At 43.8% G+C, this 144,179-nt stretch overlaps 2 protein-coding genes across 5 annotated transcripts; one reads left to right on the forward strand and one right to left on the reverse strand.

Moving 5' to 3' along the window:
* Positions 1-407: 407 nt before the first annotated feature.
* On the reverse strand, positions 408-73,611 carry TAF4B (TATA-box binding protein associated factor 4b). Of its 2 annotated transcripts, none has more exons than XM_069957678.1 (15): positions 73,093-73,611; positions 68,710-68,855; positions 67,137-67,259; positions 65,329-66,030; positions 62,374-62,496; positions 57,692-57,781; positions 55,995-56,237; positions 53,283-53,418; positions 49,711-49,807; positions 34,787-34,956; positions 31,976-32,106; positions 28,743-28,868; positions 23,855-23,911; positions 14,398-14,505; positions 408-2,695 (listed from the first exon to the last, which is right to left on the reverse strand). In XM_069957678.1, the coding sequence occupies exons 1-15, from the start codon at positions 73,388-73,390 to the stop codon at positions 2,540-2,542; spliced, it is 2,706 nt and encodes a 901-aa protein (XP_069813779.1). In that variant the 5' UTR covers positions 73,391-73,611; the 3' UTR covers positions 408-2,539. The 2 variants fall into 2 exon arrangements, with proteins under 2 accessions (XP_069813779.1, XP_069813778.1); XM_069957677.1 differs by having other exon boundaries at positions 14,389-14,505.
* A 14,221-nt stretch (positions 73,612-87,832) lies between these two features.
* Positions 87,833-131,037, forward strand: SS18 (SS18 subunit of BAF chromatin remodeling complex). Of its 3 annotated transcripts, none has more exons than XM_069957680.1 (11): positions 87,833-87,852; positions 92,654-92,730; positions 94,032-94,116; positions 106,576-106,729; positions 107,305-107,526; positions 109,392-109,559; positions 112,822-112,926; positions 118,680-118,772; positions 119,452-119,574; positions 126,624-126,757; positions 129,624-131,037. In XM_069957680.1, exons 2-11 carry the CDS (start codon positions 92,654-92,656, stop codon positions 129,648-129,650), a joined length of 1,188 nt encoding a protein of 395 aa, XP_069813781.1. In that variant the 5' UTR covers positions 87,833-87,852; the 3' UTR covers positions 129,651-131,037. The 3 variants fall into 3 exon arrangements, with proteins under 3 accessions (XP_069813781.1, XP_069813780.1, XP_069813782.1); XM_069957679.1 differs by lacking the exon at positions 87,833-87,852 and adding an exon at positions 88,057-88,257; XM_069957681.1 differs by lacking the exons at positions 87,833-87,852; positions 118,680-118,772 and adding an exon at positions 88,057-88,257.
* The last annotated feature ends 13,142 nt before the right edge of the window (positions 131,038-144,179 follow it).

A 144,179-nucleotide genomic window follows, 5' to 3' on the forward strand; every position in this document is an offset into this window, starting at 1 on the left:
AGACAACAAGGTGTCTGATTTTTGTGATAAATCTGGGTGATGCCCATACTTTACTAAAATGTTAACACATCTTTAATCACATATATAGATTATATAAGGGCCCATCAATCTCAGACAGCAGCACTCTTGTGTATGTATGTGTCAGGTGAATGATTTGCACAAGCACAGATCATACACGAGGGTGGCTGTTTCCTAAAAAAATTAATCTCACATTCAACTTTTCATGCCATTTGCAGGAAGAAATGTAAGAACATGGTTATTACTATATATATTATATATATATATATATATATATATATATATATATATATATATATACACACATATACACACACACTTTTTTTTTGTTAATCAAAATCAGTTTAAAAATTATATGCAAGAATAAGAGATACATATTTTGGTTGTTGAAATACTTTTATTACATTCTTACAGCTCCTGTCACACTGCATGGTATCCATGTATTCAAAATTTATATACATATTGCATGGTATGCTTTTTTTAATGCAAGCCCTTGAAAGGAATAGCGCAGAAGACAATTTGCATCTGAAGTACTGTGTCCCATATGGCAAACATTTAAGTATACATATATTCTGAACACTATGCATCCTCAGCTTTATAGAATAGTTCTGGTCTTCTTAAAGTGTACCTGGTCTTCTTAAAGTGTACCTATGATTACAACAAACTTGTGACATGTGAGAGGTTTGTATTGGTGGGGGTCTGAGTGCTGAGACCCCTACCAATCACTAGAATGAAGAGACAGAAGTGCCTTGCAGAGCGTTCTCTGCCCCTTTATCCCAGTTTTTGCTGGTAAAGTAGCGGTGAGCGGAATTATATTGGAGTCTACAGAATTATATTGGAGTCTATGCCTACTGGAAGTTCCATAGGCTCCCATTATAATTCGGTCTACTGCTACTTAGCAGTGAGAGCGGAGATAAGGGGGAGGGTGCACACTGCTGAGCACATCTGCCACTTTCTTCTAGTGAACAGTGGGGGTTTCAGCACCCGGGGAACCACCGATACAAACCTCTGTCACGTCGCTATGGCATGTCATAAGTCTGTTGTAATGATTGGCATGCTTTAAAGGGGTATTCTGGTGTTAAAAAAAAAAGGGATATACTTCCCTATACATATGGCCCCCCATAGCTCCCGTTCGGATCCTTCCGGAGCCCCCGATGCTCTTGGCTTTTTCCGGCTTCTGAGACAAGAGCTCTGAGTAGGACCTGTCTACCCAAACCCAACCAATCGCTGGCCAAGATGTGACAACACTGAGCCAGTAATTGGCTGAGCAGGCAGGTCCTGGTCCAAGCTTTCATCTTGGAAGCAGGAAGAAAAGAAAGGAGCATCAGGGGACCAAAGGGAGATAACAGAAAGCTGAAAGGCACTGGGAGGAAGCAAATATAGTTTTTTTTCTCTGTTCTCTTAGTGTCCCAAGCAATATCTGATTTTCTTTTAAACCCCAGAATAGTCCTTCAAAGAAAATCTGTGATAATAATTCAGGCTGGGTTAAGGAGAAACATGTTTAAAGCTAGAATTTCTTTAACAGCTAAAGATTCTCCACCTATAGAAAATATGGTTAATCTGGCAGTAAGACAGACATCAGAGTCACAGCCAACCTCATCTGTCCTTAGTTCCATAGCAGTTTTCCTTGATCTCAAGAAATAGAGATGGACTGCAGCCCTATGGACGACATAGGCGTCAACTTAGTTGAAAAAGTATGGTTGTAGTTACCATATTGACTATATTGATATCACATAAGTGGATAACATTTTTACATTGCAAATATAAAACAAACAACTAAAGTGCCTAAAGGTCATAAGGATCTGAATAACCCTTTAAGTGCCATACATTATGCTAGTTTTTATAATACGGTAAGGAAAGAACTGAAATCCTTTTCAGCATGAAAATGTCTATAGAAAAAGAAAATACACCTCAGCTGTAACAAAAAAAAGTGTTAGTGGATGTAGAAGTATAAAAAAACTGAACAAAACAAAAAATACAGCATATATCAACTAAAAAAAACATTAGGCAGCAACATAAGACCTTAAATAACAACCATAATAAAATATCCAATATTCTCTTATAAGGTATCCAGCTTTATTTTCTTTTCTTCAGCAATGTTGTCATTTTTTTCTTTAATTGGTATACAAACTCTTACACTTATACTATGTATAGGTAACTTGATGAACATTGCAGTTAGTTCTGGTTCTTAACAGTTCTTCTACGGTATTTACTATATGGAGAATGTGATATACTATATATATTTATATTATAAATACCCGCTGCAATAAATGAAGGCACTATTGTGTGAACACTACAGTAAATATACAAGAAAACAGACAAACAAGATCCTCCTCCTGGATCCCTAAGGCTGGAACAACATTGATAGAAGAACACCAAAACAATCTACATTTGCTCTATGTTTTATTTTTATAAAATATTCTGTAAAGAAAAATAACCTCCTGAAGACAATATGGTTTCTGAAACACGACAAAAGTGCAGCTACGAGAACAGAATTTCTTTGGCAATGAATCAGTGAAGTTCACTTCAGAAGGGCACGGTATAGCGACAAGGAATGTTTGGTTGTCCGTTCTTGTTCCATACAGAATATTAAATCCCTGAGACTAACCCGAGTTATTCTGGGAACAAATATTGATTTGGGTATGCTGAAAACTGAAGAACCGGATGTATGAAATCCCTGTAAAATACATAAAGTAAAAAAAACAACAATGGGAAATTTTAAATAAGAAACAATGTAAACATTCAATGTTACTAAAGCCTTTAAATATGGCTCCTTATAGTCATTATTTTACTACCCTTTTAACTATGCACAACAGCAGGTTTCCCTCCCCCCCCCCCTTCTTTTCTTAAAGGGATTATCCAGCACTACAAAAATATGGCCACTTTCCCCCTACTGTTGTCTCCAGTTTGGGTGGGGTTTTGAAACTCAGTTGGAACTTAATTGCAAACTACCCCTGAACTGGAGACAGTAGGGAAAAGTGGCCATGTTTCTGTAGCGCTGGATAACCCCTTTAATGACTAGAGATGAGTCCATCCGAACCCGAACGATCGGCATTTGATTAGCGGGGGCTGCTGAACTTGGATAAAGCTCTAAGGTTCTCTGGAAAACATGGATACAGCTAGGGATGGTCCGAACTGAGTTTGGTTCAGGTTCGTACAAACCCGAACTCTCGGTAATGATTCCCGCTGTCTGCCCGCTCCGTGCAGCGGGCGGATCCAGCGGGAGGACCGCCTGGAAAACTGGGATACAGCCATAGCCATAGGAGCGGAGCGGAGCGGGCAGACAGCGGGAATCTGATGCCGAGCGTTAGGGTTCATACGAACCCGAACCTCGGAGGGTTTGGACCATCCCTAGAAACAGCCAATGACTATATCCATGTTTTCCACATAGCCTTAGGGCTTTATCCAAGTTCAGCAGCCACCGCTAATCAAATGCAGAAAGTTCGGGTTCGGATGGACTCGAGCATGCGCGAGGTTCGCTCATCTCTATTAATGACATCTTTAGGCTATGTTCACACAGCATCAACGTGACATGCGTTTTTATTGGAAAGCAAATAACGATTGTTATTTCATAATAACGGACGTGATATTGGAATAAAGTAAAGAACTTTAATTTTTTTTTTTTCTTTTCATCTCCACGCATATATTATGATCAAGCAACTTTTATCTTTGAGGTTGAGCACCACAATAAGGACTTTATCCGATATTATCTTACATGTATATACTGTTTACCCCTCGTTTTTTGTCCAGGTGGGATTGGCAGTGCCGGCTCTGATCCTCTGTGCCGTTTAGCATCATTCCATTGTGTTACTGCATAATTTTTGTGAAGACACTGCAGTACTGCAATGAAACTACAACACAGCCCTAACTTCCCGGCAGAGTTTTGCACAATCAGCAAAGTTGCAGCACCTGCTTCTGGCTGGTAAGAGATGGGGAATCACTCAGGGGATTGGGGGATCCAGCCAAGCCTCCTGTGACATCATGCCCAGCCCCCTGTCTGCATCATCAGCCTGTGCTCAGCAAACAGAGACAGAGGCATGGAATATTTGTCTACTAAGGTGGGAGAGCAGTGGGAGCAGAAGACAATGTGGATTGGCACAGAGGCCAGTTTTCTTCACTTCCTGGATTTGAATCAGCTACCAGTGTGACAGAACCGTACGGATATGGTAAAACATTATATAGACACATCTATATAACTTTTAATGTAGTTTTAATAGAAAACAAGTTTTCCTTGTGTGGAGTTCCCCTTTAACACATTATTTTTAAGTGTTACTTTTATTTGATAACTCTGATATGTCATCAGATATGTGAGACTCCCTGCGATACAGAGATATATACAGTGGTCACAATTTCACCAGAATGAGAGACCTGTGTCAGGCTATTCTAGCTTTGCCAAAATAAAAGGTGCCGGGTAAAAATTGAGACTCTCAATAACTGCTGTAAACATTGGTAGATCGAAATGTTAAACACCAGGTGGTATCTTTTCTATTTTTTTTGTAAGTTATGCATTTTGTATGCTTTGTTACATAGTGTATATAGTATGCTTTTAATATATTATGCCTTATGTAAAAGGAATCTGTTAAAATTTTAATGATCAGTACAATAATATGTTTGGAACAATTAGTTGCAGCAGGTTTAAAATGTTAACTTGGATGTACTTAAAACCTACAATTGTGAATCTGCCTGCAGATCTGCAGTGTTTTTTTGTGGATTTTTTACTCCCCACTGGTACTTTATGCTGCAGATTTTCCACATACAAATCCGAAGCAAAAAATCTGCAAAGTATATGTCTTATGTGAAGGTACCCTAAGAATGGCTGGGAGCAAACTTTAAAACCACCCAATTGTTTTCAGCACTATGTAGTCCCTATAGTAAGTACCTGAATGCTGGAGCTGACTCTTATTTCCACCAAAGTCTTCATTACCTTTATGAAAATAGGAGGAGGAAATAAACAGCCTGGATGGGTCCCAATGGTCTTAATCAACACCTTGGATGTGAACTTAGAGGTCAACATATGCAGAGGGGGATGAATACATGACCATGATGCTTTCATGCTTTTTCCAGTAATAGCAAACATTATTAAAATTGTGCTTAGCAATCCCCAGTGTATCTACTCTATGCCTGTATTCTTGTTTATTAGGCAACCTTAAGGCAGCATCCAATGTCAGCCACTGGTAATCAAATGCCGAGTGTTTGGGTCCAGATGAACTTGAGCGTGCTCGAGGTGTGTTCACCTCCACTAATAACCTGGGGCAATAAGTTATCAAACAATGTAGGCACAAGGGGGATTAGTAAGTCTAGACCTCCTGGTCCAACCATCCTTTAATATTTTTATCTTCGGATAGATATCCCAGGCATGTTTAAATTCAGTTACTGTAGATCTACCAACATCATCTGCTCGAAGTTTGTTCCAAGCACCTACTACTCTTTCAGTCAAATAATATTTTCTCATGTTGCTTCTGGTCTTTCCTCCAACTAACCCCAGAGTGTGGTCCCTTGAACTTTTTTTTGCAGGACAGGTTTACATTTTTCATGGACATCATTTTAGGGTACATATGTCTTTTTGAACATTTTTTAATTCCTATTTTTAATTTATAGTGATCAATTGCTAGGTTAACTTACATGAAAATTTCACAGTTTGGATCATCACAGATGCAGTGATACCAATTTATGTATAATTTTTCCTGTTATATTTTTGCCGTAAAGTATTTTATTACATTTTTTAAGTCCTACTTGACCATTTGCTCACTCATTTCTATAATATGCTGCATAATGCTTACAAACATGGTATTTGCAAGGTTGGGGGGAGGCAACTGGTGACAGAAAAAGCCCTATGCCCATGTCTAGCTGCTTAAGGTGTTACTGACTTGTTAAAAGTTATTGCCACCCTTTTGTTCTTTTGTTTTCTTTAAAAGAAGCTAGAGAAACAAATACATAAGGATATAATCAGTGTGTCTGTCGGTGAACATCTGAGGAATTAAAATGTGTCTATTGGACACAAAGGATACGTGTTATAGAGCACTTGGCCTCACTCTAAAGTAGAGAGCACCTGTATGAGCTGTTGAGATCTTTGGTGTTGAGAGAGGTTATGCCGATCACCATAATGTAAAATAAATGACAGGTGTGTGTCTGACAATCTGTTAGGATAAGAATTGATATTCCCATAGTGGTTGGATACTGCAGTCTTATAAGCTGAAATATGTATCTGTCGCAAACCTTGGAAATACAGTCATTAAGCATAATTATACTGATGTGTAGTAGAGGTTCATAGCAGAGCGAGGGCTAGGGAAAATGTGAACTGTACCCTGGCTACTATGATAAAATAGTAATAAGTAGTAGTAGTAATAAGTAACATGATAAGGTATAATATGTGCAAACTGATGGCCACATAGAATCCTTTTCACTATATTGAAGTCTTGATGATGAAATAGCCGCAGATAAATCCTCAAAAGCATATATAGCTTGGCTATAACACCCTTGGGAGACATAAGGCTGTTCAAACTGTATGTTTTTAATTCTTGATTGGTGAGCTCACGTCTCACAAAGGAGTTCACCAAAAAAACAAGCACATTAAAATGCATGCCGTGTGAATACAGACTCAGCGAAAGGCCTCGCTTTAGAGATCTGTGAATACTCAGAACCGAGGCCACATGTTGTCAAATGTCTCTGGGAAGCTTTTACCATGATGGTTTTTCATATCCTTTACTTTGAATAAACACTGGCGCTGTTGTGTGCAGCAGAGAATTCTGCTATTTTGTTTTTAATGCAGAAAAAATATCAGGTAGGAAAGTGAGTTTAGAGAAGTTTGCATGTGTAAAAGGGGTTATTATACTTAATAAAACTGATGGCTTATCCGCAGAATAGGCCAACAATATTAGTCTGGCAGGGGACAGACTCTCAGCACCACTGGTGGGACAAAGCTGCAGTACCTTGCCCTGCTAATACTAACAGGTAATAGTGCTGGTAAATGCTAAAAAAGGCCAATATAAACCACTGATTGGTGTGAACGCCAGGAGTCAGACCCCACTAACCTAGCACTGATGGCCTCTACTGGGGATGGAATTTATACGGCTGGATAACCCCTTTAACTGACAAAAGGGCATATGTTAAGGGTCTAGTTTAATGCTCTGGTAAATAGCCCAGTAGCTATGGAGTAAAAAGGTGTGCATACTACCCAATATGCATCCCCTATTCCTATTTTTATATAAAGTATGGAATTTCTTTGTCCTGCCTTACTACCGTGTTTCCCCCCAAAATAGGGCATCCTTCTTATATAGGACACCCCAACTAATCCAAATTGGCCCAAAGTAAGACACCCCACCCCGAAAGTAAGGCCGAAAATAAGAGTGCCTCTTTGGGAACGAAAATTAATATAAGGCACTGTCTAATGTAAGATACGGCAAGATGCTATTGAAAAATATTCATAAGCGCAGAGGGTCCCATGGTGCACCTAATACATGCAGATAAAACCTTACCCACATATGGATGCAAATGGACACCCAATGTTATTGGTAAATCTGCTGTATTACCATATTCATGAGAAGTTGTGTTGCAGCGTAGGTCTTCACCATAACAGTTATGGGTAAGATGATGTTCTGCTCACAATGCTTTTGGCTTTTTCATCATTTATATGGGGTTAATAAAGAACATAAGCTAATGTTTTAGTCATTCACTCCCCTTAGAACCGGAAATATTTTAGGTTTCCATTGAATAAATGAAGATGATTTCATGTTTGCTAAATTCAATCTCTTCATGGTGTAAAACCAGTGTAGTGTACTTAAAATGACTACCAACTACAGGTCATAGAATAAGAAAGCTTCCTTGTCCCTTCAGACACAATGCCACAAGGTCGGGTCTTTTATATGACAACCTTGTGTGATCTGAGGGAAATTATAGTAATGCAGCACAGCTGCCAGCGCAGGGTTGAAAACGAGGTCAAATCCGCAGGAAGCAGCAGAAAGCCCGAGGCAACATTATAAATGAAACAACCCCCAAGGGAGTTGCAGCAACCAAGGAGTGATGTCCTTCAAACTTTAGAATTATAGAAAGGTGAAAGTATAATCAAATACTTCTGCTTGACATTTCAGAGAGCAGACAGTATTTTATCCAACGCAACACTTCACTGAAAAACTACTTTTCATGTAGCGAGAGAACAGAAAGCGTCAGGGAGGACTGTAAAACACCAATCTGTGTTCATTTTTAATCATCTCTTATTCTGTTTATAGGGAATGGCTGCCTTCACATCCCAGATTCTATCATGACAAATACATGACAGATCTATTTTGTATTTTACGGATACAATCCTTCATTAGCTAAAAGGCATCAGGAACCGTTCACCACGATGGAACCTAACTGCTCTTTGATGGTCACAATGATGCAGCATGCAGCGCGATTCTATCTACGGCTAAAGTAAATGGGGAGAAAACTGGGTTATGATAAAAACCTTTCAGTAGATCTGAACAGATCCTATCTGCAACTGATCCTGTAACAATGAATGTCATAAGGCTGCTGGGGTAAATTGCTAATATATGAAGAGTGCAACAATTCTATAAACATGATTTTGTGTATGTGATTGCCTCTCTCTCTCTCTCTGCTTTCGCACAGACTTATTCTACATGAAACGCTTTGATATGTTGTAAATACTTCTGTTGCTGATCCTGGGAAACTCCATGGGGATGCATGCACAGTTACATTATTGGAGCTGCACTGCTAGGAATGTGTCAGGCAAGTTAACCAGCAGAATTGTGAATGCAGCTCTGGACTATAATAGAAAGGAAGCAACTCAGATTCAGTAAAAGATAAGCAAATCACGGATATGTGTACATTTTAGTGGTTTATATGTGTATGTAAACTGCAAAATGGTGCTTAACGGTAAACATACACTATAGTGGTCCAGGGGCTGCTGGACTGCTGGGTTGCTCCCTCCTCGGGCACTGTCGTAGTGGCAATGGTGGACAGTGTGAGGCACTGTGCCATTTTAGGTTAGGGGCCCACATGAATCAGGGAGCTTGAAGTGATATGTGGGCTTATAAACTTTGATCAAAATGTTAACTAATGGTCCTTTTTTGCGCCGTAATCAGTTCTTTCTATCGATACCTTGCTTGCGTATATGCGACTTTTTGATCTCCCATAGAAATCACTGCAGTATACTTTATAAAGCAATGATCGATTGCTGAGCCCAGGCTCGGTAAGAAGGGATCTCTCCTCCGCGATTGCATCGCGGGGAGGAGATCCCCCCACTAGATACTAGGTATAAGGGGAAATCATACATTTAAATGCAGCTGTCAGTTTTGACAGCTGCATTTAAATGTATAATTAGCAGGCGTGGCAATCTGATCGCGTCCGCTAATAGCCGCGGTCATGGGCTACAAACAGTACCTGGGATCGCAGTAGTTAAGAGCGGGGCCGACGCGCGACCACTCTCTGAACACCCCCAGCCGTATCAGGACGTACAGTGACGTGCTGATGGGGGAAGGGGTTAAAGTGACACTCACCCCCTTTTTGCATTAGGACTTCTCTACTCAGGTGTGTAAAGGGTAATTTTAGCAGTTTTCACACCTTATTTTATATCATACGTCATGGAGCTTGTTCCAGTAAAAAGTTATCTTTCATCATGTGGGGATTGTGCTAATTGGGCGGGGCTTTGTCCACATTGCCACCGTAGCACCGTCCCCCCAGTGGCATCATAGGTGCATAGGCCCCCTCAGCGGCCATTGGTGTTGGCCAACCCAGTGGGCGTGGGGCCTAAACCTTTAGGCCGGCCCTTCCAATGGCCGCTGAGTGGGGGGACCAATGCACCAATGACATCACGGAGGCAGTGTGGGTGGGGCTGGGGCTAAGTGGCGCTGCACCTACGAAGCCCCGCCCAGGTAGCACAATCTGCAGATGATAAAATATCACTTTTTACAAGCACCATGATGTGTGATATAAAATAAGTTATGAAAACTGCAAAATGTATCCTTTACACCTGTGTAGTGAAGTCATAGTGCAAAAAGGGTGTGACAGTGTCACTTTAAGGCCAACCCACATGTGTGGATGTGCGGTCATGTCTGCTTTTATTTCTCTGTGGGAATACATTCAAAGGGGTGCCGTTTTAGTGGAATCAATTTATATGTAAATTAGGCAGGTTAGTGCACTGGGGGGCGGGACTACAGCCCTTAGTGCACCAATCCACCCTGTGTACTCCTCATGATGAATATTCATCCGGCACTCTGCAGCAAGAGTGACATCAATGTAGAGTGCCACCACAATACTCATGAGGAGGGGTGGGGTCTGCCCCCCAAAACACCAAACCGCCTAATTTACATGTTAATTCAACTGAAAATTAATTGAAAACGTTGCTGATGATCAAGGTAAGAAAACTACATTTACCCTCAGTGTCCAGTGTGTTGTAGCAGGATAGAGTTTCATTAATAGCATAAGGCTCTGTAAGCACTTGCATCATGGCTTCCATGGATCAAAACTGCTCCCCTCTCTCTAGGGTTCTTAACATCAACATCACGATCCTAACATATATACAGAATGTTGTATAAAAGGATAATAAAAGAAGATCTTCCCTGTATGGTATGTGTAAAGATGAAGCTAATGGAATGTGTAGTTTGTATGTATTAATGTCCATGTTTAGCAGCACAAGATACTAGTGGAGAGCACTACAGAAAGATGCAATATACAGGCTGCCCTATTTGTAGATGGAATTGCATAGACATCTATCTCTGATACAAAAACATTACTGGCACATTAGTATGAATTATGATGGTTTCATCGTAAAGGTTTAGTAGTAACCCTGGGGGAGTAGAGGTAGGTTGTATTGTGATGTCTTCCTTTGTGAGTTCAGTCATCCTATTGTGTCTTTTCTATCTGTTAGTAGAGGCAATCGCCTCCCCTCTTCCATATCTCCATTCTCTGAGATTTCCTTTACCATATCCTGGTCTAGATGCAACAGGGACTTCATTAGGGAGCAATCTTTGTGTACAAAGTACATTGGGGTTACCCTGTAACATTTGAAGTTGCCTTTCTGCACACTTGGATTACTTCTAGTCATGTTTATGTTACCGCATGTTTCAATGGTTCATTACACTGTTTGCTGTATAACATACGCCTCCACATGTTTGCATTTCTAGAAACATGTTAATAAAATTTATTGAAAGTTAAGTTTATTTAGTACAAACTGCACCCCCCTTTAAATCCTCTAAACTTTTAATGGTTTCTCTCCCACTGCTAAAGTTCCATTGGTCTCTGCCAAAATATTTCTTGCCTTCAGCCATATTATCTAAAGCAATACCCCAGAATACCCAAGGTGCCAATAAGAACATGTACAGTGCCAATTCATAAAAGCATATGGTAAATGTGTTTCTAAGCCCCCACACCACCACCTAAAGCACACTGATTTAACTAAAAACAAACTAGCCCATCTACCACTATTGCTACCAGATTGCTAAAACCCAAGCTACATTCTGACACTTAGATTATGACACTGTAGTAGCCTGCATCTGGCCAAATCTTGAATCTTTTTTCCCTAAAAAAAATGTCTTCCCTTCAGCTGTGCAAAGAACTATGTATAACCTTGGAATCTATGTCCAAGAAATGTGGATGGAACCATTTAACCTTTGTAGCCTAAGGCTATGTTCACACAACGTGAGCAACCGGCCGTTCCGTGACCCTGGCCGGGTCACAGAACGGCCGGTCTCAGCCCGGATCATCCCGGCCGGTACTTAAACGGGTAGTGCGGCACTAAAAAATTATTCACATCCCGGTTGCCTTCTTTAGGACTCTGCGCAGGGCTATCTCCAAATTTATCTGGGGAAACAACAAACCCAGGATTGCATACTCCACCCTTACTCAATCTCGGTCTACGGGTGGCATGGGATTGCCTGATCCTCGTCTCTACCACGAGGCGGCTGTCTTGCGCGGAGTCCTGGATTGGGTACATGGCAGGGGCTCCAAGAGATGGGTGGACCTGGACTTCGTGATCTGCCCGATTGCGCCCTCTCTCTTGCCATGGATCACTTCAGGGGATCGTCAGTCCCTGTCATGCCTTCCATTTTTTGCCCCGCATGTGTTGTGCGTTTGGGATAAGTGGGTAACAAAACACGGATTGTCAGTGGTTCCAGGACCGCTCTCCCCGATACTACAAAACCCAGCATTCCAGCCGGGCCTGCAGACGCATGGATTTCTTTTGTGGGAAAGGTCCGCTTATCCTAGAATCCGGGACTGTATGACTGGTGATGCCATCTCTTCTCTGGTGACCCTTCAGGCTCAGTCTCCGGAGCGTCGGCTGTCTTGGCTGGAATATGGGCAGTTAACCTCATTCGTGCGGGCTCTCTTTCCCAGGGGTTCGTACACCCCCATACTCACAGACTTTGACAACTTGACTGTTGCCGCTTCTGCTATCCCACATTGTATATCAGTGCTGTATCAGATTTTGGTAAACATTGCTAACCCTGACAGAGCTACTTTCTTTGATAAGTGGGAACGCGACTTGGGTGTTCCTTGGGACGGTCAGTCTCTCCAGAAAACCTGTGAGCTTACTCATGGCATTTCCATGGCCGCTAAGGCGAAGGAGAAGAATTACAAAATCCTTTCGCGGTGGTATTACTGCCCGGTCTCCTTGCATGTAATGTTCCCTGAGGTGTCCGACAGGTGCTGGCGGTGTCTTACTGAGACTGGCGACATGCTGCATATTTGGTGGGCCTGCCCGGGCATCCGAGATTTTTGGGACAAGATCATTGTTATTTATAATGCTTATTCTGGAAAGACTGTAGTCAACTCCCCACAACTGACCCTGCTCTCGCAGATCCCAGGTTCTCTCGCTACAGTTAAAAAAGGACTTTTGAGACATTTTTTGACTGCGGCTAAAATGGTCATTCCCCGACATTGGAAAACACCCGTCATACCCTCAATAGCAGAATGGCTGAGTGAGCTACGGGAATTGGGTAGAATGGAAGAGTTGGTAGCGGAGGTTCATGGGCAGTCTGATAAATTTGATAAAGTATGGTTTCCATGGCGTTTGTTCATGGACTCTGAGGCCTTCCCCGCTCTTGTGCAATAGTGGGGGGAATCTCCGGTTATAATAGTTCTCTGCTGGGGATCACGCAAGGTTTTGGCGGCTGTCCTCCGTCTGTTCCCTCGCCTCTTTCCTGATCTTCTCCTTTTCTCTCTTTTTCTTCCTCCTCTTTTCCTTCCGAAATTTTGCATCACTTTTCTTGAAATTGATTTGTGGTTTCAGCGGCGCTACCGCGTTGGTGGCGCTTATGTTTAGAAACGTTAACATCTTGTTGATCTTTCTCCTATCCTTTTATATATATGTAAAATGAATGACACCATGCGACTTGCAGGTCGCCCTGTAACAATGTTTGCTGGTTTTGTATTTACTGTACGCTGTGTGGTTGTCAATAAAATCAGATTATACATAAAAAATTATTCACAGAATAACACACATTACAAAGTTATACAACTTTGTAACGTATGTTATGTCTGTGAATCGCCCCCTTCCCGTGTCCCCCCCGCGTACCCGGAGGTGTGTGGTGCATTATACATTACCTGATCCGTGTCGAGGGCCGTCCGCCATTTTGTGCCAAACGTCATCTTCGGACGGACGGACAAATTCCTTGCACCGTCCCCCCTCCGCCGCGTCACAACTGTGCTCGGCCGCGATTGGCTGAGCACAGTTATGCTCAGCCAATCGCGGCTGATGACGCAGCCGCGTCATCAGCTGCTCAGCAGTGATTGGCTGAACATAACTGTGCTCAGCCAATCGCGGCTGAGCACAGTTGTGATGCGGCGGAGGGGGGGCGGCGGCAGGGATTCGGCCCTCGACATGGATCAGGTATAATGCACCAAACACTTCCGGGTACACGGGTGGGGGTGGTGGGACACGGGAAGGGGGCGATTCACAGACATAACATACATTACAAAGTTGTATAACTTTGTAATGTGTGTTATTCTGTGAATAATTTTTTAGCGCCGCACTACCCCTTTAAGTACCGGCCTGGTGATCTTTCCAGCCACGGAGCTCTGATACGGGTGCATCAGCGCGCCTGCATCAGAGCTTCCCATAGCCCACAGTGAAGCAAGCGGCTGGAGCCGCTTGCTTCACTGTGTGAACTGACAGGTCTTTCTGCGTCCGGAATTCACTGAATTCCGGTGCAGAAAACTGACATGTCAGTTTTTTCCGGCGCCGTATTCGATACGCTACGGCCGGGATCCCATTGAAAATAAGGCTATGTTCCACCCCTCAAAACTACAGCTGTAGTTCTGCGGGGAGAACTACGGCCGTAGTTTTACGTAGTGTGAACATAGCCTAAAGGTTAATACGTGAATTTAGGTACATCCATTCTGTGTTACAGTGTTAGCATCATTATCTACTAATACCTCAATTACATTTTGTAAGCTTGTTTCCAGGGGTCTTTTCCGTCTTGGCCCAATGGCAGCCAGGGCTGTAAGGTTTGCCTCTCGGTATTGCATTTGCTCCAGTTCCAGCTGCTGCATCTGAAAAGGAGGACATATTCCACATTACTACACAGATGGTAACTTTCAATTTCTACTAAATGTTAATTTATTTCTAAAAATCAGCAGATATTTATCAGGTCCACGATCTTTTTTATGTACTGGACTGCAGCCATTCGCATTAACAACCTAGTCACAGTCTAGTGTTCTGAGCGAGTCCTCATCTCAGACTGCTTTCACTAAAAGTCTAAGCTGTGTTTTAGAGTTTTATATGAGTAGAAAAGTCCACTGGATAAGCCCACTCTTCAGGTCACATTGTGAAGTGTGTCCTAGTAAGTCTTAGGGAGAGTTAATCCTTCAAAGGGTTACCATTACCATTACCATTTCATAAAGTAACAACATATCGCTATCATATGCCATTACTTTATGATGGGTTTACCTTCTGGGACCCTTACCATCCTGAGAACGTATGGGGTTGTAGCAATACTTTAGCAGGTGCCCATGGTGCTGCAGTGAAGGGGTACTGCAGCACAGGCTCAAGTGAATGACCAGGTTGAAGTTTCCTGCGTGCCAGGAGCACCACTGTGCAGGGAAAAACTGTATAAGGACCATAAAGATGCATCAGCATGGTAGCTCAATCATTATAAGGGCCCTATTACAAGGGGAGATTGACAGCCAAACAGACAGATATCTAGCTATGTAATAAGGGCAGCAATCTGCAGCAAAACAGGCAAACCTTAATTCGTCAGCTGATCGTGTTCTGACAGAATTAGGCTATGTTCACACTACGTAAGTTTCATATTAAATACGGCTGTTGTTGCAGATTTGCACCAACGGCCATGATTAATATGAAACTTACATTGTGCTGCTGTCTATGGAATCATGGCTGGAGTGTATACACATAGGGGAAGATTTATCAAACATGGTGTAAAGTGAAACTGGCCCAGTTGCCCCTAGCAACCAATCAGATTCCACTTTTCATTTTCTAAAGAGTCTGTGAGGAATGAAAAGTGGAATCTGATTGGTTGCTGGAGGCGACTGAGCCAGTTTCCCTTTACATCATGTTTGATAAATCTCCCCCCTAGTATACACTTGTCAGTTTTCTGCGGCCGCTATTCATTGAATAGCAGCTGCAGAGAACCTGTCAGTTCACACAATGGAGCGTGCAGCTCTGGCCACATGCTCCATTGTGTGCTGTGGGGAATTGGGATGCAGAAATGAAGATCATCCAGCCGGTACTGCAGTACTTAATTGATCTAGCAGCCAGGGTCACGATGACCAAGTTGTATGCTGATCTAGGAGATTGTCGTTCGTTTACCTTGTTGCTTGTGCAATTGGGCCCTTATGGTATGTTAACACAGACAAGATTTATCTGACAGATATCTGACAGATTATTAAAGCCAAAGCCAGGAACAGAGTATAAACAGAGAACAGGTAATAAAAAAAAGATTGAGATTTCTCCATCTTCAAATATGTAAACACACTATAGGTCTTGGTCTCAATGATTGGACCCTAGGGTCTCTTAGGGAATACCGCTTTAATGTACACCTCCAACATTCAACATTGTGTTCTGTATATTCATTTTATAATATATATTTATAGAGTCTAAAGCTATGTTATTGTCATACAATCGTTGCTATACACTCGCAAGCTTCAACTTTCTATAAAGATATATTTTGCATATAATAAGAAAAACAAGTTGCACATTAAGGGTACAAACCCACACACCGTATACGCAGCTTATTTACTGCTGCGATACGCAGCAAATACGCAACAAATACGCAGCAGATTAGATCTAAATAACTGAACACAGCATCAAATCTGCACCACCAAATCTGCTTCATATCTGCTGCGTTTTTGCTGCGTATCTGCTGTGTATATGGTGTGTGGGTTTGTACCCTTAACCCCTTAACGACATCGGGCGTAAACTTACGCCCTGGCGCCATGGTACTTAGCGCATCAGGGCGTAAATTTACGCCCGATGTTTCCCCGATCGCTGCGTGTTCACACACAGCGGTCGGGGAAGATGGCCTGCTATAAATCATAGCAGGCCATCATAGCTTCTCGGCACGGGGGGTGGTTAACACCCCCCGTGCTTACGATCGCCGCTATAGGCTGATCAATTCAGATCAGCCAATAGCGGCGATCGGAACCTTTCCGGGTCATCGGTGACCCGATGACCCGGAAAAAAATGGCGGTCGGTGCTGTCCGAGGACGGCACCGACCGCCATTACTGTAAAAAGTAATGTTGATCGCCGTGCCACCGGCCCGATCGCCGTGAACGGCCGGCCGGCCGTTCACGGCGATCGGGCCGGTGGCACGGCGATCAGAGTCCCACAAAATAGTAAATACCTGCCCTGGACCCCTCAGCTAGGTAGCCGAGGGGTCCAGAGCAGGTATTTGTACATTACTCACCTGTCCCGGGCTCCTGATCGGCGTCTTCCGGGTTCGCGGCGTCCTCCGTCATTCCGTTCGGTCTTCGGGTCTTTCCGGCGGTCCTCGTCGTCTTCTTTCGGCTATTTTCGGCTCCAGCCTCGTCATTTTCCGGATTTTGCGCTCTGCTGCCCCCTAGCGGCTGATATGTGTAATACACTTATCAGCAGCTACAGGGATATTCAGAATATAAAAAAAAATTATTTTTTTTTCCCAAATTTTTTTTTTTCTATTTTCCGCACCCTATCGCCGCTGAGTGTTGATCAGCATCGCACGAAAGTGCGCTGCTAATCAGCAACTCCTCCTTTTTGGCGTAGGGTGTTTTTTTTCTATATTCTACTGCCACGGTCTGCTTATAAGTGCCGCACATTGCGGCATTTATCAGCATCTCCTTTGTTGGCGTAGGTTTTTTTTTTTATACTTACTGTAAAAAAACACGTAAAAAACACTACATTACACCACACTACATTGAATAAAGTTTGACACTACACCACTACATACCCCATATACTAGTCCCCATATAAAGATGGCCCCCAGGGTGTTTTCGGTGTCAGAGGGATACGTTATTATTGCCTCCGACACCGAAACAGCCAGTGAGGATGAATGGGGGGGGATCGTTCTTTCCTCCATTCATCCTCATCATCCAGTGACGTGTCTGGGGGTAGCGTAGCGTACGCTGCCCCCCAGACACGTCTTTTCCGCCAGTACCGTCCCAATAAGAGATGACGGTATGGCGTGAAATTCTACAAACTGTGTGAGAGTACCTCAGGGTACACTTACAGATCTAGGGTACGTGCAAACTGCGGAATGGCGAAGGATAACCCTTTGTGCATTCCGCAGCTGGCACCCGCCGGCGGACTGATGCGGGCGCATGTCTCCACCCGTGTCATAGACTCCATTCTATGCACGGGCGGAATCCGTCGTCCATCCAAAGAATGAACACGTTGGACGGAGAGCGGAATCCGCCCGTGCATAGAATGGAGTCTATGACACGTGTGGAGACGTGTGCCTGCATCAGTCCGCCGGTGGGTGCCAGCTGTGGAATGCACGAAGGGTTATCTGTCGCGATTCCGCAGTGTGCACGTACCCTTACAGTGTATGTAGGAAGGGACACCCGAATCCAGCCCCCAGATGCCCCCTCCCCCCCCCCCCCATCCTTGGAGTTAGTGGGAAGGTCGTCCGGGAACTGATCTTCCCACTGCTGGATAAAGGTCACCACCTGTACGGGGATAACATTTATACCAGCGCCCCCTCTTCCGGTCCCTCGCTGCCCGAGCTACTGTAGCTTGCGGCACGATCCGAACATATCAGAAGTAGTAATAAAGCCCTAATATTTAGCAGCCATGGAACGGACCCAGCGCTTCTGGATATGAAGGACCCCGTATCGCACCAGGACAACATTTTCCAGGTGACGTCCCCCACACTGGAGAAAGGGAGACCCCAGAAGAAGTGCAGTGTGTGGGGTAACAGGGGGATCAGGAAGGACGCCATTTTCCAGTGTGACACCTGTCCTGATCACCCCGGCCTCTGCATACTGGATCGCTCCAAGGCGCACCACACGTCACTGGGGTTCTACATTATCTAAATTCTGTCCCTTATTTCCTATTTCAGGGGTCACGTTGATCCAGAGATTATTCTGATCGCCATTATGGAGTCGGGAAGGAATTTTCCCCTGTGATGAGGCTACAGTCGTCTGCCTCACAAGGGTTTTTTTTTTGCCTTCCTCTGGATCAACACAGGTTGAGTTTGATGGACACCTGTCATTTCCAACCTTATAAACTAATAGTTGGCCTAATACCCCCAAATAAATTAGAATTGTCCCTTTTCCCCAGCTAAGTAGGTATGGCCGCCAATCCCATTAGAGGATGCCATGATGCAATTACAAAGCCTCTGTGCGGCCAGGACAGTAGAAACCCCCCACAAGTGACCCCATTCTGGAAACTACACCCCATAAGGAATCTAAGAAGGGGGGCAGCGGGGATATGGCCCCCTGGTGACGGCCACATTTGGGACGTGAAAATGAAAAAAATTGTATTTTTTATTTTCTCGGCACATGTTCTACGTAAGTGCCCGTCACCAGTGGGGTCCATATGCTCACTGCACCCCTTGTTAGATTCCTTATGGGGTGTAGTTTCCAGAATAGGGTCACTTGTCGGGGGTTTCTACTGTCCTGGCAGCACAGGAGCTTTGTAATTGCGACATGGCCTCCATCCTCCATTCCAGCCTCTAAATGGCGCTCTGTCCCTTTGGTGGCTTGCCCTGTGCCCATATGGCACATTATGCCCACATGTGGGGTATTTTCGTACTCAGGGGAAACTACCCTACACGTTTTGTGTTCATTTTCTTTTTTAACCCCTTGTGGAAATGGAAAAAAATCAAGGCTAGACCAACATTTAGTGTAATTTTTGTAAAATTTTTACTCTAAATTATTAATCTTGTCATGTTTTTTCATTTTCACAAGGGGTTAAAAGATAAAAAAAAACATTTAATGTGTAGAGCAATTTCCCCTGAGTACGGAAATAAAGCATATGTGGACATAAAGCGCCATGCGGGTGCAGGGTAAGCCTCCAAAGGGAAGGAGCGCCATTTGGTTTTTGAAGGCTGGATTTGGATGGAATGGATTTCGAGGGGCCATGTTGCATTCAAAAGGCCCCTGTGTTGCCAAGACAGTTGAAACCCCCCACAAGTGACCCCATTATGGAAACTGCACCCCTCAAGGAATGTAACAAGGGGTGTAGTGAGCATATGGACCCCACTGGTGACGGACACAAATGTGGAACAATGTGGCGTGAAAATGAAATATTACATTTTTTACACTATAATGTTGGTTTAGCCTTGAATATATCATTTTCACAAGGGGTTAAAAGAGGAGAAAAAAACCAAAATGTGTAGCGCAATTTCCCCCGAGTCCGTAAATACCCCACATGTGGACATAAAGCGCCATGTGGGCGCAGGGCAAGCCTCCGAAGGGAAGGAGCGCCATTTCGTTTTTGAAGGCTGGATTTGGATGGAATGGATTTTGAGGGGCCATGTTGCATTCAAAAGGCCTCTGTGTTGCCAAGACAGTTGAAACCCCCCACAAGTGACCCCATTATGGAAACTACACCCCTCAAGGAATGTAACAAGGGGTGTAGTGAGCATATGGACCCCACTGGTGACGGGCACAAATGTGGAACAATGTGGCGTGAAAATGAAATATTACATTTTTTACACTATAATGTTGGTTTAGCCTTGAATTTATCATTTTCACAAGGGGTTAAAAGAGAAAAAAACACACAATATATGTAGAGCAATTTCCCCCGAGTCCGTAAATACCCCACATGTGGACATAAAGCGTCATGTGGGCGCAGGGCAAGCCTCCGAAGGGAAGGAGCGCCATTTGGATTTTGGAGGTTGGATTTGGCTAGAATGGATGATGAACGCCATGGCGCATTTACAGAGCCCTCGTGCTGCCAAAACACTGGAAACCCCCCACAAGTGACCCCATTCTGGAAACTGCACCCCTCAAGGAATCTAACAAGGGGTGCAGTGAGGATATGAACCCCTTGATGACGGGCACATTTGTGCCATGAAAGTGAAAAAATGAAATTTTTCCCTTTCACGTCACATTGTTCCACATTTGTGCCCGTCACCAGTGGGGTCCATATGCTCACTGCACCCCTTGTTAGATTCCTTGAGGGGTGTAGTTTCCAGAATGGAATCACTTGTGGGGGGTTTCCAGTGTCTTGGCAGCACGAGGGCTCTGTAAATGCGACATGGCCCATGAAATCCTTTTCAGTGAAATTCAGCTTCCAAAAGCCAATTGGCGCTCCTTCCCTTTGGAGGCTCGTCCTGCGCCCCCTTGGCACTTTATCGCCACATGTGGGGTATTTCTGTACTCGGGAGAAACTGCGCTACACATTTTTTGTCTTTTTTTGCCTCTTATCCCTTTAAGAAAATGAAAAATTGAAGGCTAGAACAACGTTTTAGTGTAAAAAATAAATTTTTCTTTTTTCACGCCATATTGTTCGGAAAATCTGTGAAGCACCTGTGGGGTCCAGATGCTCACCGCACCCCTTGTTACATTCCTTGAGGGGTGTAGTTTTCTAAATGGTGTCCCTTTAGGGGTGTTTTTTAGGTTTTGACACCCCAGAGCCTCTGCCAACCTGAAGTGGTACAGTCAAAAATGACCAAATATAACGGAGGCGTTGAAATTCACTAGGCGCTCCCTTATATCTGAGGCTTGTGGTTGCGTCAAATAGCGCAATAGGGTCACATATGGGGTATTTCTATAAACTGCAGAAACGGGGCAATAATTATTGGGGTGCATTTCTCTGGTAATAGGTTTATAATTATGAAAAATATTGGATTACAATAAAATCTCTGCACAGAAAATTAAAATTTTCAAATTCCTTACACACTTCGCTTTTATTTCTGTGACTCCCCTAAAGGGTTAAAACACTTTCTGGATGTGCTTTTGCAGAGTGTGGGGGGTGCAGTTTCTGAAATGGGGTGCTTTGTGGGGCTAACATACAGGCCCCTCAAATACACTTTAAACCTGAACAGGTCCCTAAAAATATCTGATTTTGAAATTTTACTGAAAATTTGGAAATTTGCTGCTAATGTTTTAAGCTTCCTATCGTCTAAAAAAAATGAAAGATAGTTTAATAAATGCCGCCAACATAAAGTAGACATGTTGCTAATGCTATTTAATATATAATTTATGTGGTATAACCACTTTCTGTATACGCAAAAAAGTTTCAAAGTTGGAAAAATGCATTTTTTCACATTTTTTCACATTATTTGGTTTTTTTTCATAAAGATTTGTTATGATTATCGACTCCAATTTACCAGAAATGTAAAGTACAATATGTCACGAGAAAACAATCTCAGAATCAGCCGGATAGGTAAAAGCATCCCGAAGGTATTAATGACTAAAGTGACACTGGTCATATTCATAAAATTTGTCTCTGTCATTAAGGCCATTTCAGGCTCTGTCCTTAAGGGGTTAAGGGGAATGATGTGTACAGTTACAGATACACCTTATAACTGCCATTAATCAACCAAAGTAAGTACTGTGCTTCTTGGAAAATAAGACAAGGGGTTATATTTTTTATTTCTCTGAAAAAATTGGGGATAGAGTTTACTTTCAGGGTTGGTCTTATTTTTTCCCATGAACAACAATCTCTTTATTGTACTTGAACTTATTGTATTTGAACTTATGTTATCTGGGGGTACAAATGTACCGTTACCTATACAATATGCCAGTTAGAGATGAGCGAATTTATGGGTGAGTGGCTTTTGCCCTGCCATTATGGGAGGTAACGAGGCACTCTGTGACGCCAGTGATGTCACGTGACAACCTAGCGATGAAGGCGCTGACTGTAAGTCCTGCTTATTTTTGGGGTAGGGCTTATATTTCAGGCATACTGCAAAAACTTGCAAAATTTCCAGGGTAGGAACTGTTTTTGGGTGAACACACAGTATTGACGAAATATCCACTTTCTTTGTGCTGGAAAGTGTATAGAAGGTTGAGGACAGGGCCCCACAAATAATAACCAGGGCCTCAATAATATTACCCAAAGTATAATGGCACATCTATAAAAAGAAATTGTATCTACAACCAATCTATAAGCACTAAAAGCAGGAAAAATCTGTGTTGTAGCCAGGGATAGGTTCTCGACGGGATTTCTGCTTGTTTTGCTTTAGCTTCTACACTAATAGCAATAATAAAGTTCTTTAAAACATTCATAAACAATCTGCTGCTGACACCTTGGAGCAAAGTGTAGCGGCGTTCAGCAACAACAAATTTCATAGTTCAGGAAGCGCAGTTAGGAGAGGAGGGGGGGGGGGGGAGAAAGGTTGTTCTTAGTATCTGAGTCATTTAGTACTAAGATCCTCAAAAATTGCATGAAATCAGTCTTGTAACTATAGAAACCAATTTCTTCAGCTCCATATCACACGTCTCACACCTCAATTGTCTTTATTATCGTCTACTGTCAGATCCTTAATCAGAAATGTGAACAGGCTTGATGATTTATTCAGCAGGGGAATGAAACTGTAGGTCAAGTGCAAAAAAATGTATATCGTGCCCACACCTAACTCTCCGCAGCCTAAGGTACTTTCATTTCATTCTGTTCCCACTACCTCTGGGCCAAATGCAGCAAGCGCCAATATTAAGGCTCAATTAAAATAAGCTCTAATTAGCGCAGCTCTTTTTCCTCTCCGGCTAGAAAAGTCAGGAAATGGATATTGGGAAATGTTAAAAAAAAAAAAAAAAGCTAGCGAGTGAAAGGCTACAGACATAAATGAACGTATTTGTTGATTTGTACAGTTGCTATGCAGAGGCCTCTGGGAGCAAAAGCTTAACCAGCCTAAGCTATAAACTAAAACCCCTGCAGCTAAACATGAACTGAGTGAAAACAAGGGCTCCATCTCAGAGCTGAAAACTGCTGGGCTCAGAAAATTAAAAGCCCGAGGCATTTTCCATTTAAAACGAAATCCCAGTACCGCCTCCCAGCCAAAGAATTATAAGCAGTATCAGATTTACAAAACGAACAATTACCCTGGAAAAATGTAGCCTATTGTACGGTCCCAGATGCTGGATGTAAAAGTGCTCTCCCTCTTATTTTAATATTGCTGCTCTTTATAAATAACAGTTACAGACCTGATAAACCCAAATATAATATGCACATGTCGGCTGAGGAGAACTTAAATCAATGCAGTGAAAAAAAAAAGAGAAAAGAGTCGTTCTTCCTATGTTTGAAACGTTCCCCTTGCCTCCAGCGGCTTCTGTCCTTCCTGCAGGCCTATATAAATGGTATACTGCAGCAAAATACACTATGACCTAATTGCCAAGAGAAAGCTTCCAACTTTTCCATACCGCCTCCGCTCCGGCAGGGACCTACACCGACAGAGATGGGATCAAGAGTTAGCCATTTAAAGAAAGAGCAAGTCCATCTAGGCTTCGGCGGCTTACCTCTTTGGCTTTCTGCTTTAATCTCAATTGCTCTGGATCTTCTTTATTTGCCCGACTCTGTTGAAAGCCAAGAAAGACCAATTTAATACCCTGCAAATGTTAACTCCTGCTTCACACATTACTGAACCTTGCACTTAAAGGGTTACTCCAAATTGGCTGCATTCTTAAACATGCAGCAGGCATTAAATATTTAATGCATAACAATATTCTCCTGTGATTAAAAAGCGTTGCTGCAGGGAAAAGCGCCTCAGTCCAGGATTTTTAAGACTTCCCCTCATGCATTTTCATTTTCTATAAAGGTTTCATGCCCCAGTACTTGCCTGGGGGAAGCATGAGTGCTAGAATGGCTACTTAGGCCAAGTCAATCATGACCTCCTCACTATTCAAATTTATATGGTGTAGCATAATGGAGTCATCAAAGCTGGCAATGGTGAAAAAGCAGAAATTAAGACCCGTACAACATACAGTACAGTAACGCATTTTAATATTGCATTTGTCCAAAACTGTGAAAGGCAATTACATGCCAGCCTTTTGTACATACCATCAATCTCAATATTTTAAGCAGGCATAATTCTGAAATTTGATGCTGATATAATTGACTTTAAAGAGGGAGAAAAGGAAAATCTCATAGTACATAGTGTTAATGTACTATTCATACAGAATAAGCATCTTTAACACCATGCTGATATATCCCTATGGCGCATAGGGGACTGAGGATGAAGGTAAGTTTCTTACCTTTGAGTTTAATCCTTATGCAAATAAGTTGTTTTGGTGCACTAGGTTGGGGCTACATCCCCCAGTGCACTGATAAACCCCAGCTGACGTGCTCTGCTGATGAATATTAGAAGGGGCAGGATGGTTAGGGGTGCATCAGTGCACTGGGGCAGTAGTCCCACACCTGTGCACCAAAACACCTAATTAGCATATGGGTTAAACTCCTAATATCACAGAAATGGCGCAGAGGATGAAGGTAAGAAACGTACCTTCATCCTCAGCCCCCTGTGCAGTATAGGGACATATCAGCAGGTTGGATACTTCCAGTTCAGCACATTTCTGCCAATTTGGCTTCCAGAACCGCTGCACACACCTTGCAGTCGGCTCTTACGGAAGCTGACTGCTCTACTTGCCTGTCAATCACCCCGCAGTGCTCGCTGACAGGACAAAGCGCCGTGACTAGTTACAGCCCAGATGACTAGTTCAGGGCTCTGCCTTGAATGCGAAATTAAAATGCATTTTACCGCACATGAAGCCCACGGAGCCCAGATCCCCTGACGCAACCAGCTGCCAGGTCCGTGCAGCCGTTCTGGAAGCACAAATGTTCAGCACAAAATGTTCCCTTTAACAAACACCAGTTACTTATTCAAAAATGCCCATCTACCCATTTTGATGCCAAGAACCACCCAGAACCACTTTGGGCCAGGCTGGACTTTTTTAAGTGTGATGTGGGTCATCCCTCTCTGTGTATTATCAGTGTTAGATCAGTGGCCCAAAATCCTTTTTTTTTTTTAAATCTCAAGTTTGCGTTTTAATTTAGATACCCATTTTAATGTCAACCACTGGGTACTTTTGGCCTTTTTAACTCCATTCCCTTCAGAGCACTTGACTTACGACTATTATAATTTTTCTGTAAGAATAATGGCTAAAAAATGAAAAAGAAAAATCCTGTGAATAAGAAACTGCTGAATAAGAAACCAACTTCAGCATCAACGTATTTCATCCACAAAATGAATCAAAGTAGCACATGCTGCGGTTTTAAAATACACATGGCCATGTGAATAACCTAATTAGGGGACACTTATCTATTGCATATTGACTTTTGCCCATGCCTTCTTATACGACTGTTCTTCTGTGATGGCCTTAGCTAATGTGCTTTTATTGAACTCCTTGATAGATTCTGTGTTTTTTTTATTAGGTTATATAAAATAATATCTTTGCAGAATCTCAAGTGTACATGTGTTATTTATGTCTATATTGGTTTGATATAGTAATGAACTGTACAGTATACGCCAAAGTTATGGACCTGCAATTTGATGAAGTATGAAGTGAAGTATGAAGTAAAGTGAGAACCACACATAGTGGACTGCCAAGAGCTCAACTACTGCAGAAAAAGGTTTTCAACATGCAATTCCCTTCCCTCAATGACAAAAAATAAGTGCAATGTGGAATATGACAAACATTCTACTAAAAGTCATCCTAAAATGCACATATTAGGGTATAATAGAAGAAGTTGATGGCTGATGAACAGCGGAACAAAACTGCCTGATGAAGGATTGTTTCGTTAAACACTGTACCCCATATTGGTCATTAGACGTGCTCATTTTGGCCACACATGATCAATGACACAGGGTAAAAGGAGTCTGTCATTGCTAAGCTAAAACAATCAGTTATTGCTAATTTTAACCCAACAAATAAGCAATACTTTAAAGTCACAGACAGGCATCAAAAGTTCTTTTGAAGGGATTCCTTGGAGGGGAGGGAGGGAGGAAAAAGTTTCCTTATATGCACATGACATGTTATTATATACTAACAACTATAATACATCCATAGGGCCCATAATGAATATTATCTCTGCTTTTGGTTCTCATTCAGGGTTAAATATCAATTGGGATAAATCAGTAGTATTGCCCCTGAGATCCCCCTTGGCAGTGCTTGATCTTCCTCAGGTGCCGCTGCAAAGGGTGGAACGCTTTAAATATTTGGGAGTGGTGGTATCAGCAAAAGTGGGAGACTATATTTCTGACAATCTTTCCCCGATCCTCCATAGAAGCACGTCTAAAGTAGACACCTGATGCGGCTTGCCTTTATGGCGCTCATGCCTCAGTTACTTTATATACTTCACAATACTCCCATCTGGATTCCAGCCAAATACTTAAAAAAAATAAACACCATGTTTAGAGAACTAATCTGGAAAAAGAAGCCCACGAGGATTAGGTTGGATGTTCTTCAACGTATCAAAACTAAAGGGGGACTTGCTATCCCTGATCCGTTCCTTTATTTCATTGTTGCACAGCTACAACATATGAAGGGATGGGGCCAGGGTGAAGAGATTGGAGTCCCAGGTCGAATGGTAATGTAGCTCACTGGGCTGATGACACCTCTGGCTGCTGTTAATGGTAGATGTACTGCTGGTAGGGGTCGCTTAATGCCTATATGAAGAGGAAGGCTTCCGGAAATTCAAGAAGATTTGGTGGCGCTGGTTGGACACCCCTGGACTCCCTAGTGAAACTCTCTTACGGATCTGTAGAAACCCATACCAACAATTTCTTGCTGCCATGGTTAGATAATTCTGATAGAGATAAAGGGGCTGCAGCACCCTGCCCTGCTTTACTCGATATATAACAGATATATACCTGTGTGTTGGTTGAAGTGCTGAGGATACCATCTATATACAATATCTGTTGTCTGCTGCATAATGCGGGTCATATGACCTCTTTTGTGTTCTTAGTTGAGATGCATGTTTTTGTTAGTTAGAAATGTGTTTATCTTTGTAAGCTGATACAGGGGTCCCCTTTTTTACCCCTTTCTCTTTTGGTATTCTTCTTGTCCGATATGTGTCGAGCCTAGTGACAAGCGTAATGTAGGAAAAACAGAAAACAGGAGGACTCATTGCAGCTTGCTCTTTCCTTTTATTTAGGTTTCTGATCCGACATACTTGTTACATGGTATATATTGTATTTGTACTGTTACGGTTTTATTTTTTATTGCTGACAACTAATCATGATGTCACTTGTGCTGCAATTAGAGAGTTAATAAAAATGTATCTGATTTAAAAAAAGAATACAGCTTCTTCCCCATTTCCTCGCTGCTGTGTACAGGTTCAATTGACTTTCTATAGAGTGTATACACAACAACTGGCACTTCACTCTGATCATTTGAGCTATCGATTGGGGGTTTCACCACCAAAATTACATTGCCACTTAAAAGTGTATTGGTACCTTTAAACCAGCTTCTTTCTTGCAAAAAGAGCACCACCCCTGTTTTCAGGCTTTGTGTGGTATTGCAATTAAGCTTCATTCACTTTAGTGGAACTAAGCTACAAAACCACACTGAGGGTGAGTGGTGCTGTTTCTGGAAGAAAGTAGCCATGTTTTTCTAAGCCTGGATAACTCGTTTAACAATAATTTGAGTTATCATGTGATGAGCAATGGCAGCTATTAAAATTCGCTGAATGCCAGCTTCTTCCTCCTAATGATAAATATGCATTCTCTCATGTAGAGCATGAATGTGTATTTCAGACAGGATTAAAATGTTAAAATCTTAAAGAGGACCTGTCACCCCCCGTGCCGGGGAGACAGGCTCCTGATCCCCTGCTAGATCCCCCTATACTTACCTAATTGCGCCGGGTCCTGATTCCTGATGCGGTCGTGTCACAGAGATTTTAGCTCCCGAAGCCCGGCGCGCGCACACACAGCAGAGTCCGACGCTCATAGAGAATGAATGGGGAGTCCGATGCTCCGTCATTCTCTATGGGCATCGGTCTCTCCTGTGAGCACGCGGGCCGGGCTTCGGGAGCTGATATCTCCGTGACCCGACCGCATCAGGAAGCAGGACCCCGCGCGATTGGGTAAGTATAGGGCGCTCTAACAGGGGGGGGGGGGGGGGGGGGTCGGGAGCCTGTATGTATCCACATACCCACATGATAAATAATGGTCAACATCTACCTAATCTGTTTGGCTAGCTTATTTTTCTCTTTATGCTCGATTAAACAGGCATGGATCAGAGATTTGGACACAAGAACAAATAACTTCAGCCATGGTTTATACCATGATAAATTAGCGGGGTTGTATTAAACGAGTGGGACTTCTGTCTGGTTTACGCCACAGAAAAGGCAAAAATCTGTATAACAGGTGAGCACATTGATAAATGTGGCCCTAAATGACTAGCTTACCTTCGCTGCACGAAGAAGCATTTCTCGTTCTTCTTCAGTCTTGCGTTGTTTCTCCAGATGCTCGAGCTGTTCAAGAAACTTAAGCTGTGCTCGAACATCACTGCACTGGACATATCGATCACTCTGCTAAGAAAATAAAAAAAAATAAAATATATATATATATATATATATATATATATATATTACACCAACATTCAACAACAAAAAGATTTTTGTATACTGACTGCAGCTACTATTGGTGGGGGTTTATAAACTGAACTCAATTGCTATAAAGCATGCAGTAAGAAACACCTAGTAATAATAACACGGGCTATGTTCACACACAGTCTTCTCTTGTCCGTTCAAGTGTCCTTTTTTGGCCTCAAAATGCTGACCTTCCTGAAAGACGACCATCAAAAATAAAATAAAAAAAGTTTGTGTGTGAACATAGTCAGGGAGTCATAATTCAATTTTTTAATGCCATGCATTGCACTGGTGTAGCTCTGCAGAAAAAAAGAAAAGCTCTCCAGCTCCAATAAAAAAAATGTCCACGTTTATGGGGTCCACTTAAAAACGTTACAAAACGGACATCGACATTGGCCCGCTACAGTCTCCAAACAGGACATGTGCCTGCTGTTTCCCCTTGTTCAAGAGTGAGCTGACTTATCTATGCCACTGTGCTAGTTTTTTGATTGGTGTAGCTCTGCATCGTAAAAACTCTGACCCACAAAGATGTATATTAAGAAACAAATCAACACAGAATGTTAACATGGTAACCCAGTATGATAATTTTTTTATATTACGCTGGGGGTGTGGCGAGGTGTGTATCACTTATTTTTTATTTTTACCACACCCCTAGCATAATATAAAAGAGAAGGTCACAAGGGAGACAAGTAAAACATATGGTGTGTTCTAGAAAATGCCCAGGTCTGTAAAATAAACATAAAATCAACTTTAATGTATTATAAATATCTCTATTATAAATATCTCAGTGCTGATCAGGAGAACAAGCTGGGAGAAGTCCATGGTTAGTACATTCTCTCCGGACCCCGTTGTTACCGAGGCAGACAAAGAATGTAAGTCACATTGGCACAGAATGGGGAGAGAGGCCAGCTTGTTCTATTGATCGTTGGGGCCTAAACAACTCAGTCAAAAGTTTTTCATGACAGGGACACTAAGTTATCAAGCAAACCCTAAAAGGCACAAGAGAAACAATAACAGCTTTGCTAGTTGTCCCTTCAGATACAGGAAAATACATAAAACTGGAATTCAGAGCTGAAGCATATGAACAAATGATCCCAAATTAAAGTAACATAAGTATCTAACCAAATGATGTACCACCACAATTAGTCACAAGTAATGGTAAAAAGTTGGAGTATGATAGTTCATCTCTAAGAGGAATTCCTTCTGCAGCAGAATGAGAAGATTTCAGACATATATAACTGAAGTCTTCAATAGCACTGCAAGGTTAAACACATTGATTTTGGGGACATTTTAGAGTGTGCTGGGGCGGTATGGTTAATTGAGCAGTTAACAGTGTTACAAGCTTTCCTAAAGTCTATATAATGGTTGTTGTATGGAATGGGTTGTAATGTAATGGGTTAATGTAAAAATACACATAAGTGTTGCATGTGACCACAATACAGCGCTGGGTGAATACCCCCAAATTTTTATTTTTTGCTGTTGTTGCCTTTTACTCCATAGCAAAATCGAAAAAAAACAAAAAAAAACAAAAACATAACTTTCTACGCAAGTAATTTCTGCTAATGGATAAAGGATATTAATATTATAGCACATAAAAAAGTTATAATATAATTAGTATAATTTTGCGCCATTATGAATGAGCTATCATAGGCTCTGCTCCTCCCTCCTATATTGGGATAGGGTCTTACAGTGCAGTCACTACTAGAGATGAGAGCCTATGGCTGTATCCCATTTTTCCAGGCGGTCCTCCCGCTGGATCCACCCGCTGCACGGAGCCGGCAGACAGCGGGAATCCGATGCCGAGCGTTCGGGTTCGTACAAACCCGATCCGAACTCGATTCGGACCATCCCTAATGCCAAACAATCGGACTCAAACATGCTTGGACTGCTCTCATCTCTAGTAGTGACTGCACTGTAAGACCCTATTCCAATATAGGAGGGAGGAGCAGAGCCTATGATAGCTCATCCGAACCTCGGCGTGTTCGGACCATCCCTATTTGGCATCTGATTACCAGTGGCTGAAAAGGTTAAATGCAACCCAAGAGTGTCCTGGAAAACAGATATAGCCATAATCTGTATCCATGTTTTCCCTGATGCCCTAGGGCTGCATCAAACTACTTTAGCCACTGGTATTCAGAGGCCAAACAATCGGACTCGAGAATGCTCGAGTTGGGCTCATCTCTAGTTACTGTAAAAGCGACTCTGTACCCACAATCTGACCCCCCAAACCGCTTGTACCTTCGGATAGCTGCTTTTAATCCAAGATCTGTCCAGGGGTCTGTTCGGCAGGTGATGCAGTTATTGTCCTAAAAAACAACTTTTAAACTGGCAGCCCCGTGCATAACAGCCGTGGCCTAGATTGTGTATGCATTAGGCTGGCACAACCTCTCTGCCCCTCCTCCCCACCCTCTTCATCATTAGCAATGCTCCAGGCAGATTGTCTCCTATCAGCTGTGTAAGCACAGCACATGGGCTGGATCGTTAAGGCACCTGTGCAATGTTCAGACAGTAGAATATGTTCTAGAGGCATTCCTAATGATGAAGAGGGTGGGGAGGAAGAATGGAAGGGTGGTGCAAAGTTAGGGCCCAGATACTCCAAGCCACAGGGCTACAGGTTTAAAAGTTGTTTTTTTTAGGACAATAACTACATCCCCTGCCGAACGGACCCCAGGACAGTGGTTTGGGGGGGGGGGTTTACAGAGTCGCTTTAAGCCACGGTGGCCTATGGCCGCATGGTTAATTGGGCCAATAGGCATGGCTTTGTTGGCATGCAGCAATATGAGACCCTACCCCTGCAGCCCAGCATGTGCAAACTGGCTACTATGTAATAGCACATGCCTATCAAAATCAGTCACTAAAACTAGCAATATGACTGCTAGCTAGGGGCAACCTTACTAGAATGAACTTCGTATGTTAAGTTTGATTATTTTTGTGACCCCACTCATTACAGTACTACTGCATTTTAATAAATTCCCAAAAACCTAAACAAAAAATGAGCCCCCCTTATCCTCAGATGAATGCTTAGTATTCAGTGAAGTGGTTCCATTTACCTTGCAGTTTGTAGATCTGTGCTGTGCCGCCACTGTCAGTTTTTCAATGAGCCCTCGTAATCTCTCCTGTGTCGCATGGGAGACCAAGTTCATAACATCAGAGTTAAGTTCCTTAATGTCATGCCTTTTACCTGTGGAAGCAGAGAAAATCCATTACATGTTTTAGTGGAGGCTGATAATTGAAATAATTAGCACAGCAGGTATTCTGTTCCCTCCAGAAGTCATACCCATTAAGAATAGAGGCTTGTAGATTATGATTTTCCTGCTACACTCACAACTTCAAAGATATTAGACACTGCATTAATAAAACTTAGCCTGGAGCTCTGGAAAGTATAGGCAATGTTCACTTGGCCTTCAGAATATATCAGCTCGCAAGGTCAGTGTTAGGACACCAATATTAAGCAGACAAAATAAGAGATATTACAGCAATGGTATTATAAACACAGCTAAAATGTTATATATAAACACACATAGATGATCGTTACAGTCATCTCCGCTATATCCATTGCTGCAAACTAGACAGACGATTAGTTTTGCTGCCACCAAGGTGAGACCCATATGAGTGGCAAATGCCATAAAGCTAAATAACATAAAATTGGTAATTGGCTCCCTGGGCAGGGTAAAAAGAAAAGCAAAGAAAAAAAGACACTTAACGCTACTGTTACTGCCGCCAAAATGCAATTTTCACCAACATCATGTCACTGGTTCATTTCATGTCATTACTAAGTAGTTGCTAATAGTTGTTGTTTTAGGTTTTTCATTATAGGTTCATTAAATAAATCGATTTAAATAGATTTACAGAGAACCTTTCAGGACAGACACATTTTCTAGTAACCTGTCCCTTATGCTGATTGTGTAGGTCATGGGTCTCCAAACTGGGGCTCTCCAGCTGTTGCAATACTACATTTCCCATGATGCCTGAACAGCTCAATCCAAAGCTTTAGCTGTCCGGGCATGATGGGAATTGCGGTATTGCAACAGCTAGAGGACCACAGTTTGGAGACCCGTGGTGTAGATTCGCCAATGGTTGACAGGTTACGTCCAGACACTATACATAGGGAAAAAACTGTCAATCATTGGTGGGTAGGCAGGGCAGCTACAGACAGTGCCAACTAGCGGGTGTAAATTCTCCAAATGTACACCACATATTAGCATAAGAGACTTCTGGAAATACCATAACATGGCTAACAGGTTCCCGTAGCTCTAAAATGTTTTATTATCTATTTTTTTTTTATAAAAATAACAGTGCACAGATATACTTTGCAGGGACCAAGCTGTTCAACAAACCCGAAAGACAATTTTCTAGGGCACCCTATAGTAAATTTAAATAAGAGAACCTCAAACCAATAGGACTGTATAACTGTATAACTGGGCAAGTCATATGCATTAGGGTTTCCGATCTCTCCCCACCCCCTTCCCCCACATCTGGTTGTAGGATATGAAAGGAGTTTTCCCATCCTGGCCAATCTAACCAGAGTGAGGTAGACCCTATGTATCCATTAGGCTTGTATCAACTGATCCCTGGATGTAATGTTCAAACTTTTTAAGTTCATATCTAATTCTTTAAATTGATAATGTTCCAAGTAGGGGACATTAATTTACTACTGATGAAAAGATTTCTCAATAGGCAAGTCTTGTATATCCATTATAGCTTTATAAAATAAGAATACCGGTCTCTCTCATGACTCTTCTCACGCCGACTTCACACTTTAAATTAATGCCATCCCCCACCAAACTGAGCTTAAAGGGTCCCTGTCATTATAACTTTCAAAACCTAAGGCCTTATTCACACGTTCAGTAATATTTTCTAGTCCTGAAACAAACAGCTAAAAATTACGGATTGTACATCCATATTGCAGGAATTGCGGGAATGCGGAAATACGGATGCCAAACATGTTGCAATCCGTAAACAATTGATTTCAATGAGAGGATCCGTAAAAAAATCTGGGTCCGCACTAGGACATGTCCTTTTTTTTTTAGGCATTGATTTTCATCTGTTTTATCTACTGATGTGTGTGAATACCCCAATAAACTAACTCGGATACGGAAATACAGAAATTGTTTGAAAATTATATTAGTTATTTTTATTTAAGTTATCATTGGAAACACAAGACCATGTGTTCAGACTTTTTTTTTTTTTTTCCAACCAGCACAAGACTATAAAGCTGTTTTCAGGAGACTGGACATGGATACAAGTAAATATAGCTTTGTTTAAAAACATGATAACGGAAAATCGCTTTGGACTATTAATTTCTGCAAAAAAAATTAATAAAATTAAATGACAAGTACACTTTAAAGGAAGTTTTTATTAAAATATATTATTACCCCTCAAAAGTTGTACAAATCACCAATATATTCTTATTATGGGAAATGCTTATGAAGTGCTTTTTCCCTGCACTTACTACTGCATCAAGGCTTCACTTACTGGATAAAATGGTGATGTCACGGCAGCAGGATTATTTGCACCATCACTACTACAAACTGACTACACCAGTCCATTGGAGCAGTCACAAAACCTACCTGGTCTAAGAGTGGCAACAATGGTCTGAGGGGCCTCAGTTCTAGTGAGAAGGGCCAGGGCTCACCTACTCTTACCGCTCCCTGTAAAAGAGGTCAGTAGCTGGACCAGATTTCTTCCGGGTCAAAATGGCAATGAGGTAAGTTATCAATGTGTTGGAATTTCTAAACATGGCACCTCAAGTATGCTGAATTATCAGGATTCTTTTTGTGAGTTCTATATACATATTTGTTTGTTAAGTTGTCACTTATATGAATTCATTTTGTCTGAGGACCTACATTACAATTTCTTACCTATGTCCAAGATGCGGGTTTGAAGAGCAGATGTAAATAAAAAGGGTTCATCTTTACAAGATCGAATCACTCTGCCAACTAGTTCTGAGTTTGTTGCTAATATACAGGCATTTTCTTCATTCAGATTAACACCGGCCATGGACGTAACATCATTTATATCATCTTCTTCCCTAATATACAGATATACAAAAAGAACAAAAAGCCTTTGTTTAGATTATTTTTCCAACAGATACACTACCGTTCAAAAGTTTGGGGTCACATTGAAATGTCATTTTTTGAAGGAAAAGCACTGTACTTTTCAATGAAGATAACTTTAAACTAGTCCTAACTTTTAACAAATACACTCTATACATTGCTAATGTGGTAAATGACTATTCTAGCTGCAAATGTCTGGTTTTTGGTGTAAAATAGTGGTGTATAGAGGCCCATTTCCAGCAACTATCATTCCAGTGTTCTAATGGTACAATGTGTTTGCTCATTGGCTCAGAAGGCTAATTGATGATTAGAAAACCCTTGTGCAATCATTTTCACACATCTGAAAACAGTCTAGCTCGTTACAGAAGCTACAAAACTGACCTTCCTTTGAGCAGATTGAGTTTCTGGAGCATCACATTTGTGGGGTCAATTAAACGCTCAAAATGGCCAGAAAAAGAGAACTTTCATCTGAAACTCGACAGTCTATTCTTGTTCTTAGAAATGAAGGCTATTCCATGCGAGAAATTGCTAAGAAATTGAAGATTTCCTACAACGGTGTGTACTACTCCCTTCAGAGGACAGCACAAACAGGCTCTAACCAGAGTAGAAAAAGAAGTGGGAGGCCGCGTTGCACAACTAAGCAAGAAGATATGCACATTAGACTAGAGTCTCTAGTTTGAGAAACAGACGCCTCACAGGTCCCCAACTGGCATCTTCATTAAATAGTACCCGCAAAACACCAGTGTCAACATCTACAGTGAAGAGGCGGCTGCGGGATTTTGGGCTTCAGGGCAGAGTGGCAAAGAAAAAGCCATATCTGAGACTGGCCAATAAAAGAAAGAGATTAAGATGGGCAAAAAAACACAGACATTGGACAGAGGAAGACTGGAAAAAAGTGTTGTGGACGGATGAATCCACGTTTGAGGTGTTTGGATCACAAAGAAGAACATTTGTGAGACGCAGAACAAATGAAAAGATGCTGGAAGAATGCCTGACGCCATCTGTTAAGCATGGTGGAAGTAATGTGATGGTCTGGGGTTGCTTTGGTGCTGGTAAGGTAGGAGATTTGTACAGGGTAAAAGGGATTCTGAATAAGGAAGGCTATCACTCAATTTTGCACCGCCATGCCATACCCAGTGGACAGCGCTTGATTGGAGGCAATTTCATCCTACAACAGGACAATGACCCTAAACACACCTCCAAATTGTGCAAGAACTATTTACAGCAGAAGCAGCAGCTGGTATTCTATTGGTAATGGAGTGGCCAGCGCAGTCACCAGATCTGAACCCCATTGAGCTGTTGTGGGAGCAGCTGGACCGTATGGTACGCCAGAAGTGCCCATCCAACCAATCCAACTTGTGGGAACTGCTTCTAGAAGCGTGGGGTGCAATTTCTCCAGCTTACCTCAACAGATTAATAGCTAGAATGCCAAAGGTGTGCAATGCTGGAATTGCTGCAAAAGGTGGATTCTTTGACGAAAGCAAAGTTTGATGTAAAAACAATGTTATTTCAAATACAAATTATTTCTAACCTTGTCAATGTCTTGACTATTTTCTATTCATTTCACAACATATAGGGGGTGAATAAGTGTGACTTTTCATGGAAAACACTAAATTGTTTGGGTGACCCAAAACTTTTGAACGGTAGTGTATACATGAGTATTATACAATACAAAACCCATTACATACATAAAAAACCCATAAGGAATAACTATAGGAAAATACCAATGCAAGAAAACAAACAATTGGTTTATTTTTTTTCTTTAATATAGACTACGCCACCATTATAACACAGAGCACTGTTCTCTCGCTAGGTGTGTGACCACTTATCTATGTTCTGTTAGGGCACACCTGGGCTTTGTGCGGCTCGCTAACTAGCTCTGATTGGGTCACTGAATCAATGACAAATGATACTTCAGCATATATTAGTCTGGCCCTCTTAAACCATTCCAATTTCTCATGTGGACCCATGGGAAAATTAATTGCCCACCCCTTTGTTAGAGTGTGTAGTTTAAAGTTTACATATACAGGCATATCTAATCACTGACTCTTTTTTTAAAAAATTGTTTGCTAAGCAGCTGGTAGTAAACTAAAGAATATAAACATATGCAAAATGTTTTTTGATGTCACTTTCAACAAAATATCATTCTTATAGCATTTGTTATGGTGTTATAGGGTGCGGTTATTTTTGTGTGCACAAACCAAAATATAGCTTATTGACTACAGTTTTAGTAAGTCAAGATGTCTGAATCTTTGGACTTCTACCTGCAGTAAAAGTAGAAGCTCTTAAGGCCCTATTACACAAAGTGATTATCATCCACATTCGGCCGATAAATGCTTTGTGTAATAGAAGACAACGAGCATCCGGCATGCATGTCGTCAGCTGATTGTTGTATTTCAACAGGCTGAAAAGCTAATGATCCACGTAATAGGAGCGGCGGCAGCAGCAGACCACTGTTGTCTCCTATGGGCTGTGTGTGGTATGACAGTTCAGCTTCACACCCAGCTACACCCAAACTGAGAACAAGAGGGGCGCTGTTTACAGAAAAAAGTGGATGTGTTCTTCTAAGCCTGAATAAACACTTTAAGCTGCATGAATAAAAGGTTTATCCAAAGAGGAAAGGTACTAGCTACTTGGCAGGGATACTAATGCAAGAACCAGCCCCTGCGCACCAACCACACTGATCATGAGAATGTCGTCCTCCGATATGCTCAGCCTTTACTCCATTTGCTTGCAATGGGCCTTCTGAAGACTGCTCAGTACAGTGCTTGCCCATGTTTTATTGTCCCATACATAGTAAGCAGTGGTCTAGCATGCATACTGCAGTTCCATTTACTTGGGGGGAGGGGGTGGGGGCAATGGAGTGGGAGTCCCAATTATCTTGTTATCACCTAAGTGTATATCGGGAATATACTTTGTTGCTTGTAGTTTATGGTGCAAACATACAAAATACAGAAAAAAAATCTGCACTTTAGCTCCTATTTAGATAAAAAATGTTTAGTTGCAATACACAATTGCCCTTCCCCTAAATAAAACATGTAAAATGTCTTCAGCCTGACAGCAGGCAAATTAAGAAAGCACATTTGTTGCTAAACGACTACTGGCTACAAGATGTCAGATGTGCCTAAGATGTGAACTGTATGTACTGCATGGAGACCTACAAGCAGTATGTAAGAGTGCTAATCGATTTCCATACGTTTTTTTTCTTTTGCCCAGATAACTCCCTCTCTTCTGAAGGATCAATGCTGCAGGACTTGTTTCAGTCGCATTAACCAGGTCCTTGCTGTTGGCACTAAAGTCATGTAACAGATACTCAGTATTAGGATCTTTCCTGCGCAGCTGGCGGCCCCACAAGGCCATTTTCATTTAGAAACTTGGGTCTCTTAGCCAACAGCTGCTAGTGGACTTAATCTTTCCCAAACACAGCTTGTTCTAATATATTCTGCCACACATACATAGTAACTGCTAGATCAGGTTTTATCAATTCGGGGCATCTCTAAAGAATAGATGTTTAGGTTCCTCCAATAAGTTTGTCGCCGAGAAGTTTTTATTTATTTATTTATTTTAATATGATAGATACTAATAGTTGTTACTAAAGTTAAAACTAACCCTGACATCAGTATAGCCGATGCATGTAATGTGTCTTTGAGCTAGATTTAGAGCTGAACCATACAAATGGAACCATAAGTAAAATAAAAGCTGCATGAGATGGAAAGCAGATTTTTTAAGGGCATATGTATCAAGGTCTGCCCTCAAAAAGTCACAGGTTTTTGCATAAAGCCCCCGTTTACGAATGAATAAGGCAACTTTTCGTCATTTTGCCCCCTGCTTAAGGTGGGGGTTGGGCAGAGGCGTGGCATTGTGTGTGTGTCTCCTCCACGTGTGCAATAGTTATCAAAATTTACAGTTTTCCATCGAAAATTACGCCTAAAGTCTACACCAACTAGATTTCTGAGACTGTCGCACAGCAGCCTCAGATGCGCATGCACCTCTTGATAAACCTAGTGATGGGAATGTGTATGCGGGGGAGATGTGAAATTAACAGTAGCATAAAAATCATATTTCAACCTCACAATTCTTGCATCTAACATACTGTACAGTTGAAAAGGTTAACAAAATGTAGAAGGAGGACACATTATTTTATACACAACAGATTTTGTCACAAATCACTTGTTCTTTTGTTAAGATCTGCTACCCTTAGGGCCCTATAAGGGTATGTGCACACTACAGACATTGGGCGGAAATTCAAGCGGAGTCCGTGCAGAAGTGTCCCATACACTCAACGATATGCTGAAGCTCAATCCTCTGTCCGCACAAAGAATTCAAATGTCAACATTGGCTTTCTATGTATTATACTGTACAATATCAGGGGCTTCACAAAAGCGCTCATTTGCAATCGTTTATCGATAACGGCAGAAAACAGAAATTTGATTTGTCTAGGAACTAATAGGGATTGTGGTAATGTGTGTGCACTGGTGCAGAGCAATATCAGTCATAGTTCAGAAACCAGGAAGTGATCAGATCCATGGGGAAGAAAGACTATACATGAAGTAAGGTTTTTTTTTTTTTTTACTTTAAACAATACATCTGTAGTCCTTTATATATGGTACATATCTGATTTTGCCAACTTTACGTTGTGGGACCACCTCCTTATGGACACAGCCAGTTCTCATTTTTGCATTTTGCCTTTTTAACTTCTGGCCTACTGTAAAGGCATTTGAGGCTTGGCTTGTTTTTGGCAAGACCAATTGTACTTCACAGTGAAAGCCTTCATTTTTACCATAAAAACTACTGAGTAACATGAAGCACATTGACACTGTATAGCATTTGAGTACAGAATTTTCCAAACCATATAACATTTTTAATTTTAACTATTATCTGTAGTGTATATATAAGCCATTTTCAGAAAAAAGCAATTTATTGACTCGTTTTCATTACATTTTTCTGTTGTAACCAAAAATGTGCAGTTCTGGCACTGGTTATTTTTGTGTATTGTATTTTTCCTATTTAAAAAAATAAATTTTATTAGAAGGAATTTAAAAAAATGTAACTTTTTTATTTAACACAAAGGAAGATTAATTTTTCTTTTCAGAAATAAGAAAATGGTAACGCTTGACTGGCAGCCTGAGCGCTGGGCTTTGCATTAAGTTTCCATAGAGCAGGCTGCCAGTCAAGCATGAGTGGTTGGGAGGAGAGCGCAGGCAGTGTGACTACATGCCTCTGCTACCCCGCCCTCATGCCTAGTTACTGGGTGCCAGGGTGGAGGATTAAAGATTGATATTTTGAAATTGCCACCCTGCTGGAAACTGCTGGGCACAGCATAGGAGCTGTAAGGTATCGGGGGCCAAGTTACACTCCCTTAGGGAGGTAGTTCAGCCGATGAATGAGCATAAATTGTGCAGGCCTATAAATCATTATCTGTTGGCAGCACATGTAAACAGAATGCTAAACATGCTACATTAAAAAGGGGGTTAGTGATAGAGACACTGAAGCTGGTATTACAGTTCTTTGTGTCATGTGTATAGGCTGGATCTCAGGTGATCTGTGTATCTGAAGGGTTATCTGTGTGTGAACAAGTTGTTACCACTTGAGTTTACAAAATAAAGGATGCCATTAAAAAGTACAACGTTCTTCCTCCTGCACATCCCTGACACCATGGTTAAAACGTATCATCATTCTGCGCACCACCAACTGGTCAAAGCTGGCATTCCGGCCCTTTAGCTGTGCCTAAACGCCTGAATGGAAGACCTCATGGCTTAGTTACATGACCACTCCTTCCACTTCTTTGTACATTGTATTATTGGGATCCAGTTTACCGACACAGTGGAATATAAAACTCTCTTCATTTTAAACCTTTAAATCTTATTGACAATCTTGTTGTCTTTTTTATATGACAACATATGTACCTTTACCCGCACCTCTGTTGGCATATGTTGTATGATTATTATACCTAAAATTTCATAAATTTAGATTTTTTTTTTAAAGAACAACCTGCCTCACATAAAAGAAAAAACATACTGCAAAAAAATTAAAATATTATGGATCTAAGGAGAGGAAGAAAAAAAAATTGAAGTGAGGAATTTGCTGTATCTAGAAGGGGTTACAGGCTAGGCCCCCATTTGCAGTTTCTTTTTATTGTTCCAATGAATCTAAAATAAAAAATGAAACTGCAAAAATCTTATTTGTGTCTACAGTACTTCAGTGTCTCCATGGTAACAGACTACAAACCCTGTGTAGTCATACTTTTTATTTCCCCGTACTTCTTGCTATCTTTCCCATACTATGGGCAGTTAACTAGAAGTGGGGGATATTAAAAAGACACTCTATAGTCTATAAAAATGTGGGGATGCTTTCTTGCACTAATAAGTATTTTGGAATGTGGATACTGTCATATGTTGTAAACTATGTTTAAGATATCAAAGAACAATCACTTAACAATGGCTATATCCATTTTATATCATGTTTCCCAGGACTCCCTAGGGCTCCATCTAACTTTAGCAGCCACTGCTAATCAAATGCTGCACAAAAGGGTTCGGACAAACCCAAATCTGCTCGAAGTTTGGTCAACTGTAACTCAGAGTTACGTCTTTTAATAAAGTCCTACCACCTTGAAAACCATTTCCAAGACTACATTATATCATCTTTCTCTATACTAAAACAATATGCAGTTTGAAGACTAATCCAGGATGTGAACAACAATATTTCATTCTTGTAGACATGAACAATTGTACCATATGTCTGGCAACTCCCTTTTATTCCAGCTGAGGCTCTGTTCACACACATAGTATTTTGAGATGTAAAGGGCTTACAGCTAAAAGAATGGTTTATTCTATTGCGTTCCATTGAAACAGCTAGTAATTCCCATTCAGTAAAACTTCTGTTTAAGGCCAGAAAAAAAAAAAAAGTTCTTTTCACATTTTTGAGGCATTTCTGTCCCCCCCAAAAATCAACTGGCTTGCAAACTGCATAACAACATTTCCAGAAGTATACATATAAGTTCATGCTTTTTATTGCATAGCAGAAAGCCAGCGTAACACCTTGCATGGCACGCGTATTCAGCCGTACATATTTCATGAAAAAAAACACTGACACAAACATGCTATTTTTTTTTGTCTGCCTTCAAAAGGCTAAAAACCTGTAATCCTACTTTATTTCATATCTATGTCATAAAACATCCACGAGTAAAGAATGAAAAAGCATATTCCCCAAACGTTGAGCCTGAATTTAAATGAGTCTAATAAGATGTAGGTATTATTGTCTTATTTTAATGTTCCAATGCTTCAAACCCCTCAGGAACCTCTGTTAAATTAGGTACTACACCTAATTGAAGCCACCCTGATGGGGATATAAAAATGAATGAGCTGTCCAGTCATGTGTTGGATAAGAAAATGAGCCTCTGGCACCCCCTAGTGTTCAACTATATCAAGGACCAATCGTTACATCAAACAATAACATAAAGAACATACACGGTACCCTGTTTTAAAAACAATAAAGCACGATAAACATGATTCAACAATTCATCATTTTATTCTAGAAATGTACACATTCACCTATTTATGGTTTCCCACTTTATGCTGATGGTTGCAAATAGATGACTGTATCATATGAATAACTAAAGGAAGACTTGATATCCTTCTAAAGGCTACAAATAAATGGAGCGATTTAAAGGTTACTTGTAGCAACCTAGATCATTCTTATTCTGAATTGTTTGCAGTAACAATTCTTACACATGATTACAGGCATTACGCTGCCATATCCATTTCAATTTGATATTGTTCTTTTATTGCTGAGGATTTTTGGGGCATATGCAATAAAAACTCTCACTAAAAAGAAAATGAACTCCCTGTGTGTATAAAGCAAGCCAGTAGGGATACGACTTAGCAAAGATATTCTATCAGTATTGAAACTGAAAATAATTGTCCAGTTTTATGTCACTTTGGGTATCTGGGCTGGGAAATTAATCAAAATGAGAGCAAGAGAAAGTGGGAGAATTGCACACAGCAGTCAGGCTCCTGCTCTTGATGTCTTATAGAAAATGAAAGCAACTGTAATCTCTTTCACATAGGGTCTTGATTATTATCCCCCTTTGGTTTCTCAAGCAAGGCACGCGCCAGCATCGGGCTTACTCGGGCAAGTGCAGGGGCCCCAGCGCCTTCAAGGGCCCAGAGAGGGAGGGGGACCCGGTCTTCTGATGTTCAGCCCCCTCACTGTAGTGCAGGGTGAGTGGCTAAACATCAGAAGACAGAGAAAGAGCAGGACCTGTGATAGAGAGGGATGAAGGACCTGATCACATGACCAGCAGGTCCTCAATACTACAGTGTGGAGATCCGCCTAGCAGACTGAGCTGTAAGTTATGTGTGTATGTCCGTCAGTCAGTAAGGGCTCTATTACACAAAAAAGATGTCTGACAGATTATCTGACAGATTTTTTTCAGCCAAAGTCAAGAACGGACTATAAACAGAGAACAGGTCGTAAAGATAAGACTGAGATTTCTCCTCTTTTCAAATCCATTCCTGGCTTTGGCTGAAAAAATCTGTAAGATAATCTGTCAGACATCTTTTGGTGTAATAGGGCCTTAAGTGTGTGTGTGTGTGTGTCAGTCAATAATGTGTATGTCAGTAAGTGTGTGTGTCAGTACATCAGTCAGTAATGTGTATGTCATTAAGAGTCTGTGTCAGTAATGTGTGTTTGTGTGTGTTAGGCTGCATTCTCACGTTCATCTAATCTACAGAGCCATATAAGAACTTGTTTTATGCTGCCCCAACTCTACTTTGTAATGACATTTTCAATAAACTATATTGCAAAAACAAAAAGAAACATGCAATTTCACTAATTTGAGTGGGGTTCGTCTTTACGCCGTTCACCGAGGGGTAAAACGGTCATGTTATAATTATTCCTCAGGTCAGGACGACTACGATGATACTTTTTACAAGAAAAAAAAAATGGTTCAAGTTGCCATTTTTTGTACACTTTTTAAGTTCCCCAAGAAATCATTAGATTGCTAATACTGTTCCACTGGGTTGCATGGACTAATTAGATCAGGGGCAGGGAACCTTGGCTCCCCAGCTGTTGCAAAACTACAACTCCCATCATGCCTGGACAGCCAACGCTTTAGCTAACCAGTACACTCACCCCACTGACCATCCATCGTTTGTCACAGGCTGTATAGCACCATATGCATTTGTGGATACTGCAATATTATTTTGCTGCCTATTCTATTCTATAATGGTTGATCTTTATACCTAGTCCTCACTGCGGATATATTTTCATCCTAGTTTAGTGGGGTGCAAACCCTTTACCATAGGTTGTTGCATGATGTGTTTTTTAAATGTTTTTAATTTGTTTGAGCTGTGATTTTAATAAAAATTATTTTGTGTAACATTTTGGCTTGAACAACTCTATATACTTCTTTTTGTATATTTTTGTTCAAGTGTGTATATAGCACGCAGATTTTGCTATTTATGTTATGAAGTGGTGCATGCCTTCTTTAGTGTTTCTATAACCATTTAATGTCACAGGCGAGCATGCGTGTCCTGATGTCATCAACATGGTATAAAGCAGGCTCAAGACGGACGGACGAACACTCTGTGTCGGCTATTTTACCATTTAGATGCCACTGTCAAAACTGCGAACGGCATTTAAATAGCCAGGCTACACTTCATTGGTGGTTTAGTGGTCTGGATGGGCTCCACGCAACACTGTGGGGAGTTGTTCTGCTATCAGTGAAGCCCGAGGCATGCATGCATGGGCATTATATATATATATATATATATATATATATATATATATATATATATACACACACATATATATACTGTATATATATATATGCAGGCATATTTTATCTGTAAGTGTGAAATGAGTGTCAGGTGTGGTGGCTCTCCCGTATAGAGCATGCTCTTTTTACTTCTATCTATCTGCTTTGCTGGTTTGGGTAATTCCCTGCATTTGTACGCATCTTTGGTGTGGATAAGTGCCCACGGCTTCATTATACACGTTACAAATGTAGAGGTTTCTGACTTAATCCAGACTACTCTTACCCATTTTTTTGTGCCAGCTATTTATTGCAGACTGCTATCCTACACTATTCTAGTCTGTTTTGAGCACTGTTAAATTTCTGTGATATTTTTTTTATTTCCTTTCATATGGACTGTGTTTCTATCTAAATTTTTTATATGTTTACGTTCTGTATCAATAAAATATAAAAAAAAAAAGTAGTGCTTTTTTTTTTTTTTTTGGTTTATAAAAATGTAGACTGCTAGGTGATAATCTAAGATAACCGGAAAATTAGCAGTATCTGTCACAGGTTTAAAATGCCATAAAGTCAATTAGGGCTTTAAAAACTGAGGGTCAGTCAATTAGGAAAATTTGAACAGTTTGAAAGTATATTAGTATATAACATTATGATGTAAAAGTTGCTTGCAATGCACATGTTAAGTTTATTAGCGTCACCAGCCTCAGAAATCATCTTTTAACAGCAACTCAGATTAAAGGTCTAATAAATGCTTCACTAGGTGCAAGCCACGACATCTCTACTGCGTCAGTCAAGTATTCATGGTAGAATGGCTGCTAAGAAATTACTACAGAAATAAAGAGGAGACTTCTCTGAGCTAAGCAGAACAGACAATGAACAGAAAACCAGGGAAATTCCATTACTTGTGTTGGATAAAGCAAAAATGAATGCACAATAATTATGTGATAAAGGGAAGAGGAGAGGTGGAGTTTGTTTCCACCATAAAACAAAACACATACTTCTTTGCTAAACGCAAGTGAATTTTGACTATTAAACCAATAAATTGTAGAAAACGTGAATAAGACACACTCACCATTCATTGTGTTCCAATCTTTATTCCACAATTGGATTCCACGAAAGCAACAAGGGTGGTCCATAGATGCGCGACAGCGTGAAACAGGCTGTAACTATACCTGCCTGGCGTCTGCCAAAAGTTTTTTGCCCTTACTGTGTCTGTTGCTTTTAATCGTGGAATAAATATTGGAACACGACAAATGGTGAGTGCGGCTTATTCACTTTTTCTACAATTTATTGGTTTACAAGTCTTTTTGGCGAAGCCAGCAGCAACGGTCCTTAGCAACGGTCCTTAGTTCAGGCGGAGCCTGCATGCCGTGCGGTTTTTGTAGTATTGACCTTTCTGACTTTGTGTTGCATTTTGACTATTACTCCCACCTTTATTATTTACTAGACACATCATCTCCTAATACTACCGACCAGGACTCTCTTCCATTTCCCTTTCTCCAATTATGTGCCCTGATGACTCTATTGGAAGAAGCGATATCACACCTCAATGCAGATATAAGATTTGAAGAAAGAGTTGAGAATTTTTAAGACACTCCCAGGGGGAAACTCTACTGGACCTGACAGATTTACATATCTTTATTATCAGACGTTTACATCTTCTCTCCTTTCGCATCTGGTTGGTGTGTTTAATGCATTCCTATTGGGTACATGTATTCCTCGGGGGATGTTTCAATCATATATCACAATAATAATATTATTATTATTATTAATAATATTTTTTATTTATATAGCACCAACAGATTCTGCAGCACTTTACAATTCTATAATACCTAAACCCAGTAGGGATGCTCTTGAATGTGGAAATGACAGACCCAATTACAGTCTTTTTTTGTTCCACCCAGCCCTGCCTAACAGCCTTACAAACATTATGACACAACGGTGGAGGTTTGTTTAGATTTGCTGATATAGTGGAGGGCAGTTCTCATATAATTTTAATATTTGATAAGATATGTAGTACCCATGACCTTCCCCTGCAACCCTACTTCCATTACATGCAAATTAGACACTTTATACTGTCATTATTTGCCTCCACCTCTGTATCCACTCCAATCCTGCCTTTGAACAGTTGTTTATAGTTATGGTAGCCTATCAAGCCCTCCTGGTGGGAGCATAATAAAGAAATCTTATTTACATGTCCCCGTGCCCCTGCAGTGCAGTGTCACCGCTCATGGTCCACTGCCAAACTCCCTGCCATCCTGTGATATCATGCCCCCACACAGAAATGCCTGCTCAGCCAATCAGTGGTTGAGGCGGGACACACCTGCAGTCAGTGACTGGCTGAGTGGGTAGTTCCAGTGGGCCGCGAAGAGTCAGTAGTGCAGACGCTGAGAACTGATAAATCTGGGATGATGTCTGACCTCTATATCACACGGAACTGGCATTGGTAGCAGTTTTTCTTTGTGTATGGTTAAAAGTTAATTAGAAAAATAGAAGATTGTGAACAGAAACGACCACCTGGTCCGTCTAGTCTAGTTTTAAGTTCTTAAGGACATGGTGGCTGTCGCCACATGGTACACTCTGTTTGATCAAATAGTTTGCTGAGATCCTCACTTTTCTAAAAAAATAAATAAATTATACTTTAATTTTTATTATCTACAGAGCAGGTGTTTGCCGTGTGTACGCTGGGAGGAGTATATACGGTAAGCCCTTGCACCTGTGGGTTGCTGTTGCACCTTTTGTTTCTTGTCTTACCTTTCAAAGAACAGACGCAGTAATGTTTACATACTATGTCACTTATGCTGGGTTTACACGGAACGATTATCGTGCGAATTTGCACGATAACGATCGAATTCGAACGATAATCGTACCTGTAAACGCAGCGAACGATCGCACGACGAGCGAGAAATCGTTCATTTGATCTTTTAACTTGTTCTTAAATTGTCGTTCATCGCAAAAAATTCGCCGATTGTTCCGTGTAAACAGTCGTTCACTGATTTTACATATGTGCAAGATAGGCTTAAGCGATCGGAAAACGATCGGAAAACAAATTTTCTGTACAATATATCGTTCCATCTAAATGCTGATTGTTATAAAAGAAAAATCGTTACTTAGAAATCGTTAATCGTACGATTGGGCGAATTATCGCTCCGTGTAAACCCAGCATTAGTTCTGCTAATTTGTTTTTAAGAATAATGATGAAGCACAATCATTTGATGGCAGCTGCACGATTAATCCTGCCTTGTAAATCTATCGCAAGGGAGCGCTGATTAGCGCTCATTTGTGGGCATACATAGCTGAATATGGGGCCATGTAAGAGAGCTCTTCACCCTGAATCCAGCTATGCCTGTTATACAAAAAACAAATCGGTTTTGCCAAGAAAAGCTCCAAAAAAAAAGTTGCCAAGAAAAGCTCTACTAGGAAAACAAGCAGGTTAGTGGTGACTAACCTGCCAAGAGATTCCTCTTACCATGTTCTAGGTACTTCATTGAATAGAATGATTTATCACTTTTCTCAAATGTGGAATAATAAAATAATTGAAAGAACTATGATAAGAGGAGGCAAAACAGTGAAATCTTCATTTCTAAACTTTTTAAAAACAAAACTGCATATTTATAAAGATAAATATAAAGCATTCACTAACTGCATTACCTGAACCTTTAAGTGATTGCACCCTCCAGTTTGGGACGCTTAAAGTGTACCTGTCATTGTAACTTTTAAACCCTAAATCAACAGTAGATGTGATATAAATGTGATATCAGAAAATGTGCCTTCTGGAGACTGGACCTGGATTTCTGGTAAGTTCAGCTTTGTTTTACAGCATGATAACAAAAACAATAATAACAACAATAATAATGTATATTGCAAACTTGCATTATTTCACACCTACTGTTGCTTTAGATTTTAAAAGGTTTGACGACATTGACACTTTAAGGCTCTTTTACAAGGGACAATTATTGACGAGGAGCATTGCTAGAATTATCCTTCGGCTAATAATCGGCCCACGTAATAATACCGCCGATCAGCCGAGGAGCAACAAGTTCCCCGTCTTTACCCTATGGGTATGTTCAGACAGTGGTTTTACTGCAAAAAATCTCTGCAGAACACCAGAGGAAAATCTGAAGATTTTGGAGCAGATTTGCTGCAGATTTTATTGTACAGTTTGAAAAAAAAAAAGTCAATTTAAAATCCATTTTGCTTACGTGCAGAATTTTTTTTTTATTGCAGATTGTGACTTTCCATTGAAATGAATGGGATAAATCAGTGACTTGACTGCAGCGTAAACTGACATGGTGCGGTTTTAAAATCTAGACTACAACTTAATTTTAATTTCGGAATTTCCATTTTTCCACACAGTAAGTTCATCAAAACATTTTTTTCTTTCAAATCAACTGGTGCCAAAAAGTGCCAGAGATTTGTAATTTATTTCTATCCAAAAAAAAAAATCTAAAATCTTCCAGTACTTATCAGCTGCTATATGTCCTGCAGGAAGTGGTGTATTGTTTTCAGTCTGACACAGTGCTCTATGCTGCCACCTCTGTCAATGTTAAGAACTGTCCAGAACAGCAGCAAATCCCCATAGAAAACCTCTCCGGCAGGACATACAGCAGCTGATAAGTATGAAAAGACTTGAGATTTTTTTAATGGAAGAAAATTACAAATCTCTGGCACTAACTGATTTGAACGAAAAAAGTTTTTTTTGAACTACCCGTTTAGAATGGTATCACCTTGCTGCTGTTATAACCCATTGTAGATTCATGCCTGCAAATCCAGACAGAAAATGCTCAGCATATCTTCTACATGTGAACATACCCTAAATCTGCTGACTGGGCCCATGTTGAATTTTTAAACTCATCCATTACAACAGACCATTGCTTATAAACACCCTATTAAATACATTAAATGGCTTATCTTGCGATTACTCACTTTTTGCGAGTTTTAGAACCCTGACACCTGAAGTTATGTTTTTTATTACCTGAAGCACGCTGAGCTATTCTCTTTAATGGGAAGAGTAGACGCTTGCAGGGATATAACTTTATTTCCTGGTACGGTGATTTGTTTCACAACTGATGCTTGAAAAGGAAAGAAACAGATGAGATAAATTAAGTAATGCTTTCTAAACGGCTGCATGACCTAAAGCACAAGTTCTGCATAAAAGTTACTTATAGTAAAGTGGACCCTTAAAATAGTTTCTCATAATTATTTTAAAGAAAGAAAGAAAGAAAATGCATAATATTTTATAAAATCATTACTACCGATCTTCACCTTTATTAAAGACAGCCTGAGGCTATGTGCACACAGTATTTTGGGCCTCATTTTGGTCACTATTTTTATAAAAACACAAAGAAAAACTATAATGGAAAGATCTGCACCTTCTGTGTTTTGGACCCACTTCTGTTTTTCATAAAACTACAATACAAAACGCACACCAAAATACTGCGTGTGCACATTACCTTAACCCCTTCAAGACAGAGCCCTTTGATGCGCAAAAGTCCGGGTCAAATCAAAGCAATGTTCCTCCTCACCTTCTAAGAGCCATAGCGCTTTTATTTTTCCACCTACAGGGCTGGTTGGAGGTGTCAATTTTTGCGCCATGATCTTTAGTTTTTATTAATATTATATTGGTGTAACAAAAATTTTAATCGCCTTTTAAAATTTTTTTTCTGATATATAAATTTAATAAAATCAGCAATCCTCGTGTGTTTTTGTTTCCGTTTACCGTGCGGGAACAATAATGTTATATTTTAATAGATCGGACAATTCAGCATGCTACGATATATAATATATTTATTCATTTTTAATATTTTTATTTTATAATGGGCAAGGGGGTTTTTAACTTTTAAACTTTTATTGGGAGGGGGGTTTATAAGGTTTTTTTTTAATACTTTAAAAAACTTTATTACACTTTTTTTTCACTGTAAAACATGCAATCATTAGATTGCATTTACTGATCTATGCTATGCCATAGTACAGCATAGATCAGTTTTATCGGCGATCTATGTATAGAGCCTGCCTGAGAGCAGACTCTATACATAGATCGCCGATCCGACAGGACGGAGGTAAGAGGCTGCGGGGGTCCCGATCACTCAGTGACTGCAGCTTGTTCTGTCACTAAGTAGCTTAAACGCCGCGATCGTTATAGATCGCAGCATTTAAGGGGTTAATGAGACGCAGCTGCCTCTCATTACCTCCAGCCCCGGACACACTGATGTGTGTGGGACCGCTCTCACTGCAGCGGACCCGCACACATCAGAAGCCCCTCAGTCAGAACGTATATATACATTCCTACTGCATGGGGTATGTGCAGTAGGAACGTATAACTAAAGATTATTGACAGGAAGGGGTTAAAGAGGACGTGTCAGCAACAGTTTTGAGAAAAACTGTTCGGATTTGGCAACGTTATCCAATCCGAAAACTCAGCGTTTGGTAAAAACACTGCTGACATTTCTGCTTTAAATTTAAACTGTAAATGTTATTTAAAACATCTTTGTAGAAATTAAAGCGATTTTTAGAAACTCTGTAATAAGTTTTATTAGAGATTTCTTTCTGTACTCAAAAAGCTTTTTTCCACCCACCCCCTAACTTATCTGTTCATTATCAAAGCAAAGTCGGCTACATTACAAAGGAGCAAAGTTAAGATGGGTTTGCTGTGCCCATTATAACCTATGGAGGACGGAGGGGCTGACGGGGGGTGAAAGAGCAGACAAGCATCCCCTGCAATTGGGAGACTGTCTATGCACACAAAACGCTGGATTCACAGGTCTGCTCAGTGCTGGTCTGGGAATTTGGTGAGGTAAGATTGCAGGATGTTGTGCTGTGCTGGCTCCTGGACATGGGCTGTTTTTCTCCTCTTCCTGTTTACTGACCCCCCTGGACTCCTTCCCCTTCCATAGAGCACTATATACACAGCAAACCTACATCTCTGAACGTGAGAAGGGAAAACAGCTTTTGGAGTACAGAAAGAAATGCTTTTATCTAACAAAACCTATTACAGAGTTTCTTAAAATCGATTGTACTACTGATTTCTGCAAAGTTGTTTGTAAATGACAGTTACACTTTAACTAGCTATGGTGTAAAGGGGCTTTCTGTTACATGTGGTGTTGCTTTGTAATTGTATTACCCAAGATCTTCACTGGCAAACCTACTCAGTCACCCAATACTGGGGATGTGGGTACTGAATATTGTACCATCCTTTCTGTTTTGCAAATATGATAAAAATCTGACATGTGCAGAAGAAAAGGGGACTATGATAATAGTGCACAGGACTAATTCAATGACTTTGATATGGATATCATATCTGCATGCCTTCATGCAATATCAATAGTTGCATGAATGTTGCAATGGCTACAACTACAGAAAGCATGTAGATAAATGTGCTAACACATGAATGAGCTTCCAAATAGCACACAGGTGCATTAATGGAAAACAAAGTGCTACAATGCATAAGACGCGCTACAACGCAATGCATAAGACGCGCTACAACGCAATGCATAAGAATACATCGATGTTATCTAGTTTTAGCTTTACAATCCAAATTATTTTCCAAATGGTTTAGAGGTAGGTAGGAAAATAGTCATTTTTTGCACCTCACAAGGTGAGTGGGGGAGAATGATAGTTGTCATAGTAAGCCTTACACTGCTCTAGAACACGCTTCTGCTGTTTTGGGTTTTGGTCAATGCTATGGGTCCACCAAGGGGTCACAAGAGTTTGAAGGGATGAACCAAGTAAAAGAAAGCACCACCGAGCCATCAGCATCTTGTGCAGAGAACGAAGACAAAAAATATTGTGCCCCCCAAACACCAGGCTACAATATACGTGCTTTCTCTTGTTAATATTATGCAGCAACCATGGGTAGTGGGTCCCTGTAATCATATTCACTGTACCTCATTAACTCATACATACTACGTATAATGTAAGCAGGTGTGCAGGAGTATAGAAGAAATGTTAAAGCAACTCTGTACCCACAATCTGACACACACACACACCTTGTACAGTCGGATAGCTGCTTTTATTCCTAGATCTGTCCTGGGCTCCTTTCAGCAGATGATGCAGTTTTTTTTCCTACTTTAAACTTGAAGCCCTGTGCCAAATTGGTGTGACCTATAGCGTCTATGCTCTAGGCCTGCACCAAGTTTCTGTCCTTCCTTCCTGTCCTCTTCACTATTAGAAATGCCCCAGGCAGGATTTCTCTTATTCATAACTTCTCTAAACACTGCACATGTGCAGTGTTCAGACAGGTGATGACTAGGAAAAATCCTGCCTGGGGCATTCCTAATGGTGAAGAGGGCAGGAAGGAAGGACGGAGAGGCGGTGTAAGCCTAGGGCATAGACAATCTAGGCCATGCCAATTTGACGCAGGGCTTCAAGTTTAAAAGTAATTTTTTTAGGACAATAACTGCATCACCTACCAAGTGGACCTCAGGACAGATTTTGGATTCAAAGCAGCTGACGGTACAAGCGGATTTGGGGGGGGGGGCAGATTGTGAGTTGCTTTAATGTATAATAAGCAGTAGAAACATGTTAACCTGCAGACACATGAGCGAGTACCTGGTGGCAGGTGCCCTGGTCGTATGAGAGTATTCAGAGAGAAGTGTTTTTCTTCAGGTTTGTTAATATTAAGCACAGAGTTTGGGGGCAATGTGGTCACTTGCTTCACAATCCCGCTGCTTGGCTGCTGAACTACCTGCAATGGTAACGGCAACATTAGTAGTCACACACAGGTCCTCATTCCACACAGTCCATCAACATGCTCAATCAACCAAAACAGCTATGAGGCATCTGCGTCTAGCCCTCAGTTTACACACATCACGCTCATGAATCCTCAAGCGTACTTTTGTCTGGATATGACAACAAGAAATCTCACCAGTTGTTTACAGTAATATCTAACAACATAAACTTGTCCAGATGGCCTTAATCCCTTAAGACATGCAGGCCTATCAGACCGCAAGTCATGGAGGTTTCACGATTCATCATTAATGCAGTTTACTCAAATGTCATGAAATAAAATCTGAAACATTTTCTGTGTAGTTTTATTTCATATAGAATTAGATCACAGATGTCAAATGGATTGTGAATGCTCTCTTAAAATAATAAAAAAAATACTTACATTTCTGCATAGACAGAAATGATGAAAATATTATGTAAAATATCTGGACATTGCCATATACAGTGATGTAAAACCTCAGAAAAATAGTATGCGCCCACTGACTGATTCAAATGTGTAGCTAAAACCGAGTTATACCAGCAGAGTAGGCAGGGTCCAGCAGGCTCCATCTATCATAAGCGCTGTAATCTATAGTCACATATACCCAACAGAGGCCAAATTTATTCAGGATGCTTGCACAGATATCCCTCTCTCCAGAGAAGGAAGCCTGTTGCCAAGGGGTGCCTTCTAGTGGGGAGATTACCAAACCACCCCGTTATGTAGTCCCTGAGGTCCTCGCTCTATATATACATAACGTATTTTCTGGCTTATAAGACGACCCCTGACTTTTAAGATGATTTTCAGGGGTTTGTCTTATATGCCGGGGCTGCCGGGCCCCATTGAAAAAAAATAAACAATCCAACTCACCAGTTCCTGGCAGCTGCGTGTCTCCTGTTATGTTCCCTGCGCAGGCAGCGTGATGCAGAGACACTGCCTGCAAAGTCCCTGAAACCCCAAAGCTCTCCCGGGCAGCTGAGTGCCTCAGAGCTTCTCCCATGAGACACTCAACTGCCAGGAGAGCTACAGGAGAATTGGAGATGTTTCGGGGATTTCCAGTGCAGGCAGTATCTCTGCATCACACTGCCTGCGCAGGGAACATGACAGGAAACGCACAGCTGCCGGGAGCGGATGACAGGTGAGTTAAATTGTTTGTTTTTTTATAGCGGTTGGTGCATACAGTGGGGATGCGGCCGTTTTTTAGCTCCCCACCGTATGCGGCGACCATATCCGGTGTATAAGACGACCCCCGACAGATTTTTCGGGGTTAGCGCTCTTCTAGGATGCACTGTTTATAGCAATCATTCCTATTCAAAGTGAATCAGCTTTCATCAGTAAACAGTACCAAGGTCCACTGGTCTATCGTCCAGTCATTGTGTTTCTGCATGAACAACACAGGTCTCATATCATTATGGACAACAATGCTCCAGCTCATCAAGGTCACATCATTAGGGAATGGCTGCTGGAAACGGAGGTATCTCAAATGGAGCAGCCTGCACTTTCCCCAAACCTCAATCCTATAGAAAACCTGTGGGATCAACTGGGTCGCCATGTAGAGGCTCGTAACTCTGTACCCCAGTACCTCAATGACCTGAGGGCTGCACTTCAAGAGTCGGATGCCATGTCTCAGGAGACAATAAGTTGACTTGTGAACCTCATGAGACGTCATTGTCAAGCTGTAATTGATGCTCAAGTCCACATGACAAGTCATTGAGACATTGGCACATTCTGCTGGGGTTTGCCCACTGTTAGCCTTTGTTTCTATAAATTGTTTGAGATGAGGAAATCCCCATCGTATACTTCAACTTAAATACCCTACTAACAGAATATAATATCACTTAAAAAATTTTTGCAGAAATCAATAGTCCAGGCAATTTTAAGAAACTTTGTAATTGGGTTTATTAGGCAAATATGCCATTATCTGCATTTAAAAAGCCTTTTCCCAGGTCCCCCCTCCTCTCCTTTCTGTCATCTACTGCTCAGAATCAGGAAATCTCAATCAGACGGATCCTGTCTGTTCTCTGAAGAGGGGAGGGGGGAGGAGAGATGGAGGAGAAATGGCAGCAGAGAACAATGGATTACACAGTGGGGGAGCTATTCAGAGGTCAGATAGGTCAGTGGTGACATCAGAGGAGAGAGCCCAGTGATATAGCTTTAAATTAACTCTTTTGACTCTTTTTAACTGTTTTGGTGTCTCTTTTCTCTCTCGCCATAGGAGAACAATGAAGACAGGGGGAGAGCTTCAAACTGCTTTTTCATGATAAAAATTAATTTTTCGGCTAATAAACCCAAATACAAAGTTTCTTAAAATCCCCTGTACTATTGATTTCTGCAAAAAAAAAAAAAAAATTTATTACAGTGACTAAGGTTTTTTTTTTTTTTTTATAAACTTCTACCACAAGCTACATATCCCATGTCATGTCAGCAAATTTTTGAACAGCCACCTTATTTAAAAAAAAAAACAAAAAAAACATAAGATGAACCCAAGGTTCCAACCACATGTAGTATCAAAGATCCTGAATGAGAGAATAAAGGAAGAAAAAACTATTTACTCTTACCACCTGTTTTATGTTCACATGTTGCAATGGTGGGGGCCCAGCAGGGGTAGTGCAGTGAGCTTTCACAGTACCAAGTGCTGGAGTGACAACTGGTTTTACGCTCTGTGAGGAAGAGGATGGTGTAATCTTAACAAAAGAGAGTGAGTTTGTAGTAGCCGACTCTGGCTGAGGGGTCTGTTGTCCACACTGCAAGATAAATTCCTGGGAATTTGGCATCAGACGACGCAGTGAAGGAAGACTTTTCTATGTAAGGTAAAAATAACACAATCATTAATGCTATAAAAGTACATTAGCACAAGACAGTGGCATACAGAATTAGCGAGAAGAAAAATTTAGGATAATATTTTAGAATAGGTTGCCATGCATTCTGGCCATATGAGAACAATCTGTATTTCTGGCTATTATACAACATTTGTTCACCAGGCTCTATCTTTAATTTTCTGTGACAGACACTAGCTGTTTTTTCCATACACTGCAATGACTGACAAGAGGGGATCCTACTCCACTATAGCACACAGCCAGAGGCAGCATTAAATAGCAGTACTGAGTAGTCTAAGCAGTGAATCCAGCCCTGGGGTGATATATAGTGTAACACTGATTAAAAGCTGCAGCCATGCCCCTGTGCCTGTCTTCAACCACTCCACCTCCTTTATCCATAGTCATCTAAAAGCAGCATTCTGACTTCTCTACACAGGTGTAAAGGGTAAATTTTGCAGTTTAAAACCTTATTTTTTTTATCATAGGTCATGGTGCTTGTTCCAGTAAAAAGTGTTCTTTTATCATCTGCGGATTGTGCTAGCCCCGCCCACATCGCCATTGTCGGTCTCGCCAGACTGGGACTTCATCGGTGCATATGCCGCGACCTAGAGAGGGTGGGGCCTAGACCTTTAGGCCAGCCCTTTCCAATGGCTGTCGAGGGGGCAGGGCCTAGACAGCTATGATGTCACAGAGTTGTAGGGTCTATGGCGCTGTTGTGGGCGGGGCTAAAAAACCCGCTTCAGTCGAGAAGCCCCGCCCAGGTACCACAATCTATAGATGATAAAAGAGAACTTTTAACTGGAACAAGCATCATGATGTGCGATATAAAATAAAGTATGAAATCTGCAAAATTTACCCTGTACACCTGTGAAGAGAAGTCATAATGTAAAAAGTGGGTGATGTCACTTTAAGTCAGTGATCTGTCTTATGAGAGATCTGAGCAGTTACAGAGTATATGATGAGTTCGTAAAAGGGCAGTCAAGAAGCCAAATAAATGGAGAAGAAAGAAAACAGAGCTACATTTCTTATATCTGCTATATCTTCTATGGATTAGTGAAACTGAAGTTAACAATTATTCTCAATTATTTCTCTCTCTATATATATAACTTTCCTACATAAGGCCCCGTTCCCACTGAGCAAAGCTAGCGGAATTCCGCGACGGAATTGTCCGCCGCGGAATGCTGTTAGCCTCCCGCTCATAATGGGAGTCTATGGGAGGCGCGCGCTCTTGCCCTGTCCGCGCTGAAGAATGAACATGTTCATTCTTCAGCGCGTACAGAGCAGCAGCGCGCGCCTCCCATAGACTCCCATTATGAGCGGGAGGCTAACGGCATTCCGCGGCGGACAATTCCGTCGCGGAATTCCGCTAGCTTTGCTCAGTGGGAACGGGGCCCAACAAATGTCTACAGCCCAGGAAAGGAAAGGAACATGAATCCTACCTTCAGAAAAGGCACTAGATAAGGCTGAGGTGAGGACTTGAGCTCCTTATACAGTTTTGTAGTAAATTCTTCTGGTTCAAGTTTTGAATCCTTAAATATGAAAAAATCTCAAATTAATAACATAATTAAAACAAGTTCACACATAAAATTTTGATCATTCAGTCTTTATGTTTATCTGACCATTTAGTAACACCACAGCATTTTTTGCAGTACCGTTCGGCCATCAGTTATCTGTATCGCTTGGTGACCGTCCTCCCAGTACACAGGAACATTTGTAACCGCCCGTGTGTTCTCTTTTGGGAGGAGTGACCTGCAGCCAGACTGCTCTGGCTACGGCTTCTCTCCCCCAGAGCAAAAAGGTTGGGCGTGATGGAAAATCTATCTCCACTGACAAAATCTGTCGGTGGATGGTCAGGAGAGCCCCATACAGTGACTACTGAACCCGCCACGTATGGCTACCTTTAGACCAGGTACTGTATCGTAACATTACTAAGCCAAGTGCCCCCTAATCAAACAAAAGTATCCCAAAGATCAACATTATATACTGTGCTGCATCTACTAAAAGTGATAGACTATATTTGGTAAAATATTACAAATACAAAATATTCTATTCTTCAGACTAGTTTAAGGGTTCTAAAGAGTGAAATAACCACTCTCACTTATTTACATATACAATGAAGAGGTGTCACAAAAGATCCTGCTAGATTCCAGTAACTTATAATGGGTTAAAGTGGTTATCCAGTGCTACAAAAACATGGCCATTTTCTTCCAGAGACAGCACCACTCTTGTCTCCAGTTCAGGTGTGGTTTGCCTATAAGCTCCATGCAGTTCAATGGAACTAAAAGCCCTATTACACAAAGCTATTAACGGCCGTATTTGGCCAATTATCAGCAATTACTGTTGATCTTGTCTTTTGATGTCTTTCCACTGGTTGAAAGACGAAAGTCAACAATAGCAACATTCTGCTGCCATATCTTCTACGCACACCCCGGACGGTTTTTAGAGACCCCCGCAGCTTCCCCCATCACTTACCCACTCGCTGTCGGCGAGTGTAATAGCGGCAACAGTGAGCGGAGAATGAGGAGCAAGCCAGCGTTGACACCGACAGGTTGGCCCTCGCTTGCTCGCCCTATGTATTAGGGGCTTAAGTTGCAAAACAGGCACCCAAACTAGAGACAAGAGCGGTGCTGTCTCTGGAAGAAAGTGGCCATGTTTTTCTAACACTGGAGAACCCTTTTAAGCCCCTTTTTTATGGACCGATTACTGTCAAGGAGCGTTGCTAAAAACCCTCATTCGGCTGATAATCAGCCTGTGTAGAGGTGTCAGTGATCAGCCGAGGAGCAGGAAAACGCACACTCATTGGCTGATCACAACTTTTGTGCAGCTTTAGGCTGGGTTCACACTACGTATATTTCAGTCAGTATTGCAACCAAAACCAGGAGTGGATTAAAAACACAGAAAGGATCTGTTCACACAATGTTGAAATTGAGTGGATGGCCGCCATATATAACAGTAAATAACTACCATTATTTCAATATAACAGCCATTGTTCTAAAATATTTGCCATTAATGGCGGCCATCCACTCAATTACAACATTATGTGAACAGATCCTTTCTGTGTTTTTAATCCACTCCTGGTTTTGGTTGCAATACTGACTGAAATATACTGACTGAAATATACCTAGTGTGAACCCAGCCTTAGGGTACAAACACACACAGCACATACACAGCAGATACGCAGCAGATTTGATACTGTGTTCAGTTATTTAGATCTAATCTGCTGCATATCTGCTGCGTATCGCAGCAGTAAATACACAGCGTATAAGCCGTGTGTGTTTGTACCCTAAGGGAGCGTTCACACCTACAGGATCTGCAGCTGATTTTCTGCAGCAGATTTCAGTTAAATAACTGAACACAGCATCAAATCTGATGCTGTGTTCAGTTATTTAACTGAAATCTGCTGCAGAAAATCAGCTGCAGATCCTGTAGGTGTGAACGCACCATTAGGGTATAAACACACACCGTATACGCCGCGTATTTACTGCTGCGATACGCAGCAAATACGCAACAAATATGCAGCAGATTAGATCTAAATAACTGAACACAGCATCAAATCTTCACCATCACATCTGCTGCGTATTTGCTGCGTTTTTGCTGCGTATACGGTGTGTGGGTTTATACCCTTAAGAAGTTTTCTGGGCAAAACTAATCAATGAGCTGTGCACAGGATGGCTTACCAGTCACTGATCAGCGGGGGGTTCAAGTGAACAGGACTTGAGCTGCAGTTACACAGTGAATGTAGACAAGCTGCTTCCAACTCATTGTGTAATTTGGACACCAAACAGCTGAAGGTTATGGGTGCCGGATTTCAGGACCCCGCTAATCAGTGACTTTTATAATGGGTTTACACAGAACGATCTTCGTACGAATTTGCACGATAACGATCAAATTCGAACGATAATCATACGTGTAAAGGCAGCGAACGATCAGCGAGAAATTGTTCATTTTGATCTTTTATCTTAACTCGTTCTTAACTCGTCGTTCGCAAAAAATTCGCCGATCGTTCCGTGTAAACAGTCGTCGCGAAAGTCCGGCCGCCCGCCCCCCCCGCTCATCCGCAGCCCCCTGCGCCGGCTCGATCGCCGCCCCCGCCGCGTAGCAGGTGTTCGAAATCCCCGGCTCCCCTCTTCAGTGCAATGATTGGCTGAAGAGGGGAGCCGGGAAATTCAAACGGCTCCTCTTTAGCCAATCCGTGCTGCCGTGCACTGATTGAAATTCCCGGCTCCCCTCTTCAGCCAAACGGCTCCTCTTCAGCCAATCAGTGCTGAAGAGGAGCACTGATTGGCTGAAGAGGAGCCGTTTGAATTTCCCAGCTCCCCTCTTCAGCCAATCAATGCACTGAAGAGGGGAGTCAGGGATTTCGAACACCTGCTACGCGGAGCAGGTAAGGTATGCTCGTGGGCGGGGCGGCGGGGGCGATCTGAGCGGGATCGGCGAGGGCGGAGGGGCGATCGTAGCGGCACCGGGAGTGGCGATCGTAGCAGAGCGGGTGGCGATTGGGGCGGCGCAGGGGGCTGCGGTTGACCGTGGGGCCGTGCTGTGGATGAGCGGAGGGCCGCAAAACGATTTTTCTGTACGATATATCGTACTGTCTAAACGCTAATCGTTATGGAAAAAAATTGTTACTCCGACATCGTTAATCGTACGATCGGGCCAATTATCGCTCCGTGTAAACCCAGCATAAGGGTCCATTTACACAGAAAGATTATCTGACAGATCATCTGCCAAAAATTTATAGCCAAAGCCAGAAACGCACTATAAACAGAGATCAGGTCATAAAGGAAAACCTGAGATTTTTCCTCTTTTCAAATCCATTCCTGGTTTTGGCTTCAAATCTTTGGCAGATAATCTGTCAGATAATCTTTCTGTGTAAATGGACCCTAATGCTAAGTTTACACGAGGCGATTATTGGCCCGATCGTACAATTAACGATTTCGAAGTAACAATTTTTTTTTTATAACGATCAGCGTTTAGACTGTACGATATATAGTACGGAAAAATCGTTTTGCGATCGAGCGCTCGCAGCCCGGCCCGCCCCCCCCCCCCGCTCAACCGCAGCCCCCTGCGCCGCCCCGATCACCCCCCCCCCGCCGCTCCGATCGCCCCCCCGCCGCGGCCATGAGCATACGTTACCTGCTCCGCGCAGCAGGTCTTCCAGATCCCCGCCTCCCCTCTTCAGCGCATTGGTTGGCTGAAGAGATGAGCCAGGAAGTTCAAACGGCTCCTCTTCAGCCAATCAGTGCTCCTCTTTAGCACTGATTGGCTGAAGGGGAGCCGTTTGAAATTCCCGGCTTCCCTCTTCAGCCAATCAATGCAAGACCGCACTAATTGGCTGAAGGGGAGCCGTTTTAAATTCCCGGTTCACCTCTTCAGCCAATCAATGCGCTGAAGAGGGGAGTCGGGGATTTTGAAGACCTGCGACGCAGAGCAGGTAACGTATGTTCTTGGCCACAGCGGCAGGAGCGATTGGAGCGGCGGGCGCGCGGGGAGTGGCGATCGGAGCGGCGGCGATCGAGCCGGCACAGGGGGGCTGCGAATGAGCGGGGGGCCGGTGTGCGGATGAGCGGGGGGCCGGACTTTGGGGGGCGGGACTTTCGCGCGACGACTGTTTACACGGAACGATCGGCGAATTTTTTGCGAACGACGAATGACGATTTAAGAACAAGTTAAAAGATCAAAATGAACAATTTCTCGCTCGTCGTGCGATCGTTCGCTGCGTTTACACGAACAATTATCGTTCGAATTCAATCGTTATCGTGCAAATTCGCACGATAATCGTTCCGTGTAAACCCAGCATTAGGGTCCATTTACACAGAAAGATTATCTGACAGATTATCTGCCAAAGGTTTCAAGCCAAAACCTAGAATGGACTATAAACAGAGATCAGGTGATAAAGGAAAGCCTGAGATTTCTCCGCTTTTCAAATCCATTTCTGGCTTTGGCTTCAGATCTTTGGCAGATAATTTTTCTGTGTAAATGGACCCTAAACAGTTATCCTGTGGATTGCTCATCAGCCCAATCTGCCTGGACATCCACTTCAATGGAACTAAACCCAAAGCATTATTGCATGCTTTGTGCTAATAAATTTACTGTACTAAAGTCAACAGAACAATGGACTTACAAGCAGATTTTTCACCAGGTTTTTGACATTTTGTCCCATGGTTGGTGACTGAGGTCCACTAGATGCCAGTTTTATTAATGTTGCCAGAAAATTCTTGCACTTCTTAACATTATCCAGGACTTCCTAGTTAGATGACAAGAACATATGATTAACATGTGTATTATGAAATAAAGGAGGAAGCAGAACAAAGACCATTAATATGTGAGTAAAAATTAATTTAAAGCACTTGGCAAGTGTATCTGTCATTCACTGGCTGTCTGCAATTTGGCTCCATCGTTCCATTTGTTATTTGTTGCTCTCTGAATTCAGTCTATATTTCCTCTGATGCCACTGGCTTTGCAGAGACAGGGTGGGCTCACACTGAGAAATCCGGGCGGATAACCCGCCGCATATTCTGCCGCTCCTACCCATCTTCCTCCGTGCCATAGAAGACTCCATTCTATGGTCGGGCAGATTCTGTCGTCTGCCAAAAGAATTGACATGTCAATTCTTTGGGCGGACAGCGGAATCCACCTGACCATAGAATGGAGTCTATGGAGATGCGCGTAGGCGCGAGCAGCAGAATTCACAGCGGGTTATCTGTCCGGATTCCTTAGTGTGAACCCACCCACAGAGGGGGATAAAGTCTCATCACATTGTCCTAGATCCGTTCTGTGTGCTGACTAAGAGATTTAAAAGAAGCAAGAGGTTAATCAGTGGCATTGTCCCCCTGCTCAACATGCGTCCTGTGTACTAGAAGACAAAGATCAGCCGACATGAACGTTGTCAGCTGATCGTTGTTGTTGTTTGTCTTTCAACATATTGAAAGACAAACGACTCATATAGCAGCGATCTGCTGTCCTCGCTCCGTAGAATAGCAGACCACTGCTATATGCTATGGGCTGCCCGGACGATCAAGCGATCAGCCAGGCAGCGCCCCCACACCTCTCTGTGGGCCCCCCCGGCTCTCACCTGCTCACTGCCGCCTCGTGTAGTAGCGGAGACAGCGAGTGGGGAATGAGAAGCAAACAAGCACTGACAGTCTCTATGTCATCCCGTATAATAGGGCTTTAGTGTCAGTCAGGGGAGTTTTACAACTAAGCAGCTAATCATTGTAGAGACACCCCTTTCATATCACTGCACTCCTGGTCTCTTAGAGAAGATAAAAATGATATCTTGAAATCTTGAAATGCGCCATGTACATAGCGGGACATACAGAGAAATAAAGAGGCCAGAGCTTGGTGGAGAAGGGTCTGAAAGCTTCAAGGAGTCATTTAAAAGGCAATAATATAATCCTGTAGTTTACAGGAAGTCAGCCACACAGGAGAGAGTGATCTATACAGGATTGTGTGTCATTTACTGGAGGTCTGTTTAGTGATCACATGACCCAGGGCAATACAGATTGGTCTCCATACGTATGAATGTAGCTGAGCAGGGATGAAACAAATTACACTCCAGGAATACTGATAACAAATTACCATTATTCTTTTTCTTTTCTTGCTAGGATTTTTACTCCAGTAACTCGAATTAAAAATGGAAATTTGGGTTATATTGTACTGGCATAACCACTGAATACACTATGCCACTCAAAAGGTGCAGATTCTAACCTTCTTCATGGCATACGCCAGCCATAACGACAAGGCGGGGAGGAGGCCTGATTTACCATAATTTACGCTTACTTGCAGGCAGGTGTAAACCATGGCAGAAATCTATAGCTGCTGAGGAGCAGGTGTGGATTTCTGTACCAGCTGAGCAGCAAGTGCAGATCACGACAGATTTACTTAAAAGCACATCTTAGTCAATCCGGGGGAGGGGGGGCCCAATGTAATGTCCCCAAAATGTTTTATTTAGTAAGAAAAAATGTATTTCCATAAGGCCTGTATTTTGACTGTGTAAGCTGCCTGTGCTTTTTAAAGATATATAGGAAGAAGAAAAAAAGGCAAGAGGAGGCGCCTTGTGTGAGATTGCAGACAATAGATGGGAACAAATTCCAGGCTCACCTTATAGCCACTTGGGCTTTATGTATATCACCCCACAGGGGTACAGGTGGTTCAAGGTAAGAGGTCAGCAGGTGGAGATGTCCTGTAGTAGCTAGGGGGGCTGCAAAAAGCTGTCTGGAGTACTCTCGTAACTTTGTGGGCGGGATTGCCACCCTTTTTATGTACATTACGTCATATTAAGTGCAACTACTCTGAGTAAACCGTTTATGTTTTGCTCTGCTAGTGGCGATAGTAATCAGGGTTTGAACTGCAGAGTCTGTGACGGTGGCAGCGCTTGATAAGAAAGTCCTGGACAGCCCTGCAGTCCAGTGTTTTTAATTCAGTGAACAGCCTTGGCATGGATTTAAACTACCCAATGTACATCCGGGTACATCCAACAAACATCCGACTCTCACCCACCATCAAGTCCTTCAAAAGTAACCTGAAAACCCATCTCTTCAAGCTAGGCTACAACCTATAATAATTCTGCATCACACTTGAAAGGCTGCACTTTACCTCCTGTTTCTCTCCCCGTACCTTATAGATTGTAAGCCCTCGTGGGCAGGGTCATCTTCCCCATGTACCAGTCTGCCATTTGCCATCATGTAATGTGTTTTGATATGGTGTCTGCTCGTTACCCCTATCTATTGTATAGCGCTCTGGAATTAAGGGCACTCTATAAATAAATAATAATACATAACTTTACATTCATCAGTAATAAACCCTATTTGCTGCTTCTCAGCCCAAGCCTTCAGGTGATCCATTGTAACAGTGTACTAACCCTCCTGTTAACTACCTGTAAACAAAACATGAGGAACTGATACTGAGCGAGTGAATTTGGAAATTGTATAACGTTCGTTACATAAATCTTTATTTAAGCAAACCATTATATCTTATGCCTCATAAGGGCAGAACAACATTACAGACAAATAATAAGAATGCAAATTTGTCTCTTAAATCATAAGGTAAGCTGCAACAGGAGGACATGAATACTTACTGTTGTATTGGCAGGCTGTGCATTTAGTGGTTTATTGGGAGGCTCAGCTTTGCAGACAATCATATTTGAGGTTACAGGTGGCACGCTTGCATGGATGTGCACTGGTCGGTTATTTTCCTTCATAGATGAGGTAACCAAAGTAGCTGGGGATATGCTGGTCACTATAATAGATGTCCCGACTGGAGTAGTTGCACTGCAACTATTGGGGCCAGTTATCTTAATTGTAGAGCCGCTAGTCACAGTTGGAGGTCCACTAGATGGGGTGTAGGCTTTAACTAGGTTAGCAGTTACATGTTTGGCCGGGATAGTTATAGCAGAGGTGGCAGTAGGTGCTGGTACCTGGGAAGGACATACAGTTGCAGTCGGCATCACAACTGAATTGCAAGTATTTACTGCAATGGGTTTAAGTGGAGATATTGAAGTTCTAACAGGTAAAACGGTGACAGTGCTGGAATTTAGCGTCAAAGCAGATGTGCCTGTAATAGCCACTGTGGATGGAGTGGTGGTTGTGGCAGCCGATGAAGTACATGTTACAGAAGATGGAGTAGGGGCTCTGAATATTACTGCAGAGCCTCCTTGGCTGTTAGCTACTGATTGCGGAGTGGTACAAATCCTCACTAATGTAGGTCCAGGAGTGGAAGTATTTGCCTTAGAAGCTACAGAGGAGGAAACCTTCACAATTCCACCTTGTGCACCAGTAGACTGTAACAGAAAAAAACAACATGTAAGAAAAGTAAAGTAAAAAACTCCAGCACATTTTTGCTCTTCTACTCTCTGCCGCTGTGCTTCCTCCCTTCCTGAAACTTCTGCAGATGAGGGGGGCACGGCCGATTGTACTGATGTCACAGCAACATTGGGCAGCAATAGGATATTTTGTGTGTGTGTGTGTGTGTTGGGGGGGGGGGGGGGGGGTTGCCCATTCAAAATGCCTGCGACATGATCCTATCTCCCTCTCGTCTGTGGAGGTTATCAATGTAAGTCTATAGGGATGGCAGAAATTGTCAAATTGTCAGTCCCATAGACTTTCATTTGAGTGACAGCACACGTCAGATGACTGCTCTACTGAAGCCCCCTGCTCACCACAGAAGAAGCATCATTAAAGGGAATCTGCCAGGTTTTGCTCACAGTTCAAGTTTAAAGGAGGCTGTGCAGCATGCATGCCTCCTGCCTTGAATGATTGACAAAGAGTTTAGTGCTGGAAGCCAGATAGGGGTGGGAGAGGTAGGAGGCATGCATGCTGCGGCTTGGCACAGGCTCCTTCACACTTAAGTGCTGAACATGATAGAGCGCTGACAAATTACCTTTACATGAGATGAAAAACACCAAGTGACAGGTAACTAACCAATACATAATATATATTATATAGAGTTACAAAGTCCCGCCACAGCAACAGAAACTCTGGAGCATGCAGTCACAAATGAGGATAGCTTCAGATTACTGTATAGTGTGCTATTATTTGGTTCAATGTATACACAGTATGTAGTAAGCTCATAAGTTCCCCAGTGGCAGCTGCAAACGGCCATAGATCTCCCTCTATGCAGGGCATTTAAAACTCTGCATAAAAAAAAAAAAAAAAATCAGGTTGGCCTCTATAAAGATACATAAAAAAATAATAATCCGCATGATATATTGTTTAAGTAAAATAAAAACTAAATATGGCCAAGGGTAGACATTGCTTCAACGTGACCCCCAATAAATCTTGCTCATACGGAAAAGGGAATTAGATATAGATTGTAAGTTAAACTTCTGCTTTAAAATAAGACACAACATGTTGCAGTTTTATTGACTACTGATAATCCATACTGTACCTGTATCACATTGGGGCTCCTCTGAAAAGTTACTGTTTGGGTCAGAGGTGTCAAGGACGCAGATATAGGCACAGTTTTTTCACTGCTGCTTGCCGTGCTTGACACTGTCTGGTTTGCCGAATTCTAAAAGGCGAAACAATAAATCATTATGTGTCTTCATTTCTTTATGGTTACTTCATTTATTTATTTTTATTTTTTTTACAAACCAATGATCGAGAATATTAAAAGGATTGTCCGGATAGGTAAGATATGTGTTGAATCATCCCCCCTCCTGGAGAATAAGAATTAGTTCCATACTTGTAATCATCTTTTCACTCCCCTTCCCCCACTTCTGAACTGCTGCTTTCTGATGAAGTGTACAGCTTACACAGTTTTCTGTGTCTTAAGCAAAAAGCAGCAGGCTCAAAACTGGGGTAAGAGGACTGAAAAGATAACAAATATGGAACGAATTTTTAGTCTCCAGGAGAGGGGATGTTTCAACATGTATATTACCTAACCGAAAAAATCTCTTTAAAATAATTCAACACCATCGCCAACATACTTGAACAGAAGATGAAAAACAACCCCCATCCACATCCGAAGCCACCCTTCTCTCTTCCCTGGATCACGCCTAGCCAATACAATCACTTACTTTCTCACTACTTTTGAGGCCCCGCCTAGCACACGGATGCACAATGATTTTGATGATGTAATTGTGCGGTCGTGCGTGGGTCCAACACCTCTTGTCACAGGGATTTGTGAAGCGCAGCCACTGTAAGTGCAGAGGTGGGGACAGTTCCCTGCAGTGGTCCATTGCCCCTTCTTACAAGAGAGAATGAGAGACAGAGGAGCAAACTGCTCATCACTCGTTTGTCTGTCAGAGTCAGTATTTTACAGTCAGTTCGCAGTGCAGTGGAGCTCCCTAAAAGTCATGGGCCCCTGTGCAACAGCCTAACTCTGCCCAATGGGAAAGATGTCTCTACCCTGCTCCAGTATTTTTATCTAGATCTACATGCAGTACATAGGCAGTATGTCAGGGCTGTACAACACCTTATAGCACTGTCATTTGGAATATCTGTGCCCCCCCCCCCTCCATACAGCGGCTCATTGCTGAATGCATGCAGCATGACTGCTACTGAACGCATCTGGCCTCATTGGTGCAGACAGATGCAGTTATAGACCTTAGGTCATTGATTTATTGGTAGAAGGAGTGAGGTTTTTGCTGATATAACAGTGTGAAGCCAAGTATAAACTGGTGACTACTGGTATAAACTGGAAGTGTCCATATTGATTACTGGTAGAGAAAGTGACACAGCTACAACCACAGGAGAAAGATGAGGGTTGATGTGACTAGTGGTGGAAAAATGTACATGGAGGAGATACACAGCTGAGAAAAACACAGTAATTTATTAGAAAACTGGTGCAAAAAATTGAAAATTTTTATGAAATAAAAATTTCCATCAACTTTTTGGCATAACCTACACAGAAAATATATTGATAAATTCCCACCAAAGAGTTCCTCTCTATATTGCAGACGTAACACTGTGATTGGGTTCATAATACATTATAAAACACAGACTGTATGCGTTGTTACCTGTATGTTGCAGATCTGTATGGTGGGAGCACTGGAGGATATGGGTGGTCTTGCACTTGAATTCTGTACCTGGGCCTGAGCTCGTGCCAATGCTTGTTGGGACACCAGCATAAGCTGCCCATTGCTACTTTTTATAAGAACGGTTCCTGCAAAAAAAAAAATCACAATTATTTAAAGGAGAAGTCCAGCGAAAATTTGTATAAAAGTATTGTATTGCCCCTCAAAAGTTATACAAATCATCAATATACACTTATTAAGGAAAATGTTTATAAAGTGCTTTTTTCCCTGTGTGGCTGTGGCTGCTGGAGAGGATGATGGCAGAGGGACACAGGGCACTGGAGGGACACTGAGCATCCCCCTGCCATCATACTCTCTAGCAGCCACAGCCTGCACAGCTCTGGGAGTCAGGTCGTGACATCACCATGTTATCCAGGAAGTGACATCACCATGTTATCCAGGAAGTGAAGCCTTGATGCAGTAGTAAGTGCAGGGAAAAAAGCACTTTATAAGCATTTTCCATAATAAGTGTATATTGGTGATTTGTACAACTTTTGAGGGGCAATACAATACTTTAATAAAAACAGCTACTATACATGATAACTGGTATCTGTAGTATATCTGCCTGTCATCGTTTTCATGCAGCCAGTAGCACCAGTCATTGGGCCGACTCCAGTGGCTTCTCTTCATACTCAAACCATTTAAGATGAAAGAGGTTGTCCAGGGAAAATTAACTTGTCCCATATTCACAGGATACATCCGTACCCCCCTCCGATCTCTGTATCAGGCCCCCGCCCTCTTTGTTACGAATACAGCCGTGGATACGGCATGTGACCCGTGGCTCTATTCATTCCTATGGAGCAGAGTAACCACTTTCTGTCTTACTCTATTTCCTGCTGCTCCATAGAAATAAATAGAGCCACGGGTCACATGCTGTACCCACGGCTGTATTTGTAATAAGGGAGGAGGAGGCCTGATACAGAGATCGGCAGGGGGTATGGAGGTTGGACACCACCCCCGATCTCTTACTTGTCCCCTAAACAACCTCTTTAAAGCGAATGTACCATTAGGTACATCACTTTAAAATTTTAACATCAATAGACTGGAGCCAAGTATGAGCCGTGGCAAAGGACCGCGGCACCGGCATCCCTGTGCCAGCGCTTGTCTATTGATGTTAAAATCTTAAAGCGATGTACCTAATGGTACATTCGCTTTAAGTCTGGTGGGGTGGGGACAAATCACTGTGGTTCAGGCAGCATGAAAGTGATGACAGTAAAGAGTAGAAGTGTGGTAGCCCAAGCATCCAGGGCAAAATTGAAATAAAGATTTTTGCCTCACTCTACACAGGTGCTCAAAGCATGAAATAAGGCCACCAATAATAGATCAATGTGAATCCCAACACCAGGCTCCCAACAAGGATCCAAACAAAGGGGCTAGAACACTTGAAGGGATATTCCCACTAGGGATGGTCCGAACCAAGTTCGGTTCGGGTACGTACGAACCTGAACTCTCAATAATGATTCCCGCTGTCTGCCCGCTCCGTGTAGCGGGCGGATCCAGTGGGAGGACCGCCTGGAAAACTGGGATACAGCCATAGCCATAGGCTGTATCCCAGTTTTCCAGACGGTCCTCCCGCTGTATCCACCCGCTCCACGAAGCGGGCAGACAGCGGGAATCTGATGCCGAGCGTTCGGGTTCATACGAACCCGAACCTCGGAGGGTTTGGACCATCCCTAATTCTCACCCATGGCTAACCTTGACACTCCAGCTGTTGCAAAACTACAGTTCCCATCGTGCCTGAACAACCAAAGATATGGATTTGGCTGTCCAGGCATGATGGGAATTGTTGTTTTGCAACAACTGGAGTATCAAGGTTAGCCATCACTGCCATAGGATATGGGATAGCAAGCTGATTGCTGGGTGTCCAACACCCCACAGGTCCAGAGGACAAGGATTACCACTGTACCACATCCAGAGAGTTCTGTGCACAAGCCCTTTTCTACTATATAGGATTTGTGCACACTACTTTCTGGACATCACATGGCTGCCTGAGGAACGCAACAGCCCGGCGGGGAATGCCTCTCTGTGCTTGAAATGAGAATCCCATGGAACATACACTTTGGGGGGTATACTTTATGGGAAAAAGTAGAAACTAAGGGAGAGATTTATCAAACATGGTGTAAAGTGAAACTGGCCCAGTTGTCCGATTCCACCTTTCATTTTCCATAGAGTCCATGAGGAATGAGAAGGGGAACCTGATTGGTTGCTAGGGGCAACTGAGCCAGTTTCACTTTACACCATGTTTGATAACTCTCCCCCTAAAGGCCCTATTACACCAACAAAGAAAAAACTGATTTCTGCAGCCAAAACAGAGAACAGGTGATAAAGGAAAGACTAGATTTTTCCTATGTTCAAATCTATTCCTGGCTTTGGGTGGGTTCATACTGAGGAATTCTCGCAGATAATGTCCGCGGAATTCCACTGTCTGTCCGCACGTCTTTCTGCCGGCTCCATAGACACCATTATCGGCGAGAATTCCTCAGTATGAACCCACCCTTTGGCTGTAAAAAATCTGTCAGATAATCCGTTGGTGAAATAGATGGATTTTCCTGGTACTGAAGCCCATGTCTATCCAAGACCCATTCTGCTGACTATGGTGGGTAAGACCCCGACCACATTGAAGCACAATCCAACCACCTTCATCTCTTCACACAGGTCCCTCCAACCTCTTATGGTGCGTTTACACGGACAGAGTTATTTGACAGATTTGTGAAGCCAAAGCCAGGAATAGATGTGATAGGTGGAGAAATCTCAGTGTTTTCTTTATGACCTGTTCTCTGTGTATAGCCTGTTCCTGGCTTTAGCTTAAAAAATCTGTCAGATAAATCTGTCCGTGTGAATGCACCATTATGAAAATCTATGAGACACTAATAGTTTATAGTGACATCAGCCGCTGAATCCCAACTGTAACCCCCCCCACAGTCAGCAGTACCTCACCATTGGTGGGTAGGCTATGGCTGTGGTAACAGTATGCAGTCAGCAGTACCTCAGCACTGGTAGGTAGGCTATGGCTGTGGTAACAGTATGCAGTCAGCAGTACCTCAGCATTGGTAGGTAGGCTATGGCTGTAGTAACAGTATGCAGTCAGCAGTACCTCAGCATTGGTAAGTAGGCTATGGCTGTGGTAACAGTATGCACAGTCAGTAGTACCTCAGCACTGGTAGGTAGGCTATGGCTGTGGTAACAGTATGCAGTCAGCAGTACCTCAGCACTGGTAAGTTGGCTATGGCTGTGGTAACAGTATGCACAGTCAGTAGTACCTCAGCACTGGTAAGTAGGCTATGGCTGTGTAACAGTATGCACAGTCAGTAGTACCTCAGCACTGGTAGGTAGGCTATGGCTGTGGTAACAGTATGCACAGTCAGCAGTACCTCAGCACTGGTAAGTTGGCTATGGCTGTGGTAACAGTATGCAGTCAGCAGTACCTCAGCACTGGTAGGTAGGCTATGGCTGTGGTAACAGTATGCACAGTCAGTAGTACCTCAGCATTGGTAAGTAGGCTATGGCTGTGGTAACAGTATGCACAGTCAGTAGAACCTCAGCACTGGTAGGTAGGCTATGGCTGTGGTAACAGTATGCACAGTCAGTAGTACCTCAGCACTGGTAGGTAGGCTATGGCTGTGGTAACAGTATGCACAGTCAGCAGTACCTCAGCACTGGTAGGTAGGCTGTGGTAACAGTATGCACAGTCAGTAGTGATACGTAGGACCTATAGTAACAGAACTGCTGCTGAAGGCACTGTCTATAACTGCTGCAGTATGTCATCAGTATAGCAGACCCCCTAAGGCTGATGTGATGCTGATGGTATAGGGGACCCCCTAAGGCTGATGTGATGCTGATGGTATAGGGGACCCCCTAAGGCTGAAGTGATACTGAGGGTATAGCGGACCCCATAAGGCTGATGCTGAGGGTATAGGGGACCCCCTAAGGCTGATGCTGAGGGTATAGCAGACCCCCTAAGGCTGATGTGATGCTGAGGGTATAGCAGCCCCCCTAAGGCTGATGCTGAGGGTATAGCAGCCCCCCTAAGGCTGATGTGATGCTGAGGGTATAGGGGACCCCCTAAGGCTGATGTGATGCTGAGGGTATAGCAGACCCCCTAAGGCTGATGCTGAGGGTATAGCAGACCCCCTAAGGCTGATGTGATGCTGAGGGTATAGCGGGGTCCCCCAGCCTGTGACTCTCCAGCTGTAAGTGCATGATGGGGGTTGTAGAGTCAGAGGCTCTGAAATAGTAGTCTATACATAGGAGGTGACTGCTGACATCCTGTAATAAGCGCACAATGTGAACCACCCACATGACACTGGCGGTAATACAGTTACTCACCGGGGGGGATCTGGAAGTTTGCCGGTAACTGGATAGCCGCCGGGGCCGCTTTGAGGGGGGCTCCCTGCTGCGGTGCTGTCACTTTAGGAGCCGGGTGGGTGACTCTGGTCACCAGGGTGCACACGGCTGCCGGGGAGGCTGGCACTAGGCTGCCACTGTCGGGGGCTTTGGGAGCTGCCATCCCTGTGAGGCTGCCGGAAAGCGCTGCTGCTGAAGTCACCCCGGGATTGCCCGGCACTGCATGGCTGCCCGCAGCTGCAGGAGGGCCACTAGATGGGACTTGGGTGGCGGCATGCATTAGCTAGAGGGCTGTCTGTGATAGGAGGGTGCTTCACTGTGTCACTGTAGTGTATTAGAGAGCAGGCACACGTTCATTCATACACGGCTGCCCCGCTCATCCCATCCCCGGACCCCGCGCCTCGGCAGCATGCTGGAGCTGCAGCCATGTTTATATAGTGGCAGCCATGTGGGCGCAGCGCAGGCGCCCGCTCTGAGGGGCGGAGCTAACGGAGCCGTGACGTCTACAGGAGTGTGAGGTGCGGCGGGCAGGAGCTGTCACTGTACCCGCGGTACCGGCAGGGAGGCAGGCCACGTGTTCTGTGGCGGCTGCTGGAGGAACACCCCGGGGCCTCACAGCGGGAGGGGTGTAGCGGAGACCTACTAAGAAGGACGGGGAAGTGGACAGTGCCTGTATTTGTCGGACCTGGAGAAGGAACATGGCTTATATAAAGCTGATGGGGAAGTCTACCTCACTAACATTCCTATGGAATTCTCTAAAATTGTTAGACCTGGAATGAACCAGATGTAAGCGCCATTTGGGGTGCATGCACACTACGGAATATGTATGGAACGGCCGCTGCGGATTCCGTCGCTGGCCCCTGCTCGTGGGCGCGCGCATTTCCAACCTTGCCATGAACACCATTTTATGGCCAGGCAGATTCCGCCGTCCATCGAAAGAATTGACATGTCAATTCTATCGATGGACAGCGGAATCCATCTGTGCCTAGAATGGTGTCTATGGCACGGGCGGAGATGCCAGTGAGCAGGGGCCAGCGACTGAATCCGCAGCGGCCTTTCCACGCGTATTCCATAGTGTGCATGCACCCTTATAGTGCAATGCATGGCCAGCCTTAGGCTGTATTCACACACCCTTAGTGCAGGCCATGGCCCCCACTATGAATGTGCATCCATAGTGCCCCGTGCTTCACGGAGAACTACGTTCACACTTCGTTTCCCTAGAGATCCGTGCAGCAAAAAAAACGGTCCGCATTACATGTCCTTTTTTTGCGGCACGGATCATGGCCCCGTATACACGTACGTGTGAATACAGCCTTAGCTATGTGTGTGACCAGTGCATCAGCCAGACTGCATAAGGGTCAACAGTAGGATGAATGAGTGAGGAAGCTTCTCCCCTCTTCATGCTGCCAGTGGCAGGGCCAGCATCAGCACCCAGCCAACCAGGGCAAGAGTCTGAGCCCCCTGCTGCAGGGGACGCACTTGGCTGCACTTAACACTTTTAGTCCATGTTTACATGATTTAAGACACCGGTCGTTCTGTGACCATCTGGGACATCAAATTTGCTGCGGATTTTCAACAACGGCCGTAATTAAAACTGAACTTACATTGTGCTGCAGCTAAGGGAATACCGGACGGAGTGTATACACATAGGGGGACATTTATTAAGTCCGGCGTTTTCTGCGCCGGACTTAAAAATGCCCCCACATCTCCGGCGCTACGGAGATTTATGTAGAGGTGAACTGCCTCTACATAAATCCCGTGCGAGCCGGTGCGCACGGCCATAAACCTACGCCAGCTGAGGACTGGAGTAGGTTTTCAGCGTATCTTTTGGCGGAACGAATGGTGAATCGCGCAGACTCTGAGTCCGCGCCCTCCATTCCGCCCCCTCCACACCCCCTTCCCGCCCTCCGGTGTACCCGGCGGAAAGTGCTGAGTTGCGAATATTTTATTCGCTAAACGGCCATTTGCGAATAAAATATTCGCAAATCGGCACTTTCCACAAAAAAATACGCATTTTTTTCTTGATACATGTCCCCCATAGTATACACTCCGGCCGGGATCGGTAGCGGCAGTAGCGTAGCTATCATAGAGGCAGGGAAGGCAGTTGCTATTGGGACCCTGGGGAGAGGGGGGCCCGGGGATGCACAGGGAAGATAAGAGCCTCCTGTGTCCTTCTGCTTAACTTCTATTTACTGTAGTGTGCAAGTGACCCAGTGTTCTCTTACATGCTGCAACACAAAAAAGGGTTAATAAGCTAAAGACAATTAGCTCTCTACCTCACTACTCTGATAACCTCTGTTCTCTGACCTCCTGCAGAGGTCAGGGGTTATCAGTGAAGGAGAGAGCTAATTGTCTTTCGCTTATTAACCCTTTTTGTGTTGCAGCATGTAAGAGAACATGCTGCACACTGCAGTACATGAGGGGTTAAGCAAAAGGTAGTCTGCTCCTGAACCTATGTATATAACCATGAAGCTCCTAATAGGCTGTTATAGTTAAATACAGTGGATGGACAGAACAAGTAGACATTGGCTTTCTCCTCTGCCAGTCACTGTTGTGGCTGCATGCAGAATTCTGCCTCTGGCCACAAGAGATTTATTTGTTGGCCACATCACCAAGTATATAGCGGCCGCTGAGAACCTGTCATTTCAAATAATGGAGCTTGCGGCTCCGGACCCACGCTCCATTGTGTGCAGCGGGGAATTCTGATGCGGGCAATTTGTTAGTAGTGAAGATCACTACACTTACAGGGGGGGTGCCAACATGGGGAATACTAGCTATGGGGGCTAAGCTACAAGGGGGATACTACTGGGGCCTACGTACTATATGGAGGCAAAGGGAGCCGAACTACCATGTGGGAGTGCAGAGGAGCCTTTTATGGGGGCATATAGGACGCCTAACTACTGTATGGATGCATAAAGTGGCCTTACTACTACATTGGAGCACAGAGGTAATTAACTACTGTATGGATGCATTGAGGATGCCTAACTATGATATGAGGGCACAAATGTGACCTATCTACTATATTGGGCACAGGGCACTATTTTGCAAGTGTTCTACAAAGCATTTTAACCCCTTAACGACCCATGACGTATCTCATACGTCATGGCGCCGTTAGGGAAGTTCAGAGAGGGGCCGCGTCGCGACCCTCTTTTGAACTGCCACGATCCCTGCTGCTTTCTGCAGCCCAGGACCGCGGCTATTAGCAGGCGCGGGCGATCACCGTGCCTACCTAATAAGGACATTCAACTGCAGCTGTCAAATATTACAGCTGCCTTTAAATGCCCTCCATAGCCTCTCCATGGTGGTCTAGTGGGGGGAAACCCGACTCAGTATTCTATAGATGTGGTCTGCAGCAGACCAAAGTAACAGAGCACCGATCCAAAGGATCAGCGCTCTATTATATACACAGCATTGATCTTAATGGGAGATCAGTGCTGTGTATATAGAAGTCCCCCAGGGGGCTTCTAATTAATGTGAAAGAATGTGTTTTTATTAATAAAAAATCCCCTCCCCTAATAAATGTTCAAATCACCCCCCTTTTCACATTTAATAAATAAAAACAAATAAAAAATAAACATATTTGGTATAGCTGCGGGCAGAATCGCCCAAACTATAAAGTTATCCCATTCCTGATCTCTCATGTTAAACGTCGTAAGCGCAAAAAAAATCCAAAGGGCAAAATTGCGCATTTTTGGTTGCATCAAATCCAGAAAAATTGTAATAAAAAGTGATCAAAAAGTCTTATATACACAAACAAGGTACCGATAGAAAGTACAGATCATGGTGGAAAAAATGACACCTTACACAGCCCCATAGACCAAAGGATAAAAGCGTTTTAAGCATGGTCATACAGCAATTTAAAGGAACATTTAGTTTCTTTAAATGATTAAAATTTTTCAAAAGCAAATGAAATAAATGTTATGCAAGTAAAATATTGTTGCAATCATAACAACTTGAGGAACATATATAACATGTCAGTTTTACCATAGGGCAGATAGCGTAAACACAACCCCCCACCCAAATTTAAAAAATTGCATTTTATTTTCAATTGCACTGCGCATATCATTTTTTTCCGGTTTCGCAGCTTGTTTTTATACAAAAATTAAGTCTGACATTGCAAAGTACAATTAGTGATCAAAAAAATTAGGGCCAATGTGGGTCTGTAGGTGAAAAAATACAAGCGCTATGGCCTTTTAAACACGAGGAGGAAAAAGTGCAAAAATAAAATTTGGCTCATACCTTAAGGGGTTAACATTTGCAATGGAAAGGTCAAAAGCAACAGGAGACTTCATATGATTACAGCAGGTGTCTGGAAATTACATTAAGGGGGGATTTATCAAACTGAACCCGGAATACTTTGTGAAAAGGTGCAAAAATGTACGCCTTTTACCAAGATTCGCCCTGCTCACCTGATGGGCGGCAAAGTGGAGAATAGGTATGGCCTCCTACCGCGCCTGATTTATCATGATTTACACCAGCTCCAGAACTGCCCCTGGTTATGCCGTCTTAAAAGTCCCCCCAGGTGTCTGTAATTTCTGCTGTTTTACTGCCGCTAGGGCCGGCTTTAGAGTAGATGGCGCCCTGTACGGAATTTGCTTTTGCTTTAGACTCCTTTCCTGCTGTCCCAGTAGTATAAAGACCCCCTTGTGTGCTGCCCCCATAGTGAGAGTAAAAAAAAAAAAACACATACCTCTCACTTGCTCCATGCAGTTCTTATCTTGCGGATTCCTAAGTAATCTCCTAGCTTCTCATGCGTTCAGCCTGATAAACAGAGACTCCCTACAATTGAAACAACCGGGTCTGGACGTTTCCTCTAGTAGTGCATCAGTGATTGGGGTTTATGGGCCGGGCAGGGGATGCTCTGCTGTAAACAGGAGAGAAACAGCACTTGTTTATAATGCTGTGGGGATAGAAGGGGGACTTGGCTGGCAGTAACCTGGGCGCTCATGTGACAGCTGTCTGACCACGATTACCAGGAGGAGACAGGGGACTGTAAGCAGCTGACATAGCCCGGTGTATGAGAGAGGGCGCCATACTGACAGCAGCGGCAGGTGACAGCGGTATAGAGAGCACTGTGACTGCTCCACAGCAGAGGTGTACACGTGATGGACAGAAGATTGTGAAGGGTGACAGTGGTGTCCCTCTAGGAGTGCGTGCACGCATGCGTATGCATGCATGGCTGACGGACCACCCCTGGGTATAGAGCGACCTCTTATAACCGCAGGAATAACACTGCTTTCAGTCACAAGAGTGATTGACCAATGACTTCTCGCGCTGTCAATCAGGGTGCTCTATTTAATTATAGGCATGTCATTAGACATGCTCATAATTAAATGAGGCGGTGCAGCAACTTGCCTGGGTTGTGTGCTGGCTCCCCATTTTGACTGATGGGGTGATGTGCGGTCGCATATCCCTAAGGCTGGCCCTGACTGCCGCTGCATCAGTTGCAATAAAAAGGCTGATCCACCTTTGATGTACTGTCCTTAAAAAAGTCAAAATGAGGCTCAGTATTGTATTTGGCCTCCACGAGCTTGTAGGACCTCCCTACAATGCCTGGGAATGCTCCTGATAAGGTTGCGGATGGTCTCCTGAAAGATCTCCTCCCAGACCTGGACTAAAGCATCCGCCAACTCCTGAATAGTCTGTGGTTAATGGAGCGAGACATGATGTCCCAGATGAGCTTAATCAGATTCAGGTCTGGGGAACGGGCGGGCCAGTCCATAGCTTCAATGCTGTAATCTTGCAGGGCCTACCGCACCAGCATATGGTCTCACAAGGGGTCTAAGGCTCTCATCACGATACCTAATGGCAGTCAGGCTACATGGCGGGCTGTGCGGCCCTCTAAAGTAATGCCACTCCACACCTTTACTGACCCAATTTCAAACCAGTCATGCTGAAGGATGTTGCAGGCAGCAGATCGCTCTCCATTGCGTCTCCAGGCTCTGTCACGTCTGTCACATGTGCTCAATGTGAACCTGCTTTCATCTGAGAGGAGCACAGCACAATCCTGGTGTTCTCTGGCAAATGGCAAGTGTCCTGTAAGGTGTTGGGCTGTGAGCACCCCCCCCCCCCCCATCTGTGGATGTCAGGCCCTCACACCCTCATGGAGTTGGTTTCTAACAGTCTGTGCAGACACATGCACATTTGTGGCCTGCTGAAGGTCATTTTGCAGCACTCTGGCAGTGCTGCTCCTGTTCCTCCTTGCACAAAGGCAGAGGTAGCGGTCCTGCTGCTGGTTTGTTGCCCTCCTAAGGCCTCCTCCACATCTCCTGGTGTACTGGCCTGTCTCCTGGTATCTGCTCCATGCCCTGGACACTACGCTGACAGACACATCAAACCTTGCCACAGCTCGCATTGATGTGCCATCCTGGATGAGCTGCACTACCTGAGCCACTTTTGTTGGTTATAGAGTCTGTCCTGCTACCACGAGTGTGAAAGCACCACCAACATTCAAAAGTCACCAAAACATAAGCCAGGAACAATGTCCAAACAAAACGGAGAAAACCTCCGCGCAGACCACGTAAACTAATAGCAACTGTTTATTTTTGTGAAATAATAAAGTTCATATCCACAGGTAACGCGTTTCTGGAGCACTGGGCTCCCTTTCTCAAACCTCAAGGACATACCAGAACATAAGCCAAGAAGCATAGGTACTGAGAAGTGGTCTGTTGTCCCCACCTGCAGAACCAGTCCAGTTTGATTTCATAGAAGTTTAAAGGGAACCTGTCACCCCCTGTGCCGGGGTGACAGGCTCCCGACCCCCCGCTACAGCCCCCTATACTCACCTGATCCCGCCGGGTCCCGCTTCTGGATCCGGTCGGGTCACGGAGATATCAGCCGCTGCAGCCCGGCGCGCGCTGAGAGATGAGTCCAACGCTCATAGAGAATGACGGAGAGTCCAGCGCTCCGTCATTCTCTATGAGCGTTGGACTCATCTCTCAGCGTGCGTGCCGGGCTGCAGCGGCTGATATCTCCGTGACCCGACCGGATCCAGAAGCGGGATCAGGTGAGTATAGGGGGCTGTAGCGGGGGGTCGGGAGCCTGTTACCCTGGCATGGGGGGTGACAGGTTCCCTTTAATTTACTTGGAGTTATATTGTGTTGTTTAACCCCTTAACAACCAAGGGTGTACATGTGCGCGCTGGCATAGTTAAGGGTGTTCAGGGGGGGGGGGGGGGGGCGCATCCATCTATCTATCTATCCCAAAAAAACAAATACATGCCCTACAGACCGTATTGCAGGGCCTTTCGTAAGCACACTAAATGTGAGTATACCGTGCAATTTATTTGCCCAAATTTGCTTCACTCAATTTATATATCATTAGAATAAAGTCATATTAGAATAAAGTGTAAAAACTTGTATATAAAACATTATTAAGGGTGCGTTCACACCTACAGGATCTGCAGCAGATCTGCAGCAGATTTGATGCTGTGTTCACTGAACACTGCAACTGAAAAAAGAGAGAAAGGCAGGGGGGTGCGGGAAAATAATAAAGTAAACTTAGCCATGCCTCCATAGCGCAGCTCCTGGGTCCTGCTTGTGTCCACCGGATGTCCTTTCAGCTGGAATTTGGGTACATCATGTACCTGGCTCTTCCAACTGCAATGTCACAGCCCATTAAGCAATTGCCCGCTCAGCCAGTCAGCGACTGGGGGTGTTCCACCCCAGTCACTGATGGGCTGAGTGGACAATCCCCTGGTTATTGGACGCTGAACCTGGAAGAGGAACAGGCGGCCGGGGGCTGTCAATGGGAGCGGCACAACTGGGCACAAGGATAGGCAAGTATAGTTTGTTTATTATGTTCCTGCATTCCCCTGGCTTCCTGCCTTTTTTTTATTCTGTGGGACACAGGAAATCACGGTCAACTGTGCGCTCACAGAGAAGGCAATCATTTGATTGAAGGTGAAGGACACATTGAGCCGTCACAGTCTGTACTGACTGGGAATTCCTGTGTTTAGTCTTTTATTTTTTTTTTCAACCAGCGCAATACTAAAAATCTGCCTTTAAGATACTGAACCTGGATACAAGTAAGTGTAGCTTTGCTTTACAGCATGATAACTTAAAAAAATAATGTAAATTGCAAACATGCCTTATATCACATCCCCTGCTGATTTAGATTTTGAAAATCATAGCGATGGGCAGTGGCGGAACGACCCCCGTAGCAGCGCTGCTATGGGGCCCCACCGCATTAGGGGGCTGTGGTCCAGGCCTCTGGAGCTGCAGTAGCTGCAGCACACGGTGGCCGAGCGGGCCTCCCAGGTGCTGCAGCTGTTTGGGGGTGGGGGGGGTGTCCCCGCAGCCTGTACTTCCAGCCAAGGGAGCTACTCTAACATGTGCCAGAAGTACAGGCTGCGGGAGGACGCTGAGCTCACTTGTACCTGTGTGCTGCCCGGGGATAGGACGGGATGTGGGAGGTCCTATTACCGGACAGCACACACGTACCAGTGAGCTCAGTATTTGTCTGTGGCCTGTACGTCCGCCTCAGGGAGCGTATGTTAGAGACGTTCCCTATGCCGGAAGTACTATTCCCGGTGGACACTGAGCTCCCTGGTTCGTGTGCTACCAGGGATGCCCCCCCCCAGAGAGCTGCAAAGGAGAAGACAGCCGACAGAGAAGCGTTTTGTTAATGAGTTGTGTTTTTTTAAATCTGCTTTGCAAAGGGGGCCATCTATAGGGGCACAACAGAAGGGAGCCATGTATAGGGGGACAACACGGGGCCATCTATAGGGGGACAACAGAAGGGGGTCATCTATAGGGGGACAACACGGGGGGCATCTATAGGGGGACAACAGAAGGGAACCATGTATAGGGGGACAACACGGGGGGGCATCTATAGGGGGACAACAGAAGGGGACCATCTATAGGGGGACAACACGGGGGGCATCTATAGGGGGACAACAGAAGAGGGCCATCTATAGAGGACAACATAAGAGGGACATCTATAGGGGACAACACAGGGGGGCCATCTATGGGGGGACAACATAAGGGGGCATTTCTTTAGGGGGACAATATAAGAGGGGCATCTATAGGGGGACAGCATAAGGGGGCATTTATAGGGGGACAACATAAAGGGGAAAACGGGGGCCATCTATAAGGGGCATGGACAACACAGGGGGGTAATTTATAAGGGGTCAACACAGAGGAGGCATCTCTAAGGGGGAATACACAGAGGGGGGACACCTATAAGAGGGAATACACAGATGGGGGATATCTGTAAGGGAGACCACACAGAGAGGGGCCATATATAAGAGAGACTATACATAGGACAACACGGGGGGGCATCTATAGGGGGACAACTAGGATCTTGTCCACTCCTGGTAGACTTTATTTTTCTATCATCTAATCCATCTATCCGTCATGCTTCCACCATCTCATGTAAGGGCGGTGTTAACAGCAGAAGGTCCTGCAAACTGAAAATTGGCCATGACAACCACAGACGCTGTATCTAGTGCGGTCACTGACAGTTACAGAGTGGTAATAGGACATGTGCAGGTTGTGTTAGTGTACTGAACTATATGTGTCCCTCTTTGGTCATCCAATAATTTGAGAGGTATGTGTTGGTTACAGGGCCAGTCTCGGGCATATCCCATCTACAACTACCTGTGTAATCTCTAAGCTTTTTTATTTTGTGTTCTTGGTGCCCTAACCATAAGCTGCTTGGTCTCAAGGGTGTTTATCGACCTCTGCAGTAAAGTGCATTGCTGGTCATTAAAGGGTTACTACCTCAGATTACTACCTTTTGTCACCATGGTAACCTGTGTATGGGATCTGTGAGGACAATCGCTTATGCCATAAAGTAGGTTCCATAAAAGAAAAGCTCGCTGCCTGGATCAGTGCCATTATGGATGCACCAGAGGACCTTGAGCTTGACTACTTTACTCTCCTACCCTTGATGTAATTTGGAGGTATTAGCAGGGGGAAAGGAGTTGTCTGCTTTAGACCAGTGATTTTCAACCAGTGTGCCGCGACACATGGTCGGGTGTGCCGCGGGGAAAGTTCCCCAAACTATGGTGCCCCTGTGAAACAGGAGAAAACAATGGGGGAGAGAAACCTGGGGATGGGGGAGAAACAGGGGAGAGAACAGGGGGGAGAGAAACATGGGGATGGGGGAGAGAAACAGCGGAGAGAAGCAGGGGGAGAGAAGTTTGGTGGAGAGAAGTATGGTGGAGAGAAGCACAGGAGAGAAGCATGGGGGAGAGAAGCACAGGGGAGAGAAGCAGGGGGGAGAAGTATGTGGACAGAAGCACAGGAGAGAAGTAGGGGGGAGAAGTATGGTGGAGAGAAGCACAGGGGGGAGAAGTATGGTGGAGAGAAGCACAGGGGGGAGAAGAAAACAGGCCCAGGTTTCACACTGAGTGAGTATAAATACATTTAGAATCTATATTATTAACTATATGTATTATATGTACTGTTTTAGTGTCATTTTGTGCCATTTTGGTTGGTTGTGTGCCCCGGGATTTTTTAAGTATAAAAAGTGTGCCGCGGCTCAAAAAAGGTTGAAAATCACTGCTTTAGACTACCCCTTCAACAGAGTCTCCACCTTTTTGAAAGTTGGAGCTGGATCTTTAAAGGACAACTCCGGCGAAATTTTTTTTTGGGCTTATTTAACACACATTACAAAGTTATATAACTTTGTAATGTGGTTAAATACCCGGTCTGGCCCCCTTCCCCCACTTTCCGACCCCCGACCCCCCATCCTGGAAGTTAAAGAATGTATACATTACCTATTACTGACGTCATGGTCCTCTTCTCTGGTGTCGGGTGACGTCAGAGCTGGGGGGCGGTCCGGGTCTTCTTCCTCTTCGGCGTCTTCATTGAGAGTGAATGGGAGAGAAAAGGCTGCTGGTGCACATGCGCAACAGCAGACTTTTCATTGGCTGGAGCGCATCACATGGCTTCCAGCTTGCTCAGCCCTGATTGGCTGAGCTTGCTGGAAGCCATGTGATGCGCTCCAGCCAATGAAAAGGCTGCCGGTGCGCAAGCGCACTGGCAGCCTTTTCTCTCTCATGGACCCGGAAGCAAGAGACATCGCTGGACGGCGGACGCAGGTGACGGTGAGGCGGACGGCGGGAGAATGGAGTGGCGATCGTCACCGGAGGGATGGTGAGTATGGTGTCTGTGTGTGTCTGTTGTTTTTTTTTTTGGGGGGGGGGGGGTCCTGCCGGAGTTGTCCTTTAAGAGAGAAAAAGTACTGCCACCCAGCCATTAATAAGGTGACAGATTTGGCAGCCAAATCTCTCTCACATCCAGTGTAGTATATTTTGTAGTCTGTTTTTATGTAATTGTATGTAAGCCAGCCATGGCTCCCATAAGGTTTCCTCCACAGGGGTTTTTCTTTGCCTGAGTGCTGGAGGATGACTCTTTATGAGTCGGAGAGCTGCCTTTTTGTTGTGTCATGTGATTTTAAATAAAATAAGGTCCATTTGACACCTTATTACAATGTGCTGTGTCTTTATTTTGCTTTCTTTGGTTTCATTTATTTTGCTTGGGAGTCATAAAGGAAGACATTTGCCTGCCAACAAAATACCTCCTTTGCACCATCTTTGGCAGGGGACTGTTTCCCTCAATTTAGTAGATCAGACAGGCTTCAATTTCTCTAACAAAACGTGACGTCTCAACCCCCTCGATATTCCTGAAGGGTCCAGCAGGGGGCACAGTATATGTACAGTGGTGCCTTGGATTACGAGCATAATTGATTCCGGGACCGGGCTTGTAATCCAAATCCACTCTTAAAAGGACTGTACCATCAGGCCTGGGCTGAAGCACTGGATGTGGGCTGACCCACCCCCAATGGGAGGAAACCCCCGTTCCTCTATGATACAGCTCCATTGATTCTAATGGAGCAGTGTCATAGAGGGGCGGAGGTTTCCTCCCACTGGGGGTGAGTCAGCCCGCATCCAGTGCTTCAGCCCAGGCCTGATGGTACAGTCCTTTTAAACCAAAGCAAATTTTCCCATAAGAAATCATTAAAATGCAGACAATTGGTTCCACACCCCATTTAATTTTGAATAACATGTAAAACAAATATTTAGAAAGAGCTGAATATGTTATATTATAAGTTACTGTACAGTATAGCAATCAGCATGTGGAGTATAATGTATAGTAAAGGCATAAACCTGAAAAAACAGCAGCAGTTTGTAGATATCAGGAAGTGAGAATCACAGAGCTGTGCATGAGGACAGTGACAGAAATGTTATATACAGCAGTGTAAGTGCAGGCACATAATAGCAGGAATGTAGAGGATGAAAAACACAAGGGCGGACAGAGACTGCAGGGAGCATAAAGGAATGAGCAGGACATACAAGGGCACATACATGCAGCACTGTCTGGTGAGAGAGGGGTTACAGCCATGCAGAGATTACCTCCACAGTCTTGTCCCCTGATGCAAGCCCCAGCCTGAAGTGGATCTGCTATGATTTGGAAGGTGAGGGAGACTTCCTGGGTCAGAGTACAGGGCTGTAGACCCTGCTATGCAGGCCATGCCCCTCCCCCACTCCCCCTCCCACCCAGTACAGGGAGCTCTTAAACCAAGTCACATTTTTGAAAAACTGTGAGCTCTTGAAAAACTGTGAGCAAAATGCTCTAAATCCAAGTTACTCTTAAACCAAGGTACCACTGTATATATGTAGAAGTCTATGTAGAAAGTATATGTTGTGGAATGAATCATCTCCCTCCCGCCCTGTGCTGCCTGATGCCATGCAGCTGAGTGAGCATTCCTTATCTGCCGCTCACCCCGCTGCACAGCACTGGACACCCCGGGAGGGAGATGAGCGCATGGGCATCGGGCAGCACGGGGAGGGATGGAGATGAGAGCAAGGGGAGTGAGATGCACGGGCCTCTCTGCCTGTCAGTCATCCCTCCGAGCACGCTGACAGAGAGCCGCCAAGATGACTACCTCCCCGCCTTTGCCTGTCACGTTAAAGTCCTTTTTTTCGTGTATACAGCTACTGCAGCAGCCGCGGCCGGTACGCGCTTCGGCTGCTGCAGAAGCTGTATACAGTGGTTCAGAGAACCATATCTGCCCAATTGGGCTGATTGGTTCCCTTTAAAGGGTAACTATAATGTTTCGCAGGTGGCAGGATACGTTGTGAAAAAACCTTCCGCGCCGATGCCGGCACGCGCCAGGTACGGGTTTCTTCCAGCAGTGCTTTTGATTGCGCAGATGATCTGGGAAACACGGCACTTCCTGTGTTTAGACTGGAAAAAAAAGTCAGAACACAGGAAGTCCTGTTTTCTGTAGTAACTAAAAAAAATAATGAATGTAAATTGCAAACTTACTTTATATCTACTGATGATTTTGAAAGTTATAACGACAGTGACACTTTAATCATACTTTTGTATAGAACCTTTTTACTGAGCAAGATGCTACTCAGAGGGCCTGTGCCCCGTTAGCAAAGCCCCTGGTTTGGCAGCTCCACAGAAAATGAAGAGAGTGCCAGCCATGGGCCAATCCTTATTCCCAAGATAGTTGGGAGTCCCGGCTATCTGACCCCGTGATCAGCCTGATAGCCCGGACTCCCAACTATCCTGGGGGCTATCAGGCTTATCACGGGGTCAGATAGCCCGGACTCCCAACTATCCTGGGGGCTATCAGGCTGATCACGGGGTCAGATAGCCCGGACTCCCAACTATCCTGGGGGCTATCTGACCCCCGTGATAAGCCTGATAGCCCCCAGGATAGTTGGGAGTCCGGGCTATCTGACCCCGTGATAAGCCTGATAGCCCCCAGGATAGTTGGGAGTCCGGGCTATCAGGCTGATCACGGGGTCAGATAGCCGGGACTCCCAACTATCCTGGGGGCTATCAGGCTTATCACGGGGTCAGATAGCCCCCAGGATAGTTGGGAGTCCGGGCTATCTGACCCCGTGATAAGCCTGATAGCCCCCAGGATAGTTGGGAGTCCCGGCTATCTGACCCCGTGATCAGCCTGATAGCCCGGACTCCCAACTATCCTGGGGGCTATCAGGCTTATCACGGGGTCAGATAGCCCGGACTCCCAACTATCCTGGGGGCTATCAGGCTTATCACGGGGGTCAGATAGCCCGGACTCCCAACTATCCTGGGGGCTATCTGACCCCCGTGATCAGCCTGATAGCCCGGACTCCCAACTATCCTGGGGGCTATCAGGCTGATCACGGGGTCAGATAGCCCGGACTCCCAACTATCCTGGGGGCTATCAGGCTGATCACGGGGTCAGATAGCCCAGACTCCCAACTATCCTGGGGGCTATCAGGCTGATCACGGGGTCAGATAGCCCGGACTCCCAACTATCCTGGGGGCTATCTGACCCCGTGATCATCCTGATAGCCCCCAGGATAGGTATAATAAGCCCGGACACAATAAACTGGATAAACCTGGTCCATTGTGCTGCAGACAATGGCTGTCCATGTGGAGGAGCCATCTTAGAGCTGACTACCTGTGTGACCTGTACAGGCTGCAGGGACTCAGGCTCCCAGGAGAGCAGCACCAGTCAGGACCAGTCAGCACCTGTTGTCCCTCTTATTTACAGGTGACAACCGGTCCCCATCCCTCCTCCTCCCTGAGAGGACACACTGCTCTCCCCGGAGTCTCGCGATATACTCTGATACCCATCACGTTTCTGGAGCTGTGTATCAGGCAGGAGACACTGAGTTCCAATATTTACACGCCCCTCCGTTGGGACATACCAAGTGTGTGCGCGTTGTTCACTGCCCAGAGCATTGTGGGATCCCTGCACAGTGGAGCTTCCCACAGCTCCTTATGGGTGAGCATTATTTCCTAATTTATTGCTTGGTGGTTATTGAAGCCCATAGTGAACCTCTTACTACAATAGGAGATCGTTATATAATGTAATACACGCTGTGCCAAACTGAAAACCCGCATGTCCGCTTTTGATTTGTAGGTCAGGCCACCTATTGTTTCCGACGACCCCCCCCCTGACGTCATCGCCTATTGGTTTAGTCCGGGATTGTGGTAGTGTCTACGCGCGGTGAGGGGGTTCTGCAGCAGCCGTTATAGTTTCTGTAAGGCCTCCGGTTTCCGGGATCGGTACTTCCTCGTTCTTTCGTACGGCCTGCGCCCTGTCTGAGCTCCCTGCGACATGTCGGTGGCCTTTGCAGCTCCCAGGCAGCGGGGGAAGGGCGAGATCACCCCTGCCGCCATACAGAAGGTAACACAAAAGGCTCGCAGGGGAACACTGATACAATGTCTCATCTAGCCTCAGTATGAGAGCTGTGTGCGCGGTGCTTTGTATCCAGGAGGCTTGTAGCCATGTGTGTGAGGGCTACCTGGTGGCCTCATCCTGGCCACTGCTAGCAGAGGTAGTACCCCGGGGTCAGACGTCTCCCATAGACAGCACTGCAGCATGGGGAGGCAATGGAACAATGTGTTTATATGGGCCTGAAAATAGTGCAGTGTAATGTAACTACAACTCTCATTATATACTGAAAACATGTGAGATGTGACACACTCTGATCCATTCCATCTGGGGGGAGTCGGGAGGCCCCCATACTCATCACACAGTTGGCCGGTCCCATAGATAATGGTGGATAAGTCTCCCGTCATAATAGGCATACACACTCGCTACCTATTCCATTCATTCTCATTGGAAGTTCCAGAGATCGCCGCCAGCTCCCATAGAAAATGAATGAAGTAGCGGCATGTATACAGGAGGCTTGGGACGCCATTCTTCAGGTTGCAGATGGCTCCAGCCTTCAGATCAGATGGTTAGCCACTATCCTGAGGGGATACAGGATAACTTTGTAAGTTGGGACAGTGCCTGGAAAAGGTTGTTTCAGACTTACAATTTTTCATATGTGGCTAGGAATAGCGTAAAAATACTTGTCTACCTCAGGTCCCCACATCTCCTGGTCCAGCACCTTTTTCTGCCTCCAAATCTAGTCAGGGTGTGTGGAGCTGCCTGCTCAGCCAATCACTGACTGAGGTGGGGTCCTCCTGTGGCCAGCGATTGGCTGAACAGGTTGCTGCTGCTGAGAAGCTTATCTTAACCCAGTGGGGGACCAGAAGGTGCTAAAACAGGAACCAGGGAGGTGAGTATGACTATTTTCAGCTATTTCCGCTAGTCCCATAGATTTTCAATGGAGTGGCAGTGTGCACGCTTGACTGCTCCTTCATTTAAATGGGGGATTCTCTCATGCTGGAGGTTGGGAGCCCCACCAATCTGGCAGTGGAAGAGATGCACAGACCACCCACTATAGTAGTAGTGCTTTTTTTTTTTTTTGGGGGGGGGGGGGGGTTGACTGTAGTTTGCTATGGCTGTATTATGGCTGTAACGTATAACTGGAAAAGGCAGTGTGAGCTAGTAAGGTGAATACTTAGTGATGTTTAGTCATTTTATTGTGTAACACATTTTTCCTGTATGTGAGTGGATACCAGGAAAGTTGCTTGGAGTGGGAAAACGGTTACACACTTTACAGCTTTGGGCTGTGCTCTCGCAGGGTTTTTTTTAAAAAAAATTTCAAAGCTGTTTTCTAAGCATTAAAAACACAATTTATAAGAGAGAGAAAACTAACCAAAAGCTGTTTTTTCTTTGCTTTTGGGGCTATTTTACACCTTTTTATGAAAGAAACATCACAAAATACTGTGACCTTATCACCCAGCTCAGCCAACTACCCCCCCCCCCCCCCCCATCTGAATTCTGAAATCAGGTAGAAGTGTGGTAAATAGAGATGAGCAGATTTACAAAGCATTTTTTTTTTTTAGCTCGGCTGTCGTCTTATCAGCCTGCTGCCTTTAAACTTCATATCGCTCCCCTCCGGGTGCCTAGAAAAGCTGGATCCAGTCCTGGTATCCTGGGGGAAGCTTTTCTAGGCACCCAGAGCGGAGAAGGATGGAGTTCAAAGGCAGCCGCTGAGCTAACAAATCGCTATGCTTTGGTAATACTGTAAATTCATCTCTAGTGGTAAATAATCCTTTACACCAACCAGTATGATGGAGAGAAGCTACTGCTGTAGTTTCTGCCAGGGTGGATGTCATTACACTGGTCAGAGGTTGGCAGCACTCCTCTCATATATTGTTATATTGTGGTACACCTCAAGCCACCAAAGTATCATTGGTTACAAAGGCCAAGTGGGCACTACAAAGTGAGTTTCATGTGCTAGTGTGTATAAAAATGCATTACTCCACATCCAATAAGATAGAACCGCTGTGCATGTTATGAATGAGAATATTTGTATCAACGTTTTGGGGTGATTAACCCTTCATCAGGCTAGTATGAGGATAGTGCTTGTGCCAACATGTGTAGGGCAATGTGATGGAAGAGGCCTTTCTGTGACTAATAGATGACTTTATTTAGCTTGATATCTGTGATGCTGCGTTTACACGGAATGATTATTGTGCGAATTTGCACAATAACGGTCGAATTCGAACGATAATCGTATGTGTAAACGCAGCGAACGATCAACGATTGATCTTTCAACAAGTTCTCGAATCGTCATTGATCGTTCGCAAAAAATTCGCAGATCATTCCGTGTAAACATTCGTTCGCCGATTTAACCAATGTGTAAGATAGGCTTTAAGCGATCGCAAAACGAATTTCCGTACGATATATCGTACCGTCTAAACGCTGATCGTTATGAAAAAAAACCCCGTTACTCTGACATCGTTAATCGTACGATCGGGCAAATTATCGTTCCGTGTAAACGTAGCATAAGAGTTGACGTTGTTAGACTCTGTTAGGACTCTGTTACACAGGGGACAATAGGGACAGTGATCGGATCCTCAGCCGCACTTCTTCCTATGTAATAGGGAATGTATGGCCCAAAGGGCTGCACAACCCGCCCAGCATTTAATAAAGTGGCCCTTACAGCGCTGTGTAAAAGGCTGTAATGAGGGGGAAGCGACCTGTTAGTTCAGCGCTCGCTTTCCTCTGGTTCCCAGCTCACTGCCTGTGATCTTACTCGCACAGTGATCACAGAGCAGCAGGAGGGACCAGCGACGTACAGCAGACTGTCAATGACATAAGGATTTCTCAACATGTTAAAAGACCACGGTCAGCTGATCTTGGCCTTTTAACATGTCCTATTACATAAAACGATTATCGTCCTGTACGGAAGTAAGGCAGATAATGGCTTAGTGTAAAAAGATCGGTACTGGAATCACTCACCTCTTATTGACAGCCTTTCCTAAGGATAAACAAATATAAAGGCCCAAAAACCCTTTTTATAAAAATTTTTAGGTAGCTGTAGTAGGGATGCACGATGCACCGAAATATCGATACTACTATCGATATTTCGGGCTAAAAAACGGTTCGGTACCAGGATTTCCTGGTATCGATACTTTATGTTAAAGCTGCACTATTAGGCAACTTAACATAAAGTATAACGCAGAGAACACGGCCGGCGGCTAGCTCACGTGCCTCTCACTGCCCCTGCAGTCTCCTCCTCTGTTCTCTCTCCTTCCGCTCCCGGCGGCGCCAATTTTAAATAGCCGGCACTTTGCGATCGCTAGTGCCGGCTATGCAACTGTGTAGATGCCGCTGTCACACTGACAGCGGCACCTGACCCCCTCCTAAGCCCGCTCCATATGCAGCAGGGGTCGGCTACTGTGTGTAGCAGACCCCCGCTGAAATGATTTATGCAGAGGAGCCGCAGCTGCACGGAGGTCTCCGCGGCTGGAGAGGGAGAGGAGGACGGAGAGGGAGAGAGGAGGAGAAGGCTGGAGAGGGAGAGCGGGAGGTCCGAGAGAGAGGACACATGTGAGGATCCAGCCGACTGGCAAGTGGGGGAGGTGCAGGGGCTGTGAGGTGCCGACATCAGCATAAGTATGTGTATAGCAGAGCCGAGTGAGCAGTGTATAGCAGAGCCCAGTGAGCAGTGTATAGCAGAGTCGGCTAAGTAGTGTATAGCAAAGCCGAGTGAGTAGTGTATAGCGGAGCCGAATGAGCAGTGTATAGCGGAGCCGAATGAGCAGTGTATAGCGGAGCCGAGTGAGCAGTGTATAGCGGAGCCGAGTGAGCAGTGTATAGCGGAGCCGAGTGAGCAGTGTATAGCGGAGCTGGCTAAGTAGTGTATAGCGGAGCCGAGTGAGCAGTGTATAGCGGAGCCGAGTGAGCAGTGTATAGCGGAGTTGTCTGAGTGATCGCTGTACTCTGTACACAGTTATGTAAAAAACGCAAACCTTTACTTTTAACGTAATAAAATTAAAAAAAGCTCCATAAATTGGTATCTCTGTATTAGTGCAGGCCTGAAGAGTATAGAAAACATTTCAGGTTTATTATATTTGCTGTCTAGGGAGTATTATATTTCTATTGTTGTGTTTTTTAAAATATTTTAGTAAGTATCGAACTGGTATTGAGTATCGAAATAAAAATGTTAGTATCGGTATCGAACTGAAAATTCTGGTATCGTGACATCACTAAGCTGTAGTACAAATGTGGACCTGCTCTCACAAAGACATGTATGCCCAAATACAAATTTAGGGGACCCACACGCGAGGAAGGGGGGGGGGGGGGGGCTTCAAAGGAGAAGACTAATAAAATATCATCTCCCCACGCTTGTGTGTTTCTCCAGTTGAGGTTTTTCATGTTTATTTGTTCATTTTCACAGATGTTGGATGAGAATAATCATCTAATTCAGTGTATCATGGATTATCAAAACAAAGGAAAGACCAACGAATGTTCACAGTAAGTAGCACAAGTCTGACTTGTTTGTTTTAGCTATTGTATTTTTAACCTAAAGAGAACCCCTGTCCATGTTGTCTGTTCACTGCATAATGTGAATGAATCCCTGGGTGGATTTGGTAGCAGCTAGGTTACCAGGTCAGGGGCTCTTCTAGGTTTCCCTCACACACACTTTAAGTTTTTTTTAGAGGCTGAAAAAGGGCCCAAAAATTTGCACCAGCTTCCTGCCTTTTAGGTATTTAGGCAGCTTTTGGCACCTTTTTTTTTTTTTTTCAGGGGAAATTAATTTAGGCATTTTTATCAGCTGAGTGGCTGAGCGGGGCTGACACTTCATGACTCAGGTCTCCTCCTGGGCTCTTTTGTGTGTGTGTGGGGGGGGGGGGGGGGGGAGTACGACTTCGGACTTCTTCTTTAACGTGATACTGTCACCCCCCCTTTACTTTTACTTTATTTCATCAGTGGACAGTGTCACCTAGGTGGGGTTTAATGGCAGTGGGTTCGGACATCAGTATGAGGGTATATTCACACGAACGAGATTCTCGCTGCGAGCCCGGCAGGTCCTGGCAGTTCCCATACACTACATACTTGCTGCGGTCTAAACGACCGCAGCGAGTATGTAATTCTGCCGCCCTTAACCCCTTCTGCTCCCCCGCTGTAAGCATACTTTTACCTGTCCTTGCTGCACAGGTCCGGCGTCCTGCTCTCCTGTCCGGCCAATCAGTGGCTGCAGCTGGGCAACACACTAATTGGCCGGACGGGAGAGCAGGACGCCGGACCCGTGCAGCGAGGACAGGAAATGTATGCTTACAGCGGGGGAGCCGGGCGGGAGCAGAAGGGGTTAAGGGCGGCAGAATTTCATACTCGCTGCGGTCGTTTAGACCGCAGCAAGTATGTAGTGTATGGGAACTGCCAGGACCTGCCGGGCTCGCAGCGAGAATCTCGCTGCGAGCCCGTTCGTGTGAATATACCCTGAAAGGGAATGGTGGTCTCCTGAGACTCCACCAACAGATGATGTCGGTGCAAATAGGGATGGGACGTTATGAATTTTTACTGCAGATATTGCCCCTTCCCATAGTGAAGACAGGGATGTTTGGCTACACTCTACCTTTGTGTGGGGAGGACGGGGGAGATAACGGCCAGCCAAATAATTGTTATCCTGACCGTTACTGAAGGTGCATAGACAGCTTTTTGCTTTGCATATTTATGTTCAGTTTTTTTCTTTTTTTGAAAGAAAATTTAAGCTTCTATAAATTGTGAAATATGGGTGAATGGTGGGTGTTTTAAACATGCTTTTCTTTTTATAGGTATCAACAGATGTTGCACACAAATCTGGTTTACTTGGCAACCATTGCAGACTCAAATCAGAATATGCAACCTTTATTACCAGCAGTAAGTAGAGAATTAGAAAGTATTAGCAATCTGTACACCTACTTCTTATAACGTGTAAATAAAAACCCATACTGGAAACTTATTAACCTCTTAAGGACATAGGACGTACCGGTACGTCCTATGTCCTCACTTGCACTTCAAAGCGGGGCCGCGCGGCGGCCCCGCTTTGAAGTGCCGCGATCCCGGGTGCCGCGAGTAGCGGTCTGATCGCCGTGCCCGCTAATTAGCTAATCGGAGGCAGCTGTCAAAGTTGACAGCTGCCTCCGATTACCGGAGGCAACGTTTCCCTGGTGTCTAGTGGGGGAGATCGCTCCTCCGGGACCTTGTCCCGGAGGAGCGATCTCCGTTACTGATGCCGGCCGGGGACGCGTCCAAGATGGCGCCGTCCTCGGCTCGGCACTCGTTCGTTTTCGGCTGCAGCAGCCGAAAGCAAACGAGTGCCGATCTCATGGATCTCTGCAGCATATCTATGCTGCAGAGATCTCAATGAGAGATCCAAGTGTATATACTAGAAGTCCCCCAGGGGGGCTTCTAGTATATGTGTAAAAAAATTAAATAAAGTGTTGTTAATAGTAAAAAGCCCCCTCCCCTAATAAAAGTCTGAATCACCCCCCTTTTCCCAGGTTTTAAATAAAAGTAAACAAATAAATAAATAAATAAACATGTTTGCTATTGCCGCGTGCGTAATCGCCCGAACTATTAATTAATCACATTCCTGATCTCGTACGGTAAACGGCGTCAGCGCAAAAAAATCCCAAAGTGCAAAATTGCGCATTTTTGGTCGCATCAAATCCAGAAAAAATTTAATAAAAAGCGATCAAAAAGACGTATATGGGCAATCAAGGTACCGATAGAAAGATCACATCATGGCGCAAAAAATGACACCTCGCACAGCCCCATAGACCAAAGGATAAAAGCGCTATAAGCCTGGGAATGGAGCGATTTTAAGGAACGTATATTGGTTAACAACGGTTTGAATTTTTTACAGGCCATCAGATACAATATAAGTTATACATGTTATATATCGTTTTAATCGTAACGACTTGAGGAACGTGCATAACAAGTCAGTTTTACCCCAGGGTGAATGGCGTAAAAACACATTTCCCCCAAATAAAAGAAATGCGTTTTTTTTTTCAATTTCACCACACTTTGAATTTTTTTCTGGTTTCGCAGTGTACTTTATGCAAAAATTCAGCCTGTAATTGCAAAGTACAATTAGTGACGCAAAAAATAAGGGGTCATGTGGGTTTCTAGGTGGAAAAATGCAAGTGCTATGACCTTTTAAACACAAGGAGGAAAAACCGAAAACGTAAAAACGAAAATGGGCCATGTCCTTAAAGGGTTAAAGGAGAAGTCCGGCGAACATTTTTAATAAAGTATTGTATTGCCCCCCAAAAGTTATAGAAATCACCAATATACACTAATTATGGGAAATGTGCATAAAGTGCTTTTTTCACCCGGAATTTACTACTGCATCAAGGCTTCACTTCCTGGATAATATGGTGATGTCACGACTCGACTCCCAGAGCTGTGCGGGCTGTGGCTGCTGGAGAGGATGATGGCAGAGGGACGCTGAGGGACACAGGGCACTGGAGGGACACTGAGCATCCCTCTGCCATCATCCTCTCCAGCAGCCACAGCCCGCACAGCTCTGGGAGTCGGGTCGTGACATCACCACGTTATCCAGGAAGTGAATCCTTGATGCAGTAGTAAGTGCAGGGAAAAAAGCACTTTATGTGCATTTCCAGTAGTAAGTGTATATTGGTAATTATAACTTTTGGGGAACAATACAATACTTTAATAAAAATTTTCCCCAGACTTCTCCTTTAACCCCTTAAGGTCAAAGCCTATTTTCGTTTTTGTGCTTTTGCTTATTCCATTTTAAGTTTAAAAGTCCATAGCGCTTGCATTTTTTCACCTAGAGACGTATATGAGCGCTTATTTTTTGCGAAACCAATTGTACTTTGCAATGACAGGCATTATTTTTCCATAACATATGCTGCGAAACCGGAAAAAAATCATTTGCGCTGTCAAATTGAAAAAAAAACGAATTTGTTTTGATTTCGGGGAGTTTTGCATTTACGCCGTCCGTCCTATGGTAAAACTGACTTGTTATGCATGTTCCTCAAGTCGTTACGATTACTATGATATATAACATGTATAACTTATATTGTATCGGATGGCCTGTAAAAAATTCAAACCATTGTTAACAAATATACGTTCCTTAAAATCGCTCCATTCCCAGGCTTATAGCGCTTTTATCCTTTTGGTCTATGGGGCTGTGTGAGGTGTCATTTTTTGCGCCATGATGTGTTCTTTCTATCGGTACCTTGATTGCGCATATACAACTTTTTGATCGTTTTTTATTACATTTTTTTCTGGATTTGATGTGACCAAAAATGCGCAATTTTGCACTTTGGAATTTTTTTGCGCTGACGCCGTTTACCGTGTGAGATCAGGAATGTGATTAATTAATAGTTCGGGCGATTACGCGCGCGGCGATACTAAATATGTTTATTTTATTTATTAATTTATATTTATAAAATGGGAAAAGGGGGGTGATTTGGACTTTTATTAGGGGAGGGGATTTTTTATTAATAAAAACACTTTTTTACTTTTTTTTTACTGTAACTAGAAGCCCCCCTGGGGGACTTGTATATAGACAGCACTGATCTCTCATAGAGATCAATGCTGTGTATATACACAGCAAAGATCGATTAGATCGGTCATAGATTACTATGGCCTGCTGCAGGCCATAGCAATCTATTGCCGAGCCGGGATCAGCGTCATTTCGACGCTGAGGCCCGGCACGGGCAGAAGAACAGATCTCCCCCCTGCGATCGCATTGCGGGGGGGAGATCCGTCCCACTAGACACCAGGGACGTGCGGCGCAGTGCCTCTAAATGCAGCTGTCAGGTTTGACAGCTGCACTTAGAGGCTTAATTAGCCGGCGCCGCAACGGGACCCGCGCCGGCTAATAGAGGCACTGCCCGGCTGCACGTGTCAGCGCCGTTCAGAGCGGGGTCCCGGCGGGACCCCGCTCTGAACACCCCGAGCGGCACCATGACGTATCAGATACGTCATGGGTCGCTAAGGGGTTATGATCTGTGCTGGGTACAGATTGGGTAGAAGTTGGCAAATTTTGTGCAAGCCTGCTGGTTTGCGCCAAATGTTTACTTCCCACCGATCTGTGCCACGCTGGCAAAGTGGGCAGGGATTGTTATCAACGGGGCATGACTGCTAGCATGAGTAGTTTTACGTGGCCTGCACTTAAATCTTAAGGTGAGAGTATGCTAGTGGGTGCTTACTTATGGCTGACATATAAGACATTAGTCTTAGTAGATTACCCCCTTTAGCTAGAACTAAAATATAAAGATGAGTGAATGCATGCAGCATTTAAAGGGGTTATCCAGTGCTACAAAAACATGGCCACTTTTCCCCCCCTCTTGTCTCCAGATTGGGTGGGGTTTGGAACTCAGTTCCATTGAAGTAAATGGAGCTTAATTGCAAACCACACCTGAACTGGAGACAAGAGAGGGGGGGAAAAGTGGCTATGTTTTTGTAGTGCTGGATAACCCCTTTAATTACTGGTGGCTGAAGTTGGATGCAGTCTTGGAAAACACAGATACAGCCCTAATCCTATGGCGTTGTTGTTTCAATTACCCTGTGTTGATGCTGAGTTACATCTAGTTCCCAGGAATACAAAAAGCAGAGAACCACTAAAAGAGGCTGTCTGGGGACAGTAAGTAGTTAGTTTACAAAAAATAAATCCTACACTCCTCCAGTCCCCTAAAAGCTCCCAGGCTGATGTCATTCGGGATCTGCTGTGGCCAGTCATTGGGAGTGGGCAGCTGCTGCAGAGACAGCTTGTCTGGGAAGCGGGAAGCATGAGTCACAAGTGGGGACCGGACAGGGGCTGGCTGGCAAATTTTAGCACACAGGGGGGCAAGCACACAGCACTGGCCCATAAGTAGCAGGCTGGCGGCCCATCCTTTAAGGACCACTCTGGCCCTTACCTATAACATCTTCGTCATTTGTGAGCAAATATCCTACTGTGCCCTGTGAAGGGATCAGAAGTCACTTTCCTGTATAAGTCTATGGGGCGGCTTAGCGATGACACGGAACGTACCCATAGACAGATGCTAGGAATGCTGGGTGACCTCTATCATACTGAGTATAAGATGCTGGAAAGCTGGGTGACCTCCATCATACTGAGTATAAGATGGTGGAAAAGCTGGGTGACCTCCATTATACTGAGTATAAGATGGTGGAAAAGCTGGGTGACCTCCATTATACTGACTACAAATACAAGATGCTGGGAAAGCTGGGGTTTCTGTATTTTTTTTTACAATAGTTTATATCACTGCTGTGGTCCTGTGGGTATAGGCATTCCTCTTTTTAGAACACCCCCCTCGTGTGTGCACCCCCCATTAGTAAAAATAATAATAAACAAAACAACAAACACACATACTTATATGTATCCTCTATGTACTCCTGTATATATGTATCCTCTATGTACTCCTGTATATGTCTCCTCCTGTATATATGTCCCCTCTATGCACTGCTGTGTATGTCTACTCCTGTATATATGTATCCTCTATGTACTGCTGTGTATGTCTACTCCTGTATATATGTATCCTCTATGTACTGCTGTGTATGTCTCCTCCTGTATATATGTATCCTCTATGTACTGCTGTATATATGTATCCTCTATGTACTGCTGTGTAGGTCTCCTCCTATGTGTGCGTGTATGTATATATATATATATATATATATATATATATATATATATATATATATATTCACGAGGGAATATGCAATGCAGGAAAATTTGGATCAGTGTAAATATATATATATATATATATAGGAGGAGACCTACACAGCAGTACATAGAGGATGCATATATACAGGAGTACATAGAGGAGACATATATACAGCAGTACATAGAGGAGACATATATACAGCAGTACATAGAGGAGACATATATACAGCAGTACAGAGGAGACATATATACAGCAGTACATAGAGGATGCATATATACAGGAGTACATAGAGGATGCATATATACAGGAGTACATAGAGGAGACATATATACAGCAGTACAGAGGAGACATATATACAGCAGTACATAGAGGATGCATATATATAGGAGTACATAGAGGATATATGATGTATCCTCTATGTACTCCTGTATATATGTATCATCTATATACTTCTGTATATATGTCTCCTCTATGTACTACTGTATATACTGTATGTATCATCTATATACTTCTGTATATATATCTTCTCTATGTACTCCTGTATATATGCATACCCCCCAACTTTTGCTGGGGGGAAAGAGGGACATAGCCACGCCCATAACTGCGCTCTATGACCCCATAGCCACATCATCTATTACCATTATATAAGTAACAAATATTATCACCACTCCTTCACCACATACGGTAGTTACTTATACCACCATACCACTGGTGCCTTCATCTAGGTAGGGTGTAGTAGTGGAGGTATAGTGAATAAGGGGTGTAGTAGTACAGGTAAAGATGAGGGGTGAGGTAGTACAGGTATAGATATGGGGGGTATTAGTAATACAGATGAGGGGATTAGTAGTAGTAGTACAGGTAAAGATGAGGGGTGTAGTAGTAGTACAGGTAAAGATGAGGGGTGTGGTAGTACAGGTATAAATGAGGGGTGTATTAGTAGTACAGATGAGGGGGATTAGTAGTAGTAGTACAGGTATAGATATGGGGTGTATTAGTAATACAGATGAGGGGATTAGTAGTAGTAGTACAGGTATAGATGAGGGGTGTAGTAGTACAGGTATAGATGGGGGTGTAGTAGTAGTACAGGTATAGATGAGGGGTGTAGTAGTAGTACAGGTATAGATGGGGGTGTAGTAGTACAGGTATAGATGGGGGTGTAGTAGTAGTACAGGTACAGATGAGGAGTGTAGTAGTAGTACAGGTATAGATGGGGGTGTAGTAGTAGTACAGGTATAGATGAGGGGTGTAGTAGTACAGGTATAGATGGGGGTGTAGTAGTAGTACAGGTATAGATATGGGGTGTATTAGTAATACAGATGAGGGGATTAGTAGTAGTAGTACAGGTATAGATGAGGGGTGTAGTAGTACAGGTATAGATGGGGGTGTAGTAGTAGTACAGGTATAGATGAGGGGTGTAGTAGTAGTAGTACAGGTATAGATGGGGGTGTAGTAGTAGTACAGGTACAGATGAGGAGTGTAGTAGTAGTACAGGTATAGATGGGGGTGTAGTAGTAGTACAGGTATAGATGAGGGGTGTAGTAGTAGTACAGGTATAGATAAGTGGTGTAGTAGTAGTACAGGTATAGATGAGGGGTGTAGTAGTAGTACAAGTATAGATAAGTGGTGTAGTAGTAGTACAGGTATAGATGAGGGGTGTAGTAGTAGTACAGGTATAGATAAGTGGTGTAGTAGTAGTACAGGTATAGATGGGGGTGTAGTAGTAGTAGTAGTAGTACAGGTATAGACGAGGAGTGTAGTAGTAGTACAGGTATAGATAAGTGGTGTAGTAGTAGTACAGGTATAGATGGGGGTGTAGTAGTAGTACAGGTATAGATGGGGGTGTAGTAGTAGTACAGGTATAGATGAGGGGTGTAGTAGTAGTAGTACAGGTATAGATGAGGGGTGTAGTAGTAGTAGTACAGGTATAGATGAGGGGTGTAGTAGTACAGGTATAAATGAGGGGTGTATTAGTAGTACAGATGAGGGGGATTAGTAGTACAGGTACAGATGTGGGCTGTAGTAGTACAGGTAAAGATGAGGGGTGTAGTAGTAATACGGGTATAGCTGAGGGGTCACTGGGGGAAACTGGGGGAGCTGGGGGTGACTGGGAGAGCTGGGGGTGTATGGGGCAAACTGGGGGAGCTGGGGGTGACTGGGAGAGCTGGGGGTGTATGGGGCAAACTGGGGGAGCTGGGGGTGACTGGGAGAGCTGGGGGTGTATGGGGCAAACTGGGGGAGCTGGGGGTGACTGGGAGAGCTGGGGGTGTATGGGGCAAACTGGGGGTGACTGGGAGAGCTGGGGCTGTATGGGGCAAACTGGGGGAGCTGGGGGTGACTGGGAGAGCTGGGGGTGTATGGGGCAAACTGGGGAGCTGGGGGTGACTGGGAGAGCTGGGGGTGTATGGGGCAAACTGGGGGAGCTGGGGGTGACTGGGAGAGCTGGGGGTGTATGGGGCAAACTGGGGTTGACTGAAGGGGGCCTGGGGACAGTTGGAGTTGACTGAAGGGGGACTGGGGCAGACTGGGGATGACGGAGGGGAAATGGGAAAGACTGGGGGTGACTGAGGGGGACTGGGGCAGACTGGGGGTGATTGAGGGGCACTGAGGCAGACTGGGGGTGACTCTAGGGGGACTGGGGCAGCTGGGGGTGATTGGGGCAGGAGTGCACATAGCCCTCCTCCTCTTCCTCTCACCCTGGCACACAAGTTCCCCTCCCCGCCACACGTGCAGGTCCCCGGTCTTTGAAGGAGGCCGCAGGGACTGTAGTGGTGATATCACCTGCTCCAGAGACCGGGGACCTGCACGTGTGGCCAGGAGGGGAGCAGGACGTGATATTTATAGCTCAGGCAGGTCAGTCGCAGCTCTGTTAGGCGGACTGCCCGACCGCCCTGCACCTCACCTCCGGCCCGACACTCCACGCACCGCCATAAGCCCGCCATGCACCTCACCTCCACGCCGCCCGCTTGACCTGCACCTCTTGCCCGGCCGCCAACCCGACAATCCATGCTGCTCCGCCTGCAATGATTTTTTGTGAAAATTTAATTTAAGATTTTCACAAAAAATCTAATCGATTCTAACCTTCTGGGCGAATTAATTTGATTACTCACCCAGCCCTAATTCCTCTGTATGTCTCCTCTTGTATATATGTATCCTCCATGTACCCCTGTATACATGTCTCCTCCTTTATATTTGTATCCTCTATATACTCCTCTGTATGTCTCCTCCTGTATATATGTATCCTCTATATACTCCTCTGTATGTCTCCTCCTGTATATATGTATCCTCCTGTGTATATGTATCCTCCATGTACCCCTGTATATATGTCTCCTCCTGTATATATGTTTCCTCCTGTATATATGTATCCTCTATATACTCCTCTGTATGTCTCCTCCTGTATATATGTATCCTCCTGTGTAGGTCTCCTGTATATATGTATCCTCTATATACTCCTGTATATATGTCTCCTCCTGTATATATGTATCCTCCTGTATATATGTATCCTCTATATACTCCTCTGTATGTCTCCTCCTGTATATATGTATCCTCCTGTGTAGGTCTCCTGTATATATGTATCCTCTATATACTCCTGTATATATGTCTCTTCCTGTATATATGTATCCTCCTGTATATATGTATCCTCTATATAATCCTCTGTATGTCTCCTCCTGTATATATGTATCCTCCTGTGTAGGTCTCCTGTATATATGTATCCTCTATATACTCCTGTATATATGTCTCTTACTGTATATATGTATCCTCCTGTATATATGTATCCTCTATATACTCCTCTGTATGTCTCCTCCTGTATATATGTATCCTCCTGGGTAGGTCTCCTGTATATATGTATCCTCCTGTGTAGGTCTCCTGTGTATATGTATCCTATATGTCAGGGATAGGGAACCTTGGCTCTTCAGCTGTTGCAAAACTACAACTCCCATCATGCATGGACAGCCTATGGCTACCCAGGTATGATGGGAGTTGTAGTTTTGCAACATCTGGAGGGCCTTGGTCCCCTCCCCCTGCCCTATGTCCTGCTGTGTAGGTACCTGGCTTCCTGCAGACACCATCTTCTCGGTCTTCAGGCTCTTCTAGCCCAGACACAGGAGAACCAGCTGGAAGGAGAGAGCGCACTCTGGTGGCCGGAGGAAGATACTGCCTACTGTAGTTTGCTTTTTACCATAAGCCTCACAGACTTATAGAAAGCATAATGGCCATAAAGGGGGCGGGGCTTAACGTAATGGGGGGGGGGCGGGGCTTCAGCGGCCGCTTCCATCACAGTCCGGATCCACAGCAAGCCACAGGTAAATAAAACTGAAGAGGCCGGGGCTGTAAGCAGGGGAGGCACTGAGGACTCCAGCCAGCTGTCAGCAGCCATGCGGCCCTGACAACTGGGGGAAGAGCGGCCCGGGGGGCATGTGCCCCCCTGCCCCCCGGCCCAGCCCGCCCCTGGGACCGGATGATGTCAGCCTGGGAAATACGCTATATGACACCTGACCATTTTTTTTTATTTTGCACTTATTTTGAAGTGTTTCTGTCATTTCAAAAAGCTTTTGTCTTTTCATGTTTTGATCGGTCTGGGTCAGCGTGGTCCTCACTCGGCTCTGTGTCACGTAATGAGTCGGGCTTATAATGTAAGTCTATGGAGCCTGACTCTTTGACTGACACAGACCGGGTATCAGACCCTGCTGCATTGCGGTCCTCTGCCTGCTCGTTCTCACAATTGGTACGAGTATGATTAGAACTTTTAATATATCTCTGACATGAAAAGTTTTTTTTTTTTTTTTTTTTTTTTTTTTAAAGAATGAGGGTGAGTAAAGGTGACTCTACAACTTAGGGACCATTTACATAGAAAGATTATCTCACAGATTATCTGCCATAGATTTAAAGCCAAAGCCAGGAATGGATCTGAAAAGAGGAGAAATCTCAGGCTTTCCTTTATGACCTGATCTCTGTTTATAGTCTGCTCCTGGCTTTGGCATCAAATCTTTGGCAGATCTTGTCAGATAATCTTTCTGTGTAAATGGACCCTTATGCTGCGTTTACACAGACAGATTTATCTGACAGATTTTGGAAGCCAAAGCCAGGAATGGATTTGAGAAGGGGATAGATCCCAGTCTTTCCTTTATGACCTGATCCCTGTTTATAGTCTGTTCCTGGTTTGGGCTTCAAAGATCTGTCAAATAAATCTGTCTGTGTAAACGCACCATTATGCTGCGTTTACACGAAACGATTATTGTGTGAATTTGCACGATAACGATTGAATTCGAACGATAATCGTATGGTTAAACGCAGCGAACGATCGAACGACGAGTGAGAAATTGTTCATTTTGATCTTTCAACTTGTTCTTAAATCGTTGTTCGCAAAAAAATTCGCCGATCGTTCCGTGTAAACAGTCGTCGCGTGAAAGTCCCGCAGCCCCCTGCGCCGTCTCGATCGCCGCCCCGATCGCCGTAGCCGCTCTGATCGCCATCCCCACCGCTCCGATCGCCGCCCCGGCCACAAGCATACCTTATCTGCTCCGTGTAGCAGGTGTTCGAAATCCCCGGCTCCCCTCTTCAGTGCATTGATTGGCTGAAGAGGAGCCGTTTGAAATTCCCGGCTCCCCTCTTCAGCCAATCAGTGCTGCTGTGCATTGATTGGCTGAAGAGGGGAGCCTGGAATTTCAAACGGCTCCTCTTCAGCCAATCAGTGCTGAAGAGGAGCACTGATTGGCTGAAGAGGAGCTGTTTGAAATTCCCGGCTCCCCTCTTAAGCCAATCAATGCACTGAAGCGGAGAGTCGGGAATTTCGAACACCTGCTACGCGGAGCAGGTAAGGTATGCTCGTGGCCGGGGTGGCGATCGGGGCGGCGCGGGGGGCCAGGCTGCAGGCGTGCGATCTTAAAACGATCGCAAAACTATTTTTCCGTACGATATATCGTACCAGTTATGAAGAAAAAAATCGTTACTCCGACATTGTTAATCGTACGATCGAGCCAATTATCGTTTCGTGCAAACGTAGCATTAGACTCAAGTCGTTCAAACGCAGTGGATTCTGCCGACTGTCCAAGGTTTATGGCGCACACCTGACTCCTCCCTCACAGTTGATGATGGTGGAGAGAAGGTTCAGGTGTGTTGAATTTTTACTGCCTGACTTTCCCGCTCCTCAGCTGCTATATTATATATCTTTAATATATCTATAGGAGGCTTAGGCTGGGTTCACACTGCGTTTTTGCAATCCGTTTAACGGATCCTTTTTTTTAACGCACAAAAAAAAGTGTCAGCAACGTTTTTGTGTCCCTCAAAAAACGGATCCGTTTTGATCCGTTTTTTATTATAACGGAAGTCAATGGAAAAACAGATCAAAACGGATGCACACAACTGCATCCGTTTTTCAAAAAACGGATGAAAAAAAACTGATGGCAAAAACGCAGTGTGAACCCAGCCTAACATCAAGCACAGCACATTACCCACATGAACTTGCTGATTCTGTTTGCATCAGCCAAACGTTAAAAGCCTATTGAAAACCAGATTTTGATAAGTTGCTTCCAGGTGTCTGGCGCAGATTATTTCCTATGAAATAACCTGCAGGCTCAGCCACTAAAACATGAATTCTGTGTCTGAAGGTACAGACCTGAAGTCTGCATCTGCACTACTCACTGATCACACATCCACAATCTTTATACAAACCTGGTTCCTACTCATTGTCAGGACTATGGGTTAAAAAAAAAAAATGTAAGGCTGAAACAGCTCTCCCCCAACCTCCCCATACACGTAATTATTGGGCATGGGCAAAGCTTCATGTAAGGAGTAAACCACAGTCAGACAGCTCTGGTACAGGCTTACCTCCCCCACAATAAGGGTAGGTTCACACTACGGGATCTGCGTGGAGAAGTTCCGGTGGATTCCGTGGCTCGTACCCGTTCACGGCCGTGCGCATATCCGCCCGTGCCATAGACACCATTCTATGGCCGGGCAGATTCCGAGTTCCGCCGAAAGAATAGACATGGCAGTTCTTTCGTCGGAAAGTGGAATCAGCCCAATAATTATGTGTATGGGGAGGTTGGGGGAGAGCTGTTTCAGCCTTACGTTTTTTTTTTTTTTAACCCATAGTCCTGACTGAGTAGGAACCAGGTTTGTATAAAGATTGTGGAGGTGTGATCAGTGAGTAGTGCAGATGCAGGCTTCTGGTCTGTACCTTCAGACACAGAATTCATGTTTTAGTGGCTGAGCCTGCAGGTTATTTCATAGGAAATAATCTGCGCCAGACACCTGGAAGCAACTTATCAAAATCTGGTTTTCAATAGGCTTTTAACGTTTGGCTGCTGCAAACAGAATCAGCAAGTTCATGTAGGCAAGGTGCTGTGCTTGATGTTAGCCTCCTATTTCTGGCTCATTTTAGCCCTGTATTAAAGATATGTAAAACAGCAGCTGAGGAGCGGGAAAGTCCCATATGAGGTGACATTCACCCCTGTAATTGAACGTTGCCATATGTCTCTTAGCTTATTGAATCATATGTCAGAATGGTAAGGCTTTGCCGTCTACATATTGGCAAAATATCTGTCTCCGGCTCCTACTGGTTTCCTCATCCACTGCTTGTAGCAGTAAAGGGTTAATGATCTATGATGCCGGCAATGCAAGTCGGCATCTGACAATGAGACACTTGATATTTTTTTTTTTTATACCTTTCCTTAAATGTCTTGTAAATGTGCTTCAGCTCCCCACACAGAATATGCCTATGGGTCCGGCAGGGATGAATCAGAGTGGCCCTCCGCAGCCGCCACGCTCACACAACATGCCTTCAGAAGGGATGGTAGGAGGGGGTCCGCCCGCACCACACATGCAAAACCAGATGAACGGCCAGATGCCTGGTAAGAATCCCTTCTCCAAGGTATTAACACCAATGTTGCCTAGCAACCAGTCGACGTGGGGGCTCAGGGGATACTAGATTGTTGATGACAAAACTGCCTGGAATACCCTGGAGTGCCGGCTCTCTTACAGTTTGTTAGCTACAGAGCTACGTGACCTGTATTCACTGCTTATCTTTCTGCCCTTGGGCTTTGATGTGGCTGACACACAGCATTGCTGTGATGAGCAGAACTGTCTAAATTTAGTCTGTGAAACCGCACGGTACAGCTGGCTCTCAAAAGCTTTTTGTCGAGAGATTGGCCATTGGCTCCTCAAATGTAAATCCCTTTATGAGAGCAAAGGTACGGCTTTATTGCTTCTGTCACCCTTTCACTGCCAGGTCATAATCTGACGTTTGCCTAGAAATAAAGGAATATATTGCGTCTATAGTAGAAACCTGCCTGTGTTTTTATCGTTATTATGCATAAAAAGCTATGTTGCTAAGATTTTAATGTCATGAATGGCAACAGAATAATATATCGCAGTCAATATCCCGCTCACAAGGTTTTTTTTTTTTTGTTTGTTTTTTTCTTAAAAGGACCAAACCATATGCCTATGCAAGGACCAGGACCTAGTCAACATAACATAACAAATAGCTCCATGCCTATGTCTTCTACCAATCACGGATCCATGGCAGGATATAATCACTCTGTGCCATCATCACAAACCATACCAGTCCAAAATCAGATGGGTATAAATCAAGGCCAGTCAATGGGCAACTACGGCCCAAGGCCAAGTATGAACATGCAGCCAAATCAAGGTAACTAAAATGATGATGTGGACGACCTGTATAGGTCACGTGTGGACGACCAGTATAGGAAGCGATTTATGATTTTATTTAGTGTCCGTTATTACTTTCAAAATCTAAACCAACAGTAGATGTGAAATAAAACAACTTTGCAATTTACATTTCACTAGTGCTATTCCGGCCAGTACAGAGTCATCACGGCTCAAAGTGTCAGTCAGTCACATGACTGCCTTCTCTCTCTGACCTGGGCAACACTGGACTTCCTGTGTTAAAAGAGAGGCAGAACACAGAAAGTACCCTATTTTCCATCATAACGAAAAAAAAAAAAGTGAATTGCAAATTTGCTTTATATCACATCTACTTTTGATTTAGGCTTTGAAAGTTATAACGACAGTGACTGTTTGTTATTTAAATGAGCTGGGTTCACACTACATTTAGGCATCTCGGGTTAATGTTGGGCACTGGCATACAGATGTATACAACTGCGTTTAACTCCTTAAAGGACAAGTGCCATGAAAAACTTTTTCCCAGTAACTGAAGCACATTACAAAGTTATATAACTCTGTAATATACTTCAATCACCTATCTGCCTTCCTTCCCTGTCTTTTCCCCCCTCCACCCCCCACCAGGAAGTGTCCTGACTCACACAGACCTGATTACTGTCGTCACCGTCACCAAGCTCTTCTCTCAGCTCCTTCTCCTGTTACACCAGCCTCCCCCCTCCCCTGCCTTGTCAGGTGACATGCTTGCTCAGCTCCCATTGGCTGAACAACTGCAAGCCATCACTTGTCACATCTCACTTGCTTATCTTCCCTCAGACTGACTCCAGCACATAGGCAGCTCCCCCCTCCCCTCATACCCTCTCTCCTGCTGCCATGGACTCAGTGAAGGAGTCATGTCACTAGAGAAGATAAGCTGAGCAAGCTGAGTCACCTGACAAGGAGGGGGAGGGGGAGGCTGGTGTAACAGGACCTAGAGCAGCCCTCCTGCTGATGACTCATCCTCACAAGAAAGAGCTGCCTGGTGACGACAGTAATCAGGTCTGTGTGAGTCAGGACACTTCCTGGTGGGGGGTGGAGGGGAAAAGACAGGGAAGGGAGGCAGATAGGTGATTGAAGCAGATTACAGAGTTATGTAACTTTGTAATGTGCTTCAATTACTGGGAAAAAGTTTTTCATGGCACTTGTCCTTTAATGACATAGCCCAAAATGGCCTATATGGCCGGCCCGATTTTTTTCATTTTTGTGTTTTTGTTTTTTCCTCGTTGCTGCCTTATGGCAGCCAGTCCTTGCCCACTATGAAGCGAGCTCCTAGCTCAGGTCCTGAGCTTGCTTCATAGCTCTGTAGCAAATAATGGCGTACAGGTGTGGCATAGGTTGTCTGGCCACAGGCGCACATGCCATACCCGTATGGCAAGGGTCGCCTGGAGGTTAAAGTAACTGTCCCACAGCAATAAAAGTGGTTCCAGTGCTTGCTACTTGGTGGTTTACCAGGAGCATGGGAACAAAGCCTTTTGCTTCTGTGGTGTTGCTGAAGAAACCATGCCCTCATGTGGTGGCCAATGGCTCAATAATGTTGCCATCTGGGAGCGGGAAATAAAACTGCCTTCATTGTGAGAATTTTAATGTATTTTCATTAAATGGACCAAACTTATTCACTAGTCCAATGTAAGTATGCCACTGTATACACCTGTATACCTTCTTTTTATCCCAAAATATACAGCTGACATCTTGCTGGAAAGTAGAGTCAAGCTACACTTGTATGATTATGGGTGAACAATGGTCCACTAAAGTCTAGTTGCAATGACAGTTCTTAAATTTAAAAAACTTAGATCTCATAACTATGATTATGCATATAGAATATGATTTATTTTTCAGGTCCAATGATGCATCAACAGCCTACTGCACAGCAATATAACATGCCTCAGGGTGGTGGACAGCATTATCAGGGGCAGCAACCACCTCTGGCGATGATGGGCCAGGTCAATCAGGGGAATCACATGATGGGTCAAAGGCAAATTCCACCATACAGACCACCTCAGCAAGGTACAAAATAACTGCAAATGTTATTTCAAATCTTTGAAGCCTAGCAGTATGATATGCTGTGCTATTGTGCTTGGTCGGGCACCAGCCTTTGGACCCCAACCAATTGTGAAAACAAAGCGGCCAAGGCCGTCTAGGCACTTCTCTTGCACACTGGCACCCTCCAGTGGCACTTCTGTATTTGTCTCCTTGTAGCAGCCTGTATTCTGATTCTGCTCTGCATAGTAAACACAGTGGGTGAGATTTATGAAACTGGTGTAACGTGAAACTGGCTAAGTTGCCCCTAGCAACCAATCAGATTCCTCACAGACTCTTTGGAAAATGGAAGGTGGAATCTCAATGGTTGCTAGGGGCAACCAAGCCAGTTTCACTTTACACCATGTTTGATAACTCTCCCCCAGTATCTTTCTCTGTATCTTATCTATTCCTTACATGGACAGATTAGAGACTAAGAGAGAGATGAAACAGTGTCTCCTTTCCCCTTTACTACTCAGGAGAGGCAGTTGTTTCTCCTTGGCCATACTATGTGATGTCAGTGGTGGGTGGAGCTACAAATGATGTGTTACAGCCTAGCAACAAAAGACAGAGATTATGTGACCTCTGTCTCAGAAGGTAGTGGGAGGACAGAGAAGTGGAGGATGTGCAGTGTGTCAGGATGTACTGCAGACAGCCAGCCCAATTTATGTAATAGAAACCTAGTACAAAATAGCTTAGGTTATAGGTGGGGATTGAACAGGGTTAAATCCTTCTTAAAGGGGTTATCCAGCAATAGAAAAACATGGTGACTTTCTTTCAGAGACAATATGACTCTTGTCTCCAGTTCAGGTGTGGTTTGCAATTAGGTTGCATTCACTTCAATCGAAGTGAGTTGCAAATATCCCCCCAAACTGGAGACAAGAGTGGCGCTGTCTCTTGAAGAAAGTGGCAAGGTTTTTCCAATCTCGACTAACACCTTTAGGCTAGGTTCACACTACGTATATTTGAGGCTGTATAGCAACCAAAACGAGGAGTGGATTGAAAACACAGAAAGGCTCTGTTCACATAATGTTGTAATTGAGTGGATGGCCATCATTTAATGGCAAATATTTGCTGTTATTTTAAGACAACGGCTGTTGTATTGAAATAATGGAAGTTATTTACCGTTATATGGCGGCCATCCACTCAATTTCAACATTGTGTGGACAGAGCCTTTCTGTGTTTTCAATCCACTCCTGGTTTTGGTTGCTATGAGGACCAAATACAGCCTCAAATATACATAGTGTGAACCCAGCGTTAGGGTACAAACACACGTACAGAATCTGCAGTGGATTTCTTTGCACTAATTGGCTGAGCGCCGGGAGCCCCAGAAGCAAGCCAGAGCGGGAACCCGGTAAAGTATGTACCTGGGCTGCAGGGGTTAAGGGCACTGACTTTGACATACTCCCAGTGGGATGACTTGCAATCCCGTTGCAAGTATGTCATCCCATTGAAGTGAATGGGCAAGTATCCGCAGCGGATTTCGTTGCTGATCCGGTACATGTGTTTGTACCCCTGACTGGAGTTCCTCTTTAATCATATAATAGGATGGTGACCCCCATCTAGAGTACATAAACCAGGGCTCCAGACTAAAAAATTTACCTGGGAGCCATTGGCTCCTAACCTGAAAAATTTAGGCGCCATATAGAATATTTGGTCGCCAACATTTTAAACCATGTAAAATTAATGTTATGTTAAATGGTACTTACTGTGTGCAGAGGCCACGGCAGCATCCTCCTCCTTTAGATTCTCTCTTTTCTTAGTTTGAAAACGTTCAACATGGAAACTTGCAACTTGACAACCATATACAGTCTGACTCAGTACTTCAGCTTCACTTGGCTAGCCTTTTAATGAGGCTTACTCTTCTGAACTTGAACTTAAAGGGAACCTGTCGACCCCCGTGCCGGGGTGACAGGCTCCCAACCCCCCTATACTCACCTCATCGCGCCGGGTCCCGCTTCTGAAGATGGTCGGGTCACAGAGATCTCAGCTGCTGCAGCCCGGCGTGCACACTGAGAGATGAGTCCAATGCTCATAGAGAATGACGGGAGAGTCCAGCGCTCCGTCATTCTCTATGAGCGTTGGACTCATCTCTCAGTGTGCGTGTCGGGCTGCAGCGGCTGAGATCTCCGTGACCCGACCATCTTCAGAAGCGGGACCCGGCGCGATGAGGTGAGTATAGGGGGTTCTAACGGGGGGTTGGGAGCCTGTCACCCCGTCACCGGGGGTGACAGGTTCCCTTTAAAAGCTTGCAACAGTCTATACATACTGAGCTAGACTTATGACTGCAGCCATAGTGACCCCCCACAAGATGTGTATATAGATAGATATATCTCTCACCTAGTGACTAATGCAAGTGACCCCCTACAATACAGACACCTGAGGGGCCCTGATAATAATAATTGTGCATATATCTATCTCCCAGTGTCTGCAGCCAGTTTGCCCTACACTTATAGATGGCCCCCTCCTCCCCCCCCCATTATAGATGACCCCTCCTCCCCCCCCATTATAGATGACCCCTCCTCCCCCCCTTGAAGATGGCCCCTCTTCTCCCCCCATTATAGATGCCCCCCCCCCCCTTTCCTCTATGCTAAGCAGTATTTTAAAAAAACAAACACACAAACTCACCTGACAACCCGCTCCCCCGGTGTCCCGTCCTATCCCCGGCAGCGCGGCGCATCAGTGAGCTCCCTGTACGCCGGGGCTGTGACTTCTGACACAGGAAGCGTCTCTGACGTGCGCTTCCTGTGCCGGAAGTCAGGGCCCCAGGCAGCTCACTGATGCGCCGCTCTGCCGGGGATAGGACGGGACACCCCCGGCAGCCGCGCATCAGCCGGGGGCCCGGACTTAAAGAGACAGCGCGCCGCCGCCGGGGCCAGTTGCAAATGGCGCCCAGATTAATAAATCTGGGCGCCATTTGCAAAATGTCAGTCGCATTGGCGACCATTTTGGTCGCCATCTGGAGCCCTGTAAACATGGTTTCCGGGGGATCACATGACCCAACTAAAGGAAAGAATTCAACTAGGGTGAAAGCTAAATAAGCTAATACTAGTGAATTAAATCTACTGGCTGACTATCTGCACATGAGTAATAAATTAAATATTTGCAGTGCTTCTTTAATTTGTTTATCTGGTGGTTCCACACTTGAACAACAACATGTCTCCACAGTGATGGCAAGATAGGCACCAGGACTAACTTCAGCAGAGTCCATCACAATTGATAGAACCGTGTGTTTATCTGTATTTTGTAGGTCCACCACAACAATACTCAGGCCAGGAAGAATATTATGGAGAACAATACAGTCATGGCAGTCAAGGTCCTCCAGAAGGCATAAACCAGCAATACTACCCTGACGGTAAGCCATTTAAAATTTCTTTACATAATCTTTCCTACAACCTCCAAACCTTATATAAAACTTCATTTTAAACATGACATGTAGTCAGTCAGAAAAAAAAAAAAGTTTTTTTTTTTTTTTGCAACAATGTTTTTACTTTTTTTTGCTAGCGCTTACCTTCCCGAGTTATAGGAGATTTGCTATTTGATTGACTGTCTGTCTGCACTTTTAATGAATTTCCTGAGATTTGTCGGTTGAATGCTATAGGCTCAGGGGAGTGTGACTATAGGGCTGGGGGGGATGAGCCTAGCATTCGTGTTCGCACCATATTTTGTAAAAAAGTTCCTATTTTACTATTCAGTGAATAGTACAGATAGTTAACCAACTAGAAAACCCCTATATCTCAGGAACTGGATGTAGTGAGAAAGTTAAAAAAAAAAAAATAAAACATAGAAAATGGAACCCAGTGATATAAAATGAAATATGAAACTCATCGAAAGGCTTAATTAAGAAGTATGTGTGTACAAGATTAAACATAAGGCATTAGGAGGTAGAAGAACCTTTTAGAAAGTAAATAGATGATACTGTATGAGTATAGTTCACCTAATTAATGGTCCTGTCCCTTATTAATCTAAGACAATGTATAGAAGTAATGTAGACACGTCAGCTGTCCTTGACACTTTAGAAAAAAAATTTGACATGTCCTAGAGACTTTTTTTTTTTTACATAAATTAATGAAATAAAAATTGTTTGCATCAGTAATTTAATGCAATGCTTCTGGATTCCAGTATATTATGCTTGACTGTGTTATACAGACAGGCAACATATTGGGGTACAAGCATGGCAGTCTCATGGATCTTTGCTAGGTCTCTAGCTGCCATAGCAGTTCAGTGCACATCACTTTCACATGGAGGAAGTGCTGATGGGCTTACAGAGAGAGCAGCCTCCTTCTATAAATCCCACTAGGTGCTGTGTTCTGTATTACTTCCATATCTAAGGGGGAATCAAATCTGTGTGAACTGTTTTCCCAGCCATTGCAGCCTATGCCACAACTACCAGCCAGTGGATGGAACAGGTATAATCCAAACCCAAGCTGTTCCTGCATGGTAACAGACAGTGTGGTTTGGCAGCTACCCGCTAGTCCGTACCAGTGCAATGTGTGTGGGGGGTAAATATATAGATATAGAAAAAAAATCTTGTAACTGCAGATGGCTTAAAATAAAAAAATAGGCTCATAGTCACACACTGTTGTTCCAGTGGTCCCTTATAGCTCTGTTACATCACTACAGAGATGACGTGCCCTACAGCATGGCTTGTAATCTCTGCATGCTGTTATTGTCTGCAGCCATTGCATGTCAGCATGGTATCATGTCATCTGTAGGATTGTAAACAAGTCAGGTGTTGTAAATCTGTCTTTGTGGTTGGGAAGATCCACCAATCAAACATTGACATTGTATCTTTATAATAGGCCATAATATTTTGTTTTTTTTCTGGTCTTTTTAAATATTCTTTGCCCCTCTGTCCATTTCTTTAGTCGGATGTTAGTCTTTCTGGATTATGGTGACTGTTCTCCCATTAGAAGTCCGTAGCCCGTTCCGCTCTGTAATTTATTGTGCTTTGTGTCTCGCTGACTTGTCAGTGGGATATGTGCACATATCCTATTAAAGGCGTTGTCTGGCATTAGGCAATTTGTAGTTTACCACTGCTGGTATATAGAAAACAAAATGTGTGCTTACCTCTCTGCACTCCTCCGGTGTCATCCTGTGGTGTCGCTGCTATCCCCTGCTTACTGCAGCGCCTCCCATTCTTAGATTGGCTGAGCGGGCTGTCACTCCTGAGATGAGTTTCTCATGAGTGCAGTTGCTGGAGTCTACGGAGCACACCAACAGGATACAAGGCGAGTGCGGACAGGTAAGCATACACTCTGTTTTCCATATACCAGCAGTGATATATTAAAAAATGCCTAACCCCAGATAACACTTTGATCCACAGTGTTATTACATATTACATTGGTAAAGTATTGGATGTTTATACCATTTTTCTTGCTCTCATCTTATTACATCTGTTACTCCATAACCAACTCACATGCAAACTTTTTCCTGTACAGTTATAGGGGTTATCCTGATCAGAATAAAGGGCTTTCTTTTTTCTAGAAGCAGTAACTTCCCATGTCTGATCCAGAATTAGAAAAGCATTGCTTTTCCTTGTTCCCAAAACAGTGCCACACATAGTGGTGTAATGCAGATGGTTGCAGCAGTCACAACTGCAACCAGGCCGTAAAGCCGTGTGATACACAGGGCCCCACCAGTGGGGTCACTACAGGTGAGCGCCACTTTCATAAAGGTGGTGGGCACAAGTTTATTAAAACCATGTAGAAGAACCACCGCCAAAACTTTTTCAAATCTGTGAAGATTTTTACATATGGTTTTTAATGTACAAGCACTGCTACTTTGTTGGAGCACAGAGGGGAGCACTGTGTGGGTTACTATCACTGTAAGGAGCACTATACGGGTATTGGGGCACTATTTTCACTTTCTGCATGGAATATTTTCAGATGAAATAACTATGTAGTTACGGCATCACTGTTTCTGAAGTACAGTATTTAGCATCATTGTGACATAGCAGGTACAGTAAAAGGGGCAGCAAATTGTGTAAGTGGGTGGAAAAATAGGTAAGCAAAGATCAGACTGACTCATGTCAAGGTGAGAAAAAGTCTTCATAGACATCTGGGTTAGATAGAAAGTGGATGTCTCTAATCAGAGATGATGTACTTTTAAACATAGCTATCCTTTTTTGCTGGCAGCAGGATATGCTGTTGAAATCCTGCCACCAGCATGTCTTCGGGGGCGGCCACCAAGGACTGAATTCATCTGGCAGCGCAGTTGACTGTACACACTCACAAAGCAGTCAACGGTGCTGGTGGATGAATTCTGTCCGTGGTGTGTGCCCTAACAAACATGCCTGATTTTAACAGCATATCCTGCTGCCAGCAAAGAATGATAGCTACACTTTGTTGTGTAAAGCTTGTATCTGCTTTATGGTACTGTATTCACTAAAGGTCAAAAGGTAAATCTAAGCCGGCACTGCTGTAGCCCCTATGCCCATGCAATAGGATACATTTTAGCAATCTGTGTAATTGGAAAGAACGTGGCTGTTAGGCTGTTTTTTTTGCAGTCCATTTAACGTATCAGTTTTTAAACGGTTACTTTTAACATACACAAAAACTTTTTCAACTACGTTTTTGTGTACACAAAAAAAAGGGGGGGGTGGCGCGTATGTGTTCCACTATAAAAGAAAAAAATATGGGAAGTCAATGGAAAGAGTGATCCAAACAGATTGCTCACAATTGCATCTGCTTTTTTTTTTTTTTTTTTTAATATAAAATGTATACATTAAACAGACTGCAAAAACGCATTGTGCACCCAGCTTTACTGAAGTGATGCCTGTGAAAAAAAAAAAAAAGTTTTCCCGCTTCATCTGGCCTCAAGTTAGTTCCACAGATGCTCCTGTCTGGAGATTAAGGTGGTCATGCTCTTTCAACCAAACTGACTTTTCCTGCCATGTGACATGTTGCCTTGTCTTGCGGGAAGATCCCATCCACCCAGGGAGTACCATCAGCATGATTGGGTGTATGTGATCTGAAAGGATGGATTCATACCTAAATTGGTTGAGAACCCCTTTCACTTGAATAAGTGGGCCCAGAGAATAACACAAACCATTTCCCAGACTATAATGCTGCCACCACTTAGGGTCCTATTCCACGGGCCGAGGAGGGCCCGATCAACGATGTAAACGAGCGGCGATCTGCTAGATCGCCGCACGTTTACTGGGCCTATTCCACGGCCCGATCGTTGAGCGAGGGCTGCAGGGACATCGTTACCGATGTCCTTGCAGCATCATACATTACCTGTCAGGTCTTCTCCGCGCTGTCTTCATCCCCGGGTCCCGCGTGCTCTATCTTCAAAATGGCCAGTCAGCTGACAGGCCACACTCAGCCAATCACAGGCCGCGGCGGTCCCGGCCTGTGATTTGCTGAGCGCTCCGCTCAGCTGACCAACCTTTCTGAAGATAGAGCGTGCGGGACCCGGGGATGAAGACAGCGCGGAGAAGAAGCCTGGACAGGTAATGTATGATGCTGATGCTGCTTGTCAAATTGTCGGTCGCCTGCCGCACACCGCTATTCAACCGTAGCGATGCGCGGTGGGGGAACGATGATTTTAGGTCTGGCCCTAAATGAACGATCAGCCGATGACACGATCATCGGCTGATCGTTCTCTCTATTTCACCGAGCGATAATCGGCCGAATCAGGCCAAATGGGGCCGATCCGGCCGATTATTGTTACTGTGGAATAGGACCCTTACTTGTGTTCTTCCAGCTTTGGTTGCAAGGTGTTTGATGTTTCCTGCCTGACTCAACAAAGTCGGTCTGTTCGCTAAAACAGAAAACATGATTCACTGTAGAGGACAACCCTTTGCCATTCAGCAGAGGTCCAATTCCAATTTGGCATGGAAAATTTGAAGCCTTTTCTGCCAATGCCACTTCATTAGCACAGGTGCAGTCACCATCCGTCTACTTAGACCCCCCACCTGGTAGGGTTCTCCAAACAGTTTCAGACACGTCTGGTAGCCCCCTGGTTCTTTTTGGCGATGAGATACTCTGTAGCGTTTCCGTCCACTCTTGTTTGCCCTTACATCAGTGAACTGTGGTTTTCCAGTTCACTTATTTGCAATGGTGCCATTTGTCCACATACATTAGACTTTCACCACAGCAGTACGCAGTCCATTTACAAACTGCACAGTATAATAATAATCCCATTTTGCAACTCTGAAATCATGGATATAAAAGGGCAATATATCAGTGAGGGATATGTGTGCAGACAGCCTATCGCACACCTTATATTCCCACCGAGCCAACCCATGACATGTGACTTCCTTCCTGAGCTTATGTGCTGCTGACATTGAAAATAAGAAGTCAAAATGATGAATCTTAACTGTGTGTTATATAATGTAAAATATATACAAACCCAAATATATACAAATATTTACTTTAAACATTATATGTCTGCCTTGCTTGTCTGTCAGGAATGGGCATAGGCCTAAAGGTACCTATACACCTTCAATAACTGTTGCCTCAACGATTGATTGGTCGATTGTTATTCTCACCATATACATGAATATTCAACACAGTCTAGTGAATGCGTTCCCTATGTGGATGGGTAAGCCACAGGCTGAAGCTTATCTCTGAGAACAAAGGGGCCGGGCAATGAAATTCCATCATGTCTGACTCCTGCCTCCCCTGACATCATCGGTGGTGACTCGGGAGGCTCCCATTTACTTTATACTGACTACTGAGCATATCCACAGGATATGCTCGTACTCGGGACAAGAGTTGCGACTACCCCTTAAAGTATAGCTCTTTTGATAATCTTGTATTGTTAGTAGTTCCGCTAAGGTGTTACTAAAGTATGTTTGCCAAACACTTTTTGAAATGAACAAATGTTTACTGCATTGTAATGTTTGTATTTTTTTCTTACGGCTATTGAAAGAAATGCATCGAAATGTATTACAAATCCAGTTCCTGAAGGTTCTTAACTGTTAGATGTGTAGTGTTTGCTGGATAAGCAGGGAGGGATTTCCAACTATTATTGTGCTTCATACTGCTGTATACTTTCTTTAAAATGTGACATAGAAGCTGAAATAAGTAGAGCTACTTATATGCATCTCCAGCATAAGGCCATTAACGTTTCTTCCTGTTTCTTGTCGAATTGATGTAGGTCATAATGATTACGGTTATCAGCAACCGTCGTATCCTGAACAAGGCTACGATAGGCCTTACGAGGATTCCTCACAACATTACTACGAAGGAGGTATCTATATACCTTCACACACACACACTCACATATCAATCTTATTTCCATTTGTAATTCCCGGAATGAGAGTATATTTTCATTATGTCCATATTATTAAGCTTTAATAGAAATAGTGCTGGCTTCTTTTATTTTTGTTTTTTATTCATGTACAATAAAGCAAGGCACTCACTCACCCCCCACACGATAATTCTTCACAACCCCCTTACTGACCGTACATAAATAAAACATGTTAATTCTCTCAGCTAAATGAACCTAACCCAGCAAACATTGCTATTTAAGCTATATCTACACATACACACAATATGTCTATAGGATCCAGCTTTCTGATCTCGTCTAGCTAGTCTGTGCTCCTTCAGCTGTCTCTTAATTATTTTTTCTTTGCTCTTCCAATCACGGTCACAATACTGTGATATTTCTTCAATGTATTGCTCGTATGCCAAGGATGCAGAAACAAAAATGCCGCAGTCCAGACTTGCAAAACTAGCTTTAATATGTATGTGGGCTGACTTCCCTATGTTTTTTTTTTGTTTTTGTTTTTCCTTTTGGTGTTTTTAGTAATTTTTATTTTTGTTTGATTTTTTTTTTTTTCTTGTTTGGTGTTGGTTGTGATGGTGTGAGGCTTTTTAATTTTAGCAATTTATTAACTTATTTTGTGTGCCTTTAAATTCGTCTTTAGGGAATACACAGTATGCTCAGCAACAGGAATCTTATCAAGGGCCACCACAGCAACAAGGCTACCCGTCTCAGCAACAGCAGTATTCAAGCCAGCAGGGATATCCTGGCCAACAACAAGGTTACGGTAAGTACTTGCTGCCAGTCAATTAAGTTTGTAAAATCAGTAGTGGTAGTAGTTCGTCAGCAGTGGTCATGTGACGTTTTCTGGTTTACTAGATAATCAGGGTTACTGGTCATGTGACTAGCTTGTGACACTTCCGAAGTGTAAATAAAGGAGTTTTCCATCTTTTTATTTTTCAAATCATTAATTCCACTCTTTGTAAACACATCACCGAACCAAAAATATCCACTTTTACATTTGTTGGCTTGTCGCATCAGAGTCTTCCTGACACCGATGCCCGTAACACTTAAGTTTTCTTATAGGCTGAGAATCCTAGTCAGGTATACTGGACATCACTGTTAATAATCTGATATGGGACCTAAACGGTTGCCAGTGATTGGCTGCAGCGTGATGTGCTGTATCACACTGTTCTAGGTTCTGGTTGATTCACACATTGCCCTGTCATCATCACATTATTCACTGCATAATAGACCTCAACAGTACCCAGTGCACCCTATTGACTTTAATAGTCTGTTGGGTTTCCTTTGTGGTGTCCTGTATTTTGGATAGAGCCTGACAGAGCAATGCAAGATTGAACCCAGACAAAGTCAGCAATGGAAAAGAGATTTTTAATAGGGCATCCTTGAATATTTTTTTCAAGTAAAAAAAAGTAATCACATGCTTCTGTATAAAAACCTGTTGGAAAAATGGCAACATGTTAGGAGAAAATGGAGCTCTAGTTGAGCTGTCATTATGTAGCACGTTCCTGCTGTTTTCCTCCACTAGGTCATGGCTAAAGTCACTGTTAGCCATGATTACGGAACTGCATTGCATATTAGAGGAGGAAAAAAGACAAGGTGGAGGATGTGCATCCACACTGTTATGGAGTATAGTACACTCCCCAAGTAACCCGGGTACAGGATTAAGCATCAATGTGCCAGTATATGTACATGGCAAATGGCAAAACTATAGACAATGAAATCTCCATATCTAATATATCTTTTTTTTTTTTTTTTTTTTTTTTTTTTTTTTTTGACCTGAAACTGCAGTGCTAACTCGTAGCTTCATCAGGAGATTTCAATTGTTTTCCCACGGGCTGAACTGCCTTGGCATTAACAGCCCACCAGTTATAATTAGAAGTCCAACAACTGATGCCCATGTTAATCAACATATCATCTTTATCTCTTTAAAATGATTCCTAGTGCTCCGCCGGGGATTGCTTGGCCGATATTTTGAGAAAACAATCCTTCAAGCCTGACCTAGAAAGCCACCATTACTTAGGCCAGTGTGAAAGTTAATGGTAGTAATAGAGGTTTTGATAAACTTGATTGCTTGTCCCTATTTGATAAATTTGACTAATATATATTAAAATATATATATATATATATATATATATATATACATATACCAACAAAACACAACAATCACTGAACTTAGGGAGAACAGTGAAAAATTCCAATGGAGTACTCATTTACGAGTCTCCATTGATTGTCCCATACAAAATTTAAATATGCAAAAAAGGGGTCCGTGGAGCCTCAGTTATGAGTCTCAAAACACGGGAATAGCCAGATATCAAGGAAGCCCATTGCCAAGGGGTGCCTCCTAGTGGGGAGCGCACCAAACCACCCTGATACGTAGTCCCTCAGATCCTCACTCTGTTGCGAGCTTTAGGACCTAAATAGGGAAACACCAGGGTGGCCCCTGTGAGTCAAAGTCTAACTCTGTGGCGAGTATAATGACATAAGACAAGGGTTACCAAGGCTAGGCATCCATCCACAGACTGCAGTTTCGGGGTATTTGCCCCTCGTCAGTGTGGAGCAGGAGTCTGGCTACTGGGGCAATGATAAATAGACCAACAAAACACAACAATCACTGAACTCAGGGAGAACAGTGAAAAATTCCAATGGAGTACTCATTTACGAGTCTCCATTGATTGTCCCATACAAAATTTAAATATGCAAAAAAGGGGTCCGTGGAGCCTCAGTTACCAGTCTCAAAACACGGGAATAGCCAGATATCCCTCTATATATATATATATATATATATATATATATATATATATATATATATATATATATATATATCTATCATCCGAATCATCCTAGGTTTAACTTTTACATTGGCCCAAATGAAACTGGAGAGATTAAATAACACTGGGGGCCCACATAGTGTGTTACTGCAAACTGGGCATTCAAATAGAAATGGTGGCTTTGGGGTGGTCGTGCTATGAGCCCGACACCGCCGATCGCATAATCAAATAACGAGCCTCTTGCATCCAGTCCGCGGGCCGGGAGATCCCGGTGGAGAATCAATGGAAGGTTACGCCAGCTGGAGGTACAACCGTGCAGGAAGATCTGGGACTTTTAGTGGCGTTGACGGCATCAAATAAACATCACTCCTTCAATGATAGGAGTAGTAGTACTTAATGTAAAATCAAAGCTTGATGTAAAATTAAAGTTTCTACACCTTGAGAAAAAAAAAAGAAGGGGTTCGCTTTCCGGATGTGACAAGCCGCCATTACCATGAGATCAGTGAATCTGTGGAGCCGTCAACTCAGGAGCTGGTCACAGCAAAAACAGTGGAGGGCTTTAATATTTTACAACCTACAGACCAATATGAGTGTTTTTTTTTTTTGTTTTTTTTTAACGACACCAATTATAGTTTGGAATGACACACACAATTTTTTGTAAAAAAAAAAAAAAAAATCTTGCAAAACTGAAAAAAATTGCCCTGTGACATTAAAAAAAAATAACTGGGGTGCTTTTGTCTTTACGTTTGTCGCCCTGTGGTAAAACTGATGTAATCATCCTGATTAGCTTCCTGTGATCTCATGCCATGAAGCTGATCTCTCCACTTGACCACATGGGATGGCTTTTTTAGCAGCATTTAAATAGCGCTGTGCGTTTTGGTCAATTAGCCGATGCAGCTGGGAGCGAATGGTACAGAGAGGGCTCTGGTTTTGGGACATGGCAGGCGGGACACTGCTTCAGCCGCTGAATGGCTGATCCTGCCTGCAACGGGACGTCTCAAAACCAGGAAGCGGACGCACGCCTGGGGACCGGAGTAGTGGCGTGCAGGTGGCACTACTGGAGCCAGGGAGTTAAGTGGATGTAATTGTTTTTGCCCAGGCATTGCCAAAAAAGGCTCCCTTGTAATGCACTTATAATGCAGTCTTTGGCACTACCGGACGTTCCTATATCTCACATCAGAAGAGACAGCCTGCCTGTCAGCCGTTAAATAAATAGAATTTAGCCATCATCCATCCATTCCCAGTTCCCTGAACTTGATGGACGTGTCTTTTTTTTTTTTTTTTTTTTCCCTTTCTATTTTTCAACCTTACAATGTAGTGTGGGTATACACTAAGCTATGTGCACACAGGCAATAAACCTTACCCACCCTGTGCTTACCACAGTTCTAGAGGGCCTTTCTCAAAGGTCCTGGAAACATCAGAGAGATGCCATTCAGGGTAAAAAGTGACTTTCTCCACACAGTACCACGTCACCCATTAAAATTAGAGTTGTTTTTTTTTTTTTTTGTGTTAAAAGTTACATAGTTATTGCCTGTGTCATAACATCTATTATAAAATTGCAGAATAGTACAGGAGTAGTTAGGTCTACATTAGTGCGATGTAAAAAAAAAACTAGACAATTGTATTAAATTTAAAGAGGACCTGTTCATTCCCACCCCCAGACGCCCCTGTGGAGACCCTTATACTTACCCCGTGCACAAAGTCCCGCTCCTGGACCTGATCCCGTTGCGGAGATATCGCCGTCGGAAGCCCAGCGCGCTCATCGGAGATGGGTCCGACGCTTATAGAGAATGACCGCTCCATTCATTCTCTGAGCGTCGGACTCATCTCTGAGAGCGCGCTGGGCTTCTGACTAGTGATGTCACGATACCAGAATTTTGAGTTCGATACCGATACTAACTTTTTTATTTCGATACTCAATACCAGTTCGATACTTAGTAAAGTATAAAAGAAAAAGAAAAAAAAATGGTAGAAATATAATACCCCTGCACTATTACAGTGATACCAATTTTTGGACTATTTTTATTTTATTGTGTTAAAAATAAAGTTAGTGATATCTGTCTAAGACAGCTCTGCTGCATCAGCTATCACTAAGACAGCTCTGCTGCATCAGCTATCACTAAGACAGCTCTGCTGCATCAGCTATCACTAAGACAGCTCTGCTGCATCAGCTATCACTAAGACAGCTCTGCTGCATCAGCTATCACTAAGACAGCTCTGCTACATCCGATATCACTAAGACAGCTCTGCTGCATCAGCTATCACTAAGACAGCTCTGCTGCATCAGCTATCACTAAGACAGCTCTGCTGCATCAGCTATCACTAAGACAGCTCTGCTGCATCAGCTATCACTAAGACAGCTCTGCTACATCAGCTATCACTAAGACAGCTCTGCTACATCAGCTATCACTAAGACAGCTCTGCTACATCAGCTATCACTAAGACAGCTCTGCTACATCAGCTATCACTAAGACAGCTCTGCTACATCAGCTATCACTAAGACAGCTCTGCTACATCAGCTATCACTAAGACAGCTCTGCTGCATCAGCTATCACTAAGACAGCTCTGCTGCATCAGCTATCACAGACAGCTCTGCAGCATCAGCTATCACTAAGACAGCTCTGCTGCATCAGATAACACTAAGACAGCTCTGCTACATCAGCTATCACTAAGACAGCTCTCCTGCACCACCCACCACTAAGACAGCTCTGCTACATCAGCTATCACTAAGACAGCTCTGCTACATCAGCTATCACTAAGACAGCTCTCCTGCACCACCCACCACTAAGACAGCTCTGCTGCACCAGTTACCAAGATTGCGGAGGAAGAGAAGAGGAGGTTACACAGGATCCCACACACTACAGCCGATCTTATCTGCTCCTCTCAGCCCCGGCCACCTCCCCCACCTGCCAGCCGGCTGGATCCTCACATGTGCTGCACTTCCCTCAGCCTCCTCTCCCGCGTCTCACAGACCCCCGCTCTCCCTCTTCATCCTCCCCACCTCCAGCCTTCTCCGTCCTCCTCTCTCCGTGACCTCCCGCTCTCCCTCTCCAGCCGCTCTCTTCTGTGCAGCTCCGGCTCCTCTCCCGGACATCCCGCTCTCCCTCTCCTCCGTCCTCTCTCCCGGACCTCCCGCTCTCCCTCCAGCCTTCTCCTCCGTCCTCCTCTCCCGCTCTCCCTCTCCAGCCGCTCTCCTCTGTGCAGCTCCGGCTCCTCTCCCGGACCTCCCGCTCTCCCTCTCCTCCGTCCTCTCTCCCGGACCTCCAGCTCTCCCTCCAGCCTTCTCCTCCGTCCTCCTCTCCCGCTCTCCCTCTCCAGCCGCTCTCCGTGCAGCTCCGACTCCTCGGCATAAATCATCTCTCTGATAAGAGTCTGGCGGAGCCGGACTCTGTTATCAGAGAGACACCAGCAGCGGGGGTCTGTTACACACAGTAGCCGACCCCCGCTGTATATGGAGCGGGCTCAGGAGGGGTCAGATGCCGCTGTCAGTGTGACAGCGGCATCTATACACTTAAATAGCCGGCACTAGCAATAGCTAAGTGCCGGCTATTTGAAATTGGCGCCAATGGGAGCAGAGGGAGGGAGAGCAGAGGAGGAGACTGCAGGGGGCAGGGGGAGGCACATAGAGAACACGGTCGGCGCTCAGCTAGCCGCCCACCGTGTTCTCAGCTTAACTTAAAGTTTCGATACCAGGAAATCCTGGTATCGAACCGTTTTTTTGCCCGAAATATCGATAGTAGTATCGATATTTCGGTGCATCGTGCATCCCTACTTCTGACTGCGATATCTCGGCAACGGGAGCGGGTCCAGGAGCAGGACTTTGTGCACGGGGTAAGTATAAGGGTCTCCACCGGGGGGTCGGCCGGGCTCTGCCCTGGCACAGGGGGGTGACAGGTTCCCTTTAAGCTCTCAATGCACCCCCATTACAGATTTGTACAACTATTTCTCTTCCTTGGCAATATCCAGTTTTGGGGGAGTTGTCAATCACATAATAAAATGCAGTTTTTCTTCTGCTTGCTTTCCATGGTGAAATATCAAAGGACGTAAGACTTGTCCATAGCAACCAATCACATCTCAGTGACCATTTTGCCGGCATTACCTGAGAAATGAAAGCTGGGCTATGGTTGGTTGCTATGGAAATATCTGACATGTTTTAAAGAGGACCTGTCACCCGCCCCCCGCCCCCCCTGCCCGGCGCGCGGGCACACAGCAAAGTCCGACGCTCATAGAGAATGAATGGGGAGTCCGATGCTTCGTCATTCTCTATGGGCATCGGACTCTCCTGTGAGCGCGCGCGCCGGTCTTCGGGAGCTGATGTCCCCGTGACCCGACCACATCAGGAAGCGGGACCCGGCGCGATTAGGTGAGTAAAGGGGATCTAGCAGGGGGTCGGGAGCCTGTCACCCCGGCACGGGGGGGGGGGGGGGGACAGGTATCCTTTAACATCAGACAGCCGCCCCTCAGTGCACCAGTCCACCCTCCTCATGAATATTGAGGTGGTGCTCTGCAGTCATAAGTGCCGGAGTGACTTCTTTCCAGAGAAGCATGAGGGTCTCCGTACGCTAAGGGGAAGTGGTCCTGCCCGCAGTATAATAATTAAACTGAAGATTTAGCAAAAACGGCGTTGAACATGAAGCTAAAAAGATTGTCTTCATTCTCATTGTCCTGTGCTATGGGAACATAACTAGCTCGAGTCCATCCGAACCTGAGCTTTCGGCATTTGATTAGCGGTGGCTGCTGAACGTGGATAAAGCTCTAAGGCTATGTGGAAAACATGGATATAGTCATTGGCTGTATCCATGTTTTCCAGACAACCTTAGAGCTTTATCCAAGTTCATCAGCCCCTGCTAATCAAATACTGAACGATCGGGTTCAGATCGACTCGAACCCAAACCCGGTTCGCTCATCTCTAAACATAACCCATTTCCTACCCTTCTCATCAAAATACATCAACACCATTTTGTTCTGTTGAAGGGACGTTTCTTAGTTGTTTTTCATTTATTTTTATTTTTTTCTTTATTCTGTATATTTTTGTCCCCTGCAGGTCCTTCTCAAAGTGCTCCTGGTCCTCAGTACCCTAACTACCCTCAGGGACAAGGGCAACAGTACGTGCCGTACAGACCTTCACAGCCAGGACCTCCGCAGCCTCAGCAGCAGAGACCTTATGGATATGATCAGGTAAAGACTTTTTTAAGTTGTAAAATAACTAGAGATCCTTTTTAGACTAAACAACCTTCAGGCGATCAGCGCTTGCTTGCATTGTCTTTACACGCTGTATTGTTCGTGCGGCCATATTAATACATTGCTATCAGCCGCACATCTCCTGTTTACGCAGGGAGATGTGTGGATAGAATGATGATTTATAGGGCTGGACAGAAGATGCGATCAGCTGACGATCTGGCTTTTTCTGGCTCCTCTGCTGATTGGTGACACTTTTACATGGGCCGATTTATAAGCCGAATGAGTTTCTTGGAATGCTTGTTACAGATTGTCACAAGTGTATTCATTCATGTCCCTACAGATCAGCAGCTTTTGTAATAAGTTGCTATTGGTTCATGGCTCAATTCCTATTGTTCAGGATTGGAAAAAGAACAGCTACTTTCTAGCACAAACAGCACCACCCCTATCCTTAGGTTGTGTGTGTGGTATTGTCGTTAAGCTGTATTCAATGGAACTGAGCTCCAAACCCACACCCGAAGTTAGGACAGGGAAGGTGCTGTTTCTAAGAAAAAGCAGCCATGTTTTTCTATGCCTTGATAACCCATTTAATATACACTCGTATCTTGGCTATGCAAGACAGGAAATTGGAAATCTTCAGATTACTCCTGCAGATAATGTTAGTAAACCGTTGTCTGTAGTATTCCCAGAAACAACCAATTTTACTTAATATTGGTGCTTTTGTAGTGCTAACTAGTGATGAGCAAGCATGCTCGTCTGAGCTTGGTACTCGTTTGAGTATTATTGTACTCAATGGTTCTCGTTACTCGTATGAGCATCTCGCGATACTCGAGAAAATGGCATCTTCCTTTTCCTGAATGTTTGGCGACTTTTTTTCAGTCTTTGGGAGCTTGTAGCATCACGTGGAAAACCTACATGTCGATAGCTGCGATTGGCTGGCCAGATCAGATGACCTGGGCATATAAGAATCTGCGCCGGCTATGCTCGCTTCAGACACAGGCTGGAGGAGCATAGGGAGAGAGCTGCTGTCTGTCAGCTGTCAGGGAGAGTGTTAGGGAATTAGTGTGCGGTTAGGCAGGAATACGACACGAAGAATACTACACGAAGAACCCAACAGTCCTTCTAAGGGCTTAATTTTTAAAACTTAAATTATATATTTATAAATATATATATAATATTATTTTATTTATTTCTTTGCTACTCTTGGCTGCTGGCTTGGACTTGTAGTGCAGCTGTCAGTAGTCAATTTGTCCTGTTGCTATCCATTTCCGTGTTTCCATCTTTTTCTGAGGTTTCCAGGTTTTCACGCAACCTTCCCTGTGCAGAGCTTTGGTCCCCTGCAAAAATGCTTGCATTTCCCATTGACTTCAATGGGGCTCGTTACTCGAAACGAGCACCCAAGCCTCAGGAAATATTTGTATCGAGCACCCGAGCATTGTAGTACTCGCTCATCTCTAGTGCTAACCTATTCTGCAGCACTATATAAAGATTGTAAGTACTGTACCCAGTACACTTTCAGGCCATATATATCGAAGTATTGCCATATTTTGCCCTTTATTTTTAGGTTGTGTGAACATGGCCTTAAATTAATTCATAGGAAAATCCCCTTTTAGGGTATCTTCACACACACCGTATCGCAGCGTATTTTCTGCTGCGGATCTGCAGCAGATTTGATCTAAACAACTGAAATCCGCATCAAATCTGCTGCGGATCCTGTACGTGTGAATGCACCCTTAATAGCTCTAAGGTGGTGTATGTATGTACAATGTGTGTGTTTGTGTGTGAGATAATCCACAGCACTCGATCATTGAAAGTGAAAAATTGTGAATTTATTCAATTTAAAAAAAAGTGTGTCAGTCCACGCAAAACAATTTCACAGCAGTGTAGCATACAAAAAAATACTGTGTGTGTGTGTGTATATAAATATATATATAAATATATATATATATATAAATATATATATTCATATTCATATTCACACATACATACTGTGGTGCCTTGGATTCCGAGCATAATTCGTTCTGGGACCCCACTTGTAATCCAAATCACTCTTAAACCAAAGCAGATTTTCCTATAAGAAATCATAGAAATGCCAACAAATGGTTTCACCCCCCCAAAATAATTATTTTTTTATTCTAAATAACAGGTAAAACAAATGAAACAAAAATTTAGAAAGCTGCATATGTCATATTATAAGTTACTGCACAGTATAGCAATCAGCATGTGGCGTATAATGTATAGTAAGTGCATAAACCTGAGTGCAGGCACATTATAGCTGAGTGTATGTTCAGGCACATTATAGCAGGAATGGAGAGGATGGGAAACACAAGAGCTGACAGAGACTGCAGGGAGTATGAAGGAATGCGCAGGGTATAGGGTGAGCACAGTATAGCAGCACACTGTCTGGGTAGAGAGGGGTTACAGCTATGAAGAGATTACCTCCACAGTCCTGTCCCCTGATGCAACCCCAAGCCTGAAGTGGATCTGCTATCATTTGGAAGGTGAGGGACACTTCCTGGGTCAGAGTACAGGGCGGTAGACCCCGCTATGCAGACCATGCCCCTCCCCCACTCCCATTCGCATCCAGTACAGGGAGCTCTTACATCAAAGCTATGCTCTTAAACCAAGTCACAATTTTAAAAAACTCTGAGCTCTTCTTGAAAAATGCTCTCAATCCAAGTTACTCTTAAACCAAAGTACCACTTTATAGATGTTTATAATTAATTATGATGTATTTATTTTCTGTGTTACATATGTGACTTTAGTTGGTATAATCATTTATTATCATTCTCTCCTCTTTTTGCTTTAATTATACTCCCCTAACTGCTCGGTTTTTCTTATGTCTGTTTTTATGTGTTTTTTTTAGGGGCAATATGGAAACTATCAGCAGTAAAGAACTTGTGGATTCCTGTAGCCAGTCAGTGTAGCTGTTGTGGTGTTTCCTCCGGACTGTGGACATCTTCCTTTTGAAGATATTTAACTTCATCTTTATTTTACATTTGGGAAAATTGTGTGAATTGATGGCAGCTTCCGACCACTGCAGACTGCAAAAATTCACCTGTCAGTTTCGCATAATGTACTCTAGGTGGTGATGTTGCATCATACAATCCAGGATATCCGTGTAATGCATAGACAAGAGCTCTCACACCATCCATGAGAAATGGGAGATTTTTTTTAAATAACTGAGCTGGTCAGTTTTTTTTTTTTTTCCCTTTACGTTACAGCTGCATACTCACACACCATAAACAGGGGAACAAAATTTCCGAACATTTGTAACTTTTGGATACACTATGAAGTTAAGAAATGTGTTGTGCCATGAATGTTAATATTAGAATTTTAAAAAATGGAGAAACAATGGCTAATGCTTGTCTATAAATTTTTGTTTTTTTTAATATATATATATGAGAATGGTCCTACAGTGTGGATACTCGAAATAATCATACCATTCATTTCTTATGTTGCAAAATCTAATGAATTAGTTTTCTTAATGATTTGCAATTATGTCTATAGATTTGCAAGAGAACAAACTCACTATAGCAGGGATCACATCAGCATTGATCTTGTATCTGTTGACCAGCACATAAGAATATTTATGCAGTTAAGAGCACACGCTGCTATAAATATTATCTGTTAAGTACTAGGTCTTTTCACTATGTTTTGCAGTGTTTGGCATCTTTTGTGGGTGTACATTGGAAAATGCCACTATGTATAGGTGAACGGTTGCAAACAAAAATAAAACTTAATCATGTAGTATATTTTTGTTTTTTACTGGATGCCTCTGTATGGATTAGAGTAACTGACTGTGGTAATGATTACACTGGCCCTGCGGAGGCCAAAAAAAAAAACACTTATGGCACCCTGTTGGGTGAATAAGAACTTATGGATACATTTACTATGTTCTGGGAGCTTTTCTATACATCAAGTAGACACTGCAAAATGTATTGTGAAAGTAGTCTGACTTATGCAATCCAACAGGTCTTTGTTATAATAGGAATGTCATTTTTTTTGTGTGTTTTTTTTTTTCTTTTTAGGAAAAAATACCCTGAAGAGATTGTATGTTATTTTACAGAGCAATATCTTCCTGTTTAAAAAAAAATAATAATAAAACACACAACACAATTGAAACAAATTTTTAGTATGGGCAGTATTATTATTTTGTTTTATTATTTTGGAGGGGAGGGGTGGTGGTCAGGGGTTCTGTGCCAAAAGTATACTGGTGTACTTACAATGCTATTTAACTGTACTTTACAAGAATAAATTATTTGTGACTTGAGTTTTAATTTTGTTGTAAAATGTGTACAGGATGTAATGTGTGCATTTTTTTATTAATGGTACTTTTGCATATTGGTATTCACTTAAAAAAAAAAAACATTTCAGTAGATGAGTCAAATATACATTGTATTTGGTCAGGTGAATTATATATTTCTTTAGACATAATTTTAGGAGAGTTTAATGTATAGAAATTTATATTTTAAGAGTCCACTTTCTGCCAAAAATAAGGCCCTATACATACAAGCCAATAATGGGCATTAAAGGTGTTGTCTGGCATAAGCTATTCTATGATGCTACGGGACACAACAGTGGTGTATACTTGCCTGTCCTGCTCTTCCGCAGCTGCCGGTTGCCGTGCTGCTTGCTGTCCATGGGTTTCCTCTTCTTCACGACTTTGCTGCTGATTCCTTTTGACAGGAAATGGCTGCTCAGCTTGGACAGCATTATACTGTTTTGCTGTTCCACAGGAAATGGCCGCTCAGCATAAACAACAAAAATTGTGAAAAAGAGGAGGGTGGCCTGGAAGCTGCAGTTGAGCAGCACAGGTAAGTATGAAGCAGTTATTTGCTCCGACTGCATCATCGATTATTAGTTTATGCCGGAAAAACTCCTTTAAGTGACTCTGTACCCACAATCTGACCCCCCCGAAATCACTTGTACCTTTGGATAGCTGCTTTTAATCCAAGATCTGTCCTGGGGTCCGTTCGGCAGGTGATGCAGTTATTGTTTTAAAAACGACTTTTAAACTTGCAGCCCTGTGTCTAACGGCCGGGGCTTACATTTGTATATGCATTAGGCTGGCACAACCTCTCCTTCCCTCCTCCTCACCCTCATCATTAGGAATGATCCAGGCAGATTAATTCCTATTCCCCACCTGTGTGTATAATGAACATGGGCTGGATCGTTAAGACACCTGTGCAAAGCTCAAACAGCAGTAAATGTTCCTGGATCATTCCTGATGATGAGGACGGTGGGGAAGAAGGACAGAGTGGTGGTGCCAGCCTAATGCATATACAAATGTAAGCCCCAGCTATTAGACACAGGGCTGCAAGTTTAAAAGTAGTTTTAAAAACAGTAACTGCATCACCTGCCGAACAGACCCCAGGACAGATCTTGGATTAAAAGCAGCTATCTGAAGGTACAAGTGGTTTGGGGGGTCAGATTGTGGGTACAGAGTCGCTTTAATTACACAATTGAGTTTTGTACATGAAAATATGGACTTAATAAATATCACGTTAAAATTTTTTCACATTTTAACACTGTCAATTTTAACAGTTTAGATTTAGTACGGTGCATGGGCCACAGAGGATGAAGGTAGTGCACAGATCTGCCCTGGCTGGCGCGCTCTGCTGATGTTTGTTAGAAGGGGTGGCCCCCAGTGCACCAAAATTCCTTATTAGCATAGGAAATAAACTGCTAATATCATGGAAAAGGCACCGAGGAAGAAGGTAAGAAACTTGCCTCCATCCTTAGTACCTGTGCATTATATTCCTTTCTGTATAGTCCTTTTTGCCCCCCCCCCCCCCATAATAAAAGTGAAAGAGAGGGTCTCACACACCGCTTCTTGTGCACCGGTTTCATTTATGCAATATCAAATCTTTTGTTTAAGAATTGATCTATATTATTCTCACCCAAAACTTAAAGGATATGTCTGCAGTACTGCTGCAACAATTTCTTTTTATTGTCCCAATGCATTGAAAATGAAACCTGAAGCGACTTTGCGTACTTCCTAACAAAGTAAATGTATGTTGACTTAATATTGGGACCAGATGGGAGTTTGACTCCAGGATCAAATTATACAAAGTTTGTCACTGTTACCATGGAAACGCATAGGTCTGCACAACAGCTGTAGAAACAAAACAATGGGAAATTTGTAATTAAAAACTGTTACACTATTGCCTTGTGTATCATTTTCAATGCACTGGGGCAATAAAAAAAAATTCTAGATTGTGAATGTAGCTTTTATATACTCTTAACATTAATAGAGATTAGGAAAAATGGCGAATATCTCCAGTGATAGTGGACAAAACAAGGTATTATTGGTGGTCAGGGGGTCTTCATTTTCTAAGTTGCCAAAAGTATGGGGTATTACTGTAAAAAAAAAAAAATATATATATATATATATATATATATATATATATACAGTGTATATACACTCACCGGTCACTTTATCAGGTAAGTGCTTTTATATTGTATTGTGAGCGAGTTTTGGAGCGTGCGAGTTTTAGATCTGAAGTGTGTTTTTGTCTCAAGTGTGGGACTTTAATATTCTGGGACTTTAGATTCAGGGAGTTTTAGAGGAAAACAAATTGTTTACTTGCTTTTGAATACATTGTTTGCTTTTGTTGCTTTTGTTTTGTTTAGTTATACATAATATCCCCATAAAAATGAGCGCCATATTTGACAATGCGGCCCAATGTACATCTTGTGCGATGTATGCAATCCTTGATCAACCGATCGAGGGTGCATACCATTGTGGGAGATGTGTGCATGTTGCTGGTTTGGAAGCCCAGATCCTGGATCTAAATGAGCAGCTGTGACGTTTGAGATACATTGGCAAACTGGAAAGGGGTCTGGTGCTCACTGAGCAAGCGCTCCAAGGGGTAGATGGGGGAGAGAGTGATAGCATGGAGGTACAGGAGGAAGAGGCATGTAGTTGGGTCACAGTTAGAAAACGGGGTAGAGGGAAGAGTGTGAGGGAGGCCAGTCCTGATCTGGCACACCCCAACAAGTTTGCCAAATTGGCGGATGAGGGGGATGTTGATTTAGGGGTGGCATTGCTGCAGCAGGACACTGCCTCTGAAAGCCAGCGGAGTGTCTGCTCCAGTAAGGTGGGAAACAGGAGTTCAGGGCAGGCCAGGCAGGTACTGGTAGTGGGGGACTCAATTATTAGGGGGACAGACAGGGCAATCTGTCACAAAGACCGGGATCGTCGAACGGTGTGTTGCCTTCCTGGCGCTCGAGTTTGTCACATCGCGGATCGGGCTGACAGATTACTGGGAGGGGCTGGCGATGACCCAGCAGTCATGGTGCACATTGGCACCAATGATAAAGTTAGAGGTAGGTGGCGGGTCCTTAAAAACGATTTCAGGGACTTAGGCAGGAAGCTTAAAACTAGGACCTCCAAGGTGATATTCTCCAAAATATTACCTGTACCACGAGCCACACCTGAGAGACAGCGGGAGATTAGGGAGGTAAATAAGTGGCTCAAGAGCTGGTGTAGGATAGAGGGGTTTGGGTTCATGGAGAACTGGGCCGACTTCTCGGTCGGTTACAGGCTCTACGGTAGGGACGGGCTGCATCTCAATGGGGAGGGTGCAGCCGTGCTGGGGGAGAAGATGGCTAAGAGGTTGGAGGAGTGTTTAAACTAGGGACCGGGGGGGAGGGCAACTACAATATAGTAAGTGAAGACAGAGTAGATGGAGAGCTGGGCCTAGATTATGGAACTGGGGGTGGAGCGGCGGGAGGGTTAGAACAGTCACTAGTGACAAGAGGAAAGGGAATATGGACAAACATATTAAATGTATGTATACTAATGCTCGAAGCCTCACTAATAAAGCTGAGGAATTAGAACTCATAATGGTTGAAGAGAAATATGATATAGTGGGGATAAGCGAGACAAGGCTGGATGAGAGTTATGACTGGGCTGTTAATATCCAGGGTTATAGTCTATTCAGAAATGACCGTAAAAATAAGAAAGGGGGAGGGGTCTGTCTATATGTTAAATCCTGCCTTAAGCCCATTCTGCGGGAGGATATAAGTGATGATAATGTAGAATCTCTTTGGGTAGAAATAAGAGGAGGGACGAAGAATAATAAAATTCTTTAAGGAGTGAGTTATAAACCTCCAAGTATAGTGGAAGAGTCAGAAAATCTTCTTATAAGACAAATAGATGCGGCAGCGAAGCAGGGGGAAGTCATTATTATGGGGGACTTTAACTACCCAAATATAAACTGGAAAGCAGAAACCTGCAGCTCCAGGAAGGGAAGCGTGTTTTTGGAAATAGTAAAAGATAATTACCTTTCCCAACTAGTACAGGAACCAACACGAGGGGGGGCCCTTCTGGACCTGATCTTAACCAATAGGCCAGACAGAATATCAAAAATAGAGGTGGGGGGTCACCTAGGTAATAGTGACCATAATATAGTAAGTTTTCAATTATCCTTCAATAAAATAATTAGCAGAGGGGCTACAAAAACATTAAATTTCAGGAAGGCTAATTTCCAAAAACTAAGAAAGGACCTTGGGAACATAGACTGGGACAATGCCTTCAGAAATAAAAGTACACAAGAGAAATGGGACATATTTAAGAGCATCCTGGGTAAATCGTGTGAACGACACATACCATATGGGGATAAACGTAGTAGAAATAAGAGAAATCCAATGTGGTTAACTTCAGCTGTAAGGGGTGCAATAAATGATAAGAAACAAGCATTCAGACTACTAAAACAAGAAGGTAGTGGGGAAGCATTGAGCAACTATAGACAGAAGAATAGAATGTGTAAAAAGAAAATAAAAGAAGCAAAAATAGCAACAGAAAGAAGGATAGCCACAGAAAGTAAAACAAATCCCAAAATGTTCTTCACTTATATAAACAACAAAAGACTTAAAACTGAAAATGTTGGTCCCCTCAAAAATAATCTGGGTGTAATGGTGGAGGGGAAAGTGGAAAAGGCAAATCTACTAAATACATTCTTCTCTACTGTATTCACAGAGGAGAATCCCATAACAGACGACATGACTATGGATAATATAAATCCTCCCATAATTCTCACCTGCCTAACACAACAAGAAGTGGGGAGACGCCTTAAAAACATTAAAATACATAAGTCACCGGGCCCAGAAGGTATCTATCCTAGAGTTTTGCAAGAAATAAATACTGTGTTAGACAGACCGTTATTCTTAATATTTAAAAATTCTATTACGACAGGGATTGTTCCACAGGACTGGCGCATAGCTAATGTGGTACCAATATTCAAGAAGGGGTCAAAGAGCGATCCTGGAAACTACAGGCCCGTAAGTCTAACATCTATAGTAGGTAAAGTAATTGAGGGGTTTGTAAGAGATAATATACTGGAGTATCTTAATGAAAAAATCTTGTGACGCAGCATCAGCATGGATTTATGAGGGATCGATCCTGTCAGACTAATCTGATCGGCTTCTATGAAGAGGTAAGTTATAGACTGGACCTGGGGGAGGCTGTGGATGTTGTGTATCTGGACTTTTCAAAGGCATTTGATACTGTGCCGCATGAAAGGTTGGTCTACAAAATGAGGATGCTGGGACTCGGGGAAAACGTATGCAAATGGGTAAGTAACTGGTTGTGTGATAGAAAACAAAGGGTGGTCATTGATGGAACATATTCAGATTGGGTTTTAGTTACTAGTGGGGTACCACAGGGGTCAGTGTTGGGTCCACTTCTTTTTAATATTTTTATTAATGATCTTTATGAGGGGGCTACAGAGCAGAATCTCCATTTTTGCAGATGATACTAAACTGGGTAAAGTAATCACCACAGAGGATGATAATATATTACAGAGGGATTTGGAGAAGCTAGAGGCTTGGGCGGTGAAATGGCAAATAAAGTTTAATGTGGATAAATGTAAGGTTATGCACTTGGGCCATAGAAATAATAAATACAGTTATGTGCTAAATAATAAAACTCTGGGTAAAACTACTTCCGAAAAGGACCTGGGGGTATTGGTGGACAGTAAACTCAACTTTAGTCATCAGTGCCAGGCAGCAGCTGCCAAGGCTAATAAAATAATGGGATGCATCAAAAGAGGTATAGATGCTAAAGATGAGAACATAGTTTTGCCTCTTTATAAATCACTAGTCAGACCACATATGGAATACTGTGTACAGTTTTGGGCACCAGTATATAAGAAGGACACAGCTGAACTAGAGCGGGTGCAGAGGAGGGCAACAAAGGTCATTAAGGGAATGGGTGGGTTACAGTACCAGGACAGGTTATCACGCTTGGGGTTATTTACGCTAGAAAAAAGACGTCTTCGGGGCGATCTGTTCACAATGTACAAATATATGAATGGACAGTACAGAGATCTTTGTATTGGTCATTTTACTCCTAGGTCTGTAACCATGACAAGGGGGCATCCTCTACGTCTAGAGGAAAGAAGATTTTATCATCAGCATCGCCGCGGGTTCTTTACTGTACGAGTGGTCAGACTGTGGAACTCTCTGCCACATGATGTTGTCGTGGCCGATTCATTAACCCTTAGGGGACACAGCCAGTTTTCATTTTTGCGTTTTCGTTTTTCCCTCCTCGTGTATATAAGGCCATAGCGCCTGCATTTTTCCACCTAGAGACCCAAATGAGCCCTTATTTTTTGCGCAACTAATTGTACTTTGCTAAGGCAGATGTAATTTTTGCCTAAAATGTGCCGGGAAACCAGAAAAAAATTATATGTGTGGTGAAATTGAAAAAAAAAAACGCATTTCTTTTATTTGGGGGAAATGTGTTTTTACGCCATTCGCCCTGGGGTAAAACTGACTTGTTATGCATGTTCCTCAAGTCGTTACGATTAAAACGATATGTAACATGTATAACTTATATTGTATCTGATGGCCTGTATAAAATTCAAACCGTTGTTAACCAATATACGTTCCTTAAAATCGCTCCATTCCCGGGCTTATAGCGCTTTTATCCTTTGGTCTATGGGTCTGTGTGAGGTGTCATTTTTTGCGCCATGATGTGATCTTTCTATCGGTACCTTGATTGCGCATATATGACTTTTTGATCGCTTTTTATTACAATTATTCTGGATTTGATGCGACCAAAAATGCGCAATTTTGCACTTTGGGATTTTTTTGTGCTGACGCCGTTTACCGTGTGAGATCAGGAATGTGATTAATTAATAGTTCGGGCGATTACGCACGCGGCGATAGCAAACATGTTTGTTTATTAATTTATTTATTTATTTTTATTTATAAAATGGGGAAAGGGGGGTGATTCAGACTTTTATTAGGGGAGGGGGTTTTGTGTTATTAAAAATACTTTTTTCTTTTACTTTAGACATATACTAGAAGCCCCCCTGGGGGGCTTCTAGTATATGCACTCTGATCTCTCATAGAGATCCATGCAGTATAGTTATACTGCATGAATCCATGAGATCGGTGTTCTATTACTTTTGGCTGCTGCAGCCAAAAGCAATAGAATGCCGAGCCGGGATCAGCGCCATTACGGAGCAGACCCCGGCCCGGTATGGATGCAGGGATCGCCCCCCCGCAATCGCGCCGCAGGGGGGCGATCCCCCCACTAGACCACCAGGGATGTGTAACCGCAAGTATTTAGAAGCAGCTGTCAACTTTGACAGCTGCTTCTAAGTACTTAATTAGCGGGCACGGCGATCGGACCGTGCCCGCTAATAGCCGCGAGCCCGGGCTACTCGCGGCACCCGGGATCGCGGCAGTTCAGAGGGTGGTCGCCGCGCGACCCCCCTCTGAACTCCCATAGCGGCACGAGGACGTTAAATAACGTCCTGGTGCAGCTATGGGTTAAATAAGTTCAAGGGAGGCCTGGATGCTTTTCTTGAACAATATAATATTACAAGTTATGGGCATTAGATTTCCGGTGATACGTTGATCCAGGGATTGTTCTGGTTGCCATTGGATTCGGGGGGGGGGGGGGGGAGTTTTCTCCCTGTGGTGGGGTGGTTGTCGTCTCCCTCCCTGGATCAACACAGTAGAGTTTCCCTAGGTTGAACCTGATGGACTCTTGTCTTCTTTCAACCTTTTTTACTATGTTACCATGCTAGTAACGGGTTGGACCCCCTTTTGCCTTCAGAACTGCCTCAATTCTTCGTGGCATAGATACAACAAGGTGCTGGAAGCATTCCTCAGAGATTTTGGTCCATATTGACATGATGGCATCACACAGTTGCCGCAGATTTGTCGGCTGCACATCCATGATGCGAATCTCCCGTTCCACCACATCCCAAAGATGCTCTATTGGATTGAGATCTGGTGACTGTGGAGGCCATTTGAGTACAGTGAACTCATTGTCATGTTCAAGAAACCAGTCTGAGATGATTCTAGCTTTATGACATGGCGCATTATCCTGCTGAAAGTAGCCATCAGATGTTGGGTACATTGTGGTCATAAAGGGATGGACATGGTCAGCAACAATACTCAGGTAGGCTGTGGCGTTGCAACGATGCTCAATTGGTACCAAGGGGCCCAAAGAGTGCCAAGAAAATATTCCCCACACCATGACACCACCACCACCAGCCTGAACCGCTGATACAAGGCAGGATGGATCCATGCTTTCATGTTGTTGACGCCAAATTCTGACCCTACCATCCGAATGTCGCAGCAGAAATCGAGACTCATCAGACCAGGCAACGTTTTTCCAATCTTCTACTGTCTAATTTCGATGAGCTTGTGTAAATTGTAGCCTCAGTTTCCTGTTCTTAGCTAAAAGGAGTGGCACCCGTTGTGGTCTTTTGCTGCTGTAGCCCATCTGCCTCAAAGTTGGACGTACTGTGCGTTCAGAGATGCTCTTCTGCCTACCTTGGTTGTAACGGTTGGCTATTTGAGTCACTGTTGCCTTTCTATAATCTCGAACCAGTCTGCCCATTCTCCTCTGACCTCTGGCATCAACAAGGCATTTCCGCCCACAGAACTGCCACTCACTGGATGTTTTTTCTTTTTCGGAGCATTCTCTGTAAACCCTAGAGATGGTTGTGCATGAAAATCCCAGTAGATCAGCAGTTTCTGAAATACTCAGACCAGCCCTTCTGGCACCAACAACCATGCCACGTTCAAAGGCACTCAAATCACCTTTCTTCCCCATACTGATGCTCGGTTTGAACTGCAGTATATTGTCACCATGTCTACATGCCTAAATGCCGCCATGTGATTGGCTGATTAGAAATTAAGTGGTAACATGCAGTTGGACAGGTGTACCTAATAAAGTGGCCGGTGAGTGTATATATAATAATTTTTTTTTTATTTTGTTATTTTGTATTGCTGCATTTTGCTGACTGATGAATAAAATATATTCTCTGGGCAGACAGCAATAGAATTGGTTACTCAGTTTTAAGTTTGTCAGTTTTTGGATGGAATTTTCATAGGATGACATTTTTTCCAACACGTAAGTTTAACAGATCTTTATCATTATAGAGCTACTCCGGTCAATAGTAAGTGCTGATATGTGTTTTTGCCAGATGTGTGGAATTCTCTGGGAATAACTAGCAGCCCAGCCATAAAAGTCATAGCAAATAAAACTTTTCTATTAACATTTGGTGCAAAGTTTAAACAGCCTTGGAATACAATGTGTCTCTCTGCACCATTCAGTGGTACTCATTGGTTAAGTTTCATGGATGAGGCATGGATTCTGGAGCAGTGGAAATGTGTTCTCTTCAATCTATCTCAGATAGATAAATCTGGGTTTTGCACATCTGGAGAACGCCTCCTGTACCGTTCCAGCGGTAAAGCGATAAGACAAGTAATAACTGTTGTTTGCCATTTATATAGAGAAAATCATACCATGTTTGGCTGACTTTAAATTGAGTTAATGTTTCAATGATGTTTAAAGGAGAAGTCTGGCAGGGGGGCAAAAGTCATTACGGGCAGAGGGTGGGGGAAAATAAAAAAATAAAAAAAAACAAACACTGCGCTTACCTGTGCTGTGTTGTGCCACATGACCAGGCTCCCATACCCTGCCGGGTGTCGGCTTCTCCCAGGTTCTGGTACATCACGACCCGACTTAAATGTCACAAGCGGGTGGGATTTAACCCGCTTAGCCAATCAGTAACTGCGGCTGTGTCCCTCCCCAGTCACTGCCTGGCAGGGCATCCTCTGGGTTGTGATGTAGACGGAGGGGAGGTAAGGAGACAGCTGGCTGAGGTCTAGAAGCGGGTCGCGGCACTGTGCGGGTATGGGGACAGGTGAATATGGCCCCTTTTTATGTTCCAACGGGCCGAATTTTTATTTTTTTTTGCCCTTTACTGGACGACTTCAAGTCCTGAAATCTTTTACTTTTTTACTACTGTGCTGCTGAACATTAGCAATACATACATATACGGTCCTGCTGCACATACCCTGTGCAGCAGGAATGTGTATGTATGTTCCTGACTGTGAGGTGCTTTTGATGTGTGTGGGACCACTGCAGTGAGAGCGGTCCTGCTCACATCAGTGTCCAGGAAGCCGAGAGTAATTACAGGCAGCTGCAATCGCGCAGCTGCCTGTCATTAACTCCTTAAATGCCGCAAGCTATAGCGATCGCAGCGTTTAGGGTACACAGTGGCAGGACAAGGTCCTGTCACTGACTGGGAGGTAGCGATCGCTTGTACCGGCGGGTGGGGGTAAGCAGCTTACCTCCGTCCTGTTGGATTGGCCATCTATGTATAGAGTCTTCTCTCAGGCAGGCTCTATGCACAGATCATCAATAAGGCTGATCTATGCTATACTATGGATATTAGATATGCATATCTATTGATTGCATGTTTAAATTGGTAAAAAAAAAGCTTATAAAACTATTTTAAAAAACCTGTATAAACCCCCCCTCTCAATAAGTTTACTATACCTCCTTGCCCATTATAAAAATAAAAATATAAAAAATAAACTATATCGTAGCGTGCATACTTTTCCAGTCTATTAAAATATAACATTAGTGTTCCCGCATGGTGAACGGCGTAAAATAAAAATAACACTAGGGTTGCTGATTTTTTTTTTTTTTTTTTTAACAATTTATCACAAAAAAATTTATTAAAAGCTATCAATTTTTTCTTACACCAATATGATATTAATAAAAACTAGAGATAATGGGCAAAAAATGACACCCCAACCAGCCCTGTAGGTGGAAAAATAAAAGCGCTATGGCTCTTAGAAGGCGGGAAGGAACATTGCATTAATTTGACTCGGACATCCGTGCATCAATGGGCTCTGTCTTGAAGGGGTTAATAGGCAGACACTGTGTTCTGTGGAGGTCTCTTTTGGGTGGTTATCTACTTTTCACAGTTACAATTATAATTCTGAATACGGTTCCTATAATTACAGAGCTCCTATGCTCCATGTATATGCTATTAGGCTAGGTTTACACCCCCATCATTTCCATTCTGCTCATTTATAGGAGCAGAACAATGCAAAAAAATAAAAAAGGCATCGTTGGATGACTTACATGGTATGCATAAACAGCTCCACATGGATCCCATTGACTTTAATGGGGTTATTCAGCGCAACAAAAACATGGCCACTTTCCTCCAGAGACAGCTCACTCTTGTCTCCAGCTTGGGCGGGATTTTGCTGCTCAGTTCCATTGAAGTGAATGGAGCTTAATTGCAAACCGCACCTGAACTGGAGACAAGAGTCGTGTTGTCTCTGAAAGAAAGTGGCCATGTTTTTGTAGCACTGGATAGCCCCTTTAATGAGGGCCATCAGGTCTCTGACATGCTGCCTGGCACGTAAGTGGACAAAATTAGCACAGTGTGCTTAAAGGGGAATTCGAGGTAGAGGTTAAAAAAAGAAACTTCTGCAGAAGCATATAGCATTACTTACCTGTCTATCCCTGTTTTGAAACTACCATAAATCCATTTGTTTGGGGGTGGGTTGTTCTTTTATTGTGTTTCTGTCCTTCCTGGTTGAGCAGTTCCCAGAATGCAATGCTTTCCCTCAGCTGATCATCACAGTGCCCCACCCATCACAATCAGTAGAATTAGTGCTGCACCTGCTTCTGGCCGGTCAGAGATGGTGGATCACTCAGGGGATTGGGGGATCCAGCCAAGCCTCCTGTGAGATCTCGCCCTGCTCCCTGTCTGCATCATCAGCCTGATCTCAGCAAACACACACAATGTGAGACAGAGGCATGGAGTATTTGTCTCCTAAGGGGGGATAGCAGAAGGAGCAGGAGACCATGTGAATTGGCACAGGGGCCATTTTTTTTCACTTCCTGGATTTCTATCAGCTACCAGAACAGCACAGATACAGTAATACATTGTATAGACACATCTATATAACTTTTAATAGAAAAGTTTTTCTTATCCGGAGTTTCCCTCTAAATATGTCTAGAGATGCGCGCAACTCAAGCATGCTCGATTCAGGTCGTTCAGCATTTGCATACCATTGGCTGAAGAAGTGGTATGCAGCCCTAGGGAGTCCAGGAAAACATGGAAGCAGCCATAGCTTTGGGCCATATTCAAATGCTGAACGATGGAACTGGAGCATGCTCTAGTTGTGCTTATCTCTAATCGTGTTCTGTATTTATGGTTGTAATGCAGGTTTAAACCCAACTTCTGATGTCTTAAAGTCTCTAGCAAATTTTATTTACGAATCCACACGTAATGGATTAGCAGCAGATTCCACGCTGCAAGTTTGCAGTTTGCAAAATCCACTGCGAATCCTGCTACTATGATTTTCAATGGGGTTACATGCCCGCAGTGGAATTTACTACTGTGATTTTTAATGGGGTTAAATGCCCGCAGTGTAACGCCAGCCCCTTTAACCCCCCGCAGCATACATTACCTGCTCGGTGCCACAGCAGCATGTGAGGCTCCTGACTTCCATTAGTCCCGCTCAGACAATCAGTGCACAGCCCCAGCACAGTCACTGATTGGCTAAGCGGGACCGTCTGGAGCAGCTAATGTATGCTGCGGGGGGTTAAAGGGGTCGGCTTTACATACTTGCAGCAGAATGAAAGTTCCGCTGCAGGTATTTGACCCCATTGAAAATCACAGTAGCGGGATTCACAGCGGATTTTGTTGCAAACTCGTAGTGGGAAATCCGCTGCGAATCCATTACGTGTGAAGCTACCTTTAAAATATACAACAAGATTGCTATCCTATAGTTTCCAGTTACCTTTAGGCCCTGTTATATGGTCCATGATATCTCATGTAATAGGGCCATAAAATTAATTTCCCGCAGCACTTCTTTAGGGTATATTCACACGAACGGATTCGCAGCGAGATTCTCGCTGCGAGTCCAGCAGGTCCTGGCAGTTCCCACACACTATATACTCGCTGCAGTCTGAATGACCGCAGCGAGTATGTAATTCTACCGCCCTTAACCCCTTCTGCTCCGCTCGGCTCCCCCGCTGTAAGCATACATTACCTCTCCTCGCTGCACGGGTCCGGCGTCCTGCTCTCCCGTCCGGCCAATCAGTGGCTGCGGCTGGGCAACACACTGATTGGCCGGA

This window comes from Dendropsophus ebraccatus, chromosome 2 (genome assembly GCF_027789765.1).
Source record: "Dendropsophus ebraccatus isolate aDenEbr1 chromosome 2, aDenEbr1.pat, whole genome shotgun sequence".
NCBI lineage: Eukaryota > Metazoa > Chordata > Amphibia > Anura > Hylidae > Dendropsophus > Dendropsophus ebraccatus.

What these genes read in the sequence shown, in the direction of transcription:
- TAF4B (XM_069957677.1), bottom strand. Translation starts at nt 73,390, where the DNA reads ATGCATGCCGCCACCCAAGTCCCATCTAGTGGCCCTCCTGCAGCTGCG. An exon ending in TACAGATCTGCAACATACAG is followed by an intron (nt 67,260 to 68,709) that starts GTAACAACGCAT and finishes TTCGCCTTTTAG; the next exon opens with AATTCGGCAAACCAGACAGT. An exon ending in CACAGCCTGCCAATACAACA is followed by an intron (nt 62,497 to 65,328) that starts GTAAGTATTCAT and finishes TCATCTAACTAG; the next exon opens with GAAGTCCTGGATAATGTTAA.
- SS18 (XM_069957679.1), top strand. Translation starts at nt 88,189, where the DNA reads ATGTCGGTGGCCTTTGCAGCTCCCAGGCAGCGGGGGAAGGGCGAGATC. An exon ending in AAGACCAACGAATGTTCACA is followed by an intron (nt 92,731 to 94,031) that starts GTAAGTAGCACA and finishes TTCTTTTTATAG; the next exon opens with GTATCAACAGATGTTGCACA. An exon ending in CCAGCAATACTACCCTGACG is followed by an intron (nt 112,927 to 118,679) that starts GTAAGCCATTTA and finishes GAATTGATGTAG; the next exon opens with GTCATAATGATTACGGTTAT.